Source organism: Neofelis nebulosa, chromosome 7 (assembly GCF_028018385.1).
Source record: "Neofelis nebulosa isolate mNeoNeb1 chromosome 7, mNeoNeb1.pri, whole genome shotgun sequence".
Lineage (NCBI taxonomy): Eukaryota > Metazoa > Chordata > Mammalia > Carnivora > Felidae > Neofelis > Neofelis nebulosa.
In genome coordinates, this window is record NC_080788.1 from 71,613,874 (window position 1) to 71,742,029 (window position 128,156).

General features: G+C 37.0%; 7 protein-coding genes across 9 annotated transcripts; 1 reads left to right on the top strand and 6 right to left on the bottom strand.

Moving 5' to 3' along the window:
* Positions 1–6,425: 6,425 nt before the first annotated feature.
* LOC131516826 (olfactory receptor 4K2-like) lies at positions 6,426–83,626 on the bottom strand. Of its 3 annotated transcripts, XM_058738338.1 has the most exons (4): positions 73,817–73,886; positions 69,938–70,083; positions 20,783–20,945; positions 6,426–10,418 (listed from the first exon to the last, which is right to left on the bottom strand). In XM_058738338.1, the coding sequence occupies exon 4, from the start codon at positions 10,399–10,401 to the stop codon at positions 9,442–9,444; it is 960 nt and encodes a 319-aa protein (XP_058594321.1). In that variant the 5' UTR covers positions 10,402–10,418; positions 20,783–20,945; positions 69,938–70,083; positions 73,817–73,886; the 3' UTR covers positions 6,426–9,441. The 3 variants fall into 3 exon arrangements, with proteins under 3 accessions (XP_058594321.1, XP_058594322.1, XP_058594320.1); XM_058738339.1 differs by lacking the exons at positions 20,783–20,945; positions 69,938–70,083 and adding an exon at positions 83,585–83,626 and having other exon boundaries at positions 73,817–73,908; XM_058738337.1 differs by lacking the exon at positions 69,938–70,083 and having other exon boundaries at positions 73,817–73,908.
* Positions 38,909–40,932, bottom strand: LOC131516834 (olfactory receptor 4N2). Its single transcript, XM_058738348.1, has one exon. It carries the CDS (start codon positions 40,393–40,395, stop codon positions 39,472–39,474), a length of 924 nt encoding a protein of 307 aa, XP_058594331.1. The 5' UTR covers positions 40,396–40,932; the 3' UTR covers positions 38,909–39,471.
* LOC131516833 (olfactory receptor 4N4C) lies at positions 54,736–56,461 on the bottom strand. Its single transcript, XM_058738347.1, has one exon. The coding sequence runs from the start codon at positions 56,322–56,324 to the stop codon at positions 55,398–55,400; it is 927 nt and encodes a 308-aa protein (XP_058594330.1). The 5' UTR covers positions 56,325–56,461; the 3' UTR covers positions 54,736–55,397.
* Positions 71,739–83,695, bottom strand: LOC131516827 (olfactory receptor 4M1). The gene is made up of 2 exons (XM_058738340.1): positions 83,585–83,695; positions 71,739–73,908 (listed from the first exon to the last, which is right to left on the bottom strand). Exons 1-2 carry the CDS (start codon positions 83,604–83,606, stop codon positions 72,941–72,943), a joined length of 990 nt encoding a protein of 329 aa, XP_058594323.1. The 5' UTR covers positions 83,607–83,695; the 3' UTR covers positions 71,739–72,940.
* Positions 83,696–93,816: 10,121 nt separating this feature from the next.
* LOC131516832 (olfactory receptor 4S2-like) lies at positions 93,817–94,844 on the bottom strand. Its single transcript, XM_058738346.1, has one exon. It carries the CDS (start codon positions 94,817–94,819, stop codon positions 93,881–93,883), a length of 939 nt encoding a protein of 312 aa, XP_058594329.1. The 5' UTR covers positions 94,820–94,844; the 3' UTR covers positions 93,817–93,880.
* A 12,471-nt stretch (positions 94,845–107,315) lies between these two features.
* On the bottom strand, positions 107,316–108,586 carry LOC131516830 (olfactory receptor 4Q3). The gene has a single exon (XM_058738344.1). The coding sequence runs from the start codon at positions 108,565–108,567 to the stop codon at positions 107,620–107,622; it is 948 nt and encodes a 315-aa protein (XP_058594327.1). The 5' UTR covers positions 108,568–108,586; the 3' UTR covers positions 107,316–107,619.
* A 13,268-nt stretch (positions 108,587–121,854) lies between these two features.
* Positions 121,855–122,841, top strand: LOC131517942 (olfactory receptor 11H2-like). Its single transcript, XM_058740568.1, has one exon. The coding sequence runs from the start codon at positions 121,855–121,857 to the stop codon at positions 122,839–122,841; it is 987 nt and encodes a 328-aa protein (XP_058596551.1).
* The last annotated feature ends 5,315 nt before the right edge of the window (positions 122,842–128,156 follow it).

Below are 128,156 nucleotides of genomic sequence, written 5' to 3' on the forward strand. Positions count from 1 at the left end.
TGATGATGTAGCTGAGGGTTTGTGTTGCTTCATTATCAAAAACTTGACCAAAAAAAAAAGATTTTTTTCTTGTGTCATTTTTTTCTGGTCAGTTATCATTTTGCAACCGCCCCCCCGCCATGATTTAGAAGATGATGTTACAATTTTCATTTTTAAAAATTTCAATGGTTTTATGGGGCGCCTGGGTGGCTCAGTCAGTTGAGCATCCAACTTTGGCTCAGGTCAGGATCTCACACTTTGTAAGTTTGAGCCCCGTGTCAGGCTCTGTGCTGAGAGCTCAGAGCCTGGAGCCTGTTTCAGATTCTGTGTCTCCCTCTCTCTGCCCCTTCCCCGGTCATGCTCTGTCTCTCTCTGTCTCTCAAAAATGAATAAACGTTAAAAAAAATTCAAAAAACATTTCAATGGTTTTAGAACCAAGACATAGTATGATCTTATGACATCCTCCTTGAAGGTTTAACCTAAGCCCCACCTCTTCAAAAGCGGCTCCTCAAATTCTTTTATTAACCTCTACTATTTTCAGAGCTGATGTTTCCTGCATTATTAATTTTATACATTGATATATATTGTTGCCTAACCATTTCTTGAGTCTGTCTTTTCTTCTTGTAATTTATAAACATTTTGAGAACAGAAACTTTGCCCTTGCTTGCTTTTGTTGTTGTTATTCATTTGTTTGGGTAATTTGTTTTTAGTACCTGCCATAGCATTTGACTCCAGGCACAGTTACAAGTAGTGATTTGGTACAATTTTTAAAGTAATAATGTTTTCCAAACACCCTTTTGTGTTTTCCTTGTTACTACCCCACCATTCTTTTACTGTGTCATATTAATCATAGAAATGTTCAGAGAGCATTTCAGAGATAAATAGTTGTACCTATCAAATTCTGTCCCCATCAAATTCTGCCATTAATTATCGGACCTTGTGCAAATCTCTGATCTGATTGAATCATCTGTGACGTGCTTTGGAGTACTTGTTGTGTGTAGGACCTTTGATTGTCAACTCATTTTATCATATGGTAATTCAATTATAAAAAATTATAAAACTTCCTAAAAGTCAGGAGAAATTGAGATAGAATGTATAGGGAAAGGGACTCTGCTTTTCTTTTTTTAATAATAACTCCTTATGCTTTTTATTTTGTATTCATTTCTGCATTTTTTTTCTTTTTTTAAATATAATTTATTGTCAAATTGGCTAACACCCAGTGTGTAAAGTGTGCTCTTGGTTTTTAGGGTAGATTCTCATGGTTCATCGCTTACAAACAATACCCAGTGCTCATCCTCAATGCCCATCACCCATTTTCCCTCTCCCCAACACCCCCACCCCCATGGGACTCTGCTTTTATACTCTTCAAAATATCCTGAAGACCCAGGGAGGTATGCATCCCATAAATTTTGGTATGTTGTGTTTTCATTTGTCTCAACATATGTGCTAATTTCTGGTTTTATTTCTTTTTTGATACAGTTGTTCAAAAATAAGCTAATTTCTACATATTTGTTAATTTCCCTGTTTTATTTTTGTCATTGATCTCTAATTTTTTATTCCACTGTGCTTGGAATAGATACTTGGAATTATTTCAGTCTTCTTAAATTTGTAATGACTTGTTTTGTGACCTAGCATGTGATCTCTTCTGGGGATGTTTCATGCACGCTTGAGAAGAATATATAGTCTGCCACTTTTGGGTGAAATGTTCTGTATGTGTCTGGTAGGTCCATTTGGTCTGTAGTGTTGTTTCCACCTGCTGTTTCCTTATGAGTAGTTAGTCTGGATCATCTGTTCGTTATTGTATGGGGTATTGAAGTCTCCAACCCTATTGTATTGCTGTCTTCTTTTTAAAGTTTATTTATTTTGAGGGGGAAAGAGAGAGAGGGTATGTGAGGGGGAAGGGACAGAGAGAATCCCAGGCAGGCTGCGTACTGACAGCCTGGGGCTCAATCCCACAGACCAGGAGATCATGACCTGATCTGAAACCAAGAGTCAGTCACTTAACCGACTGAGCCACTCAGGCACCCCTATTTTATTGCTATCTATTTCTCCCTTCAGATCTGTCAATGTTTGCTATATATGTTTAAGTATTCTCATTTTGTGTACATGTATTTTTCTAATTTTACATCTTCCTGTTGAATTGACTCTTTAGCATTACATAAAGACCTTCTTTGCTTTTGTGACAGTTTTTGACTTACAGTCTATTTTTTCTTATAGAAGTATAGATACCCTTCTCTCTTTTGGTTACCATTTGAATGGAATGTATTTTTCCATTCCTTGACTTTGAGCCTGTTTGTGTGTCCTTAAATCTAAAGCAGATCTCGTATAGACAGCATATAGTTGGATCTTGTTTTTTATCCCTTAGCTGCCCTATGGCTTGTTTGCGTGGTGAGTTTATTTAAAGTCACTGTTTATACTAAGGACTTACTATTGCCATTTTGTTCATTGTTTTCTGTTTTGTAATTTCTTTTGTTCCCTTTCCTCTCTTGCCATCTTCATTTTTGATTTGATGATTCTTTGTAGTGCTATGTTTTGATTTTTTTCTATCTTGTATTGCTACAAGTTTTTTCTTTGTGGTTACCATGGGGCTTGCAAAAAAAACTTATTATAACAGTCATTTTAGACTGGTAACAACTTTAATTGCATAGAAAGACTACACTTTTACCCCCCACACACAAACCCTTTGTAGTGTTGTTGTAAGAATTTAAGCAGATAAAATAGCATGTGCAAAGGCGTCCAAAACAATGGAGTGTTGCACATGAGAAGAAGAAGAAAATTAGCATCTAAAGGGGAGAGGAATGTAAAATAGGGCTGAGAAGGTAAGCAGGATCCAGATGATGCATGGCCTACTATAATTTGTAGTAATTTGTTGTATATTCCCCAACCACATTAGCATTTTTTCTATGACACATAGAATGAAGCCTGTCACATTTTAAGCTTTTAGTAATAAATATTGGAGAATAAATGAATATATGATCTTCAGCAGTAGTGAAATGAGCAGTGTTCAAATCAGCATCAAATCAGAATATTTCACCCTTAGAGAGACAAGTGCTGAGAGGTATATGCCTCACCGGGGATGTCCAGTTCTCTTCTCTAATCCTTCCTGCTCCCCTCCAGGTATTCTCTGTCACCTTAATGTAAAGGCTCCCACCAACTTGCATATCATCCACCCAGTGAAAATACACTAACCTGCCATTCAGAACAGTCATCAAGAAGCCAGTAAGATCATTTCAGGGTATGGGAGGAGAAGAGATTCTGGGGAATAGCTTCAAGATGCAAGGTGATGGGAAAAGAAGAGAAGAGGTAAAAGGAAGCCTTCTTTCCAGAAATTACTGGGTTAACAGTTGCAAGTCAGCTCACCATATAACTTAAGATTGAGGACGCTGGTCAAGTAAACAAATTCAAAATTATACAGGAGAGATTGTAAAGAGATAAGAAGAGCCAGGATAACTTCTCTTCTGTGACTCCAATATCGTCTTCAAGTGCAGACTATGTGTTTGGCACCCTTTTATCAATCATACAGAAAATAAATAAGACAGAACTTTCATCAAATCACCTGAGAAGGCTGTAAAACGTTCTCACAACAGGAACTGGGTAAAAGCTGACCCATTGCTTACAGTCTGCCCTCAGTTACCCAATGCTTCCTCCTTCTTTCCAGGGCTCTTGCCACTCTCTTTCAGTACAATCTCTTTCTGCTAATTTAACATCTCATTCTCTAAAAATAATAAACCAGGGGCGCCTGGGTGGCTCAGTCCGTTAAGCGTCCGACTTCGGCTCAGGTCACGATCTCGCAGTATGTGAGTTTGAGCCCCGTGTCGGGCTCTGTGCTGACTGCTCAGAGCCTGGAACCTGTTTCAGATTCTGTGTCTCCCTCTCTCTCTGACCCTCCCCCGTTCATGCTCTGTCTCTCTCTGTCTCAAAAATAAATAAACGTTAAAAATAATAAACCATATGCAGCTCCTGAGTTCACTAGGCATTTATATTTTTCTCTGCTTTTTGCCCATGTTGTTCCTTCCCTGTGGCATACTTTCCCCCCAATTTTGCCTTCAAGTCTCAGATTCAGCACTACCTCTGAGGAGCTTTCTCTGACTCTGCAGGCACATTTGGACATGCCCTTTCCTAAGTCTCCATATTATCATGTGCAAACTTACATCATGACCATTATGACACTGCGTTGTGATTACTTTTCTTTGTACTAGATATAATCTCTTTAAAGGTAAGGGATAATGTCTTATTATTTGTGTTTCCAAAGGACAGAGCATATATCCTGAAACAAACAAAAAAAGCCCCAAAAAACATTTCTTGGAGTGAGGGCACCTGGGTGGCTCAGTCGGTTAAGCTTCCAACCTCAGCTCAGGTCATGATCTCATGGTCCGTGAGTTCAAGCCCCCCATCGGGCTCTGTGCTGACAGCTCAGAGCCTGGAGCCTGCTTTGGATTCTGTGTCTCCCTCTCTCTCTGCCCCTCCCCCTCTCACACTTGTCTCTCTCTCTCTCACTATCAAAAATAAATAAACATTAAAAAAAAACATTTCTTGGAATATCTATACTAAAGGGGGATATTAAGGTGGCACCTGTTTGACAGAAGCAGAAAATTCTACCTAAGTAAATGTCATCTCCTCTGTTCTAATACTGAACTATTTCAAGAAGAGGGTAGTCCTATCCTCCTATAATTAAAAATGCTGAGGTAGCTCTTCAATATAAAATGAAATACAAGTGACCAAGAGCAAATTTCCACTGGAGTGTAGTCAAAAGAAAATCAGGACATAGGAGAAGAAAGGCATTAAAAAAAGAAGAAGATAGAAGTATAATGAATTTTTTTGTATCCCAGTTAGGCTTAAATCCTCATATAGAAATTTATAGGAATATCAGTATTCCAAAGAGATACAATAAATGCTGTTTGTTGAGAGTGAGCCATCAAAAGTTGGGGGCATAATTGAATTGTGTCAAAGTATGGGTTAAGTAAGGCTGGAAGAAAAGTTATAAGCATGGTGAAGGAAAAGGCATATTATACATCTTATACATATTATACATTCTTTATAAGGATCAGAAACTGTTGGAGTAATATGCATGAATGGAGTGGCCTAGTTCAAGACAAAACAGAGAGAGGAGATCTCTGGTATTAGCCGAATCTGAAAACTCAGCTGCAACTTAGAATTGTGGTCCAGTGTTGGCAGGGTTATTTTTCTTTTTCTTTCTTTCTTTCTTTTCTTTTTTTTTTTTAAGAAAATCTATCAAGCTCAGATGCCTGGGTGTCTCAGTCAGTTAAGTGTCCAGCTTTACCTCAGATTATATCTCATGGTTCATGAGTTCGAGCCCTGACTCCGGGCTCTGTGCTGACAGCATGGAGTCTGGAGCTGCTTTGGATTCTGTCCCTCCCTCTCCCTCTTTCTCTTTCTCTCTCTCTCTCTCAAAAATAAATAAGCATTAAAAATTTTTTAAAAATCTATCAAGCTATATTTTCTTGTGAAATCTCTCAGTCTCTAATTTTGTTGAATTAGCTTGATTTCTTTATAAACCTTTTAGGGAAAGACAAGCATGTTGTGAATGCAGGCTGTTGGCTTCCAAACTCTGCTAAAAGAATTAAAAAAAAACTGGGATAGACAATGACAAACTTGTACCAAACCAGAGGCTTAGTAAGTGGTGTAAAGCTGAGTTTAGATCAGACAAACTGGCTTCATTGGTGCTATTCACAGTCCCCACTCTGGGAGTTCTTAGTCATGCGGGGGGAGCAGGGGGAGACATGTGTGTCTCTAGCCTCCTCATTGGAACAATATTGCAAACACAAACTAAAGTACATAGGAGTGTAAAGAAGACCAATTATACTGAAATATAGTTATCAAAATGAGCTGTAAATATAGTTTGGGGTTTAACTGATTCCCCAGGAATAGACTTAACCACAGAAATGCCCAGGTAGAAATTAGATATTTATCCAAAGCTTCAGGGATATCTTAGCCAAATGAAATGTCTGACTTGATGCTATAATTTCACAATTCCAATTTTAACAGTTTCTTAAATAATACTTCTACCATGTCTCCAAATAAACTATTCCCTTATATTTCTGTAAATCTGGACAAGATCTTTCTGCCTGTAGTGGTAACTTCTTTATTTTTTTAAAATTTTTTATAATGTTTATTTATTTTTTAAGGAGAGAGAGACAGAGTGTGAGTGGGGGAGGGGCAGACAGAGAGGGAGACACAGAATTGGAATCAGGCTCCAGGCTCTGAGCTGTCAGCACAGAGCCCAAAGCAGGGCTCGAACCCACAAACTGTGAGATCATGACCTGAGCTGAAGTCAGCTGCTTAACCGAATGAGCCACTCAGGTTCCCCAGTAACTTCTTTATTAATAAGCTGAATATAGAGTGAATAGGTAAATGTCACCATTCATTTCCCAGTTAATATTTTTTTAATGTTTGTTTAAGAGAGAGCAAGCATGGGGGAGGGTAGAGGGAGAGAGAGACAGAGAAACACAAGCAGGCTCCATGCTGCTAGTGCAGAGCCCAACTTGGGGCTTGATCTCATTAATTGTGAAATCATGACCTGAGCCAAAATCAAGAGTCAGACATTTAACTGACTGAGCCACCCAGCTGCCCCTCCCAGTTAAGAATTTAAAGCATTTCCCTATCTTTTGAATGGGTAAAACATAAAGACAGACAAAATACATGAATATTTTATCACTTTTCAATCATAAAAACTTTATTTAAAAACATTGTCGTGAAACAGGACACTGACCTGTAGAACATTGTGCATTGTTTTTCCCCCCTGTGCAATCTTGGAATATATTTAAACTTAAAATGAATAAGAAACTTCTAAAATATAATACTTCCTTTGCAAAACACAAACATACAAAGGACAACATTAACTACATAAATGCACCAAAGATTAATAATTGGCACAAATCCAATATTTTAACATTAGTTAATATTAGGTAAATTGACACATCCTAAACAGTCTTAAAACCATGCCCTTTAAGTTCAGGTAAGCACATCTATTTCCATTCCATTTACCCTGTCATTTGTGCATATCTAACACAATGGCACTAAGTAATATTTATTAGTTAGTATTGGTTAAACGTTTAATGAATGCCAAGCACTGCTAATTGTGTTACATGTCTTTTCAATTTTCACAACATTCCTAGTGGTTATATACTAGATCCACATATTATAGGTGAGAAAACAAAGTCTTAGAAATGTTAGGAATACTTGCTCAAAGTTGTACAACAAGAAAGCGATGCCATTGGAATTCAAGACTGGTCCCATCTAATTGCTAAACATGTGTCCCTCAAAAACAGAGAAATAGATCTTGTACATTAACGTAGTATCATCAGCACACAGAAAGGACCTTAAACAGAATGGGTGCTCAATAAATAGTCATTGAACTAAAGATTGCTATTTCAGAAGCAGGGTTTATATTTTATTTTATATGTTTATTTGTTTATTTTTGAGAGAGAGCGAGTGAGCAAGTGGGGAAGAGGCAGAGAGAGAGGAAGAGAATCCATGCTGTCAGCACAGAGCCCGACATGGGGCTTGATCCCACAAACCATGAGTTCATGACCTGAGCCGAAATCAGGAGTCAGACATTTAGCTGACCAAGCCATCCAGGCACCCCAGAAGCAGGGTTTATATTTTAAAACAAAGATGATAATTTTTGCTAAAGAATGGAGATGAGACAAAAGGACATTTTTACTTTTTCTCATTTGACTGACTTTATGGCAAGAATAAAGAGTTTATGATTTGGCTAAAAATTAACTAGTATTTTAAACTAGAATGTTGTTTTTATACCTAGCTCCAATACTACATTTCTTCATAAACCTCTGCCACATTATTTAACTTCAGATATTAAATATTTATCTTGAAGATTGTGTTGAATCATGTTGAAACCTTAAAAGTCCAGAATAAATATAAGAAACTATTAATACCATGAATGTCATCATAACAGATTGTTTCCTAAACTATTTTCGTAAACTTCAGTCAATTCAAAGAGATGCAGCTTATCAGTATGTTGTTATTCATAAAAAACACAAAGTATCTGGCAATCTAATTTCTACAACCACCCTCCATGTTAACAATGGAAAACTGGAAAGTGTTCTATTTGTTTTTCTGCCATATGTCTTAACAAGCTGCAAAGAGACGTCCTAAAACTAGAATGTCAAATTTTGTGAGCTACTGGTTTCACCTGAATGTGGTTATTCTTTAAAGGTATACTACTTAAAAATAAAATGAGTTTTGGGTAAGAGTCTGTGTAGTTGGGAAGGCAAAAGAAAATGACATTTTTCGAGTCTGTTGTGTCCACTTTCCATAAAATGGTCACAACAGACAATTTTTATTATCTTCATATCAGAGATTAAACAGGGTAGAGAGATGAAGTGAAACTCCCAGGATAACACAACTAGGAAATGACAGATCCAAAATTAAATCTGGGGTCTAGGTATATTTAGAGCAATGACTTTTACCCATTACAGTAATTCAGTCTTGAACCAGCTCTAAGAATTTCCTGTATCTTAGGTTCTTCCACTGTTAGGGAAATGGTTTGGCTAGCTGATTTTCAAAAAATGTCTTGGAATAAAAAGTATGTTTAACACAATCACTAATAAGCCAGATTAGGAAGAATTGTTCTATGTATTTTTTTAAATTAGTTTCATCTTTTCTTCCTCTAGGCTATGTTATGTTGAGAATGAGAGACAAAACTCATACTAAGACTAATAAAGTTTTGTAATGTTTTACTTTGGAAATGACAAACTTGTCATGAATTTAGTAGTTAATTTTTCAAGCATTTAGTCTTAAGAGTAAATGAATGCATCATATCTCTGACATTCAGCCAGGTTTTAGGAAAGAATCATATTTTAGTTGTTTACTTTCTATGGTTTAAACTTCACAAATGGCTGTTTAAATAATTATTTGCTATATCAATTATCAAGTGTGGTAATGATCTATACACCTCTTAAGAAACCAGATTGTTAAATTTCAGATCCTCCAAACTGTTCTCTTTTGTTCAAAGTTGACTCAGAAGAATCTCTTCACCATTTGAATTTTCCCATAAAAATATTTCTAATGAAAAATAAACACTTTTAACCAAAGTTCTGCAAGTGGACACCATCAAAGTACCACAAGGCTGTGCAACTGAGTAGAAATGTTCTGGGGTAGAAGACAAGAGAACAGTATTTTATCTCAGGCTTCTCTAAGTTGCTGAGGTATGTTGATAGGATTCATGGGTATATGAAGCCCTGAATTTATGTTTTGATTATATGTGCATTTTTCTGTGAAAATAACCTATAGATTTCAGCAGATTTTCAAACGTGTCTGTAACATCAAAAGGCTCACAAACATCTCAGTAATTTTTAGACAAGATTATTTCACATCTCTCAACCCTGGCTTCTTCTTTTTGTGAATTTAAACTAAAAGTCTTGAAATGAAGATACTAAGTATTGCTATAAAAATAAACTGATGATATAAATCTCAGGAGATTCACTGCACTGGATATCTTGGAGAAGTTTTCCCAAGATTTAGGTATTGGTTACTTAGTTTCTTCTTCACAGCCGTCTTCATTTCCTGGTTTCTCAAAGTATAGATAAGTGGATTCAGAAAGGGAGTAAAGATGGTATAGAAAACAGACAGAACTTTGTCCACCAGGAAGTTGGTGAAAGGCCACACATAGATGAAGATGCAGGGCCCAAAGAACATTAACACAACTAGGAAATGTGCAGTGAAGGTAGAAAAAACCTTAGATGATCCTGTGGAGGAGTGGTCCTTGATAGTGACAAGAACAATGACATAGGAGGTGAGCAAAAGCAGAAAACTTACAAGAGCAATCACACCACTAGTTGAGATCATGAAGATTCCAAGAACATAGATATCTATACAAGCCAGCTGGATGACCAAAGGAAGGTCACAGAAGAAACTGTCTACAACATTGGGACCACAGAAGGGTAAATAGAGAGTAAAAGCTAACTGGCTCAAGGTATGCAGGAAGCCCACTGTCCAAGAAGTTACCACAAGCCCAACACACACTCTTTGGCTCATAATTGTTGAATAATGGAGAGGTTTGCATATGGCAATGTACCTGTCAAAAGACATGGAGATCAGCAGCACAATCTCAGTCCCAGTGAAAAGGTGCAAAAAGAAGATCTGAGAAATGCAGCCCTCAAAGGAGATGGTCTTATGCTCAGCAAAGAAGTCCATGATCATCTTTGGAGTGGCAAAGGAGGACAAGCACATGTCAATGAGAGACAGGTTGCTGAGGAGGAAATACATGGGGGAGTGAAGGTGTGGGGTGCATAGGACTGTGAGCAAAATCAAGCAGTTGCCCGACATAGTTAGTAAATAGAAAACAGAAAACATCACAAAGAAAAAAATCTGGAGCTCAGAAGAATCAGTAAGTCCAAGTAATACAAATTCAGATACTCCAGAATGGTTGAATCCCTCCATGATCTGCAGACTCTGCTCTGCAATGACAAAATAGGACAAAGTTAGAGAGCTAGAAAATGTGACACTTCTACAATTACACATGAAGGAATTATGGTATCAATAATTCACAAGAACACTGATTACCTAAAAGCCAACTAACAACTATCTCAGTAAAGATTTTTCCTTTTGGCACAAATTTAACAATTGCTATCAGATATCACTTCAAATGGACAACTTCTTGATTTTGACCAACATCAGCACATTTTGGGTTATATTCATCACATAACCACACACTAATATTCTGGATACTAAGTAGTTATATAATCCATATTTATAGAGGAAGAATTACACTAAGTGTGCTCTACTTATTCAGGTATATAAAAAATTAAATGATGGTTGAAATCTCCAAGCTTTCTGTTAAACAATAACAATAAAAATATGATGATGTCAAATCCATTATTGTTGAGCACTGGATTTAACTAACAGTTTAACATAACAATTTCAGAAGACACATTTAGTGTCTCCTATCAGGGTACTAACTAGTGACCTTCTGTTTTCTCAGCTACAGAAAAAATCCAGTTCCACCCTTACTTTACTTGCAAATTTTCAAATTGTTTTCTCACTATTGATAAGTACTATTCTTTTTTTTTTAATTTTTTTTTAACGTTTATTTATTTTTGAGACAGAGAGAGACAGAGCATGAACAGGGGAGGGGCGGAGAGAGAGGGAGACACGGAATCTGAAACAGGCTACAGGCTCTGAGCTGTCAGCACAGAGCCCGATGCGGGGCTCAAACTCACGGACCGTGAGATCATGACCTGAGCCGAAGTCGGACGCTTAACCGACCGAGCCACCCAGGCGCCCTGATAAGTACTATTCTTAATACTTAAATATATAAATAATAAGTTACTTTCTTGACCCCATTGAACTATTGATAACCAAAAGGTGTACCTATGAGTTTTTCTCAATTTTATTTTATGATCCCATAGAAACATTTGAAAGAGAGAGAATATCCCTCCTTCTCATGCTACTCCAACAAAACTATTTTTTTAGACTAGAAAAAAATATATTCTACAACTGGACAAGGAGATACACAAGATAAGTGTTGGACATCCTTGAGTACCATAATGCTCAAAACAAAACAAATTTAAAAATCCACTTAGATGGTGGTATCTCAAGGTGACACAGGAGCCACTTGGGGGAGGGTGCGAAAGACACGTTAAGGACTCAGACTTATTCTTCAAAATTGAGTTTGTAATTTGCAGCACATTTCAAGTTCTGCAAATACCTTCTGTGATTTTTTTTTAATTTAAATAATCTCCTGTTTTTCCATGACAAAAAATTAGCTTTCATAAACCATTTGCAAATACTCAAATTGTTCTTTCAATGTTGATAAATATCTGTAAAATTTATCAGAGAACAATAGTCCAGAAATATTAAAACTGGACTGTGGCAAAGTAGTTCAAAGGGTTAAGGTGTCCTTACCCTGCTGTGTGGCCTTGATCTTACCTTGATCTTGATCGAGAGATTAAATTAGATAGTCTGTATAAAGCACCTATCATATTTCCTGGGCAACATTTAAGAATTCTCTAGGTTTCAAAATTCATAGTTAAGAATACTGTTCTGAAATAATCAGCTTGTTTTAGTTCATTAATAATAATAATTACAGCATAAATATTCAAAACTAGTTTCAGTGCAGGGATTTAGGAAAAGACGTGTTCTTACAAAAATCGTTTCATCTTTTTGAAGTTAAATTACTTCATTTTAAATTTTTTTTTCAACGTTTTTTATTTATCTTTTTGGGACAGAGAGAGACAGAGCATGAACAGGGGAGGGGCAGAGAGAGAGGGAGACACAGAATCGGAAACAGGCTCCAGGCTCCGAGCCATCAGCCCAGAGCCTGACGCGGGCTCGAACTCACAGACCGCGAGATCGTGACCTGGCTGAAGTCGGACGCTTAACCGACTGCGCCACCCAGGCGCCCCAAATTACTTCATTTTAAATGAAAATTATGAGTACCTTGATATATTAAATGCACTGAAAATACTCAGCCTCACACATTTGAGTATTTCTTCTGTTTTCCTAACTTGATAATTCAATTAGTAATGGAAACTCAGAAACTATTATGCCTAATCTATATATATGTATATATGTATATGTATATAGGATGAATATATTGTATATTCATTGTAACTGAATAAACAGTTGTCAGAATTTTTTCTCCTTTCATCTACAGAATTCACATTTAATTCCTATTTAGTAGAACCATCTGTCTTTACATCTTCGTTATTTTTTTTTCTTTGCTACTCCATTATATTTGCTCTATAGAATTATTAAATGAATTGTTTTTGCCACCTGAAGAACACAAAACACGACCGCTTCCCAAGATCCTTAATATTATTTCCAGATTTTAACCTACCAGTTATACATCAGGAATCAAAAACACCATGTAGTTTGAGAGTCACAAGCCTACTGAAATCACCATGATTCTTAGTAAGCATCAAAAGCCTGGAGTATGGATATAGATTTTTCCCATTCCTGGTATAAAAACCTCTAGAAAGCAGCGACATTCAGGAGATGAGGGATTAGACACTCCTGTCTACTTGCAGTGGGAGTTATTAAAATGTTGAATTGACTTTTCCCAAAGTTACAAGAATTGTGGAGTGTGTCTTTGCTATTTAAAGTGAGGATAAACCCATGATGAAGCAGTCTTCATTAGAGAAAGAGCATAATTGGGACTGGACTGGGAGAAGGACACTCTAAGCAACATCAAGGAGCATTTTAGTAGCAAAAAATTGCTCCTTTGAATATAGAAATAGTCCCACCTTTAAGCCACAGTGTTCAGTGTCTCAATGTTGGAAAATTACTCTTTTAGGCTAAGATACTTTGTCACCAAAAAAAAAAAAAAAAAAAAAAATTATATATATATATATATATATATATATATATATATATATATATATATATTGCTTACTGGAAGAATCATATAAAGGTATAATCTGCATTAAAGTTTTTGACAGGACACTAAAAATTATTACAGGCTAGTAGGTATAATGATATCTGCTACAACCAATAGGTGAAATCTGGGGAAGGAGACGTTGGAAAGCCCAAAGAAATAACAAGAAGTTAAGACAGGTACTTTGCAAGTAACCTAAAAAAATGGTGTATGAATTAAATTACACAAATGTAAAGCATTTAGCACAATACCTAGCATAGAGAAAGTAGTGAATAAAATATAGGATAACTAGTGGAGGTGATTCTAAATAACATTATTTTTTGAAATGTCCGTCACACATAATTCAGGAAAATACCAGATGTAGATTCTCAACCTGAAACAATAACTGAGGATGTTGCCATATTTACTTGAATCATTCATGTGTGGATTGCTCTTCAAACACAACTTTCTCGAGAGTTCCGGAAGATGGCGGCGTAGGAGGACGCTGGGCTCACCGCGCGTCCTGCTGATCACTTAGATTCCACCTATACCTGCCTAAATAACCCAGAAAACCGCCAGAGGATTAGCAGAACGGAGTCTCCGGACCCAAGCGCAGACGAGAGGCCCACGGAAGAGGGTAGGAAGGGCGGCGAGGCGGTGCGCGCTCCACGGACTGGTGGGAGGGAGCCGGGGCGGAGGGGCGGCTCGCCGGCCAAGCAGAGCCCCCGAGTCGGGCTGGCAAAAGCGGAGGGGCCGGACGGACTGTGTTCCGACAGCAAGCGCGACTTAGCGTCTGGGAGGTCAGAAGTTAACAGCTCTGCTCAGAAAGCGGGAAGGCTGGAGGACAAAGGGAGGGAGAGCTGCTGAGCCCCCGGACGGCAGAGCTCAGCTTGGCGGGGAACAAAGGCACTCGCCAGCACCATCTCCCCCGCCCATCCCCCAGCCAAAATCCCAAAGAGAACCAGTTCCTGCCAGGGAACTTGCTCGCTCCACGCAAACACCCAACTCTGTGCTTCTGCGGAGCCAAACCTCCGGCAGTGGATCTGACTCACTCCCGCTGCCACAGGGCCCCTCCTGAAGTGGATCACCTAAGGAGAAGCGAGCTAAGCCTGCCCCTCCCGCCCCCGTGCACCTTGCCTAACCACCCCAGCTAATACACCAGCTCCCCAGCACCACAAGCCTGGCAGTGTGCAAGTAGACCAGACGGGCCACACCACCCCACAGTGAATCCCGCCCCTAGGAGAGGGGAAGAGAAGGCACACACCAGTCTGACTGTGGCCCCAGCGGTGGGCTGGGGGCAGACATCAGGTCGGACTGCGGCCCCGCCCACCAACTCCAGTTATACACCACAGCACGGGGGAAGTGCCCTGCAGGTCCTCACCGCTCCAGGGACTATCCAAAATGACCAAACGGAAGAATTCCCCTCAGAAGAATCTCCAGGAAATAACAACAGCTAATGAACTGATCAAAAAGGATTTAAATAATATAATAGAAAGTGAATTTAGAATAATAGTCATAAAATTAATCGCTGGGCTTGAAAACAGTATACAGGACAGCAGAGAATCTCTTGCTACAGAGATCAAGGGACTAAGGCACAGTCACGAGGAGCTGAAAAACGCTTTAAACGAAATGCAAAACAAAATGGAAACCACGACGGCTCGGATTGAAGAGGCAGAGGAGAGAATAGGTGAACTAGAAGATAAAGTTATGGAGAAAGAGGAAGCTGAAAGAAACAGAGATAAAAAAATCCAGGAGTATGAGGGGAAAATTAGAGAACTAAGTGATACACTAAAAAGAAATAATATACGCATAATTGGTATCCCAGAGGAGGAAGAGAGAGAGAAAGGTGCTGAAGGGGTACTTGAAGAAATTATAGCTGAGAACTTCCCTGAACTGGGGAAGGAAAAAGGCATTGAAATCCAAGAGGCACAGAGAACTCCCTTCAGACGTAACTTGAATCGATCTTCTGCACGACATATCATAGTGAAACTGGCAAAATACAAGGATAAAGACAAAATTCTGAAAGCAGCAAGGGATAAACGTGCCCTCACATATAAAGGGAGACCTATAAGACTCGTGACTGATCTCTCCTTTGAAACTTGGCAGGCCAGAAAGGCTTGGCACGATATCTTCAGTGTGCTGAACAGAAAAAATATGCAGCCGAGAATCCTTTATCCAGCAAGTCTGTCATTTAGAATAGAAGGAGAGATAAAGGTCTTCCCAAACAAACAAAAACTGAAGGAATTTGTCACCACGAAACCAGCCCTACAAGAGATCCTAAGGGGGATCCTGTGAGACAAAGTACCAGAGACATCACTACAAGCATAAAACATACAGACATCACAATGACTCTAAACCCGTATCTTTCTATAATAACACTGAATGTAAATGGATTAAATGCACCAACCAAAAGACATAGGGTATCAGAATGGATAAAAAAACAAGACCCATCTATTTGCTGTCTACAAGAGACTCATTTGAGATCTGAGGACACCTTTAGATTGAGAGTGAGGGGATGGAGAACTATTTATCATGCTACTGGAAGCCAAAAGAAAGCTGGAGTAGCCATACTTATATCAGACAAACTAGACTTTAAATTAAAGGCTGTAACAAGAGATGAAGAAGGGCATTATATAATAATTACAGGGTCTATCCATCAGGAAGAGCTAACAATTATAAATGTCTATGCGCCAAATACCGGAGCCCCCAGATATATAAAACAGTTACTCATAAACATAAGCAACCTTATTGATAAGAATGTGGTCATTGCAGGGGACTTTAACACCCCACTTACAGAAATGGATAGATCATCTAGACACACAGTCAATAAAGAAACAAGGGCCCTGAATGATACATTGGATCAGATGGACTTGACAGATATATTTAGAACTCTGCATCCCAAAGCAACAGAATATACTTTCTTCTCGAGTGCACATGACATTCTCCAAGATAGATCATATACTGGGTCACAAAACAGCCCTTCATAAGTTTACAAGAATTGAAATTATACCATGCATACTTTCAGACCACAATGCTATGAAGCTTGAAATCAACCACAGGAAAAAGTCTGGAAAACCTCCAAAAGCATGGAGGTTAAAGAACACCCTACTAACGAATGAGTGGGTCAACCAGGCAATTAGAGAAGAAATTAAAAAATATATGGAAACAAACGAAAATGAAAATACAACAATCCAAACGCTTTGGGATGCAGCGAAGGCAGTCCTGAGAGGAAAATACATTGCAATCCAGGCCTATCTCAAGAAACAAGAAAAATCCCAAATACAAAATCTAACAGCACACCTAAAGGAAATAGAAGCAGAACAGCAAAGACAGCCTAAACCCAGCAGAAGAAGAGAAATCATAAAGATCAGAGCAGAAATAAACAATATAGAATCTAAAAAAACTGTAGAGCAGATCAACGAAACCAAGAGTTGGTTTTTTGAAAAAATAAACAAAATTGACAAACCTCTAGCCAGGCTTCTCAAAAAGAAAAGGGAGATGACCCAAATAGATAAAATCATGAATGAAAATGGAAATATTACAACCAATCCCTCAGAGATACAAACAATTATCAGGGAATACTATGAAAAATTATATGCCAACAAATTGGACAACCTTGAAGAAATGGACAAATTCCTAAACACCCACACTCTTCCAAAACTCAATCAGGAGGAAATACAAAGCTTGAACAGACCCATAACCAGCGAAGAAATTGAATCGGTTATCAAAAATCTCCCAACAAATAAGAATCCAGGACCAGAAGGCTTCCCAGGGGAGTTCTACCAGACATTTAAAGCAGAGATAGTACCTATCCTTCTCAAGCTATTCCAAGAAATAGAAAGGGAAGGAAAACTTCCAGACTTATTCTATGAAGCCAGTATTACTTTGATTCCTAAACCAGACAGAGACCCAGTAAAAAAAGAGAACTACAGGCCAATATCCCTGATGAATATGGATGCAAAAATTCTCAAGAAGATACTAGCAAATCGAATTCAACAGCATATAAAAAGGATTATTCACCATGATCAAGTGGGATTCATTCCTGGGATGCAGGGCTGGTTCAACATTTGCAAATCGATCAACGTGATACATCACATTAACAAAAAAAAAGAGAAGAACCATATGATCCTGTCAATCGATGCAGAAAAGGCCTTTGACAAAATCCAGCACCCTTTCTTAATAAAAACCCTTGAGAAAGTCGGGATAGAAGGAACACACTTAAAGATCATAAAAGCCATTTATGAAAAGCCCACAGCTAACATCATCCTCAATGGGGAAAAACTGAGAGCTTTTTCCCTGAGATCAGGAACACGACAGGGATGCCCACTCTCACCGCTGTTGTTTAATATAGTGCTGGAAGTTCTAGCATCAGCAATCAGACAACAAAAGGAAATCAAAGGCATCCAAATTGGCAAAGATGAAGTCAAGCTTTCGCTTTTTGCAGATGACATGATATTATACATGGAAAATCCGATAGACTCCACCAAAAGTCTGCTAGAACTGATACATGAATTCAGCAAAGTTGCAGGATACAAAATCAATGTACAGAAATCAGTTGCATTCTTATACACTAACAATGAAGCCACAGAAAGACAAATAAAGAAACTAATCCCATTCACAATTGCACCAAGAAGCATAAAATACCTAGGAATAAATCTAACCAAAGATGTAAAAGATCTGTATGCTGAAAACTATAGAAAGCTTATGCAGGTAATTGAAGAAGATATAAAGAAATGGAAAGACATTCCCTGCTCATGGATTGGAAGAATAAATATTGTCAAAATGTCAATACTACCCAAAGCTATCTACACATTCAATGCAATCCCAATCAAAATTGCACCAGCATTCTTCTTGAAACTAGAACAAGCAATCCTAAAATTCATATGGAACCACAAAAGGCCCCGAATAGCCAAAGTAATTTTGAAGAAGAAGACCAAAGCAGGAGGCATCACAATCCCAGACTTTAGCCTCTACTACAAAGCTGTCATCATCAAGACAGCATGGTATTGGCATAAAAACAGACACATAGACCAATGGAATAGAATAGAAACCCCAGAACTAGACCCACAAACGTATGGCCAACTCATTTTTGACAAAGCAGGAAAGAACATCCAATGGAAAAAAGACAGTCTCTTTAACAAATGGTGCTGGGAGAACTGGACAGCAACATGCAGAAGGTTGAAACTAGACCACTTTCTCACACCATTCACAAAAATAAACTCAAAATGGATAAAGGACCTGAATGTGAGACAGGAAACCATCAAAACCTTAGAGGAGAAAGCAGGAAAAGACCTCTCTGACCTCAGCCGTAGCAATCTCTTACTCGGCACATCCCCAAAGGCAAGGGAATTAAAAGCAAAAGTGAATTACTGGGACCTTATGAAGATAAAAAGCTTCTGCACAGCAAAGGAAACAACCAACAAAACTAAAAGGCAACCAACGGAATGGGAAAAGATATTTGCAAATGACACATCGGACAAAGGGCTAGTATCCAAAATCTATAAAGAGCTCATCAAACTCCACACCCGAAAAACAAATAACCCAGTGAAGAAATGGGCAGAAAACATGAATAGACACTTCTCTAAAGAAGACATCCGGATGGCCAACAGGCACATGAAAAGATGTTCAACGTCGCTCCTCATCAGGGAAATACAAATCAAAACCACACTCAGATACCACCTCACGCCAGTCAGAGTGGCCAAAATGAACAAATCAGGAGACTATAGATGCTGGAGAGGATGTGGAGAGACGGGAACCCTCTTGCACTGTTGGTGGGAATGCAAATTGGTGCAGCCACTCTGGAAAGCAGTGTGGAGGTTCCTCAGAAGAATGCATATTCTTAATAAGAATGCATACTTAACAATGTAAATCCTAGAACAACCTGGAGAAAAGAAAAAAACAATATAGCTAATTAAAGAGAGAAAAAATAAGAACAAATGATACAAATAGAAAAAAAGCACAAGATGATAGATTTAAAAACAATACTGATGAGTACATTAAGTATAAATGAAATAAACCATGTATTATGGAGTAACCATATACTGGAAACTACAAGCCCTAAATATTTTTAAAAATTAATATCCACATCTTAAAAAGTAAACTGATGAAATTAGTTTAAAAATATTTTATTCAACCAAATATATCTAATTACTTCAATATGTAGTAGATGCAATCTTTTTTATATACTTTTTCATACTAAGTCTTTGAAATCTGATATGTATATATAGCACACCTCAAGTCAGACTAGCCAGAATTTCAGTGCTAAATAGTTTCATGGGGCTAGTAGTTACCTTATTAGACAGTGCAGGCCTAAATACTCCAATTAGACTTTTCAGAATTGATAAAAAAAGATGGTGTTACAAGAAACCCATTTCAAATATTAAAGATGAGTTAAACATCTAATAAAAAAATCATACAAATATGAATTAAAAGTCTGAAATGACTATATTAAAATCAACAAAGTAGACTTCAGTACAAGTAATATTATGAAAGAAGGGAATAAATGACAAAGAGGTCAATAACTGAAGAGAAAATAACAATCCTGAATATGTATGCATCTAGTAATAGATATTTGAAATACACAAAGCAAAAGTGGTAGAATTAAAAGAACTAGAGAAACTACTTACATATTTTAGATTTCAATGCCCCTACCTCAGTAAATGATTGAGTAAACAGAAAATTAGTATATAAAAGACTTGAACAACATTATCAACCAGCTTGTTTTAATTGAGACATCTAGCAACTGCACCAAACAGCTTCTTTTAAAGTGTTAGGAAATATTAAGGCCTTAATAAATCCAAAAGATTTGAAATGCAAAATATGTGTTTTAATTACAATGCAATTAATTGATTTGGAAATCAGTAAGAGAAAGCAGTCTGAAATATCCCAAACATTTAGAAATGTATTTCAAAATACATTTTGTGTATTTTGAATACAGTGTATTTCAAAATAAGTTGAAGAAGAAATCACGATAGAAATGAGGAAATATTTTTAAATGAATGAAAATGAAAACATGACTGATCAAAATTTATAGGATGCATCTAAATCAGTGCTTAGAGAAAAATGTATGCCATTAAATGCTCATATTAGAAAAGAACAGTCGGGGCACCTGGGTGGCTCAGCTGGGTTAAGCATCCGACTTTGGCCTAGGTCATAATCTCACAGTTCTCTGGGGTTGGAGCCCTGCATAGGGCTCTGTGCTGACAGCTCAGAGCCTGGAGCCTGCTTCAGATTCTGTGTCTCCCTCTCTCTCAAAAATAAGGAAACTTTAAAAAAATTAAAAAAGAAAGAACAGAACAGAAGAGTCCTCTCTGGCATTTTGTCCTGCAAATTGTACATGTTGAGTTCTCCCCCTAGAAACTCAAGTCCCTCTTAACACAGAGTCTGCAGACTTCTCCAAGTTTCCTGTCCTTCATTGTTCCCCAGAAATTCTGTCAGGAAAATAAGTTAGGAAACCACAGAACTTACCTTTTGGTTTTTGGTTTTACCATTTGTTGCCTGATGTTCAGTGTCTTGAAATCTGTTTTGTAGATTTTTTTTTTCTGTTGCTCTAAGCAGGAGGGTAAATTCAATTCCTGCCTCTCCATCTCAATCAGAACCAGAAATCCTGGTTTTGAGAACTGGTTAAAAGCTTTAAATATAAATGACAGCGTTTATTCACTTCATATGGCAATAGTGTTACAAATTGTATGGATAAAATGAGCACAACTATTTTTATTTTTTTTCTTTTGTACAATTTTATTCTATTATTATTTTTTAAATAAATGTATTTAAAACCATTTTTTTAAGTAGGCTCCACACCCAGTGCAGAGCCCAACACAGACCTTGAATTCATGACCACGGATCAGAACCTGAGCTGAGATCAAGAGTTGGACATTTAACAAACAGAGCCGTCCAGGTGCCCCTAAGATTTTAGTTTTAAGTAATCTCTACACCCAACATGGGGCTCAAACTTACAACCCCAAGATCAAGATTCACATGATCTAGTCACTGAGCCACTCAGGCACCCCTTAGACATCAGTCTCTTTTTTTTTTTTTATTTTTCCAATATATGAAATTTATTGTCAAATTGGTTTCCATACAACACCCAGTGCTCATCCCAAAAGGTGCCCTCCTCAATACCCATCACCCACCCTCCCCTCCCTCCCACCCCCCATCAACCCTCAGTTTGTTCTCAGTTTTTAACAGTCTCTTATGCTTTGGCTCTCTCCCACTCTAACCTCTTTTTTTTTTCTTCCCCTCCCCCATGGGTTTCTGTTACGTTTCTCAGGATCCACATAAGAGTGAAACCATATGGTATCTGTCTTTCTCTGTATGGCTTATTTCACTTAGCATCACACTCTCCAGTTCCATCCACGTTGCTACAAAAGGCCATATTTCATTCTTTCTCATTGCCACGTAGTATTCCATTGTGTATATAAACCACAATTTCTTTATCCATTCATCAGTTGATGGACATTTAGGCTCTTTCCATAATTTGGCGATTGTTGAGAGTGATGCTATAAACATTGGGGTACAAGTGCCCCTATGAATCAGTACTCCTGTATCCCTTGGGTAAATTCCTAGCAGTGCTATTGCTGGGTCATAGGGTAGGTCTATTTTTAATTTTCTGAGGAACCTCCACACTGCTTTCCAGAGCAGCTGCACCAATTTGCATTCCCACCAACAGTGCAAGAGGGTTCCCATTTCTCCACATCCTCTCCAGCATCTATAGTCTCCTGATTTGTTCATTTTGGCCACTCTGACTGGCGTGAGGTGATATCTGAGTGTGGTTTTGATTTGTATTTCCCTGATAAGGAGCGACGTTGAGCATCTTTTCATGTGCCTGTTGGCCATCCGGATGTCTTCTTTAGAGAAGTGTCTATTCATGTTTTCTGCCCATTTCTTCACTGGATTATTTGTTTTTCGGGTGTGGAGTTTGGTGAGCTCTTTATAGATTTTGGATACTAGCCCTTTGTCCGATATGTCACTTGCAAATATCTTTTCCCATTCCTTTGGTTGCCTTTTCGTTGTGTTGGTTGTTTCCTTTGCTGTGCAGAAGCTTTTTATCTTCATGAGGTCCCAGTAATTCATTTTTGCTTTTAATTCCCTGTCCTTTGGGGATGTGCCGAGTAAGAGATTGCTACGGCTGAGGTCAGAGAGGTCTTTTCCTGCTTTCTCCTCTAGGATTTTGATGGTTTCCTGTCTCCCATTCAGGTCCTTTATCCATTTTGAGTTTATTTTTGTGAATGGTGTGAGAAAGTGGTCTAGTTTCAACCTTCTGCATGTTGCTGTCCAGTTCTCCCAGCACCATTTGTTAAAGAGACTGTCTTGTTTCCATTGGATGTTCTTTCCTGCTTTGTCAAAGATGAGTTGGCCATACGTTTGTGGGTCTAGTTCTGGGGTTTCTATTCTATTCCATTGGTCTATGTGTCTGTTTCTGTGCCAATACCATGCTGTCTTGATGATGACAGCTTTGTAGTAGAGGCTAAAGTCTGGGATTGTGATGCCTCCTGCTTTGGTCTTCTTCTTCAAAATTACTTTGGCTATTCAGGGCCTTTTGTGGTTCCATATGAATTTTAGGATTGCTTGTTCTAGTTTCGAGAAGAATGCTGGTGCAATTTTGATTGGGATTGCATTGAATGTGTAGATAGCTTTGGGTAGTATTGACATTTTGACAATATTTATTCTTCCAATCCATAGGCAGGGAATGTCTTTCCATTTCTTTATATCTTCTTCAATTACCTGCATAAGCTTTCTATAGTTTTCAGCATATAGTTCTTTTACATCTTTGGTTAGATTTATTCCTAGGTATTTTATGCTTCTTGGTGCAATTGTGAATGGGATCAGTTTCTTTATTTGTCTTTCTGTTGCTTCATTGTTAGTGTATAAGAATGCAACTGATTTCTGTACGTTGATTTTGTATCCTGCAACTTTGCTGAATTCATGTATCAGTTCTAGCAGACTTTTGGTGGAGTCTATCGGACTTTCCATGTATAATATCATGTCATCTGCAAAAAGCGAAAGCTTGACTTCATCTTTGCCAATTTGGATGCCTTTGATTTCCTTTTGTTGTCTGATTGCTGATGCTAGAACTTCCAAGACTGTATTAAACAACAGCGGTGAGAGTGGGCATCCCTGTCTTGTTCCTGATCTCAGGGGAAAAGCTCTCAGTTTTTCCCCATCGAGGATGATGTTAGCTGTGGGCTTTTCATAAATGGCTTTTATGATCTTTAAGTATGTTCCTTCTATCCCGACTTTCTCAAGGGTTTTTATTAAGAAAGGGTGCTGGATTTTGTCAAAGGCCTTTTCTGCATCGATTGACAGGATCATATGGTTCTTCTTTTTTTTTTTTTTTTTAATGTGATGTATCACGTTGATTGATTTGCGAATGTTGAACCAGCCCTGCATCCCAGGAATGAATCCCACTTGATCATAGTGAATAATTCTTTTTATATGCCGTTGAATTCGATTTGCTAGTATCTTATTGAGAATTTTTGCATCTATATTCATCAGAGATATTGGCCTGTAGTTCTCTTTTTTTACTGGGTCTCTGTCTGGTTTAGGAACCAAAGTAACACTGGCTTCATAGAATGAGTCTGGAAGTTTTCCTTCCCTTTCTATTTCTTGGAATAGCTTGAGAAGGATAGGTATTATCTCTGCTTTAAACGTCTGGTAGAACTCCCCTGGGAAGCCATCTGGTCCTGGACTCTTCTTTGTTGGGAAATTTTTGATAACCAATTCAATTTCTTCGCTGGTTATGCGTCTGTTCAAGCGCTCTATTTCCTCCTGATTGAGTTTTGGAAGAGTGTGGGTGTTTAGGAATTTGTCCATTTCTTCCAGGTTGTCCAATTTGTTGGCATATAATTTTTCATAGTATTCCCTGATAATTGTTTGTATCTCTGAGGGATTGGTTGTAAGAATTCCATTTTCATTCATTATTTTATCTATTTGGGTCATCTCCCTTTTCTTTTTGAGAAGCCTGGCTAGAGGTTTGTCAATTTTGTTTATTTTTTCAAAAAACCAACTCTTGGTTTCGTTGATCTGCTCTACAGTTTTTTTAGATTCTATATTGTTTATTTCTGCTCTGATCTTTATGATTTCTCTTCTTCTGCTGGGTTTAGGCTGCCTTTGCTGTTCTGCTTCTATTTCCTTTAGGTGTGCTGTTAGATTTTGTATTTGGGATTTTTCTTGTTTCTTGAGATAGGCCTGGATTGCAATGTATTTTCCTCTCAGGACTGCCTTCGCTGCATCCCAAAGCGTTTGGATTGTTGTATTTTCATTTTCGTTTGTTTCCATATATTTTTTAATTTCTTCTCTAATTGCCTGGTTGACCCACTCATTCGTTAGTAGGGTGTTCTTTAACCTCCATGCTTTTGGAGGTTTTCCAGACTTTTTCCTGTGGTTGATTTCAAGCTTCATAGCATTGTGGTCTGAAAGTATGCATGGTATAATTTCAATTCTTGTAAACTTATGAAGGGCTGTTTTGTGACCCAGTATATGATCTATCTTGGAGAATGTTCCATGTGCACTCGAGAAGAAAGTATATTCTGTTGCTTTGGGATGCAGCGTTCTAAATATATCTGTCAAGTCCATCTGATCCAATGTATCATTCAGGGCCCTTGTTTCTTTATTGACCGTGTGTCTAGATGATCTATCCATTTCTGTAAGTGGGGTGTTAAAGTCCCCTGCAATTACCACATTCTTATCAATAAGGTTGCTTATGTTTATGAGTAATTGTTTTATATATCTGGGGGCTCTGGTATTCGGCGCATAGACATTTATAACTGTTAGCTCTTCCTGATGGATAGACCCTGTAATTATTATATAATGCCCTTCTTCATCTCTTGTTACAGCCTTTAATTTAAAGTCTAGTTTGTCTGATATAAGTATGGCTACTCCAGCTTTCTTTTGGCTTCCAGTCGCATGATAAATAGTTCTCCATCCCCTTACTCTCAATCTGAAGGTGTCCTCAGGTCTAAAATGAGTCTCTTGTAGACAGCAAATAGATGCGTCTTGTTTTTTTATCCATTCTGATACCCTATGTCTTTTGGTTGGTGCATTTAATCCATTTACATTCAGTGTTATTATAGAAAGATACGGGTTTAGAGTCATTGTGATGTCTGTATGTTTTATGCTTGTAGTGATGTCTCTGGTACTTTGTCTCACAGGACCCCCCTTAGGATCTCTTGTAGGGCTGGTTTCGTGGTGACAAATTCCTTCAGTTTTTGTTTGTTTGGGAAGACCTTGATCTCTCCTTCTATTCTAAATGACAGACTTGCTGGATAAAGGATTCTCGGCTGCATATTTTTTCTGTTCAGCACACTGAAGATATCGTGCCAAGCCTTTCTGGCCTGCCAAGTTTCAAAGGAGAGATCAGTCACGAGTCTTATAGGTCTCCCTTTATATGTGAGGGCACGTTTATCCCTTGCTGCTTTCAGAATTTTGTCTTTATCCTTGTATTTTGCCAGTTTCACTATGATATGTCGTGCAGAAGATCGATTCAAGTTACGTCTGAAGGGAGTTCTCTGTGCCTCTTGGATTTCAATGCCTTTTTCCTTCCCCAGTTCAGGGAAGTTCTCAGCTATAATTTCTTCAAGTACCCCTTCAGCACCTTTCTCTCTCTCTTCCTCCTCTGGGATACCAATTATGCGTATATTATTTCTTTTTAGTGTATCACTTAGTTCTCTAATTTTCCCCTCATACTCCTGGATTTTTTTATCTCTCTTTCTTTCAGCTTCCTCTTTCTCCATAACTTTATCTTCTAGTTCACCTATTCTCTCCTCTGCCTCTTCAATCCGAGCCGTCGTGGTTTCCATTTTGTTTTGCATTTCGTTTAAAGCGTTTTTCAGCTCCTCGTGACTGTGCCTTAGTCCCTTGATCTCTGTGGCAAGAGATTCTCTGCTGTCCTGTATACTGTTTTCAAGCCCAGCGATTAATTTTATGACTATTATTCTAAATTCACTTTCTGTTATATTATTTAAATCCTTTTTGATCAGTTCATTAGCTTTTGTTATTTCCTGGAGATTCTTCTGAGGGGAATTCTTCCGTTTGGTCATTTTGGATAGTCCCTGGAGTGGTGAGGACCTGCAGGGCACTTCCCCTGTGCTGTGGTGTATAACTGGAGTTGGTGGGCGGGGCCGCAATCCACCCTGATGTCTGCCCCCAGCCCACCACTGGGGCCAGTCAGACTGGTGTGTGCCTTCTCTTCCCCTCTCCTAGGGGCGGGATTCACTGTGGGGTGGCGTGGCCCGTCTGGGCTACTTGCACACTGCCAGGCTTGTGGTGCTGGGGATCTGGCGTATTAGCTGGGATGGGTAGGCAAAGTGCACCGGGAGAAGGAGGGGCCCTGTGGCAGCAGGAGGGAGTCAGATCCGCTGCCGGAGGTTTGGCCCCGCAGAAGCACAGAGTTGGGTGTTTGCGCGGAGTGAGCAAGTTCCCTGGCAGGAACTGGTTCCCTTTGGGATTTTGGCTGGGGGATGGGTGGGGGAGATGGCACTGGTGAGCGCCTTTCTTCCCCACCAAGCTGAGTTCTGTCCTCCAGGGGCTCAGCAGCTCTCCCTCCCTTTGTCCTCCAGCCTTCCCGCTTTCTGAGCAGAGCTGTTAACTTATGACCTCCCAGACACTAAGTCGCGCTTGCTGTCGGAACACAGTCCGTCAGGCCCCTCCGCATTTGCCTGCCAGACTCGGGGTCTCTGCTTGGCCGGTGGGCAGCCCCTCCTCCCCGGCTCCCTCCCGCCAGTCCGTGGAGCGCGCACCGCCTCTCCACCCTTCCTACCCTCTTCCGTGGGCCTCTCGTCTGCGCTTGGCTCTGGAGACTCCATTCTGCTAATCCTCTGGCGGTTTTCTGTGTTATTTAGGCAGGTGTAGGTGGAATCTAAGTGATCAGCCGGACGCGCGGTGAACCCAGAGTCCTCCTATGCCGCCATCTTCCTCCCCCCTCGAGCACAACTATTTTTAAAAGTGAGCAATTCACGTGAAAATTGAATACATGAAAAAATATAAACACTGTTTGCAATCATTAAAATAGAAACCTCTACTAGATATAATACTTTGATCTTTTCTAAATTTTTTTTTAACGTTTATTTATTTATTTTTTGAGACAGAGAGAGACAGAGCATGAACAGGGGAGGAGCAGAGAGAGAGGGAGACACAGAATCTGAAACAGGCTCCAGGCTCCGAGCTGTCAGCACAGGGCACGAACCAACCGACCGTGAGATCATGACCCAAGCCGAAGTCGGACGCTTAACCGACCAAGCCACCCAGGCGCCCCTGATCTTTTCTAAATGCAGATCTTTAAAAGAGAACAAATATTGGTGTTAGAAATAATGAGGGCAGATAATTTCATATATTTTGGTGGAAAATTAAATTGATAGAATTTCTATGTATATATCAGTGTTTATACCTTGTGATCTAATAATTGTGAAAAGCTGTATTTAAAGCAATTTAAAAAAAATTTTTTTAATGTTTATTTTTAAGAGAGAGAGAGAGAGAGTGTGAGTGGGCGAGGGGCAGAAAGAGTGGGAGACAGAATCAGAAGCAGGCCCTGAGCTGTTAGCACAGAGCCTGATGCGGGGCTCCAACTTAAACTGTGGGATCATGACTTGAGCCGAAGTCAGACACAATCGACTGAGTCACCCAAATGCCACTAAAACATTTTTATATGAACTTAGCTTAAAATAGCAAAAATCTAAACTTAGAAAGGCAGAGATTAAATATCAAAAATGATAAATAATACATTGTTATTTAAAGAGTATTGTGATCTGTATGTACTTCTTTGAAATATAACTGTAATATTAAGAGAAAAGAACAAGTTTTAAACTCAGAATATAATATGACCCAATTTTAACAAAATAGTAACTTATTTATATATGTAAACTGACAAAATTTTAATATTAGGTATTTCTGAGTATTTAACTTTCACATTCTTTAATTCATTTATTTAAAAAATATTTACAGGCACCTTCTTTGTTACAATAGTAACAAATCTTTGCTTTCATGGATGTTATATAGCATCATGAAGAAAGAATAAAATAAGTACATGGGACGTAGGTCATGTTAAAAAATAATAAGTGATATGAAAAAAATAGTGCACAGAAGGGGGATACAGAGTATTGTGGAAATGGATTGCAAATTTCAATATGGTAGTCAGGAAGGTTTCACATGGAAGGTAACATTTGTGGGAAGTTCTGGAAGAAATTATGAAGTGAGTCATAATCACTCATAGGGAGGTTGTGATGAAGGAAGATTAGGGGTCAATCTGGAATGTTATGTGTGAGGTGATATTAAAACACGAAAGTAGAGCTGTGGCAGTGGCATAAGGCTGCTGGGTAGAGGAGCTGAGAGTTTATGAGAAAGATATAAAGAGAAGTTATCAATATTTCTTAGATGGAATTCAAAACCAAGGAAGCTTGGTAGCTAAGGAGAAACTCCCAAAGAAGAATGAGGAACAGCTGGCTAAGTGGAGGCGAGACTATGAAAGTGAAGACTTTTGATAAGGCAGTGATGCACTACGTCAAAGGCCACTTAGAGGCACTACACTAATGCAAAATATTAATGGGGGGGAGGGGGGAGGCGCCTGGGTGGCTCAGTCAAGAAATCAACTTTGGCTCAGGTCATATCTCACAGACTCTGCACTGACAGAGCCTGGAGCCTGCTTCAGATTCTGTCTCCCTCTCTCTCTCAAATGAATAAACATTAAAAAATATTAATAGGGGAGCATATGTATGTATAGTGGTGGGCAGAAGGTGTATGAGAACTCTATTTCCTGCTCAACTTTTCCGTAAACCTAAAATCACACAGGAAAAGTCTACTAATTTTTAAATCTAAACAATGTTTGAGGAGCTTTGCTGTAAAAAAGAAGGGGGAAATGAGATAATATGTAGAGGGGAAAAGGGAGTGAAGTTTTATTTAATATGAAAGAAATGTGATTATGTACCTAGAAAAAGAATCCAATTGGGAAGAAAAAGTTAATGGTGCAAAAGAGAGAAAAAATAATTACCAGAATAATTGCCTTTAGTAGCAGAGAGGATGGATTCTGATGCATAGATCAGGGAGTTGACTTTTGTAGAAGCAGTACCAAGTGACCCAGTTTCAAGAGAGATGAAAGGGAACATGGTCCCAGATGCAGGTATATGGGTAGATGTAGTGGTATGAGCTTGAGCAGTTCTCTTCTTGTTTTAGTGAAATAGTAAGCAACATGATGAGAGTGGAGCTGGAAGAGATATTTGAGAAATGAGAACGTTTTTTAATAGCCTGAATATTTTTACCATGGATACGAATTATATTTATGAGTATTTTAACTTTTGATTAGTTTTTTTTTTCAACGTTTTTTATTTATTTTTGGGACAGAGAGAGACAGAGCATGAACGGGGGAGGGGCAGAGAGAGAGAGGGAGACACAGAATCGGAAACAGGCTCCAGGCTCCGAGCCGTCAGCCCAGAGCCTGACGCGGGGCTCGAACTCAAGGACCGCAAGATCGTGACCTGGCTGAAGTCGGACGCTTAACCGACTGCGCCATTGATTAGTTTTTAAATACAAAAAAGTCCTAGAATTCTTTACATTTTTGGTTACAGTGTAAGTTTAATGGGGCAGAGAGGCAGTAGTAGAAGAAGCTTCTATTTTGCTAGAGGAGATCTGATAGGTACACAGTGCTCTGGATCATTCTCTTGGCTCAAGTCTTATGGTTAATGTGGTGGTATTTTTCAGATAACAGAGGGCAAAGATTGTAGCAAGAACAGCCAACCCTCTTGACAGCCTAGGTCTTCTGTGTTGTTCTGGGAGACATCTCTGGATGCCCAACTCATTGTCTGTTCTAGACCTTCCAACTATTTTGTAAACATGTAATCCTCTGTATTAAATCATACTGTGTTTAAAATAACTAGAATAGTTTCTGCTGTCTGCAATAGATTCATAACTGGTCCACCAAAGAATTATTATACTTAGTGTGAAATCAACTAGGGATGAGATCAACAAACATCTAGGAGTCATAAAAAACTGCCAGGAGTAATCATGAAGTTCTGGGAAAAAGTGAAATGTTTCCATGACCTTTTCACATGAAAATAACCAACTTTGGGCTTCTGGTCCAAGATGGCCATGTAGGAAGACCTTGAACTCACTTCCTCCATAAACACACCAAATTTACATTTATTTATACAGCAGTTTCTCCTGAAGAACTGAGGGCTGACTGAACAGCTTCTGAATAAGAGTGGACAGCAAAAGAAAATGGCAGGAGAGACAGGGTCATGAAGGGAATGCCCATCCCTGAAGCTGTGAACTGCAGTGGCAGGGATAATATTGAGGGACTGTGAACAGATTCATCTGCTTTGGGGCATAGAAAAAAAAGCATGGTTTAAAAGAACAACTAGTATATAAAAGATCCAACCCTGGGGCTCTACCAAGTGGCCAGAGGAGCCACTGGAACTCTCTCTGGGTTGGAGGATCTGAGTTGGTGAATGCCAACCGGTTGACACTCCACCTCCATCTCAAAAATGGAGACTGGTGCAGGATCTCACTGCTGCCTCAGTGAGCCCCAGGTCCCCTAGCCCACCCCAGCCCTTTACACTCAGGGCCACAAAATAGAAGTACAGTTCAAAGCAACTAGCATATAAAAGACCCAGCCCTAGAACTCTACCAAGCAGCAGAGGAGACTGTTGGAACTTTCTGTAAGTCAGAGGGGCTGGTGAGAACCATGGTTTATACTCCCCCTCTCCCTAAATAACCTGAACTGAAGCAGGGTCTAGGTGCCCTAAACAACCTGCTGCCTTAGGGCTGGTATGGGCTGGGGGACCCGGTGCTTGGTAACTGTGCCACCAAGGTGGCTACAGGTTGTGACACACTGGGACACCCCTAGTCAGCACTCACTATAGCTGCAGCGTTTGCACCAAGGTGACACAGAGGCAAAGCACCCTAGAATACTCCATGCCTGCACCACTTCATCTTCAGCCAGCTTGCTAGGGCTTCCTCAGTGCAGAATGCTCCCGGACTTCCCAGCTGATAATTCCAGCCTTGACTCCAGTAACCCCACCAAGGTGCCCCCTATGTGGAGTACCCAAGACCACCCCCCAGCCTGTGCCTACATCAGTTCCAGCCACTCCACCAGGGCACCCCCTGCACTGGGGACTCTGGGACACCCTGGCTCTTATCCATGTCATCTTGAACTGTCCTGCCAGGATGCTTCCTGTGCAGAGTGCTGCAGGATCCCTAGCCTGCACCCCACCTTGGCTCCAGCCACCCTCTTGGGGCACCTTTGTGCAGAGAGTCCTGGAACACCTTAGTTTACACTCCCTTCAGCTATCCTGCCAAGGTGCCCTATGTGCATACAACACCAGAACATCCCAGCTTGTACCACTTCATTATCAGCTACCCTGGAAGGATATCTTCTATGTGAAGAGCCAAGGGACCATAGAAACTCATGTCTGCTTCAGCTTAGTAGTCCTGCCAGGGCACCCTCTGCAGACAGAGCCCTGGGGTCTCTAGGCTTGTACCCACTTCAGCTTCAACTGTCCTTCCATAGTGCTGTCTGCATGGAGAGCCCCAGAACCTCCCAGCCTGCACACTGCCATAGCTCTAGCTGCCCACGAGAGAGCACAGAGCAGAACACCCCAACTTACAACCACTTTAACTTCAGCTATCCTGGCAGGGTGCCTTCTGCACATAGAGCCCTAGGACTCCCTAGCTCGCACTCACCTCAGCTTCAGCCATCCTGCCAGGGTGTCCTCTGTACTTATAACACCAGGACCCCTACCCCCTCCCCCAGACACTTTAGTTTTAGTTTTTCTGACAGGGCACCTGCTGCATGGAGAGCCCAGGTACTGTTAACACCAACTCATGCCTACTTTAGCTTTAACTGTCTTCCCAGGGCTCACACTGCATAGAAAGTCCTGGTACTCCTCGGTTTTCACCTCCTTCCACTTCAGCTATCCACCCAGGGCACCCACTCCCTGGAGAGTCTCAGGATAACTCCAACACAATTCCACTTCAATTCTGGACATCCCAGTAGGGCCGGCCCAGCATGGAGTGCTCCACAGCCCCCACCCCATGCCAGCCACAGCTCCTGCCAGCCAGCAGAAGTCACCTAGCACCCACAATCTGCACAGGTTACAATCACACATAAGACCATTCCTTCAAGAGTAAAAGATTTAGCAGTTCTACCTAATCCATAGAAACATAGAAAGTCAAGCAAAATGGAGAGAGAGAGAAGTATGCTCCAAAAGAAAAAAAAAACTCAGAAAAATAACTAAATGACAAGCATATAAACAATATGCCTAAAAAGAATTTAAAGTAATTATCTTAAAGATGCTCACCAGACTGCAGAAAAGAGTGGAAGAACTCTGAGATGTTCAACAAAAAGACAAATATAGAAAGGAACCAATCACAGTTGAAGAATATAATAACTAAAATAGAAAATAACACTAGAGGGAATAAACAATAGATTATTGGGTTTAGGAGTACAGATCAGTGATCTCAAAGACAGGGTAATGGAAACCACTCAAGGTGAACAGTGGAAGAGAATTTTTAAAAATAAGGACAGCTTAAAAATAAGGATCTCCTAGAAAATATCAAGGAAATGAACATTTGCATTATAGCTGCCCCAAAAGGAAAAAAGAAAGAAAATGGAGCAGAAAACACATTTGAAGAAATAATAGCTGAAAACTTCCCTAACCTATGGAAGGAAATAGACATCCAGGTTTAGGAATCCCAGAAAGTCCCAAACAAGATCAATCCAAGGAGGTCCACACCATTACATAATAATAATTAAAATGTATCTGTCTTTCTCTGTATGGCTTATTTCACTTAGCATCACACTCTCCAGTTCCATCCACGTTGCTACAAAGGGCCATATGTTTTCACTCTTATGTGGATCCTGAGAAACTTAACAGAAACCCATGGGGGAGGGGAAGGAAAAAAAAAAAAAGAGGTTAGAGTGGGAGAGAGCCAAAGCATAAGAGACTGTTAAAAACTGAGAACAAACTGAGGGTTGATGGGGGGTGGGAGGGAGGGGAGGGTGGGTGATGGGTATTGAGGAGGGCACCTTTTGGGATGAGCACTGGGTGTTGTATGGAAACCAATTTAACAATAAACTTCATATATTGAAAAAAATAATAATAATAATTAAAATGTCAAAGGCTAAAGAGAAAAATTTTAAAGCAACAAGAGAGAAAAAAGGCACAAAAGAAACCCCATAAAGCTCTCAGCTTATTTTTCAGTAGAAACTGTACAGGCAAGAAGGAGTGGCATGGTACATTCCTAGTGCTTCAAGGAAAAAACCTACAACCTATAATACTCTAACCAGCAAGATTATTCAGAATTGAAAGAGACTTAAAGAGTTTCTTAAACAAAAGTTAAAGGAGTTCATCACCACTAAACTGACCTGATAAGAAGCGTTAAAAGGAATTTTTTAATGGAAAAGACCATAATTAACCATAAGAAAATTATGAATGAAAAGATGTAAAATATGACAGTCTACACATAAAACATGGAGGAGAGAGTAAAAATAAGAGATATTTCTAGAATGTGTTTGAACTTAACCATCAACTTTAGTGACTACTGTATATTTAGGATATTATATATGAACCTAATGTAAACTACAAACCCAAAAACTATAAAAGATACAAAACAAAGAGAAAGCAAAACACAATACTACAGAAACTCATCAATCACAAAGAAAAAGAAAGAAACAAAAAGAACTACAAAAACAAGTGGAAAACAACAAAATGTCAATAACTACATACATATCAATAATTTAACGTTAATGATCTAAATGCTCTAATCAAAAAACATAGGGTGGTGGAATGAATAAAAAAGACATTGATATTCTTCGTACAAGAGGCTTGCCTCAGACCTAAAGACACGTACAGACTGAAAGTGAAGGGATAGAAAAACATTTGCCATACAAATGGAAGAAAAAAAAAAAAAAGCCAAGGTAGCAATACTTATATCTAACAAAATATATTTTAAAGCAAAGACTAGAACAAGAGGCAAATAAGGGCATTACGTGATGATAAAAGGGATCAATCCAACAAGAGGATATAACAATTGCAAATATCTACATAGTCAACACTGGAGCACTTAAATACATAAATCAAATGTAAATGGGCATAATGAGAGAAATTGATGGTACTACAATAACAGTAGGAAACGTTAACATTCCTCACCCCCTTACATCAATGGATAAATAATCCAGGCAAAAAATCAGCACAGAAATGGTGCCTTTGAATGACACATTAAACCAGATGGACATAACAGATATATACAGAACATCCCAAAACAAGAGTATACATTCTTTCAAGTGCACATGAAACATTCTCCAGAATAGATCACATGTTAGGCTGCAAAACAAGTCTCAACAAATTCAACAAGATGGAAATCATACCATGCATCCTTTCTGACCACAATGGTATGAAAGTAGAAATCATAACAAGAAAAAAAAACTGGAAAAAACACAAATGCATAGAAACTAAACCACATGCTACTAAATGACCAATGGGTCAACAAAAAAATTTAAAAAGAAATTTAAAAAATACACGACACAAGTGAAAATGATAACACAACGGTACAAAATCTTTGGGACACAGCAAAAGATGTTCTAAGAGGGAAATATATAGCAGTACAGGCCTACCTCAAGGAAAAAAAAGTCAATCTAACCTTACACCTAAAGGAACCAGAAAAAAGCCCAAAGTCACTAGAAGAAAGAAAATAATACAGATCAGAGCAGAAGTAAATGACACAAGACTAAAAAACAATTGAAAAGATGAACCCAAGAGCCGGTTCTTTGAAAAGATAAACAAATTGATAAACTTTGGCTAGACTCATTAAGAAAAAAAGAGGACACAAGTCATAAATGTAAAAGAACTGACACTACAGATAACAAAGGATTTTAAGAGAATACTATGAAAAATTATATGCCAACAAATTGAACAACCTAGAAGAAATGGATAAATTTCTATATACATATAAATTTCCAAAACTGATTCAGGAAGAAATAGAAAACCTGAACTAGCCAGGTATGGTAACAAAATTCAATCAGTAATCAAAAAACTATCAATATATATATGTATGTGTACATGTATATATATACATACACATATATACGTATATATACATATACATAGATACACAGGTGAATTCTACCAAAAATTTAAAGAATTAGTACCCATTCTCCTCAAACTGTTCCAAAAATAGGAAGGAAAGCTTTTAAATACATTCTGCAAGGCCAGCATTACCCTGATACCAAAACTATACAGAGACACCAAAAGAAGAAAACTACAAGCTGATATCTCTGTTGAACATAGTTGCAAAAACCCTCAACAGAATATTAGCAAACTACATTCAACAATACATTAAAAGTATCATTCAATACAGTCAAGTGGGATTTATTTCAGGAATGAAATGATGGTTCAATATTCACAAATGACTCAACATGATAACATCAATAAAAGGAAGGATTAAAATCATATGATCATCTCAATAGATACAAAAAATATTTAACAAAATTCAACATCCATTCACAATAAAAACTCTCAGCATCATGAGTTTAGAGGGAAGATACCTCAACATAATAAAGGCCATATATGAAAAACCCACAGCTAATATCATACTCAATGGTGAAAAACAGCTTTTCCTCTAAAATCGGGGACAAGAGAAGGATATACATTATCACCACTTTTATTTAATGTAGTACTGGAAGTCCTAGCCACAGTAATCAGAGAAAAAAAAAGCATCTATAAGGAAGAAGTTAAACTTTCACTATTGGCAGATGACATGATACCATATACTATACATACTATATACACTATGGAAAGCCCTCAAGACTCCACCAAAAAAAGTACTAGAATAAATGAATTCAGTAAAACTGCAATATAAAAAATTAATACACAGAAATTCATTGTGCTTCTATACACTAATAACAAAGTAACAGAAAGAGAAATTAAGAAAATAATTCTATTTACATGTTTACCAAAAGGAATAAAATGCCTAGCAATAAACTTAATCAAGGAGGGGAAAGAACTATACTCTGAAAACTATAAAATACTGATGAAAGAGTTTGAAGATGACACAAACAAATGGAAAGATATACTATACTTATGGATTGGAAGAATTAATGTTGTTAACATGCCCATACTATCCAATACAATCTACAAATGCCATGCAATCCCTATGAAAATACCAACATGATTTTTCATTGAATGAGAACAAATAATACTAAAATTTATATGAAACTACCTAAGAATCCAAATAGTCAAAGCAATCTTGAAAAAGAGGAACAAAGCTGGAGGGATCACAATCCCAGATTTCAAAACAATATACTACAAAGTGGTTATCAAAACAGTATGGTTGTGCCACAAAAGGGACAAATAGATTAATAGAACAGAATACAGAGCTCATAAATAAAACTGGACTTACATGATCAATTAATCTATGACAACAAGGGGCCAAGAGTATACAGTGGAGAAAAGATAAGTCTCTTCAATATTTGCATTTTTCATTTGCTACTTGCAAAAAAAAAAAAAAACTAGACCACTTTTTTTACACCATAAACAAAAATAAAATCAAGTGGATTAAAGATCTACATATGAGACTTGAAACCATAAAACTACTAGGAGAGAACATAGGCAGTAATCTATTCCACATTGTCTGTAGCAATGTTTTTCCAGCTATGTCTCCATAAGCCAGGGAAACAAATATAAACTATTTAAACTATTATAAACAAATAAGTTTTAGCACAGTGAAGGAAACCATCAGCAAAACAAAAAAGCAACTTACTGAATGGAAGAAAGTATTTGCAAATGACATATCTGATAAGAATTAGTATCCAAAATATATAAAGAACTTATTCAACTCAACACCAAAAACACCCCAAATAATCAAATTTAAAAAATGGGAGAGGACTTAAATAGACATTTTTCTAAAGAAGACAGATGGATGACAGACACATGAAGAGATGCTTAATATCACACCAATCACCAAGGAAATCCAAGTAAGAACCCTCATGCACTGTTGGTAGGAATGCAAATTGATATAGCTACTATGGAAAACACTACAGAGGTCCTTCAAAAATTAAAAATAGAATTACCATATGACCCAGTAATTTGACTACTAGGTATTTAACCAAAGAAAGTGAAAACTCTAATTTGTAAAGATACGTGAACCCCTATGTTTATTGCAGCATTATGTACAATAGCCAAGATATGGAAGCAACCGAAGTGCCCTTCGATAGATGAATGTATAAAGAAGATGTGGTACACACACACACAGATTATATATATATATATAATATGTATATGCATATATATGTGCATATATAATATGCACATATATATTGCATAATGTATGTATGTGTAACATATACTATGTATATAATATATAGTGTATGTGTATATAATATAGCCATAAAGAAGGATAAGATCTTGCCATTTGTGACAACATAAATGGACCTAGAGTGTATTTTAAGTGAAACAGACTTATTTCACTTAGCATAATACACTCTAGGTCCATCCAGGTCATTGTAAATTGCAAGATTTAATTCTTTTTTATGGTTGAGTAATATTGCATTGTGTGGTGTGTATGTATAGGTATGTATACACACACACACACACACACACACACACACACACACCACATCTTCTTCATCCATTCATCAGCCAATGGACATTTGGTCTCTTTCCATAATTTAACTATTGTTGATCACGCTGCTATAAACATCAGGTGCATGTATCCCTTTGATATAGTATTTTTGTATTCTTTGGGTAAATAAGCCAGAGAGACAGATACCATATGATTTCACTCATGTGGAATAAACAAAACAAGCAAGTAAAGGGGGGAAGAATGAGAGAGAGGTAAATCAAGAAACAGACTCTTAATTATAGAGAACAAACTGATGGCTACCAAAAGGAAAGTTGGGTTAGAGGGATGGGTTAAATAGATGATGGGGATTAAGGAGCGCACTTGCTGTGATGAGTACCGGGTGTTATATGGAAGTGTTGAATCACTGTATTGTATATTACACTGCATGTTAACTGGAATTTAAATAAAAACTTAAGAAAAAAGAAGGACAAATACAATATGATTTCACTTGTATGTGGAAACTAAAACGAATAAACAAAGAAACAAAACACAGAATGACCTATACATATAGAGAACAAACTGATCGTGGCAGGATGGAGAAAATGGGTGAAAAGGAGTGCGAGATACAGGTTTCCAGCTATGGAATGAAGAGTCAAGGGAATAATAAGTACAGGATAGGGAATATAGTCAATGGTTTGTAATAGTGTTGTGTGGTGACAGTAGCTACACTTGTATTGAGGATGGCATAATATACAGATGTATTGAATCACTATGTTGTACACATAAAACTAATTTAATATTGTGTGTCAACTCAAGAATTTTTAAAATTGTTTTTGCCTTCATCTAATTTAGAAAAAAAAGTTGGCAGTTTAATTTTTTTCAAAATATAATCCCTCTTGATAATTTTTCAACTCTTGATATCCGCACAGAATCTTGAGTTTACAGCCCTAAGACATTTATAAAACTGCATATGAGAAATCATTCTGCTGCTTAAAGCCTTAGAATGGTTTATTATAATTACAAAAAAAATTACCCAAAAAACCCTCTTTATATTCACTTCATAGACTCACGTGTGTTGAACACTACCTTCAACTCTAATCATTTTCACATTCACTTATTATACCTCAATTTGAACTTTGTTGTATTCTTCAAATATACCAAGTTCATTACCTAATCTTCAGGTTTATGTGCTACCTGTTCCCTCTGCCTAGAATGCTCTGCCTCCAGATGTTTGCATAGTTGACTGTTTAGTTCATCTAATTATTAGCCAAAATGTCACATCCAGAAGAACACCTTGATTAAAGATGGAAAGTGAACTTATAATGTTCACTCCACACTTTCTATTATCTATCAATCCTTTTGCTTTTTTATTTAGTTTCTGTATCTCTTCCTGAAACCATTCTGTTCATGTTTCTATCTTTAATGTCTATTCCCACTAGATTGTACCTTAAGGAGAACAGTGACTTGACTTGTTTCATTAATAACTCTTTCTCCTAGTGCCTAAAATAGTACCAACAAAAATGAAAATGCTCAATAAATGCAGTATTTGGAAATGGATAAGTTAACTTCAGAGGAAATTCTCTGGTCTTGATTTTCTTTTCTTTTTCCTTTAATTAGGCTATGTGCTGATTAAACAGCCTCCTCATGGAAGCTTTTACTTCCTGGTTGCGAAGGGTATAAATCACAGGATTCAGCAAAGGAAAGATCACTGTGTGAAAGAGAGAAACCACCTTGTCAGCTGGGAAGGCTCTGAAGGGGCGAGTGTAGATAAAGATGCCAGGCCCAAACATAAGAAATATAACGATGATATGGGTGGTGCATGTGGATATGGCCTTGCTCTTCCCCTCAGAGGAAGATCCATGTACACGACAGAGGATGACTGCATAGGAGGCCAGAAGCCCCAGGAAGCACAGGAGGGTCATCAGGCCACTGTTGAAGACCATTAGAAGCTCCACCACGAAGGTGTCTGTGCAGGCCAGCTTGATGACCTGTGGCACATCACAGAAGAAGTTATCCAGTTGGTTTGGGCCACAGAAGGGCAAGTGGAGGATGAGGGCCACCTGGATAATGGAGTGGACAAAGCCTCCAAGCCACAGGGCCAACAGCAAGGCACAGCAGGCTCTAGGGTTCATGACTGTGGAATAGTGTAAAGGCCGACAGATGGCGATATAGCGGTCAAAGGCCATCACAACAAGGAGTAACCCTTCCCCTCCTCCAAGGAAGTGCAAGAAAAAGAGCTGAATGATGCAGCCCCTGTAGGAGATTACCTTCTTCTCAGAGAGGAAGTCCACCAGCATCCTGGGAGCCACAATGAAGGAGTAGGATGCATCCAGGAAGGCCAAGTTGCCCAGAAAGAAGTAGAGGGGGGCTGTGAGACCAGGGTCTGATCTGATGGTGAGGATGATGAGGAAATTTCCAGGAAGGATGATGAGATAGAAAATTAAAACTAGGACAAAGACCAGGAGCTGAATATCTCGAGACTGGGTGAGACCAAGAAGGATGAATTCTTTCACCACTGTGCTGTTGTCATTTTCCATCTCCTCTGTCTGCAGTACATCAAGAAGCAGAGTTCATTGTTATTACTGTTTCTTCTATCTAGACCCTCATTCCTGTCCAACTAAAAATATTTGACATATATATCACATTAGCTAAAAACAGGTCTCAGCCCTCTCCAGTATCCTGGGTAAACTCCAAACCTTTCATTAACTCCAGATTTAAAGCAAGCAAACTAACAAACAAAAATACTGTTCTTATACCACAACTCTTATTCCCATTCAATCATGTGCTTCTATAGAACTGTTCTCCACTTTAAGAATCTGACATCCTGGGGCACCTGGGTGGTTTAGTTGGTTAAGCATTTGACTCTTGATTTTGGCTCAGGTCCTGATCTCATGGTTACTGTGATGGAGCCCTGTGTCAGGCTCTATGCTGACAGCGGGATACCTGCTTGGGATTCTCTCTCTCCCTGACTCTCTCCCCCTCTCTCTTTCTCTAAGTTAGTCATTGTATTTTAATATTATTCTTTTCAAATGCTACTTTTTAATATGTATAATATAAATTAGTATCAAGGCATATATGTACTGTATAAATAAATTGCATATACTTAAAGCACATGTTCCAAAAATGTTTTGTTATGGGTATGAAATGATCTAAGATTGAAAATTGCTCATCTACAGAAAAATATAATGTAATATATGCCAGTACTCCCCTATGCTATTTATGCTAAATAGCATAGTTGCTTTAAGTAAGTTCTGTGGAACATGGGGTGCCAAAAAAATGGTAATGAGTCATTAGTTATAAAGGAAAGACAGAAGAGTGACGGAAAGAAAGAAGAGAGAAATAGAGAAGCCAAAAAAAAAAAAACCCAAAACAAAACAAAAAACAAAATAGTATGTCTATACAGTGCATTGTTAGGGTACATATTTTAGAAAACATTAAAAATATCTGTTTTAAGTATCTCCAGAGCTGAATAGAGTGGATAATATACAGGTTTCCATGTATTACTTGCAACCACAGGTGGAATTTATGAAAGTCATACTTCGGTATATTGATCAGTATATATACATGATATACATATACACAAACACCACACACACACACACACACATGGAAAGTGGGACCTACACATAATTTTAATAAAAAATTTGTAGACTCTCTAAATTAGCTTCTCTGCTCACTTCTTAACTTTTCAACATTTCAGCAGCCATTTGTCTCAACATTCATTCCATAATTTTCCTATAAAAATACACCAAAGAATGTAAGTCAAAGCCACCCTTAGATTTTTTGCATCCCACAAACTCACTCAGAGTGTATTATTTCGTGATGTGTGTTTAAAGATATATCTAAGACATCAGAGGATTTCTGAAGGTCTTTGTGATTAAGGGTTATAGGCTCTTCTACTGAACCTCTTTCCTGTCTTTCACCTCTGTTTTTCGACTATTAGCTAAACAGATGGTATTACACACTACTTGACATATGTGATTCATTTTTATCCCATAACCTATTTTCGTATATGTGCCTTCTGTACCTGTGATTCTGAAATGGTGGCTGGCATAGATGCAGAGACTATGAGATGAGCATTTTTCTAGGTAAAATAAATTTCTGGACAAAGTCTACAAATTACAGCCCTCTTCAGAATAAAAATGTCCTATTTTAGCCAATTAGTCGGAAAAGGATCAAAAATCTAAATCCTTACCACTCTATCTCCAATTTTCCTTGCCATTTCAGCTAATTCATACGTTCTTCTCACTGTGGCAATGATGATATATTATAGAAGTAGGAAGGCAAGGGAGAAGGGCTGCCCTCATTTTTAAGGTGGAAACCAACTGTGCAGGCCTGGAGCGCCAACAGTGATAGACCAGCCCCTGGAGCCAGGTGTAGAGACCAAAGGGCCTTACTTCCCCATCTCTTTGAAACATTTACTCATGCTTCCTTCCTAATGTTCCCTCTATTCTCCTTCTCTCCCCTTTCACTCATCACCAAGTCTTCATTTTCCTAATTTATTTGTGTAAATTTGTTTATGGTTTCTTTTCCCCTTTTAATTTATTGAACTCATTTTCTCCTAATTTTCTTTCCCTATTTACCTGGCTTTCTATAAATCTAACACTGTATCATTTTCTCTTCTTTCTCCCTATCATGTATTCGTGTTCTCTTCTCTCTGAAATTTTTTCACTCTCTCTGCTTGTCCTCTTGTTCACTGCCACTCCACTATATCCCATGCCTCTCTTGCCATTATATCTAAAAACAAGGGGTGCCCGGGTGGCTCAGTCGGTTATGCATCTGACCCTCGATTTCAGCTCAGGCCATCATCTTACAAACCATGTCAGGCTCTGCACTGACAGCACAGGGTCTGCTTGGGATTATCTCTCTCCTTTCTCTCTCTCTCTCTGCCCCTCCTCCATTCATGTGTACTCTCTCTTTCAAAATAAACTTTTAAAAAATTAATATTAATCACTTCTTGGCCTTTTGGCTAAGATCAAGTGTAAAAATTAATATTAAATATGAAACAAAAACCATATTGTTTCCTTTCAAACAAAACAAGCAATACATATGCTTCCCACCATCTTCCATTCTAAACAGTTGGTCAACAAAATAAAATGTGTAAGTCACTTTTCAGTACTAACCATTTTCTCTTGAATGGTATCCTTACAGTTTACTAAATCTGAACCACTCATTAATTACTTCCCATTCCCTCATATATTCTTTTACTGCATATAAGTGAACTTGATAAAATGAGATGCTTTACCTTTTTGAAAAGTAAATTTCATTAATACCATTCTAATTAAATGAATATATTTAACAAAGTTTCCAAAAATTTGAGTGTAATGTCTGTCAGCATATTGATTGAAGCTTATAAATTATTTAAGTATAAATTAATAAGTTCTACATATCCTTAAAAATGTGGATCAAGCTGAAGAACATGATCAAAAATTTAATACTGATGCTAATGATGGACATATAAAGCACTAAACAAATGTGTTGGTCTTCAGCCAGAAAATTCTCTCATCAATGAAATGAGATGGTTAAATTAAAATACTTCTAAATTACCTAGCTTTTTAGGAAATAATAAATAATGTAGAAATATCCTTGGTTTGAAGTCCTTTTATATGATTCTAATACCTTTTTAGAATGAGTAAGTGTTGGCTCAGCATTTCACTAAATGTATTACCCTAGGAAAGTCACCCAGCTTTCAGAAGGCTGAATTTTCATCTATCATATAGAATAATGTGTTGACTCCTTCTGTCTGACAGGGATATAAGGATCAAAGGAGATAATAATAATAATAATTAACTTATTCCAGTGTGTTTAAACCAAAGCTAACCCTGCAAATCTGTAGATGTTACGAGGTAGCTCTACTGAATGGACATATTGCCACGAGATCCTTTGTCAATGGCTGCAGGGTAAACCCTGGGTGACAGCTGCAAAAATCTGATTAATAGAAGAAATTGTGGAAGTGCAATAAAGCCTTCATGTAAGTCATTTGTAGATCAAGCTTTTCTCAGTTTTACAAGCTTTCTCTCAGTTACCCTATGTTGATGAATAATGGAACCACAGACAATAGAAGAAACTCTCAAATATGTTGAGTATGGAAGTTAAGATATCTGCACTAATCTGAAAAATCATAAAATCTGTTAAGTTTTTCCCCTGAAGACTTTAGCCTTTCTGTATCTTCCTTCCTTCCATCTGTACTTCATAAGGAATATAAAACACATCAGTCATTTATATGCTCCTTGGTTTTAACATCAAATGTCAATTCGCTGAAAGTCACTGATAATTTCACTTAACTATGACAAGAGAATGAAAGTTTTTGTCCATCATTAAATTCTAAGCTACAAGAGATATGGAAATGTATTAGAGGAGACGGTAGAAAATGCCACTCTGCTGAATTTAGGCCTTTGCCTCTGCTATTCCTACTGAAACTCTGACCTCTGTTCCATTGTATTCCAGGGCAGGAGATGGAGCAGAATAGCTGTAATACCTTCTCTGTTGTTCTTTCCTTCTTGTTTCTTATAAATACAAATACTGCTCCCAGCCCCTGAAATTTGAGTCTCCAAGGGTTTTATGTAATTCTCACACAAAGTACCCATCCTTCCTCTCCTGATAAAAACATTAACTGACCATTCTTACTGTTCATAAATATTTGTTCTCACATACGGAACACAGCTTTTGAAACCTCCTTTAACTCTTTGTGATGCAATGGAGAAAGTGCTTTGGACATTTGAGACTACCACAACTCTACTGAATATTTCCAGAGGGAGCTATTAGAATGTCAACTAAATCAGGCATGGGGAAATACCGGAGCTTTGTAAGAGATAAATATTTTTAAATGAATCACATAATGCCACACTGGGTAAATTCTGAATTTTAAAACCAAAATCCTATCAGTGAATGAGATAATAAACCCTATTTGGAAGCGTATTTATTAGGTCAAAAGTAAAGATCAAGAAAAATCAATTTCTATTTTAGAATTCAAAAAAATGTAAATGAAAGATTAATATGTATACATATACGTGATATACACATACACACATACATATGTACACATCAAGAAAGCAAGCAAGGCCAGGATGAGAGGGTGAGTAAAGTGAGGTATTTGCCTTAGGCATAAAATTTACCAGGGTACCAAAAACTTTAATAATCAAGATAAATAATATTTTAGTGCAGTATTTTGAAAATAAAAGTTAATGTGAAATTATGAACAGAATAATCACATTTTTTAATAAAGACATAAAAATTACAGATTTTTCCCTCTCCATGAGATTCTAGTATGGCCCAGCATGACATTATTATTGATACTGTCTTTAAAGTTTGGTATTTATTTTGTTCATGATGGATTTTTATAATTAATTTTGATTTTTTAAAAATATTAATTAAAACATTCTTTATTACGAAGTTGGTAAGTTTTTTGGTTACTTCCTTAGTTTTTGCACTCAAGGCAAGTGCTTTACTCATTCTCTAGCATCACCATGATCTGACCCTGAAAGCAAACAATGTGGCTAAGTCAGTAATGAGTTTGTAAGATTTAACACATTGCTGTGATGAAGACATAAGCGGAGAGAATATTAATGCTCATGAAGACTTTGAAGGCATAATTCTTAGAGAAAAGAACTGCTTGGTGTAAGATAGACCATTTCCTCAAGGGAAAGTGACTTCCCAAATAGGATGTGAAAAGATATATCATGATCTCAGTATTTGTTGTTTATTCACTTTTACTCTGCTCGGCAAAAACAAAAATGAATAACTTTTTTTTTCCATTGAAGATTATTAAAGTAAAAAATTAAGGGTCAGAGCAATTAAATGAAGCTTAATTTTCTTTTTTTATATCTGATTGTTTTTATTGTTTTGCTTTAAAGGGAAATCTGAGTTTATGAGTAACTTTACAGTTGAAAAAGTGAATACACTCTTTGTAAACTAAATATAATTCATAATCAGATATGTATTTGTCCTAATCTATTTGCAGCTCAAAAACACAGTGTGAAAAGTAGAAAAAGGAAAAAAGAGAAAGAGATAAAGAGAAATTTAGAATGATCAAAATATAGGACAAGAAAATAAAGTAGAAATAAATGTAAACATAATTATATATACAATTGTATAGTAACAGCCCCATCTTGGAATAGGTTAGAGTCGTGCCACAAAAGACTTAAAAAGGTGATATTTTTCAGGGCACCTGAGTGGCTCAGTTGGTTAAGTGTCCCACCTCAGCTCAGGTCTTGATCTCATGGTTCCTGAGTTTGAGCCCTACTTTGGGCTTTGTGCTGACAGTTCAGAGCCTGAACCTGCTTTGGATTCTGTGTGCCCCTCTCTGCCCCTCTCCTGCTCATGTGCACAGGAGCTTGTGCCCACGTTTGTTCGCTCTCTCTCTCTCTCAAAAATAAACATTAAAAACAATCATATACATGAAAATAGCCCATTATAGTGAAAAGATTGCCAGGCAGAAAACAAAAGCTAAGGACATAATCCTGGCTCTAATCTATAAATGTTCAATGGCTTTGGAAAATAACACCACTTTTCTCAGACTGTTTTTCCACCTATAATGGGGCATTTTTTTTATATTAAGATACTGAACTATTTATCTCTATTGCTGAGTTTTTTGACACTCCCTTAGATTCTGCACCAAATTCAAAAATCACTTACTGTCTACCATGAGCCAGGTAGTATTTTAAGTGTCAGCAATGCAGTACGGACAAGACCAACAACAACTCTGTTCTTTGTAATTTTACATTCTAATGCAGGGAGACAGACAATAAACAAACAAGCAGAAAAGAAAACATCAGATAGTAATGAATGTTATAATGAAGATATAACAGTGTGTTGGAGAAAAAGACTGCTATTTTAGATGGAGTGGTGGTCAGGGAAGGTCTTTCTGAGGCAGTTTCAAAAGAGTGAGTTGTGAATGTCTAAAAGAAGCCATTCTAGAAAGAAGCCACCAAAAAGAAAGATCTGGGAACACCTGCGTGGCTCAGTGGGTTAAGCATCTGACTCTTGATTTCTGCTCAGGTCTCATGGTTCGTGGGTTCAAGCCTCACATAGGGCTCCACTCTGATGGTGTGGAGCCTACTTGGGATTCTCTCTTATTCCCTCTTTCTCTGCCCTTCCCCCACTCATGCTGTCTTGCTCAAAATAAACAAATACACTTAGGAAGGAAGGAAGGAAGGAAGGAAGGAAGGAAGGAAGGAAGGAAGGAAGGAAGGAAGGAAGGAAGGGAGAAAAAAAGGAAAGGAAAGGAGAAAAGAAAAGAGAAAAGAAAAGAAAAGAAAAGAGAAGAAAAGAAAGGATCTGGTGTGCTGAGGAATAGAAAACAAGCCAGGATGCCAAGATAGTGAAAAAATTATACACAGAGATAATTCCTTCCCATCTTTGTCCCCTATCTATATTCCCCCCCAACACACAATTCAGAGTAGGAAATAGCTATTATTCTCTCTGTATCTTCCCCAAACCATTATGCATAAATAAGCAAATGGATTGTATATTCTTTTCTCCCTATTAATAAACAAATGTGATAAACATCCCAAAATAGGGAATTACTGAAATATATTTTAATAACAGCATACAAGTCAGTACTTCACAGGTCTTTAAAATTATATATATATTATATAAATTATGTATTTATATAATATATGTTATTTATATAATGTGTAAAATTATATATATAATGTAAGTATATAATATATATCATGCATAATATAAGTTCTAGAATTTTTAAGCTTATACATGTTGAAAATTGTGGAAAATACATTTCAAAATATTATATATATTCTCTGACCTTTTTCCTATTGTGTATATTTCTCATCAATTCCTTTCTACCACAGTCATGTTTTAAATTATTGTTATTAACATAATCACATTATATAAAACTCTATATTATCTCCTATTTCAAAATTTCCAATTCTGCTTTTTGCAGTAAAAAAAAATAATGTATTCAATTACTCATTCTCTTATCAACCATTATTGAAAGTCTACCAGAGTGAGTCATTGTGCCAAGAGATGAAATACAAAAATTAATAAGACAAACATTAACTTCAAGGCAGGCAGAAAATTGTGAATAATATACATAACATTTAAATAATCTTGAGATGTTTTATAACATAACTGTACTTAGAGTATCACAAGAGCAAACAGAAGTGAACACAAGGTGGAGCATTAGAAATGTTTCAAGAAGGAAGAAACATTATGGCTGAGTCTTGATTGAAATATTCACCAGAAAGTGGGAAAAGGAGAAGACAGAATGTGCAAAGGCATCAAAGAATCAAAACTGTGCATGTGCAGAAATATAGTAAGAGACAAGATTGGAAAAACAAGGTAACTGCTTAGAGTGATTATATTTTATTAAGTTTACAATTGAGCAAAAGGAAATTCAGGAAATATCCAAGAGACTGCTGTTTTACCCTGTATGTAAAAAATATATCTAAATGACTGGAGGAAATTTACAACTTCTCAGTATGTTGTTTATATGTATCCTGTAGCTACATTGATCAGACTAAGTTCATTTTTCAAAAGTATACTCTTAAATTTAAAATTTAGAACTCAGTAGGGTGCCTAGGTGGCTCAGCTGGTTAAGCCACCGACTTTAGCTCAGGTCGTGATCTCACTGTTCGTGGGTTCAAGCCCCCCATCAGTATCTGTGCTGAGAGCTCAGAGCCTGGAGCCTGTTTCTGATTCTATGTCTCCCTCTGTGTCTGCCTCTCTCTTGCTCACGCTCTCTTTCTCAACAAAATAAATAAATGTTAAAAAAAAATTTTAAACAAAATAAAATTCAGAACTTATTATGGCATTCAACATGGCAGGTCTTAATCCAACAGATTTTATTCTAGGATATAAAGCAAATTTCAACACATTTTTAAATTGAAATCATATTAAATATAATCTTGGACCACAATGAAACTAAACTAGAAATGTATCAGGCTCATTCCCAAATATTCAGGAAAAAAATATACTCTAAATAACCCATGAGTAAGAAAGTCAAACTAGACATTAGAAAGTATTTTTAATTGAATGAAAATGAAAACACAACATATAAACGTATGCAAAATATAGATAAAGCAGTGCTTAGAAATGTGTAGAATCAACCGAATATATTTAAAGGGTTTATAACAAAGGTTTGAATCAATAGTCTAATCTTCACCTTTAGAAAAAGAAAAGGAAATGAAATCCAAACAAGGAAGAAGAAATGCAATAACATAGACATGAGAAGAAATATAAGAAATTGAGAAAAATAATAGAGAAAAATAAATAAAACCAGAAGCTAGTTCTTTATAAAGAACAACCAAATTGATAAAACTTTAGTCATAATAGTCAAAAAAAAATTACAAAAATATCAATATCAGGAATTAAAGAGGGACAATCATTGTAGATATGATAAAAATTAAAAATATTAAGGAAACATTATGAGCAATTTATGCCAATGGAATTAATAACCAGTTCAATGCACAAAATTCTAAAGGCCTAACTACTAACACTAACTCAAGAATAGACTGAATAGCTATGTATCTAAGAAACTCAGCTTGTACTTAAAAATCTTCCCATGAAGAAAACTTCAGACCCAGATGTCTCCTCTAATGAAATCCACCATTTATTGAAGAAATAATACTGATTCTACACAAACTCTTTTAAAAAAACCAGAGTATGAAAAGGAAAATATTTTCTAATATCCTCTAATTTCTTCTTGTACACATTGGGTTATTTAGAAGTGTCTGCATCTTAATTCAGAAATGCACATAGTTTTTTTCTTAATTATTTCTAATTCAATTCCAGTGTGGTCAGAGAATATATTTTGTATGCAATATACCGAGTTTTTTTATAGGCCAGCATATGGTCTACTTGGCAAATGCCTCATGAAAAGAATGTGTATTCCTCATTGGTGGGTGCAATACTCTATAAACAGCAACTAGGTTAAGTTTGTCTCTAGCGTTCAACTCTTCTATACCCCTACTGATTTTTTATCAGATGTTCTATCAACTTTCAAAGACAGTTATTAAAATCTCAATCTATGCCTTTGGGTTCTCCATTTATTTATTTATATATGTCTGTATTAGTGCATACATTTTTAAGTTCTATTGCTAGAGGAATCACATTAAGATTGTTATGTCTTGATGAATTGACATTTTTATTGCTATGAAATTCTTTTATAAATACCTAATAATACCTCTGGGTCCTTGAAGTTTACTTTGTTATTAATACAGCTATACCATGAAGTGATTAAGGTTTGCAGGGTGTATTAGGGTTTTTCCAGACAAACAGAATAGTAGGATACATAGACACATATTAGAGAGAGAGAGAGAGAGAGGTTTATTATAATGAATTGGTTCATGTGACTATGGAACTGGAGAAGTCCTACAATCTGTCCTCTCCTAAATGAAGACCCAGGAAAGCCAAAGGTGTCATTTAGTCCAAGTTCAAAGGCCTGAGAACCTGGAGAGCTGATGGCATAAATTCCAGTCCAAGGAATAAAAGAGATGAAATGAAATATCCCAGCTCAATCAGTGAAGAAAGAAATAAGAAGCAAATTCCTCCTTCTGCCTTTTTTTCTATTCAGGCCCTCACTAGATTAAATGATGCCCACCCACATTGGGAAGGGCAATCTACTTTACTGAGTCCACCAATTCAAATACTAAGCTCATACTAACACTCTCACAGACACACCAGAAATAATATTTAATCTGGGGACCCCACAGCCAGTTGATATATAAAATTAAACATCACATATGGCATATCATTCTCCACCCTTATACTTAAAATATATCTGGGTCTTTATATTTAAGAACTGATATCTTACAAACAGTATATACTTGAATCTTGCTCTTTTATACAGTCTGAAACTCTATTTTTTAACTGGCATGTTTGGTCCATTTATATTTAATATTGTTGATCTTTGAGTTCATTGGTATTTGTTTTCTGTTTGCCCCATTCCTCTTCATTCCTTCGCACTTCCTTCCTTCCTTCTTTTGTAGTGAATGTTTTTTATATTCCATTTTCTTTCCTGTAAAGGTTATCTAGTTAAATCTCTTTGTATTATTTTTAAATGTGTGGATGCTCTAGTGATTACAATATTCATCTATAGCTTACCAGTCACTTAAAATTATTATTCAAGGATACTTCATGAAGAGTATAAGTAATTTACAAAAACATATATAAATCTTTTATCTTCCCTTAAGTCCTCTGTGCTATTGCTATATTTTACTTCTAAATAAGTTATAAGCCCCATAGTACTTTATTATTTTAAAGCAGTTAATTATAAAGTAAATAATACAAAGTAAAAATACTCCTTGCCATATTTATACACCTTTTTTTTTTTTACCATTTCCAGATCTTTTTACTCCTCATTAATTCCAGTTTCCATCTGACATGTTTTCCTGTTAACATGAAGAATTTTCCTTTAGTATGACTTTCTGTGTGGGTCTACTGCCAACACATTCTCTCTCAGCTTTTATGAATATTAAATGCCTGTTACACCTTTCTTTTTGAGGTTTATTTTCATTAGATATGGAATTCTAGCTTAACTGTTTTTCTTTGAGAACTTTAAAAATATCATTTCACTGACATGGTGTCCATGGTTTCTGATAAAAGGTCAACCACCATTCTTGTCACTCCTCTGAAGTGTCTTTTTTCCTCTGTTGCTTTTAAAATGTTCTTTTCATATTTGGTTAGCATCTGTTACACTGTGGTCTTATTTGTATTTATATTGCTTGGATTTTGCCAAGTTTCTTGGATATGAATTCTTGGAAGTTCCTTCTTTTCCTGTCCCATTCTCTCTCTCCTCATCTGGAATCCCAATTACACATATATTTTACTATTTGTTATTGCCCCCATAGTATGTTAACACTATTAATACTTTTAGTCTTTTATTTCTGTACTTCACTTTGGGTTGTTTCTAAAAACCTATCCTAACAATCATTAGCCATTTTGTCTGCATTGTCCACAATGCTGTTCATTCAGCTCATCTAAGGAATTTCTTTTAATTTCAAATGTTGTTGTTTTCAGTTCTAGCATATCCATTTATATTTAGAGTTTACATTTCTCTCCTAAAATCCTCATCTAGTTATCCATTTATGACTTATTTGACATACTTATAATAGTTTTTTCTAAAGTTTTTGTCTGATAATTACATCATGTGGTTTTATATATCAATATTTTTCTATTAGACATACGCTTCCCTATTTTCGTGGCATAGCTCCTAATTTTTAAATGGTAGTCCCAAAACTTCCTGTAAAAATTCAATGGAAGATGAAGAGTATTTAATATTATTTTGCTTAGTTCTTTAGAAACTTCAATCCTTTTCCTCTGTCCAGAAGTTAGAATGAGGATATGATCATTCATATTCTTTCAATGGTCTAGTTGAGCTAAGACTTGGAATCATCTTTAATTAAACTATATTCAGCTCAAATTAGTTTTACCTCCAACATCTGCCAACTGCCACCAAGATCTTTTATCCTGGTGATACTTGGAGCTGGGAGGAGTTTGAGCCACAATTCAGATATTTTTGTTTCCCTTAGGATTCAACTCTATAGACACCCAAGACACCCAATTGCTAAAAATGTTCAAATCCCCTATAATTTTTATTTCTTCCTCCACTGCCCCTTTTCTGAGCAAATTACTGGTATAGGTGTCAGTGGGGATAGTGGGAGAAATTTATAAAAGTAAGCTATTTATTTTTGTGTTTGGGGCTTTTTCAGATTCTAGTCTGTCAATAGCTTAGAGCTTTTTACTCATCTCTATCAAAAATCTCAATCTATGGCACGATCACTCCTCCATGTGCCCATATCCAGACCAGGTACTTGTCCACAAATATGAAAGCTGCCATAGCTCTCTGCTCGTCTTAGATGGACTTTGTCCATTTTTTGGATCTCTGTAATAAGGTTTCCTTGCTTCATCCACTCTTTTTTTTAGCCTCAGAGAAAAGTATAATTTTATTTCTGCACTTTTCTTTTTGTTGATAATACATGAGCAACATTCTTCTACAAGCTAACCAGAATCAGTAGTCTGTATTCTCATCATTTGTTTTTGAGAATAAAATTATGTTGATAAGCTTTTCCATTTTTCCTTTGTTAACTTTGTTGGTTTCAATTGCCCATTTCTAGTTTCCTTCTGGGTATGATCTATTTCACATTCATTTATTGAAATTCCTTATGTATTAGTGAATTAATCTTTTATCATTTTTATTAATTTTTAGTTAACAGCTTTTTTATTTTAATTTTTTGCATAGGTACTCCCTTGTACAATCCTGGGATAGGGAGGAAACATTCAATTCAATGTTCATGCAAGCCTCTATAATTGTTGAGAAAATAATCTGCCCATATATATGTGGTAAATTGATTTTCATCAGTTTTTTTACCTTTTGCCTACACATATATATTTTTTACTATGTAAAATATAATTTTTTCTTTCCATTTACTATTTTTATATCCTACTTCAGTGGCCTTTCACACTTCCAATACTGTAATACTATTATCCTACATTTTACCATTTTTGGCATTGTTTTATTGTTTTCATATAAAGCTGAGAACATATACACAGGTTCTTCTAGAACCTTTGTATCTAGGGTTCCAAATTCTGACTATCAAATGTACTTATGTAAAACTTGAATTTAGAAAAAATTAATTGGAGAGGTGATAACATTAAAGGTATTCTGTATCATCCTCTTGTTCCCAGACCATGGCTAATTTAGATATAGTCCTTCAGTCAAGAATTGGCAAAATAGCTTCTTGGTTCCCCATCTCCTGGTTATTGTAGGGATAGATCACTTAGCAGGTTAGTTTTTTACTGTTTTTCTGGCAATCATGTCTGGATTCCCAGCATAGAAAATAGTATATAAACCACAATGTCTTTATCCATTCATCAGTTGGTGGACATTTAGGCTCTTTCCATAATTTGGCTATTGTTGAGAGTGATGCCATAAACATTGGGGTACAAGTGCCCCTATGCATCAGTACTCCTGTATCCCTTGGGTAAATTCCTAGCAGTGCTATTGCTGGGTCATAGGGTAGGTCTATTTTTAATTTTCTGAGGAACCTCCACACCGCTTTCCAGAGTGGCTGCACCAATTTGCATTCCCACCAACAGTGCAAGAGGGTTCCCGTTTCTCCACATCCTCTCCAGCATCTATAGTCTCCTGATTTGTTCATTTTGGCCACTCTGACTGGCGTGAGGTGATATCTGAGTGTGGTTTTGATTTGTATTTCCCTGATAAGGAGCGACGTTGAACATCTTTTCATGTGCCTGTTGGCCATCCGGATGTCTTCTTTAGAGAAGTGTCTATTCATGTTTTCTGCCCATTTCTTCACTGGGTTGTTTTTCGGGTGTGGAGTTTGGTGAGCTCTTTATAGATTTTGGATACTAGCCCTTTGTCCGATATGTCATTTGCAAATATCTTTTCCCATTCCGTTGGTTGCCTTTTAGTTTTGTTGGTTGTTTCCTTTGCTGTGCAGAAGCTTTTTCTCTTCATAAGGTCCCAGTAATTCATTTTTGCTTTTAATTCCCTTGACTTTGGGGATGTGTCGAGTAAGAGATTGCTACGGCTGAGGTCATAAGAGACTGTTAAAAACTGAGAACAAACTGAGGGTTGATGGGGGGTGGGAGGGAGGGGAGGGTGGGGGATGGGTATTGAGGACGGCACCTTTTGGGATGAGCACTGGGTGTTGTATGGAAACCAATTTGACAATAAATTTCATATATTGGAAAAATAAATAAATAAATAAATAAATAAATAAATAAAATAAAGAAAAAGAAAATAGTATACTATCCCTTCAAAGATTTTGCAAGTACCTAATTTCCCACATTAAACCCATTGCATTTAAAATAATAATTTATGTAATCTCCAAGAGATCTATAGTAGCAAATAATTATCATTATCATAATGAGTAAAATCAATTGAGGGCAAGGTTTAACATAAAGGGAGGATTTGTAAAAACCCATTAGTAATAATCACGAAGCTCTGAAAAAGTCAGATGAAATAATTTCATGCATTTTTCTATGAAACCAATTACCTTCCTTTCATACCCATTAAGCAAATGGGGGGGTAAGGTAAATAAATATATATATTAGAGAGAATCATATACAGAGAAAGAGGGCAGGGGGAGAGAGAGATTTTTTCAAAACAAGTCTGCAGAATAGCATTTAGCTCTTAATGGAGTTTTGCAACTTATTGATCTCTGCCCAGAATCCTGATGTTGCTCTAAACCACAGAAGAAACAACTGTGGATGAGCGACTCTCTTGCTTAAAATGTTAACATGTATTTTTTACAGTATTTAGAATAAAATAAAATTCCTTATCTCAGCCTAACAGACCTTAGTGATTTGACTCTTACAGTCACATAAAATTTAACCCTTAAATCTCTCATAAGTATTCATCATGTTCCAACCATTCAGGTGTTTGTTTTATATTCTTTAGGCATACCAAGCTTATTCCCTAATTATGTATAACTCTCCCTCATTGCCCACAATAGTACCTGACAAATGGGAGGTACTCAGTGAAATAGTATTTGTTCATGAATGTGTGATTTATAGCAAGAATTCCCTCTTCTTGACTTCTTTTTATAAAATCTATTCAGCAGACAACATGCCGACTCAGTAACCTCCTCATGGAGGATTTCACTTCCTGATTGCGAAGGGTATAAATCACAGGATTCATCAATGGAAAGATCACTGTGTGGAAGAAGGAAACTACCTTGTCTGCTGGGAAGGCCCTGAAGGGGCGAGTATAGATGAAGATGGCAGGTCCAAACATGAGAAGTATAATAATGATATGAGTGGTGCATGTGGACAGTGCTTTGCTCTTCCCTTCAGAAGCAGACCCATGTACATGGCAAAGGATGACTGCATAGGAAGACAAAAGCCCCAGGAAGCACAGGAGGGTGAGCAGGCCACTGTTGAAGACCATTAGAAGCTCCACCACGAAGGTGTCTGTGCAGGCCAGCTTGATGACCTGTGGCACATCACAGAAGAAGTTATCCAGTTGGTTTGGGCCACAGAAGGGCAAGTGGAGGATGAGGGCCACCTGGATAATGGAGTGGACAAAGCCTCCAAGCCACAGGGCCAACAGCAAGGCACAGCAGGCTCTAGGGTTCATGACTGTGGAATAGTGTAAAGGCCGACAGATGGCGATATAGCGGTCAAAGGCCATCACAACAAGGAGTAACCCTTCCCCTCCTCCAAGGAAGTGCAAGAAAAAGAGCTGAATGATGCAGCCCCTGTAGGAGATTACCTTCTTCTCAGAGAGGAAGTCCACCAGCATCCTGGGAGCCACAATGAAGGAGTAGGATGCATCCAGGAAGGCCAAGTTGCCCAGAAAGAAGTAGAGGGGGGCTGTGAGACCAGGGTCTGATCTGATGGTGAGGATGATGAGGAAATTTCCAGGAAGGATGATGAGATAGAAAATTAAGATCAACACAAAGACCAGGAGCTGAATATTTCGAGACTGGGTCAGACCAAGAAGGATGAATTCTTTCACCATCGTGCCATTTTCTAGCTCCATCTTTTCTGCCTATAGAACATCAAGGAATAGTTTATTTTCATCTCTTCCATCTAGATCATAGTTCTTTTCAAACTAAAAGTTATGCCACATCTGTCACACCATCACTGTCCCACAACCTAAGAAATCTTTTCTACCCTTTATTCTTCTATATTTCATATCTGCCAACACCCTGATCTTAATTTTTTTTTTAACGTTTATTTATTTTTGAGACAGAGAGAGACAGAGCATGAACGGGGGAGGGGCAGAGAGAGAGGGAGACACAGAATCGGAAGCAGGCTCCAGGCTCTGAGCCATCAGCCCAGAGCCCGACGCGGGGCTCGAACTCACGGACCGTGAAATCGTGACCTGAGCTGAAGTCGGACGCTTAACCGACTGAGCCACCCAGGCGCCCCCAACACCCTGATCTTAAAGCCACACTCTCTGCTTCTTCAGTCCTGTGCTGCTATTAACTATTCTCTCACGTGGGACTCTGCAATGCCCCTGCCCTTGACTAGTTTATGATTTGCATGAGACATAAGAAAATGTTTCTGACTGAGAAAAAACTTAACCCCAGTTATCAAGTTCTTCAAGTTTTTATTTGAATGAGGGTTAAGGTAGGGATTGACAGCAAACAGGAATGACAGTTTTTTAAGGTGACAGAAATGTTCCATATCTTGACTGTAATGATTACCAGTGTCTGTTCTTTTGCAAAAAAGTACTAAACTATACAGAAATCTGTACATTTACTTTATGTAAATTATACCGTAGGAATGCTGACTTAAAAAGCTAAGAAAAAACTGTTTACTTGAAATATGTCCTTCTCCTTTATAGAATATCAACCCATCAACCTGGTCTAAAATTTTAAAAATCCTGGTCATTCTGGAGAAATTAAGATCTGAGGCTTATCTGTAATAGTGGCATCTAAATTGGGAATGTGGTCACCCAACACACATTATAATTTATTGGCATGAAAACAATAATGGTAGAATTTCTATATATATATTATTATATCACATTCTTTGATGTTCTACTTTTAAAAGTGTTATAGTTTATATAGAATCATGACATAATTGAATATAAAATATACAAATAAAATATAGATGTTGCTTGCGCATGTTCAAAATGGTTTTTATTGAAATGAAAAATTTTAAAGGTTGAAGATATTTGAACAAGAACAAACTACTGGTGATTTAAAACAATAATTCACATGCTTTCAGTTACATGGCACACTTGTTTTTAAATTGTTGTGAAATATAGAGTGTAGAGAAGAGGGCAAGAAGGGTCCACTAAGTATATGTAAGAGGGGAGAGAATGAAAGAGAGAAAGAAAAAAAGAAAAGCAATAAAGTCCCAAGTCAAGAAACCAAGGGAGATTTTTACAATGGCACATCTATTCAAAACATCAAAATACCTGTATTTTGTATGTCTAAACCTAAATAGATTAATTAGTAACTGATATTTCCATGTATAGTTTAAGTTGGGAATTATGAAATAGGTACTTTACATCAAAAGGCACATATATGCACACACAGTTTCCTAAGCAAAACTGAAGTACAAAAATTTACAAATGGCGCCATCCAAATCAGCTTTTCTGTTTCCGTCTTTCTTTTCTTTTCTTCCTTTCCCTCCCTCTCCTCTCCTTTCCTTTTTCTTCTCTCTCTCCTTCCTTCCTTCCTTCCTTCCTTCCTTCCTTCCTTCCTTCCTTCCTTTAGCATTCACTGGCTTCAATATTTATAATTCCTTTTGTGCATAAAATCTGCTGTTAGAAAAATTAATCAGGAATCCCTCTATACTTAATTCTAAGTAGTGTGCATCTTGCACAGTATTATACAGTGGTTATTTCACAGTCTTTCAAACAGTGATTCTGTCTTTAAGACATAGAAGAAATCTTTAAGCTCCTGTAAGGTTAAGAGCTACAGGCTCTTCCACTGTATGTTGTGTTTTATTTCCTATCATAGACTTCTGTTCTATTAACTCTTAACATTTTTTTTTTTAATTTTTGGGACAGAGAGAGACAGAGCATGAACGGGGGAGGGGCAGAGAGAGAGGGAGACACAGAATCGGAAACAGGCTCCAGGCTCCGAGCCATCAGCCCAGAGCCTGACGCGGGGCTCGAACTCACGGACCGCGAGATCGTGACCTGGCTGAAGTCGGACGCTTAACCGACTGCGCCACCCAGGCGCCCCTGTTCTATTAACTCTTTAACAGATGGGATTCATTACCATCTAGCATCCCTCACTTCTCTCAGTTAATATATGATGTGTGAAATTAAGACCCAGTATTAACATTCCCAAGACAATTGGTACTTTAATAAAAGCTTTGTATATCTCCAATAATTTTAAATATGAGGAAGAACTAAAGCTATATTAACAGATAAAAGGTGTTGTACTAACAGATAAAAGGTGTTGCTGTATTGTAGAATTCAGACTTCACATATTAGTCTATTTCTACTATAATTCTGACCATTACATTCCATGACAGCAAATGCACCACCTGAAGAATTATAATAGCTTTCCATTTATTCCTTCTTTCTATACTTCGTAAATATGAAGACAAAAAGATTTACCTCTCTAGCAATCCAACACTACACTCACACAACAGCAATCACCTCTTAATGGAAGGAACAATTACTGATTATTCCTGCCTTTGTTCTTAAATATCTCTTCTCACAGAGGAGGCTCTTACATTTTGAAATACACAGCCAATTTGTGATGAAATGGAGAATGTACTTTGGGAATTTAAAGGCTAACAAAGCTATAGAATGCTTTCAATGGGAATTATTAGAATGCCAACAAGATGTAATCAAAGTTTAGACTAAAGAGCCGTTAGGTACAAATATTCAAATACACTCAGTTAAAGAGACACTGTGTCACTGCTGGGATTTAAAAATCAACATTCCAGCAGTGACAGAGACAATGGAATGTCAAGCATGTTTATTAGGTCTCAGTGAGTAGAAAGCCACAGGAAAATTGTTTTATATTTTATACTGCAATTCAAAAAAAGAAAAACAGTATAATTGCTAGGAAATCATAGCTACATCAGGAAACAATTAATGTGGTCAATTAGGTAAATATATTAGATTCAACATATTTCTGGTGACAAAAAAATAGCCAAAGACAAAATAAATGATGCTTACAAAGAGTCCTTTGGACTTTCCATGGAAAGAGAGGATGTCCTCCAAACAGACCGTATTATGCCCTTGGTATTTGTTGTTTTCATTTTAGACATAATTGTCTCCTATGCTCTGCTGAAGCAATAATGAGGAAATATTTCCTTTTCAAATATATATTAGTTTATTATTATTAAACTAAATAATAAGAATCATGTAGTAGAAGGTAACAAAATTTAAATTTTAGATTTGATTTTGTTTTAAAGAGAAAGATTTTTCAAACTACTAAAAAATCAAAATGCTAAACATAAAATGTTTCTTTAAAAAATGCAATGCATAGGGGCACCTGGGTGTTTCAGTCGATTGAATGTCTGACTTCAACTCAGGTCATGATCTCATGGTTCATGGGTTCAAGCCCCGCATTTGGCTCTGTGCTGACAGTTCAGAGCCTGGAGCCTGCTTCAGATTCTGTGTCTCCCTTTGTCTTTCTGCCCCTCCCCTGTTGTGTTCTGTCTCTCTCAAAAATAAACATTGAAAAAAATTTAATATAATGCATAATCAAAGACATTTCATTCTCATACAATAATATTAGGGGACTTTAACACCCCAGTTACATCAATGGACAGATCATCCAAACAGAAAATCAACAAGGAAACAGTAGCTTTGAATGGCACACTGCACCAGTTGGATTTAGCAGACATATTCAGAACATTCCATCCTAAAACAGCAGAATACACATTCTTTTCAAGTGTACACAGAACATTTTCTAGAACAGATCCCATATTGGGTCACAAAACAAGCCTGAACAAATTCAAAAAAATCAAAGTCATACCATGCATCTTTTCTGACCAAAACACTATAAAACTAGAAATCAACCACAAGAGAAAACCTGGGAAGACCACAAATACATGGAGCTTAAATAACATGCTGCTTAACAATGGGTCAACCACAAAATCAAGGAAGAAATAAAAAATTATATGGAAGCAAAGGAAAATGAAAACACAATGTTCCAAAATCTTTGGCAGGCAACAAAAGTGGTTTTAAGAGGGAAGTCAGAAAGCAAGAAAACCTCCAGAAGCAAGAAAAATATCAAACTAACCTTACACCTAAAGGAGCTAGAAAAAGAACAAGTAAAACCCAAACCCATCAAAAGAAAGGCAATAATAAAAATTAGAGCAGAAGGACGCCTAAGTGGCTCAGTTGGTTAAGCATCCTTATTTCAGCTCAGGTCCTGATCTCAGGGTTTGTGAGATGGAGCTGCACTGACAACATGGAGCCTGCTCAAGATTCTCTCTTTCCCCTCTCTCTGCCCTTCCCCCCTTTCTCACTCTCTCTCTCTGAAAATAAATAGATATTAAAAAATAAATAGAGCAGAAATAAACGATTTATAAACTAAAACAACAATCAAACAGATCAATGAAATCAGGAGGTGGTTCTTTGAAAAGATCAACAAAATTGATAAAGCAAAATTGATAAGCTGGACTCATCAACAGAGAGAGAGAGAGAGAGAAAGTTTGCAGTCTTAGCCAAATAAATAAAATCACTAATGAAGAGGAGAAGTAACAAGAAACACCAAGAAATACAAAGGATTATAAGAGAATATTATGAAAACCTATGTGCCAACAGATTGGACAACTTAGAAGAAACAGATAAATTCTTAAAAACATATAACATGCCAAAACCAAAGTAGGAAGAAATAGAAAATTTGAACAGACCAATTACCAGCAACGAAATTTAATCAGTAATCAAAAAATAAAAATGCAGGACAAGAAGGCTTCACAGACAGTTTCTACCAAAAAGTTAAAGAAGAGTTAATACCTATTCCTCTCAAACTCTTCCAATAATATAAGAGGAAAGAAAACTTCCAAATTCATTCTATGAAGCCAGTATCACCCTGACACCAAAACCAGATAAAGACACCACAAAGAAACAAACCACAGAACAGTATCTCATAAATATAGATGCAAAAATCCTCAGCAAAATATTAGCAAACCGAATCCAACAATACATTTTAAAAAATCATGCACAACTATCAAGTGGGATTTATTCCTGGGATGCAAGGGCGTTTAATATTCACAAAACAATCAACATGATAGAGCACATCAACAAGAGAAAAGATAAAAACTGTACGATTGTTTCAATGCAGAAAAAGCATTTGACATAGTACAACATCAATTCATGGTAAAAACTCTCTGCAAGGTAGGTCTAAAGAGAACTTACCTCAATATAATAAAGGCCATGTGTAAAAAACCCATAGCTAACATCACAGCCAATGGAGAAAAACTGAGAGAGCTCTTTCTAAGGTCAAGAACAGGACGGATGTCTACTCTCACCACTTTTATTCAACATAGTAAAAGAAGTCTTACTCACAACAATCAGACAATAGAAAGAAATAAAAGGTGTCAAAAGTGATAAGGAAGAAGTAAAACTTTCAGTATTTGCAGATGACGTGATACTATGTATAAAAGCCAGAAGACTCCATCAAAACCTACTAGAACTGATAATAAATTCAGTAAGATTGCAGGATACAAAATCCATGCACAGAAACCTGTTGCATTCCTATGCACTAATAATGAAGTGGCAGAGAGTGAAATTAAGAAAACAATCCTATTTACAATTGCACCAAAACCAAAAAAATATCTAGAAATGAACTTACCCAAAGAGGTGAAAAATCTGTACACTGAAAATTATAAAACACTGCTGAAAGTCAAGATGACCCAAAGAAATGGAAAGTCTTTTTATGCTCCTAGGCTGAAAGAGTAAATATTGTTAAAATGTCCATACTACCCAGAGCAATATACAGATTTAGTGCAATCACTATCAAAATACCAATCGCATTTTTCACAAACTAGAACAATCCTAAAATTTGAGTGGATCCACAAAAGACTTCAAATAGCCAAAGCAATCTTGCAAAAGAAAAACCAAACTTGAAATATCACAATTCCAGATTTCAGTTATACTACCAAATGGTAGTAATTAAAACACTACGGTAGAGGCATAAAAATAGATATATAAATCAATGGAATAAAATAGAAAACCCAGAAATAAACCTATAATTATGTGGTCAATTAATCTTCTACAAAGAAATGAATACACAAAGGGAAAAAGACAGTCTTCAACAAATGGTGCTGGGAAAACTGGACAGCTACATGCCAGAGAATGACACCGGACCACTTTCTTACACCATACACAAATTAAACTCAAAATGGATTAAAGACCTACATGTGATACCTGAAACTACAAAACTCCTAGAAGAAATCATAAGTAGTAATTTCTTTGATATATGCTACAGAAACATTTTTCTGGATATGTCTCCTCAGGTAAGCGAAACAAAAGCAAAAATGAACCATTTGGGACTTCATCAAAATTAAAAAGCTTTTGTGCAGTAAAGGAAACTGAACAAAACAAAAAGGCAACCTGATGAATAGGAGAAGATATTTTCAAATGATATATCTGATAAGGGGCTAATATTCAAAATATAAAAAGAACTTATACAACTTCACATAAAAAACTTTTTTTAATTAAATAATGGATGGAGAACCTGAGACATACAGATGGCCAATAGACACATGAAAAGATGTTCAACAACTCTAAACATCAGGGAAATGCAAATCAAAACCAAAATGAGATATCATCTCATACCCACCAGAATGACTAAAATCAAAAACACAAGCAACAACTGGTATTGGCAAGGATGTGGGAAAACAGGAACCCTCTTGTACTGTTGGAAGGAATGCAAATTGGTGCAGACACTGTGGAAAACAGTATGAAGCTTACTCAAAAAGTTAAAAACAGAACTACCCCATGATCCAGTAATCACAGTACTAGGTATTTATCCAAAAAATACAGAAATGCTAATTAAAAGGGGTAAATGCGCCTCTATGTTTATTGCATCATTATTTATAATAGCCGGACTATGGAAGCAGCCCAAGTGTTCATCAACTGATGAATGAAGATGATGTGATATGCACGTGCGCGCATTGAATACCATTCAACCATAAAAAAGAATGAAATATTTTGCCATTTGCAACAACATGGATAGATCTAGAGTATAATTCTAAGCGAAATAAGTCGGAGAAGGAAAAATACTATGATTTCGCTCATATGTGGAATTTAAGAAACAAAGCAAAGTTAAAGGGAAAAAAATGAGAGAGAGAGACAAACCAATTAACAGACTGTAAACTAAAGAGAACAAACGAATGGTTACCAGGGGTAACCTGGTAGAGGAGGGGTGAAATAGGTGTTAGGGATTAAGGAGAGCACTTTAATGAAAATAATAATAAAATAAAATAACAAAAGGAGAGGAAAATAAAAACATTTCACTCTAATTTACATCCAGCTCACCAAAGAGAAGTGGGAAGACTGTCAAATGGAAAGAATAGAGGAAGTAAGAGATACATGATATTATAATAATATAAACAGGAAGGGGAAATTAAAAACAAGAACAATTACAAAAACTATATTAGGAAAATAGGAAATGAACATGGAAAGACAGACACGGAAATGCATACTTTGTAAAACCTTATATACAAAAAACTCGACAGTAAAAGAAAGTTATTTTTTAAAAAATGACACAAATGGCCTTGGCGTTTGTGGCTCTCCTCAGTGGCCAAGGCACCACCTGCACTATGCCCTGAGACCGGCTCCTTCACAGGCTGCAGGTGCCCCTGCATGGGGGCCAAGGGGAGCTGGGGCTCCACCCTCCTCTGCCCTGGAAGTCATGACCCTCCTCGCCTCCCCTGTGCCACCATTGCTTTGTGTGGGGGACATGGCAAAGCACAGGGAGGAGAGGCCCTGCTTGCAGCCCACCCCAGCCCCTAAGTTAACATCCCTGGGCAGTGGCACCATGACCTGAAAGAACAGAATATCTGTCAGGCAAGAGCTGATGTAATGCTTTATGATGATGCCATTAAGAAGTGGGTGCCAGCCAGTAGCTCCAGAGGGTTCTGCAGAGTTTATATATATATATATATATCACCCTACAGGCAATGACACGCTCAGAATGGTGGGCAAGAAAATTCAGGACCATCAGCATTGCAGTGTGGGGGGTAACCTAGTGATATAAAGATGAAGGAAACAACTATATGGATTGGAAAGGAAGAAACAAAGCTGACCTTATTCAGTGACAATACAATTGTCTACATGAAAAACCTCAAGAGTATCTGCAGTTAAAATATTAGATTAAGCCTGTTGAGCATGTTTACTGGGTAGAAGATCAATTTATAAAAAGCAGTAGCTTTTTTGTATAACTAGCAATAAACAATTTGAAAATACAGTTGACCCTGGAATAACCTGGGGGTTAGGGGAACCACCTCCCATGCAGTTGATTCTCCATGTATAACTTTTAACTACCCCAAATTTTAACTATTAATAGCCAACTGTTGACTGGAAGCCTTACCAATAAACATAAATAGTTGATGAACACATGTTTTGTATGTTATGTGTATTATGCATTATATTCTGACAAGAAAATAAGCTAGAGAAAAGAAAATGTTATTAAAAAGATCGTAAGAAAGAGAACATAGACTTACAGTACTGTACTGTGTCAAAAAAATGTCCATGTAGAAGTGGACTTGCATGGTTTAAACCTGTGTTGTGCGAGGATCAACAGTATAATATTAGAAAGATATTGCTTAATTTTTTGAGGAACCTCCACACTGTTTTCCAGAGTGGCTGCACCAGTTTGCATTCCCACCAACAGTGCAAGAAGGTTCCCATTTCTCCATATCCTTTCAACAATAGACAAATTATGGAAAGAGCCTAAATGTCCATCAACTGATGATAAAGAAATTGTGGTTTATATACACAATGGAATATTACGTGGCAATGAGAACGAATGAAACATGGCCTTTTGTAGCAACGTGGATGGAACTGGAGAGTGTTATGCTAAGTGAAATAAGTCATACAGAGAAAGATACCATATGTTTTCACTCTTAGGTGTATCCTGAGAAACTTAACAGAAGACCATGGGGGAGGGGAAGGAAAAAAAAAAGAAAGGGAGAGAGCTAAACCATAAGAGACTCTTAAAAACTGAGAACAATCTGAGGATTGAGGAGGGCACCTGTTGGGATGAGCACTGGGTGTTGTATGGAAACCAAGTTGACAATACATTTCATATTTTAAAAAAAGATATTGCTTAAAGTAACAACAATGTATCTAAGAATAAATCTAATAAATTGGTTGCCTTTCAAAAAATAAGAAAAGAAACGAACAATGAAATATGAGGAGAAAATTCATCTTGGAGAATGTTACAGTCTATTGCCACCAAAGACTTAAAATGTGTGGGGTTTTTTTCATAACTACACATGAACAGGGACCTTGCCTTCTAATGTTTTCCATGGCACTTAAAATTAACCTGATGATCTAAACTAGTTTTCAGACTGGAGACTTCTTATTTCTGCTGGGAAAAATTTATCATTTTAGACAATCTTAGAAACTAAAATCATGAGCTAGTTAGCATTATAGTGTCAGCAATGTAGCACTGAATGAGGCAAAAAAAAAAAAAAAGTTCCTGGGAATTTGACATTCAAATGCATGGAGAAGACAATAAACAAACACACCAGAAAGGAAATATCTGACTGTGGTGAGTGCTGGGTAGAAATATAACCAAGTGATATGCTGGAAAGAGTCGGGGAAGAGGCTGCTGTGCTAGGTGAGCTAGCCAGGGAGAGTCTTGCTGAACAGCTGGCATTTCAACAGATATCTGAATGTCTGGAATAATCCCACTATGTGGATATCTGAAGAGCTGATAGAAGGCCATGAAGCAGGAAGAGAATGATGCACTAAGCAGCAGAAAGGAAGAGAAAGAAAGAGAAAGGCCACTATGGCAAGAGAGTAGTGGCCAAATGGAATTTTTAAAAAGCGTTAGGCAAGATAGAGAGGAAGGGCCAGATATGGATCAAATGCCAATTGGTCATCATTTCATTTGAGATGTTATAAACAGATGAGTGACAATATCTGATTTACATTTTTTAAAGATTATTCTGATACTGGTAAAGAATGGGTTTTAGAAGCCAAGAGTAGAAACAAGGAGACCAGTTAGGGAGCATTTGAAGTACTGTAGACAAGAGATGGTGATAAGTTAGGCTAGGAGGTAGAACAAGAGATGGATGCTTAACCAACAGAGCCACTCAGGTTAAGTGTTGGACTCTTGATTTTGGCTCAGGTCATGATCTCACAGTTGTGAAATGGAGCCCCAAGTGGGACTCAGTGCTGAGCATGGAGCCTGCTTAAGATTCTCTCTCTCCTTCTCCCTCTGCCCCTCCCCCTAACCCTCACCTCTCATTAATTAATCAATTAATTAATTAATTAAAACCTACAAAAGTTTTTCCTCTGCAGGTTAACATCAGACTTCTTTCAATAGCAACATAGAAAGTTGTTTTGTTTTATTTTAATTTTTTTAATGTCTATTTATTTTTGAAAGAGAGAGAGAGACAGAGCATGAGCAGGGGAGAGGCAGAGAGCGAGGGAGACACAGAATCTGAAGCAGGCTCCAGGCTCTGAGCTGAGTGCACAGAACCTGACATGGGGCTTGAACTCATGAACCGGGAGATCATCACCTGAACCGAAGTTGGACGCTCAACCAACTGAGCCACACAGGTGCCCCAGAAAACTGTTGTTTTTTTAAGTGAAGCAATATTTTCAAAAACTTAAAGTATACAAGGATTTTATGTAATCTAAGCTATCTGTAAAGTCTGAAGACAGTTTTAAACATGCATTAACCCAGAAATTTATATTCATGCACTTTCCCTGTGTAATATTAAGGACAAATTTCTTCCAACCAAGAGAACAGTGAGGAATCTTCAGCAAACAGATAAAACAGGATAGCAGTATCCTTCTGACCAGAGAGGGGGAAAAAATGGGACTAAAGGGCATATAGCACACCACAAAGATAATGCTAATACCTTTACTTATAAAGGGTGATAGGGTGTGCCTGGGTTTATATTATTATAATTTCTATGCTCATCATATCCTTTAATAGATAAGACTCCATAAATCAGAAAAAAAAAAGAAGTCCTATAACAAAATCCTATTTAGGAGATTAAAAATAAGAGACAGTTTATAGTAATTGCTTCATATGTCATCTCTAGAAGTCAAAGTCTATTATTAAAGCTGTAATTAAATAACTGAAGCATAAGTAATAGAAAGGTAAAATTAAGAATGATAAAACTTTTCATCACTACAATCTGGGTTGAAGAAGAGGAAAGAAAGGTTTATACTAATTTTATCTTTGCTCATGATATGGATCTATTGATATTATTAAAAATTCCAGAAATTATTTTATTATATAATATAAAGACAAATCCTGGAAAAGTGATGTGGCCATCAGCCATATGTGACTATTGAGCACTTGAAATGTGGCTACAAGCTGAGGAAATGAAATTTTAAATTTTGTTAGTTAAAATTTTTAAAGTCATATGTAGCCCATGTATTGCATAGCACAATTCTAGGATAATACATGAACTTTAATTTAACTTTATATTCTTGCTAATTTATTTGTTATTTTTCATTTTAACCTTGTTTTTTCAGTGTTCTGGGGTGTCACCCAAACCTGCAACAGGCCTTATGTAAGTGAGAAGTAAACTTCTGATGTGTAAAACCAATGATCTTTCTTTCTGTGGCATAACCTATTAAGTCTGATAGTCACCCAGAGTTAAAGTAAACCAGTATCCTCACCATCTTCCTGAAAAATACAAAGACTATTACATTTAACTCCAATCACACAACTCTTATGTAAATGTTATTTCCATGAACTTTAGTTCTTACTTTTTCTAAACTTCAGAAGTTTGTTTGTTGCTGTTGGTAGTTAAATACAGAAGTTTGTTTAGATTTACCACATACTTGCCATTCTTTTTCTGTCATCTCAAATCTCCCAGCTGGGATCATTTCCTTATTTCAAGCGTATCCTACAAAATTCCTCTAAGTTGATTGTCTGCTAGCAGCAAGTTTGTTGTTTTTTTTTTTTTCTTCCTAAGGATGTTTTTATTTTATTCTCACAGAGTTGATGATTATTTTATCTCTGAACATTGAATATAACTCATCATTGTTTTACATTTTTGCTGTTAAGGCAGTCTGTTGTTAACTACCTTTCCCTTGAGGGTAATTCCTGCTTTTCTATTCAGATACTTTCAACATCTGCTCAGTTGTCTTTATGGATTTTATGATGTGTCTCACATTGTCTCTTCAAAATTGCCTCTGCCACATTTTGTTTACCCTCTTCTCTGGAAACTCTGAACTTTTATTCAGTTCTCAATGTCTCTTACCCTTTCTTTCATCCTTTTTATCCCATTTGGCTTCTGCCCTGCAATGTTGGTAGTTTACTCAACTCTATATTCTAGATTACTATTTCTTCTCTGAATGTGTCTAATTTGCATTCAGATGCATCTATGGAGTTTTTTTAACTGAATCTAAGTTCTCTTTGTTTTTCATATAATTTTCCTATTTGTTTTTATATTGTCCTCCATTTTCATATTTCCAACCCTTTTTCTATTTCTCAAAGAATACTAAATATATTCAATTTATATTCTGTAGTGGTTTTTTTTTCCTGCTTTTCTGTTGTTCTTCTGGCTCTCACTCACAGAGCCTTGCTTTCTTGTGTGCTCATGATGTCAGATTGTAAACTCTTATTTCTTATATGTAGACTACTTTAAAAGTCTTGGGATAATGGCAACATACTCCATATGGTATTTGTCTTTCCTTCTATCAGGAGGCATTACAACTCTGGAACCAGAAACTGTAAATAAAATTATCAACTAGTAGTGATTCAGACTACTCAATAGTATAAACTCAAACTCAAAAAATATGTGTGATCTCACTTATAGTTCATAATTCTTTTTTCTCTTTTTAGGATTTTGGGTGGTGGTTTTTTTGAAAACTTTATTTCACCACTACCCTGAGAATATATCCTTTGAGATCTCAGTTTGTTGTGGAATATTTCCTTGTGTGAGCCCAGGGCTTTGTCTCCTATCCATCTCTGTCCCTACCACACAAACTTTGGCCTTAAAAACAGAACACAAGTTTTCACAGTAAAAGATGATTTTTATTCACCATTCATTTCTCTGGGTTCCCAATTTCATTTGATTTCCAGATTCTCAATATTCTATGCTGTCATTTTCTTTTTGCTAGCTAATCAAATGATTTCAAAAAAAATGTTTATCCAACGTGTGTATTCATTTTTAGTGACAGGTTCAGTAAACCTCTCTAATGTGCCACAGACGGAAATAGAATGCACCTCTATCATTTCTGCATTACAAGGCATGTGGCATTTCATACTGTTTGATCATGCAAATCACCACATTAGTTTCAGTCTTAGATATAGTGTAATATATTTAATATTCAGTACCCATACTTCTGTCCTAGCTCTTAGATCTTCATGACTGACTGAAGTTTATTCTGATAGTTTCTTCAAGAATTTCTTGAAAACCACATTCCCGGAATTTTGTTTAATGCTTAAACCTGATGGTAGTAGTAGCCTTTTAAATTAAATGCCAGTTTTGCTAGGTATAAAATCTGAGTTTTACACTTACTTGTCTGAAGATTTGTGTTCCACCTCACCTTCACTTAATGTTAGTTTATTGTGTTTTGTAGCAATGCAGGCAGGCGAACTGGCCTGCTTCCAATTGAGCCGGTTGGGTGAAACTTCACAAATTTTGTTAAACACAAACCCCAATCCCTGGGGAAAAAAAGACTGCCAGTAATGTTTGTTTTTCTACTTACAAGTTCTTATATTTTTAATTTTTAATGAACCTATTCTATTAATTAAAAAAACAGAAGAACTTTATTTTTGTTTGGATAATAGAGATGTTTTTACCAGCTGTAACAGTAAAGTCCATCTTATTAATATTGAGATACCGTTAATATTTTCTTTACACTGCTATGTTTGATCTTTTCTTCTTATTCCTAGCTTCAATATTTTCAGCAAATATCCTTCAGTAGTAGCAGTATAATAGTGTTTGAAGAGCATATTGAGTCAGTAGTCTTTTCCCCAAAAACATTCATTCTACCTAAATGAAGAATAAGTGACCAAATGAATACAAGTCTGTCTGGTTCAGATAGAGAGAAATAACAGTAAGGAAATATAAAATCTAGATACATAAATTATTTTTTATTGTGTATGTATATATCTTTTGTGTGTTAGATGGTTTCTTCATGCCCTGTTGTAAAATATTAGAGAAGTCTACTATTTTATTCATTTCCAGGCAATGAGAAGTCAACTCAAAATTCAGGAATCATAAATTCCATCAGTATATTTGGGTTCTTAGAAGAGAAGTCCCTGTCATTTTGAACATGAAAGAGGGTCATCACAGAGAAAACTTCCCACAGCAAAGAATAAACTTTTTGCACCATTATTCTATCCTGTGTACCTGAGGTTTTCATCATTTTCATTGTTCATTTATTTTCATTCCTAAAGCTAGTCATATACTATTATCAAAGAAAATATAAGACTAAAGCTCACAACAAATAATATGCTCTTTTATGGAGAGAACCCTAGTTTTGAAATTGAAAAGTTAATTTAAGTAAACAAACTTATATGAACTCAAATATTCTTTTATATTCTGAAGCAAAGTCAATAACTGGGTTCTTCCCTCTTGCACTGTTGGTGGGAATGCAAATTGGTGCAGCCACTCTGGAAAACAGTGTGGAGGTTCCTCAGAAAATTAAAAATAGACCTACCTATGACCCAGCAATAGCACTGCTAGGAATTTACCCAAGGGATACAGGAGTACTGATGCATAGGGGCACTTGTACCCCAATGTTTATAGCAGCACTCTCAACAATAGCCAAATTATGGAAAGAGCCTAAATGTCCATCAACTGATGAATGGATAAAGAAATTGTGGTTTATATACACAATGGAGTACTACATGGCAATGAGAAAGAACGAAATATGGCCCTTTGTAGCAACATGGATGGAACTGGAGAGTGTGATGCTAAGTGAAATAAGCCATACAGAGAAAGACAGATACCATATGTTTTCATTCTTATGTGGATCCTGAGAAACTTAACAGAAACCCATGGGGGAGGGGAAGGAAAAAAAAAAAGAGGTTAGAGTGGGAGAGAGCCAAAGCATAAGAGGCTCTTAAAAACTGAGAACAAACTGAGGATTGATGGGGGGTGGGAGGTAGGGGAGGGTGGGTGATGGGTATTGAGGAGGGCACCTTTTGGGATGAGCACTGGGTGTTGTATGGAAACCAATGTGACAATAAATTTCATATATTGAAAAAAAATAATAATTGGGTTCTTAGTGTCAGCAATAGTAAATTGATCTCTAATAAATAAATCACTAAAAGATTATTAAAACCAATACATCTAGGTCTCTTCCATATGCACTAATGAAAAAAAATGGGTTAATGGGAAAGAACTCTGAATTATAGGGCTAACAAAAGCAGCACCCTACTAAACTAATTTAACATGAGAAGAAGAATTAGCAAATACAGAAAACACACAAAAATGGCAAAGGAGATAATAACCTTTTAAAAATCACACAGCTAGATGTCTGTTTATTCCAGTCAGCCTAGACTCCCTTTCCTCCAAGTCTGCTTTCACACTGGAGGATGTAAGTAGAGACTGGCTATAAAAAGCACTACTTGGCTGGAGACTTCCCCTGGAAAGAGAGGGGGTCTCACAGTCTCGCAAAGTAACAAACTCTGCTATGAATTCATAAAAATTGCTGTAGGCTGTGACAAAATCTTGAGTTCTGTCACCAATACTGTTGAGTGGTTGCCACATGAAATATGACTTAAAACAGCTTGTGTAAATGAATCCTCAGTTTCCATCATGAATTCTTGGAGTAGGAAAAGATAAAGTACAAAATAATCTATTTTTCTAGTCCCAGGAAGGTGGGTTACCAAACACCATCCCACTGGGCTAGGACTGAACCATGGGAACAATATTTAATTTGGTCACGTGAAGCTACTCATATTCATATGCTAGCCACTTACTTCTTCATATTCATAGACAACATGTCTCCCAGGTCTTATTTATTTTATTATTTCTCAACAAACATTCTCCTCACAGCCAAAGCCTCTTCAGAATACTCATTCAATAAACAATTAGTGAAAATGTGTTTAGCAGACCATCACTATATCTTTTTTTTTATTTTGTTTTAATCTTTATTTCCTTTTGAGAGAGACAGAGACAGAGCATGAGCAGGGGAGAGGCAGAGAGAGTGGGAGACACAGAACCTGGAGCAGGTTCCAGGCTCTGAGCTGTCAGCACAGAACCTGACGTGGGATTCAAACTCATTGCGAGATCATGACCTGAGCCGAAATCAGATGCTTAACCAACTGAGCCACCCAGGTGCCCCTACACCATCATTATATCTTAATTTCTAATGGTGATCTGCTTTAAGTTTCATGGAGGGTGTGAATAAACTTATTTTTATCTTAATTTCTTTGTTTTTTCAGTGAATTGAGGGGAAAAAATCTGGTAGGAATTTAAGAACTCAGATGAAAAGCAGTATTATTACCACTGCAAATGCTTCCTACTTTAGAACGATGACCTTCAGAAAGATTCTAGAATATGCCACTTTCACTTCTCTTTACATAAAATATATCTGTTGACCAACTTCCTCATGGCTGTCTTTACTTCCTTATTTCGCAAGGTATAGATAATGGGATTAAGTAAAGGGAATATCACAGTATGGAACACTGACACCACTTTATCTAGGGAAAAAGAGTCAAATGGGCGAGCATAAATGTAGATGGATGGCCCAAACATAAATACCACAATGGTGATGTGGGAATAGCAGGTGGACATGGCCCGGCTGGTACTCTCATCTGAGCCTGAATGTTTCTTAAGCATGGCCAGGAGGAAGGCGTAGGACATTAAGAGAGCAATGAAACATACCACAGAGATCAGACCACTGCTAAAAATCATCACTAATTCCTCCGGGAAGGTATTGGCACAGGCAATCCGGATAACCTGCGTGATGTCACAGAAGTAACTGTCTAACTCATTGGGCCCACAGAACGGAAGTCGAACAATGAGAGCCACTTGTATTATAGAATGAATAAAGCCCCCCAACCAGGATAGAACCACCAGGATACTGCAGAGACGTCGATTCATGATAGTAGCATAGTGGAGAGGACGGCAGATAGCAGCATAGCGGTCAAACGCCATTACTGTGAGCAGGAACATCTCTGAGGCTCCCACAAAGTGCAAGAAAAAGAGCTGTGCAATGCACCCACCAAAGGAAATTCTCTTCCTTTCCACAAAGAAGTCTATGAGCATTTTAGGGGCTGTGATGGAGGAGTACCAAATGTCAAGGAAGGCCAGATTAGCCAACAGGAAATACATGGGTGAGGTCAAATGAGGGTCAAGCCTGATTGTGCAAATAATAAGAATATTTCCTGGAAGGATGAACAAATAGAAGGATAGAAATATAACAAATAGGACTAGTTGTACCTCTCGAGTCTGGGATAGGCCAGTGAGAACAAACTCTGTCACTCTGGTGTAATTTGCAGGTTCCATTTCTTCACTTTTTAAAAATAATGTGGCTATAAAAAAATAAAGAAATTGCAATTACTCCAAATAGCATTATTTTACTGCTTTTGAAATCATCAGATTGGCCTCTGTCATTAAGAGACTGTATTAGGATACATCTGATTGTCCCATTTGATGTCTGATGAGCCAAAATAGGGGAAAAGTAAGTGAGGACCTGAAAATTAGAAACACTGAAATCATATGAAGTGTGTCACATATCAGAAACCAAAATCCCAATCTATTAATGTTATTAATTTCTATTTTTTGTGAAACTCAGCAGTGTACTAATTCTTTCCCCATGCATCTACCTTAGTAAGAAATATATGCAGCTACTTATAAGATAAGCCAAATTGTAGACTGGTAATAAGAAAAAAAGCTGTTATTTCTAGATTTTTTGTTGTTGTTGAGAAATCTAGCCAACTTGGAAACTTGCTTGTCTAATATTGGGTACACTGATCTGGCAGTATTTTCTTTTTAATCTTTCAAAAAGATCCCAGGGCTTCATGTGTAATGAATGGACATTTCTTCTTTAACCAAAGCCTATACAGCTTAATCCTTGGTAATAGGTAAGCAGCCACAATATACAACAATGCAGGGCCATAGATGATAATTCTTTGGGCTGCGATCAGATCTCATTACTGCACTGACCATGCATTTTATCCACTGCCCCAGGAAGGTAGGAAGAAGATATAGAGATCTAAGAAATGGGTTTGCTTACTACCCAAGCTGACCCATTCTGCCATTTCAAGATGACAGTAGGAATAAGATTATTGTTAAAATTTTGCTCAAGGCCTAGTCTTGAACCTACTACTATTAGATAAAACAAAACCCATTGAATAAAAATAATATAATCATTCACTTTACCAAATATGCTTCCTCTTTTAGGTAATATAAACAGTGCATATCAAAGTAAGTATTTCTTTTTTTTTAATTTTTTTCAACGTTTTTTATTTATTTTTGGGACAGAGAGAGACAGAGCATGAACGGGGGAGGGGCAGAGAGAGAGGGAGACACAGAATCGGAAACAGGCTCCAGGCTCTGAGCCATCAGCCCAAAGCCTGACGCAGGGCTCGAACTCACGGACCGCGAGATCTTGACCTGGCTGAAGTCGGACGCTTAACCGACTGCACCACCCAGGCGCCCCCAAAGTAAGTATTTCTTATAGCCAACAACCAATATGAAAGAGTTGCTTCTGTTCTACTGATGTGCTGTTTTATAATATTGCGTCTCCTCAGGAGGTAGGCATAGAAAAACAAAGTTAAGATTCTATAAAACCAAGTGGATGAAACAGCATCCAGGCAATAAAGATTATGTATACTATTGACTGAAGTAATCCAGTGTTTCTTCCTTCGAAGCTACCCGCTCAATTTGTGCATAATTTTAATGACCATAGACATGACTTTCAGAACTAATATGTTATAAAAGCAAGAAAATAATGCTAAAGAAGGGATGGTTCACTATAAGTCAACACACTGAGAAAAGACCAGTATTTGCCAGCAATCTGACACAAAAGGAGGAAAACAAAAACATTGAGAATGTTCAGCACTGTGGGACTTTTTAGCAAAAGGACAAATATTCCCACTCATGAATAGCCCAAGGTGAGCCTTAGTGAGTTAATTAATCATGTTTAGTAAGACAGTGAAATTTAAAATTCAGTTTGGGGGAGAGAGGTAAGATGGCGGCTTAGGAGGATGCTGGGCTCACCGCGCATCCTACTGATCACTTAGATTCCACCTACACCTGCCTACATAACCCAGAAAACCGCCAGAGGATTAGCAGAATGAAGTCTCCGGAGCCAAGCACAGATGAGAGGCCCACGGAAGAGGGTAGGAAGGGTGGCGAGGCGGTGCGTGCTCCACGGACTGGCGGGAGGGAGCCGGGGCGGAGGGGCGGCTCGCCGGCCAAGCGGAGCCCCCGAGTCTGGCTGGCAAAAGCGGAGGGACCGGACGGACTGTGTTCCAACAGCAAGCGCGACTTAGCGTCTGGGAGGTCATAAGTTAACAGCTCTGCTCCGAAAGCAGGAAGGCTGGAGGACAAAGGGAGGGAGAGCTGCTGAGCCCCCGGATGGCAGAGCTCAGTTTGGTGGGAAACAAAGGCGCTCACCAGCGCCATCTCCCCCGCCCATCCCCCTAGCCAAAATCCCAAAGGGAACCAGTTCCTGCCAGGGAACTTGCTCGCTCCACAAAAACACCCAACTCTGTGCTTCTGTGGAGCCAAACCTCCGGCAGCAGATCTGACTCCCTCCTGCTGCCACAGGGCCCCTCCTGAAGTGGATCACCTAAGGAGAAGGGAGCTAAGCCTGCCCCTCCTGCCCCCGTGCACCTTGCCTACCCACCCCAGCTAATACGCCAGCTCCCCAGCACCACAAGCCTGGCAGTATGCAAGTAGCCCAGATGGGCCACGCCACCCCACAGTGAATCCCGCCCCTAGGAGAGGGGAAGAGAAGGCACACACCAGTCTAACTGTGGCCCCAGTGGTGGGCTGGGGGCAGACATTAGGTCGGACTGTGGCCCCGCCCACCAACTCCAGTTATACACCACAGCACAGGGGAAGTGCCCTGCAGGTCCTCACCACTCCAGGGACTATCCAAAATGACCAAATGGAAGAATTCCCCTCAGAAGAATCTCCAGGAAATAACAACAGCTAATGAACTGATCAAAAAGGATTTAAATAATATAACAGAAAGTGAATTTAGAATAATAGTCATAAAATTAATCGCTGGGCTTGAAAACAGTATAGAGGACAGCAGAGAATCTCTTGCTACAGAGATCAAGGGACTAAGGAACAGTCACGAGGAGCTGAAAAGCGCTTTAAACGAAATGCAAAACAAAATGGAAACGATGACGGCTCGGACTGAAGAGGCAGAGGAGAGAATAGGTGAACTAGAAGATAAAGTTATGGAAAAAGAGGAAGCTGAGAGAAAGAGAGATAAAAAAATCCAGGAGTATGAGGGGAAAATTAGAGAACTAAGTGATACACTAAAAAGAAATAATATACGCATAATTGGTATCCCAGAGGAGGAAGAGAGAGAGAAAGGTGCTGAAGGGGTACTTGAAGAAATTATAGCTGAGAACTTCCCTGAACTGGGGAAGGAAAAAGGCATTGAAATCCAAGAGGCACAGAGAACTCCCTTCAGACGTAACTTGAATCGATCTTCTGCACGACATATCATAGTGAAACTGGCAAAATACAAGGATAAAGACAAAATTCTGAAAGCAGCAAGGGATAAAGGTGCCCTCACATATAAAGGGAGACCTATAAGACTCGTGACTGATCTCTCTTTTGAAACTTGGCAGGCCAGAAAGGATTGGCACGATATCTTCAGTGTGCTAACAGAAAAAATATGCAGCCGAGAATCCTTTATCCAGCAAGTCTGTCATTTAGAATAGAAGGAGAGATCAAGGTCTTCCCAAACAAACAAAAACTGAAGGAATTTGTCACCACGAAACCAGCCCTACAAGAGATCCTAAGGGGGATCCTGTGAGACAAAGTACCAGAGACATCACTACAAGCATAAAACATACAGACATCACAATGACTCTAAACCCGTATCTTTCTATAATAACACTGAATGTAAATGGATTAAATGCGCCAAACAAAAGACACAGGGTTTCAGAATGGATAAAAAAACAAGACCCATCTATTTGCTGTCTACAAGAGACTCATTTTAGATCTAAGGACACCTTTAGATTGAGAGTGAGGGGATGGAGAACTATTTATCATGCTACTGGAAGTCAAAAGAAAGCTGGAGTAGCCATACTTGTATCAGACAAACTAGACTTTAAAGGCTGTAACAAGAGATGAAGAAGGACATTATATAATAATTACAGGGTCTATCCATCAGGAAGAGCTAACAATTATAAATGTCTATGCGCCGAATACCGGAGCCCCCAAATATATAAAACAATTACTCACAAACTTAAGCAACCTTATTGATAAGAATGTGGTAATTGCAGGGGACTTTAACACCCCACTTACAGAAATGGATAGGTCATCTAGACACACGGTCAATAAAGAAACAAGGGCCCTGAATGACACATTGGATCAGATGGACTTGACAGATATATTTAGAACGCTGCATCCCAAAGCAACAGAATATACTTTCTTCTCGAGTGCACATGGAACATTCTCCAAGACAGATCATATTACTGGGTCACAAAACAGCCCTTCATAAGTTTACAAGAATTGAAATTATACCATGCATACTTTCAGACCACAATGCTATGAAGCTTGAAATCAACCACAGGAAAAAGTCTGGAAAACCTCCAAAAGCATGGAGGTTAAAGAACACCCTACTAACGAATGAGTGGGTCAACCAGGCAATTAGAGAAGAAATTAAAAAATATATGGAAACAAACGAAAATGAAAATACAACAATCCAAACGCTTTGGGATGCAGCGAAGGCAGTCCTGAGAGGAAAATACATTGCAATCCAGGCCTATCTCAAGAAACAAGAAAAATCCCAAATACAAAATCTAACAGCACACCTAAAGGAACTAGAAGCAGAACAGCAAAGGCAGCCTAAACCCAGCAGAAGAGAAATCATAAAGATCAGAGCAGAAATAAACAATATAGAATCTAAAAAAACTGTAGAGCAGATCAACGAAACCAAGAGTTGGTTTTTTTGAAAAAATAAACAAAATTGACAAACCTCTAGCCAGGCTTCTCAAAAAGAAAAGGGGGATGACCCAAATAGATAAATCATGAATGAAAATGGAATTCTTACAACCAATCCCTCAGAGATACAAACAATTATCAGGGAATACTATGAAAAATTATATGCCAACAAATTGGACAACCTGGAAGAAATGGACAAATTCCTAAACACCCACACTCTTCCAAAACTCAATCAGGAGGAAATAGAAAGCTTGAACAGACCCATAACCAGCAAAGAAATTGAATTGGTTATCAAAAATTTCCCAACAAAGAAGAGTCCAGGACCAGATGGCTTCCCAGGGGAGTTCTACCAGACGTTTAAAGCAGAGATAATACCTATCCTTCTCAAGCTATTCCAAGAAATAGAAAGGGAAGGAAAACTTCCAGACTCATTCTATGAAGCCAGTATTACTTTGATTCCTAAACCAGACAGAGACCCAGTAAAAAAAGAGAACTACAGGCCAATATCTCTGATGAATATGGATGCAAAAATCCTCAATAAGATACTAGCAAATCGAATTCAACGGCATATAAAAAGAATTATTCACCATGATCAAGTGGGATTCATTCCTGGGATGCAGGGCTGGTTCAACATTCGCAAATGAATCAACGTGATACATCACATTAACAAAAAAAAAAGAGAAGAACCATATGATCCTATCAATCGATGCAGAAAAGGCCTTTGACAAAATCCAGCACCCTTTCTTAATAAAAACCCTTGAGAAAGTCGGGATAGAAGGAACATACTTAAAGATCATAAAAGCCATTTATGAAAAGCCCACAGCTAACATCATCCTCAACGGGGGAAAACTGAGAGCTTTTTCCCTGAGATCAGGAACACGACAGGGATGCCCACTCACCGCTGTTGTTTAACATAGTGCTGGAAGTTCTAGCATCAGCAATCAGACAACAAAAGGAAATCAAAGGCATCAAAATTGGCAAAGATGAAGTCAAGCTTTCGCTTTTTGCAGATGACATGATATTATACATGGAAAGTCCGATAGACTCCACCAAAAGTCTGCTAGAACTGATACATGAATTCAGCAAAGTTGCAGGATACAAAATCAATGTACAGAAATCAGTTGCATTCTTATACACTAACAATGAAGCAACAGAAAGACAAATAAAGAAACTGATCCCATTCACAATTGCACCAAGAAGCATAAAATACCTAGGAATAAATCTAACCAAAGATGTAAAAGATCTGTATGCTGAAAACTATAGAAAGCTTATGCAGGTAATTGAAGAAGATATAAAGAAATGGAAAGACATTCCCTGCTCATGGATTGGAAGAATGAATATTGTTAAAATGTCAATACTACCCAAAGCTATCTACACATTCAATGCAATCCCAATCAAAATTGCACCAGCATTCTTTTTGAAACTAGAACAAGCAATCCTAAAATTCATATGGAACCACAAAAGGCCCCGAATAGCCAAAGTAATTTTGAAGAAGAAGACCAAAGCAGGAGGCATCACAATCCCAGACTTTAGCCTCTACTACAAAGCTGTCATCATCAAGACAGCATAGTACTGGCACAAAAACAGACACATAGACAATGGAATAGAATAGAAACCCCAGAACTAGACCCACAAACGTATGGCCAACTCATCTTTGACAAAGCAGGAAAGAACATCCAATGGAAAAAAGACAGTCTCTTTAACAAATGGTGCTGGGAGAACTGGACAGCAACATGCAGAAGGTTGAAACTAGACCACTTTCTCACACCATTCACAAAAACAAACTCAAAATGGCTAAAGGACCTGAATGTGACACAGGAAACCATCAAAACCTTGGAGGAGAAAGCAGGAAAAGACCTCTCTGACCACAGCCGTAGCAATCTCTTACTCGACACATCCCCAAAGGCAAGGGAATTAAAAGCAAAAGTGAATTACTGGGACCTCATGAAGATAAAAAGCTTCTGCACAGCAAAGGAAACAACCAACAAAACTAAAAGGCAACCAAAGGAATGGGAAAAGATATTTGCAAATGACATATCAGACAAAGGACTAGTATCCAAAATCTATAAAGAGATCACCAAATTCCACACCCAAAAAACAAATAACCCAGTGAAGAAATGGGCAGAAAACATGAATAGACACTTCTCTAAAGAAGACATCCGGATGGCCAACAGGCACATGAAAAGATGCTCAACGTCGCTCCTTATCAGGGAAATACAAATCAAAACCACACTCAGATATCACTTCACGCCAGTCAGAGTGGCCAAAATGAACAAATCAGGAGACTGTAGATGCTGGAGAGGATGTGGAGAAACGGGAACCCTCTTGCACTGTTGGTGGGAATGCAAACTGGTACAGCCGCTCTGAAAAGCAGTGTGGAGGTTCCTCAGAAAATTAAAAATAGACCTACCCTATGACCCAGCAATAGCACTGCTAGGAATTTACCCAAGGGATACAGGAGTACTGATGCATAGGGGCACTTGTACCCCAATGTTTATAGCATCACTCTCAACAATAGCCAAATTATGGAAAGAGCCTAAATGTCCATCAACTGATGAATGGATAAAGAAATTGTGGTTTATATACACAATGGAATACTACGTGGCAATGAGAAAGAATGAAATATGGCCTTTTGTAGCAACGTGGATGGAACTGGAGAGTGTGATGCTAAGTGAAATAAGCCATACAGAGAAAGACAGACACCATATGGTTTCACTCATGTGGATCCTGAGAAACGTAACAGAAACCCATGGGGGAGGGGAAGAAAAAAAAAAAAAAGAGGTTAGAGTGGGAGAGAGCCAAAGCATAAGAGACTGTTAAAAACTGAGAACAAACTGAGGGTTGATGGGGGGTGGGAGGGAGGGCAGGGTGGGTGATGGGTATTGAGGAGGGCACCTTTTGGGATGAGCACTGGGTGTTGTATGGAAACCAATTTGACAATAAATTTCATATATTAAAAAAAAATTAAAAAAAATAAAAAAATAAAACATTGACATAAAAAAATTAAAAAATAAAATTCAGTTTGTAAAATTTTTAATCAAAAGAAAGATAATGCTGCCAATTTTCAATCCTCAACTTTCTTAAAAGCATGGTTATCCAGATTGACATATTTCCTAGGAATCCAGAAAGCAATGGTTTTACTATATTTACCTGGAGAGGGTGCCTGATAGCCTCCATAAAACTTTACACACGATATTGAAAGCTCTATCCCAAAACATATAGCTTCTGTGTCACTTCTATAAATTACCCATTTGTTTATTCAACAACTATTTAAAGGATATCTACTATGTCTTAACTGCTGAGAACACAACAATGAACAAGAAGACTCGGTTTCTGACTCACTTAAACTTCCATTTTGAAGATTGACGCAAAACTAATTAGTAAACAAGCAATAAGTAAATAAATGAATGATAAATAATCAAAACAAATAATTACCACTATTGATAAGAGACAAGAGTGAAGTAAAAAGGGGATTATGATAGAAAATAAATGGTAGTGGCACATGGTGGTGATGGTGATGGCTTTTTTTAGAAGAGCATCTTTGAACTAGTGACATTTCAACTAATTGAAAGCAAGAGAAAAAGCATTCTAGGAATAGGGAAGAGCAAATGCAAAGTCCTTGTGATTGGGAAGGGTTTCTAGTAGCTATAGAAGATCTGCAACTTACTGAAGCACAAAAACAGAATAGAGATAGCCAAAGGACCAAGTATTGTGTTTTTTAAGAAGAAAATTATATTTTAATAGCTTCCAATATATTTTAGAACAAAATCTAAAGAATAACTTAACAAGATTTGTGATTTAGAAATATCACCCTTGCCTCTTTGCAAATAAATTGGAGTAGGATTAGGTGTGGGTTAAACTACAGATACAGCAACAGCTATTAAGAGAAACAAAGTGTTTTCTTTAGAAAATACTTAGGAGATCCAATTGGCAGGATTTAATGTTGAATTGTATATTGTCATTGTCCCACTACCAAAGTCAGTCAGAATTTGAGCACCATAATGGCAAACTATTAAAAAATGTATCTTTAAATCTTCTGTGTCAAAAATGAGGTTCATCCAGCACATTGAGGTTTTTAATAAAATTTGAGTGAATCTGCCATAACTATTTAGGGATGCTCTGTCCACCCCCTAAGAAAAGCTTGGGATTGTGCCAATAGAGCCGGGAGCAAGGAATCATGTCTGTGGAAATTCTGCAGGGAGCTAAGCCACCTATGGAAACTGAGGTAGGGCATTTCCTTCCTAGGCTGCCATTTAGGAAATAACTATTCCAAGCCACTGCTTACTCTGAGAGCAGCTATGTTGCTTGGTCAAGTGGATTTTAATTCATCCTGCCTACACCTATGCCTCCTAAGTTTCTTGATACAAGCCCTCTCTTCTTTTTGTTCTCTTTTAATAAAAATTGCATATATTTAAGGTGTACAACATGGCAATCTGATGTACATATTCATAGTGAAATGAGTCCTATTATCAAGTTAATTAATATAATCTCTTCACACAGTTACCTTTTTTTTTCAGTGACAAGAACACCTAAAAATTACTCTCTCAGCAAATTTTCAGTATTCAGTACAGAATTATTAATGATAGTCATCATTCTGTACATGAGATCTCTAGACTTATTCATTCATTCTGCATAACTACAAATTTGTTTTTGAGCAACATCTCTCTATTTTCCCCCACCTCTCTGTCCCTGGTAACAACCATTCTCCTCTCACATGGCTAAAGAAATTACGATATAATAATATATATAATTCTGTCTTTAAAAAAAAAAAGATCTAACATTTACAACAACATGAATGAACTTGGAGGATGTTATGCTAAGTGAAATAAGCCAGACAAAGAAATACTGCATGAGCTTACTTATATGTGGATTCTAAAAAAGCCTGCTCCTCTTTTAACAACATCTAGCGAATTCCCATTCTGTGCTTAATCTGTAGGGATATAGTATCTAGAGGATGACTATGGGAGATACCTAGAAGTACAGACGCTCTCCCTACAGGTGAATGAACTGTGAACTCTCCTCAAGGGAAAAAATGCTTTGGGGAAAATTAAGAATCTGTGCAGAACTTCTTACCAACAATGCAGTGGGCATCCATGTATCTAGCCAAGCTCTCAGTAATCACATGAAGAATAGATATCTTGCCAATAGATATCTTGAGGAATTAGGGATGCTATCACATAGATCCTGAAATAGTAAAAGATGAAATGACTCAAGAGATATGCAGTTACCTTCATACAAGAGGCATTTTTAAAACATTAGCTATCATCTATGACCACTGTCAATTCTCTTTCCTTAGATGAAGATGTGAATGAAGAAGCCAGTGTCTTCCAGAGTAAAAGTCACTCATTCTAGCTCCTCCCAAAAACCAAAAACTCACAACCATAAGAACTGCTTTCAGACTCTGCTTCAATAACATCATGTAGAAGGAGTAAGCTGAAACTGAGAGGTTGGGAAAATGGAAGAAAAGGAAATGTTGTATTGATGAAGGGGAAAAAAGGCTGTAAAAGAAAGAGGAAGTTATTAGGCATTTCTTCTGACGATGAAAACAGCCCATCTTTATGGGTCATGTTGCTACCAGTGAGTATTCATTTAAATGAAAAAGTAAAATAGTTTTATAAAATAAATAAAAATGTTCATAAATAGGTTCAAGTGATGATTTATTGAAAATTCTTCCCCAGAGAAGAAAAGTACTTTAGCCTTCCAAACCCGCTGATCATGGGACAATGGTGAAGACTATGTAGGAGAGCTTTAGCCTTACTAAGCTAGGGGACCTTGAAAAATGGGGACTAAGGTCAAGTGAGAAAGGGAGGCTATAGGCAAGCACGGCAGGAAGGTACTAAATTTTTAGAAAATAGAGACACGTGGACTTGAATTTTAAAGAGTACTCTACCTCAGTAAGATCCATGTTAAAGCAAATCATTAAGAAAAAAAGAAATTTTTAGAATAATAGGATAAGGAATCAAAAACAAAGTCATTATTTGAAATCTTTTGTTTTGTCTTTATAACTCATATATTACACATACAGACATATGTATTACATATTCCTTTAATTTCTCCAAAATATTTATAAAGAGGTGAATTTTACACAGTGTAGGATATTTATATGATGCATACTCCAATTTAAAGGGCATCTATAAAGAGCTCTGAACAAGAATTAAGAAACTTGGATTCCCATGACAGCTTAGCCACCAAAATCTGTGTGACCTTAAAAAGGTCATTCAACTTCCCTCTACAGCAGCTTCTTCCTAGCAACATGAGGGATTTCAACTAGAATTTTAATGAATAACCTACTGTATAATTCTCTATTCTATGAAGATAAAATTAAGAACAATGTGGGTGACGATGTGGAGGGATAGTGATTTAATCACCATTGTAGATATACACAGCACATAAAATACATAACTTAAATTCATTTTCCCTATTCCTAAGACATCGAGCTTACCTATCTTATTATGTAAGATAGGGAGGAGGTAAAAGCATCTGCACCACATACAGGGGTATGTGGAGACCAGGCATCTTGAGTCTCACAAATAAACCAACAGCAGAGAATACTACAATGTAGTAATTATCTAGATTTCCTAGATATTTTGTTGCCCACAATAAACTAGGCAAGAAGAAAGCATTAGGATCTGAGAAGGGCTTATTTCAGTATGAGAGGATCATTTGCTGCTTGTGCATTTCTCTTAAAATAGATATGCAGTGTAAGTGCCTTGGTTCTAATTGCAGCTGACCAGTTACTAACTATGTGATCTTGAACAACTCACTCACTTCTCTTCCTTAATGTGTCCATAAGTGCAATGGAGATAGTAATAGTACCAACTTCATAGTTTTTATTGTAGGGATTAATGAGCTAATGCATGTAAAGCTCAGAAAAATATAGTTCATACTTACTTAAATTACTATTATTAATGTCATTATTATGATAATGATGATGTTTATATTCCCTTTGCAAAGAATCAAGCTCAATAGAAAAACTATTCTTCTTATACATAATTTCTAAAATATTGCCCTTTAATGTCTATTTGTATTTCTCTATCCCCAACTACTCTCCTTGGATCCAGAAGACTAAATTTGAGAAATAGCTTAGAGAAGAGGTCAAGAACATCTGACTTCTAAACACTACTATCTTCTTCTGTTTTCCCTAGACTCTAATCCTATGTGACTGTTGATAAATCACTATTATTAAGTCCTCTGACTAGTCTCAGAGGCCCTTTTCTATAATGACTGAAATCTGTATGAATGATTTCTAACAAACACCAGAGAAATTTGGGCTTGCATAGTAATGCTCTATTCACATCTATTCACATCAGTTTATATTTTGGCCAAAATGCAACTGAAACTCTAAGCCCCTTGAGGACATGAAGCATGTCTCATTTATATATCCGGCTAGTGCCTAAGATAGCTTCTGCCCCACTACAGTCACTAAGATGTGTTTATTGAATGAATGAATGAATGAATTTATAAGTGAATAAACTAGTTGATGACTTTATAGGAAAAAATGTCAAATGCTTCTAAATCTAAATGTTTTATTAATCCATTTGGTGTTTTCTGACTCTGATTCATGATTCTTGATTTTATTTCCTGGAATCCTCTTTTTTAAGATACCTATTCTACCCATATTAATTTCAAATGAAAGTCTGCTTTTAAGGGTTTTTTTCTATTTTCACTTACAGAGTTGTCATGACTACCAACTCCAGTCCCTTCAAAATGAAACATATCAGGCACTATCTCCCCCATATTCACAGAAATCATCCTGAAGAACTATCATAAGTGAGGTTTTTCCTAACTTCATTTCAGGAGTGACAGGATTCAAAATTTTGGAAGGTTCTTTTAATGGTTTGGTACTTACTGAAGACCCACAAGACAGAAAAATTCTCTCTGATTTAGACTGTTTAAGAATGTCTCATCCTGCAAGTATAAGATGACGAAGTCATCTTCTAAATGTCCAGTTCAGAGTTGGGTTTAAAAATACCTGTGGACATGAAACAAAAGAAGAAATAGTTTGTCCACCATGGTTAAGGTCGGCTCTATATGATCACCATGTTTCCCTAACACCTTTCCTTACTAGAAGCTTCTGCTTACCACTATTCTTTGAGTATTTTACATAATCATTCTTATTATTATATCTACCTCATAGTTTCAAAAAATAGAGTGGTTTATGTAAATATTATAACACCATTATTCCACCTACCAGTTGCTAGTGACAGTCCTGATGTAGTCAAGGACTATAGAGGGGGTAGAGGTGCCTCTTCCCCCATCCACAACAGAAAGCTTTGTTTCTGTATTTTGGTATATATCAGTTCCTTCCCTGATGTAACAATGAGCTAACTAGCATCATGGATTTTGACTAAGAAAATCAATTCTCTGGAGGCCAGGGCCAGCCAGTTAGGAATCAAAACACTGAGGGAATAATTTAAAAGTTGATGTGTTCTTCATCCAAGGAACAAAGAATCACAATATCTGAATTTTCCAGAACAAGTAAGGAAAACGGCTCACTCCCCTAAGTGATAACTACAAAAGGTTATGATGTGGGATATGCTCTCTAAACTATGATGTGTAGTTCCAATTCACTTAGAGATGTTGGATCCTTAGGAAAATGGAGATCTATCAAAATCTAATACTGCCTGAATTACTTGAACAGTTTGGTGATGTTTGCAATAAAGATCTTAAGTAATAACTCCTTAAAATCTCTAACTTTTATTCAATGTCTTCTTCATGTGCTTAGCTACTATATGTCAGACATGGTAGTAGGCACCAGGCTTATAATGATGAGCAAGAGAGGAACTGTCCCTATTTCCCTAAATCAACCTATAAATTATTGTCCACCTATGAATACACAAACACTTGCCTATAACTCTCACCTAGAAATGTTCTCTGAAAACTTTAGGTAGGTAAGGTAGATGATAGATAGATGGATGGATGGACAGATATATAGATAGATGATAGATAGATGATGATTATGATAGAAAGAGAAAGAAAGAAAGAAAGAAAGAAAGAAAGAAAGAAAGAAAGAAAGAAAGAAAGAAAGAAAGAAAGAAAGAAAAGAAAAAGAAAGAAAGAAAGAAAGAAAGAAAGAAAGAAAGAAAGAAAGAAAGAAAGAAAGAAAGAATGAATTTTAGGTTCTATCTCAATTTTATTCTATCAGCTTGATCTCCATCTCTTATCTTTCAGATATTTTTCCTCCTAAAATTATCTTTAAACTCTCTGTTTGTAAAGTAAGGATGACTGAGTTACCTTTAGTAAAGTTGCAGGATACAAAGTTAATATGAAGAAAGTGGTTTCATTTATGTACACTAATAACAAATACCAGAAAGAGAAGTTTAAAAATTATCCCACTTACAACCATGCCAAAAATAATAAAATATCTAGAAATAAACTTAACCAAAGCTGTTAAACAACTATACTCTGAAAATTATAAAACACTGGTCAAAGAAATTGAAGACAACACAAACAAATGGAAAGATATTCTACACTCATGGATTGGAAGAATTGATGTTAAAATGGCCTTACTATCCAAAGAAATCTACAGATTCAATGCAATCCCTATCAAAATACCAACAGGATTTTTTCACAGAACTAGCAAAAATAATCCTAAAATGTGTATGGAAGCAAAAAAGACCATGAATAGCTAAATAAATCTTGATAAAGGAAAACAAAGCTACAAGTATCACAATGCCATATTTAACTATGTACTATAAAGTGACAATAATTAAAAACAGTATGGAACTGGAACAAAAGTAGACACATAGATCAATGGAACAAGATAGAGAGCCCAAAAATAAACTCACATTTATACAATTAATCCATGACAAAGGAGGCAAGAGTGTACAATGAGGAAAAGACTGTCTCTTCAACAAATGGTGCTGGGAAGACTGGACAGGTACATGCATAAGAACGAAACTGGACCACTTTCTTATACCATACATAAAAATAAATTCAGTATGGGTAAAAACTTAAATGTGACACTCCAAATCATAAAACTCCTGAAAAGAACATAGGGAGTAATTTCTTTGACATCAGTCACAGCAATATTTTTCAAGATATGTCTCCTCAGGCAAGAGAAACAAGAGCAAAAATAAACTGTTAGGACTACATCAAAATAAAAAGTTTCTACACAGCAAAGGAAACAGCCAATAAAGCATAAAGGCAGCCTACTGAATGGAAGACAATATTTACAAATGATATATCCAATAAGGAGTTAATATCCAAAACATATTAAGAAAGAACTTAATACAACTCAACATCAAAAATAATAACAAATAACCCAATTTAAAAATGGGCAGAGGATCTGAATAGACACTTTTCCAAAGATAACAATTGGCCAACAGACATATGAAGAGATGCTCAACATCACTAATCATCAGGGAAATGAAAATCAAAGCCACAATGAGATATCACCTTATACCTGTCAGAGTGGCTAAAATCAAAAAGACAAGAAATAGCAAGTATTGGTAAAGATATGGAAAAAAAGGAAATTTTATGCATTGTTGGTGGGAATGTAAATTGGTGCAACCACTACAGAAAACAACATGGATGTAACAAAAAATTAAAAACAGAAATATCATATGGTCCAGTAATTCTGATACTGATATCTGATACTGGATATCAAAAGGATATATGCACCTGTATATTTATTGCAGTATTATATACAATAGCTAAGATATGGAAGCAACCCAAGTGCCCACAGATAGATGAATGGATAAAAAAAAAAAAGGATGTAGTATATAGCTACAATAGAATACTATTCAGCCATAAAAAAAGAATGAGATCTTGCCATTTGTAACAACATGTATGGATTTAGAGGGTATTATGCTAAGTGAAATAAGACAGGGAAAGACAAATGCCATATGATTTTACTTACATGTGGAATCTAAAAAACTAACTAACTAACTAAATAAATAAATAAATAAACAAACAAACAGAAACAGACCTATAAATACAGGGAACAAACTAATTGGTTTCCAGAAGGAAGGAAGCTTTGGGGATTGGCAAAATAAGTTAAAGGGATTGGGAGATGCAGGTTTCCAGTTATGGAATATACAAATCACAGGGATAAAAGATACAGCATAGGGAATATGGTTAATGGTATTGTAATAGTGTAAAATGACAGATGATAGCTATGCCAGTGAAGAGCATAGCATAATGTATAGACTTATTGAATCACTATGGTGCACATGTGAAACTAATGTGACATTGTGTGTCAGTCAGATTTCAATTTTAAAGAGAGGGAAACATGGAGGAAAATTAAATACATATTACTAAATGAAAGAAGCCAATCTGAAAGGCTACCTACTGTTTCATTCCAACTATATGACATTCTGGAAAAGGTAAAAAACTATGGAGTCAGTAAAAAGATCAGTGGTTGCCAGGGCTTGGGGTTTGGGGATTGGGAAAGGGAAAGATGAAAAGGCAGAGCACAGAGGATTTTTAGGGCAGTGAAACCACTCTGTATAATAATATAATGATGGATACATATCATTATACATTTTTCCAAGCCCACAAAATATGCAACAGTAAGCATAAATCATAATGTAAACTAGACTTTGGGTGATTATGATATGCTGTAACAAATAGATCACTCTTGGGGCGCCTGGGTGGCTCAGTCGGTTAAGTGTCCGACTTCGGCTCAGGTCATGATCTCACGGTCCGTGAGTTCGAGCCCCGCGTCGGGCTCTGTGCTGACAGCTCAGAGCCTGGAGCCTGTTTCAGATTCTGTGTCTCCCTCCCTCTGACCCTCCCCCGTTCATGCTCTGTCTCTCTCTGTCTCAAAAATAAATAAACGTTAAAAAAAAAATTAAAAAAAAAAACAAATAGATCACTCTGTTGGGGAACACTGATAATGAGGGGAGTTATGCATGTGTTGGGGCAGGAAGTATATGAGAAATCCTAGTACCTTTCCTTTAATTTTTCTGTGAACCCAAAAACTGCTCTAGGAAAATTTAGTCTTAATTTTTAAAAAATCATGAGAAAGAAAATCTCTCTCCTTTCAGGTTTCTATATCTACTCTCTGCCATTCCCTTCAGGCACAAAGGTATTAACAGCTCTCCTGCTCCTTACCCTTGGTTATATGCTGTCCCATGTGACTCCTCCATATCTACAATTTTATAGACAGTCCCTCTGTGAATTTCTCTTTGTGAATTATCCTATCTTGAGTGTGTCATCAGCTTTCTGATAAGAGTCCTAAATGATACAGTTTTCTATAAATGTGCCCTTAAACCCATCAACTTGCTCCATCCTATTGCCTATACCTTTATAATTAAGATGCTCCATCATCATCTTAAATAATATAAATTCCCACTCTCTCTCTGTTTTCTAAAGCCTCCCTTCCTGGGGCTTCTATCCTTCTGCTTTCATCCATTTCTACTGCCCCCTATGCCTGCTTCACAGCTCTCATCTTAAAAGTGCTTTTGGCCACCCCTGCATTGATTTCTTGAGCCTATCTCCTCTTAGTTGTTTTTCCTGGGACACATCCTCCCATACTTTCAAAGAAAGTGTACTTATAGAGTAAATTTTATAAATCTTTGCATGACTGAAAATGTTTTATTCTACTTTCACACCTGATTGATGGTTTTGTTCTATATAGAATTCTTGCCTGAGAATCAGTTTCAGTCACTTTTCCACTGTATTGAAGGGACCAGTGTTGTTATTGAATACTCTAGTGCCTTTTGGATTTTGCATACTTTTTTTGTGGCCTGTATTTTTCCTCTCTCAATAATTTTATAATCTTATAAATCTCTAGGGTAATACAATTTCATAATAATGTGCCTTAGTTACTGTTTTCTCATCACTAGGGTAGGCACTCAGTACATCTTTTGTATCTGGAGACTTAAACCCTCCTGCTCTGAGTTTTCTTTTCATTGTTTCTTTTAAATTCTTCCCCTCTGTCTTCTCTGTTCTCCTGGGACAAATATGAGTTAAGTGTTTTACCTCTTGACTTGAATTTTCATATTCAGTTGTTTGGAGGTGCCTGGATGGCTCAGTTGGTTAAGCATCCAGGTCAGGTCATGATCTCACAGTTTGTGAGATCGTGTCCCAAGTTGGGCTCTCTGCTGACAGTGCAGAACCTGCTTGGGATTCTCTCTCTCTCCCTGCCTCTGCCCCCTCCTGCTCATTCTCTCTCTCTCTCTCTCTATCTCTCTCTCTCTCTATCTCTCTCTCTCTCTCTCTCTCTCAACAAATAAACATTAAAACAAAAAGATATCAATGGTTTTTACAATGAATTTGTGTTATCTCTAATTCCAAAATTCCCTTTTGCCTTCCTAACAGCTCACGTTTTACTTCAACTACCTTATGTATATTAAAGACTTAGGCACCAAAACTTTGACCAAAGGCAGAGATCAACAGAGCAGAGCTTACTGACTGCTGGGCTTCTGATCAAGGTTCTAGCAGAGAGGCAGCCATTCCATTTGTGATCTCCAAAGGAAAAATGTGAAAGACTTTTCTCTAACATAGTTTAATTTCTTAATGCAAAGATGTCAGTATTCTGTTTGTGAAGTGTATGCCTGTGTGAGCATCTGAGAGTGAGGGGTGAAAAGAAAAGGTGGTAGACTGAACCATTCCTTTCTCTTAATTGCCCTATAACTAGCCCTGAACCCCACTATCATCCTTGCCTGGTACCTTGGCATCTCAAACATGTCAGGGATTCTGGGAGATAAATCTGTCTATTTCTCCTCAATATTCCTCTCAGTTGCTACTTTCATGTTAGCCTTCTCTCCTCTGCCATATCAGTTACCCCGCCTTTGTCTTGTCTTTTCCAAACATATGTTGAAATCTTTTGTCTGCATCTAACTTCTGTCCTATTTGTGAGTCTAAACTTTTTTCTCGTTTGTTGTTATTGCTATTTTATTTAGATCTTAGGAGGAAAAAGGCAAACTCATGTAGCCCACAATTTTAAATATAAGTTCAGTATATTTGTTATTTTTTAAAAGGATAGAATGATCCTTTTTCACAGAGGAAAGGTAATATGAAAAATAACTATAGGGAAATGCAACAAAAGGTTAGTGGTGGTATTTTAATATTTTAATGGGGTCACCATAAATAATGTCGTCTCTGTTACTAAGGGAAAAAAGGAACAGTGGATACTGGGATAACAACAGGTAGACTCTGTCACAAATAGGTATTGTGCATCCAGCTCTGTACCATACATAGGGAGTAGAAAAAAGGTTAGATATGTTATTTATATCATTAATAAATTACAGAAATTAGGTAAAATCCAGTAAGGGAATAAAAACTGGGAAAAATGTCTGATACCATTTTATAAACCACATGGAGGTGTGCTTAAGGCACACAGAAAACAGATGTTGGATGAAAATAATCAGGGCAGAATTCTTGAAAGATATAGAGATATAGAAACAAGATCTAAAAAGTTCCTCAGAATAAAATTGCTTTTCTGAAGTACTAAGACCATCCAGCTATCCTCTGACCTTACTAAGAACACAACAGAAAAGAATCTATTCTGTCCCTTTCAAAAATTGAAAATAAATTTAACCAAAAATGTATAATATATCTCCTTGACTTAGTCATTGCAATAGTTCAAATGTCAATTCATTTTAGTTGCTTTAATTAGTCTATGCATTGCAAAAATAAAAGTAGGATAACTTTTAGTACAAATAATATACTACTAGGATTATAGAGAGTATTCAAATTTTCCAACAGGATCTTTAAAAAATTGCTCCACACAAAATATGTAAAATGTACCCCTTTTCCCCCTGTAAAGAAACAATCCTTTGGGCAGTTTATGAATGTACACTAACCTCTTAATTGTATGCAGCATATATTTCTATGTATGCATTTTCACTGCATTCTATGTATGTATTATCGTTATCTCTTTATGAATCCATTTCCCCTACTAGATTATATGATATTTGTGGGGAAAGACTAGGAAAGGAAAAAAGAAGGAAAAAAAAGAAGGAAGGAAAGAAAGGAGGAGGGAGGAAGAGAGGGAAGGGAGGGAGATTGGGAGACAAGGAGGCAGTTTCTGGGAAGTTAGCCTTCTGTTTTTAAGAGAAATGGTCAGATTCCTCAGAGATCTTTCTCTTGTAACATCATTCTACATTGTTGAATTATAGTTTAAGAAAGCTTAATTTGAATTGAAGGGACATAAAGCAGTTAAAGAGATACTGGCTCAGAGTGTTCACTCTCCTACTCTAAAAGTAAGAGAGGATAAACCTTGACAGTATAGAAACCTAGACAGTATAGAAAGGCTTAAGTTTAGCCCACCTAAACATAGAAAAAAGAGTCTCAAATTATTCCTGGTTAAATGAAAAGTACAAGATAATTGAATTTTAGGGACTATTCCTTAAAAATCATTAATAAGTTACAGACAATTGAAGGTATTAGCTAATTCTCTGATTTTGCAATTCTGACAAGCTATCCCTTCTCCTTTTCCTTCAAGGAGACCTTGCGACTCCATATCTGTTTCATGGCATTCTTTACATCTTCATTCCTCAGAGTATAGATGAGTGGGTTTAGCATTGGGGTAATGGTAGTATAAAACACAGACACAGCCTTATCCAGTGGGAAAGTAGTGGAGGGACGGAGATAAATAAATATACAAGGGACAAAGAAGAAAGTTACTACAGTGAAATGAGACCCACAGGTAGAGAGAGCCTTGCGCCGGCTCTCTGAAGACCGCTTACGAAGACTAAACAGAATGACCGTGTAGGAGGCCAAAAGAATGAGGAAACACCCCAGAGAGATGAGACCACTGTTGGCAACCACCAACATATTTACGAGGGTTGTATCAGCACAGGCAAGCTTTAGGACTGGGTGGACATCACAAAAGTAGTGGTCAATGACCTGATCATTGCAGAAAGGCAGCTGAAAGGTCAGAAGGGTCTGAACAAAGGAATGACCCAGGGCTCCTAACCAGGACAATGATGCCAGAACAATACAAACATTGGCACTCATGATGGTAGTATAACGGAGAGGTTGGCAGATGGCAGCATAACGGTCGAAAGCCATAACAGTCAAAACAAAAATCTCCGCACACCCAAAAAAGTGGAAGGTAAACATCTGAGTTACACAGCCCCAGTAGGAAATGGTCTTTTTCTCAGAAATAAAGTCTGCAATCATCTTGGGTGCTGTGGCTGAGGAATAGGCAATGTCCACAAAGGACAGGTTACTGAGGAAGAAATACATGGGCGTTTGGAGCTGGGGATCAGAAAAGACCGTAAGCAAAATGAGCAGATTTCCCACCATGATCACGATGTAGAAGAGGAGAAATAAGGCAAAGAACATCAGTTGCATTCCAGGATCTTGGGAAAGTCCTAGGAATATAAATTCAGTGACATTATTAGCCACTTCCATGGGGACCCAGATGGTACTGGCTTGGTGGCTCTGGTTCTCTGCAAAAATAAATATAAACCACTGTAAGCATGGTACAGCCTAAAGGAGAAGTCTTATTAAAATATTTAAGTGATGCTAAATATAGGAGAGGAAACTTCATATTTCTTGAGCATAGTCAATTTTCTTACCACATTATTGACTCACATGTGATTTCTGTTACACTCAGACCTATAGTTCTTTTCTCTCAAATAATAATCTAGAGAATATGACGATATTTTATTGGATTTAATGTTGTTCCCTAATCCTCCCTCTCTCTCTCTCTCCCTCTCGTATTGCCAGAAATTCTCTTTCAGATGGAAAATTTTAAATCAATTATTAAATAAATTTTTGAGGCTTAAGGTAAATATAAGAAGTCAGAATCCGAGATTTGATGCCAAATTTCTTAGATGGATCTTTTTTAACATAATGTACAGAGATCAACTTTAGAAGAATAACATTCTACTTAATCAAATGATAAAGACTGTTTTTAGTTTCTAAATTAGGTTGGGAGTTTCAATACAATTAAAGATTAAGTCATTTTTAGTGATGAACAACAGCAGAAACAGAGGTCTCCTGCTTACCAAAAACCCATGCTTATAAATAACATCCTGGGAGTCTGAGTCCTAAGACTTGGTACGCATGTGAAAATTTCATTTTGCTTGTCAGTAAGGAATACCTGAAGAGTGGTCAACCTATACAGAGAAATGCTTTTCTCTATGTTGCTCTAAAGAGTTGAAAAGCTAAAACATACTGAGGCCCCTATCATTCTCAATCCCTTTGCCTTGAAATAGCCTTCTGTCCTTGTAATCAGAGGTAAAAATCAGTAATTAAATTTCCATACAGAAAAGCTATAAATGGTAGTTAAAGAATAAGTCTAACACCATTTTACAAACTATACACAGGGATGCTCAGGGAATACAGATAAAAATATTGAGTAAAGATTACCAAGGAAAAATTCTTGAAAGAGATAAATCATAAGACAGGATCTAAAGAAGTTCCTCAGAATAAAAAATGGCTTTTCTGAAGCATTGCCAATTACTAGCTATCTTTCATCTTTGCTAGGAACACCTTTTTTCTGCCTGGATAGTGAAAGCTGAGTGATTTAAGTTTGAACACCCCCACCAAATGGATTACTTTAAGTAAATCTATTTTCTCAATCTCAGTCTTCTCATTTATAAAAGATGGGTAACAAAAATTATTTTACTTCACAGAACTGTTACAGAAATAAAATGAGATCATTTGTGTAACTTTTTTTGTATTTATGAGGTGATTTACTTTGTCATTTGAGTCTGTGAAGTGTGGGATCTTTTTAGTAAGTAGAAGTTTTCATTTGATCTATTCATTATATAAAAATTATATAGAAAATATTAAAATTTATCCATAATTTTATTCCTGAGATAATAAACAATAATATCTGTCCATATCCATGGTAGACATATTATTAATAGTGGTGATACTGGTAGTAAATATTTACTAAGCACTTTACTATGTGCAGGATTATATGCTAAACTATTAGCATATGTTACCCCATCTATCCTCACAGCAACATTTTAATTTCTATCTCCATTTTAAGGAGCACAAAATTTTGAAGAGATTAGGTACATTATCTAGTAAAACACAGTCAGTGAAGAGGCTGGTATTTGAATTGAGACATTCTGATTCCAAAACCCACACAACACTCATCCCCCTAAATAAATAATAGGTAGAACAATAAGTGAAAAGATGATAATGATAGATGATAGATAGATAGATGATAGATGAAAGAAAGAACTAGAAATAGAAAAAGAAAGAAAGAAGATAAACTTCTCATGAAAAGGAATTCCTTTTTTTAAAAAATCAACTGTGCTCTTATGGTGTAAAGTCCTTTGATTAGAGGATACACTCCAAGTCCTCAACATCTTTGAATATTCTAACACTACAACAGCAAAGCCAAATTGTTCTCAGTCATAACCAAATGGCAGAATCATAAGGGTTGAAAATCATTTAGGTAATAGAAAATTTCTATTGTACTTACTATTGTCTAAGTGGTAATAATTCATTTAATCCTCATAACATTCTTACAGTGTAGGCTATCATCATTATCCCCACTTCAGAGATGAGGAAACTGAAGCACAGAGAAAGTGCATAACTTGCCCAAGGTCACAGAGCTAGGTAATTGACAGAGTTGGTATTGGAACCTAGGCAAAAGGACTTTAAAGTTTATTTTATTTTTTTATTAATTTTATTTTTTTTAATTTACATCCAAGTTAGTTAGCATATAGTGCAACAATGATTTCAGGAGTAGATTCCTTAGTGCCCCTTACCCATTTACCCCATCCCCCCTCCCACAACCCCTCCAGTAACCCTCTGTTTGTTCTCCATATTTAAGAGTCTCTTATGTTTTTGTCCCCCTCCCTGTTTTTATATTATTTTTGTTTCTCTTTCCTTATGCTCATCTGTTTTGTCTCTTAAAGTTCTCATATGATGCATACTCCTGGAGCTGTGGGACTGTGGGCATAAAGTCAGCATGCCTTCTTTCTCATTTAAAAGTCTTAAAATTTCTGTAATAGCCAAAAGACTCCTTTTCTGCTAATTGTGAAGGGTTTTTTTGTTTTTTTTGTTTTATTTTAAGTTTATTTATTTATTTTGAGAGAGAGAGTGGGGGAGGGGCAGAAAGAGAGGGAGGCAGAGAATCCCAATGCAGGGCTTGAACTCACGAACCATGAGAGAACCATGAGATCATGACCTGAGCTGAAGTCAAGACTCAGACTCTCAATGACTGAGCCAGCCAGGAACCCCTAATTGTGAAATTTTGTAAAGCTGTATCCAGTACTTTGAGGCAAACACTACATTTACAACTGGCAAGATCATCACAACATTCAGAGTTTGTGCCCAACTTTGCTTAAACTTACACTGAGGATGTCATAAGTGATGTGGTACTGATAATCTTGATGTTATTTCATTGACATGTGTTGCCAGAGGAGGCCCGCATGTAAACCAGCAATCCCAGTTCTAGAGGAGAGTCGGAGACACGTCTCCAGAGAAGGTCTTCACTGAGTGGAATGTTGGAAGGTGAATTAGAGTTAACCTGATGATGAAGAAGACTGCAGGGTGAGGGCAGAGAAGACAGGGCAGGGCAGGAAGGACATTCCAGGCCTAATGGACTGGAATATATGAAGACAGTGTAAATCATCACAGCATCCCCACGGGGGAATGCCAACAGGTTTGACATGATTCAACACAGAATACATGAAAGCAAGTGTCAGGAAGTGAGGCTAAAAAGGAAGAGGAGCTCAGATCATAGTCTTGTATGTTAAGTTGAGGAGTTGGAATTTATTGTGAATGATTTGGCAGATCATGAAGAAAGATCACTCTAGCAGCAGGAGGGCAGCAGGAATAGGTGCTGAAGAGTAGCTGTTACAAAGAAGCCTGAAACCCAACTTTCCTAGGTTCAAATTCAAGCTCCCCTATTTGTTCACATTAGGACTTTAGGAAAGTTACTTAACTTCCCTTTCCTCAGTTTTCTCAAGGGTTAAATGTAGATAAAAATACCACACAGCACTGGGGCGCCTGGGTGGCTCAGTTGGTTAAGCTTCTGACTTCTGCTCAGGTTATGATCTCACAGTTTGTGAATTAGAGCCCCGCAACAGGCTCTGTGCTGACAGCTTGAGGCTGGGAGCCTGCTTCAGATTCTGTGTCTCCCTCTCTCTCTGCCCCTCCCCCACTCACGCTCTGTCTCTCTTTCCTTCAAAAATAAATAAACATTAAAAAAATTTTTTAAAGGAAATAGCACACAGCACATAATTGCTGTAAGGATTAGGTGTGCATCTTATGTAAAGCACTTATGTACATGGCACACTATAAGTGAACACATAATCATCATCCCCATCTTTGTGACCAGAGAATATGCTGACTGGAAGGAAGGAGAAAAGCCTGGATAGGAGTCATTGTAAGATGCTAAATTCCTTACTACATTCATCTCCTAATTCCCATTTATATGTATTTCCATGCTTTCCATTTTTACAAAACTTACCTACTGATGACACCCACTTTCTCAAATATATTCTTTGACTTAGAGTAGTAGCAGAAAATAGTGCATATTTTTTAATCACTTTAAGAGTTCAAGCAAGGATACCAAAGATGTTTGGGCAGCTACCGTATTCTTCTTGAGTAGTGACAATCTCAACTTTATCCGGGATCACCTCAGAAGCTGATTAAGGTAATTCAAGTCTAAGACCAAGATCCTTCTACTATCTTTACTGGGAGAAAGAGAACAGGATTTAAAGATAGAACAACAGAGCCTGATTCAACAGCCCTGCCTCTTACAGGCTATGTGATCTTAACACCATTTTCCTTACTTCTATTAACTTCAGAGTCCTCTCCTGTGAAAGAATAATGCCACACATGGTAAGGATCAAATTAATTAATGGACATTAAAACAATAAGTTACCTGTAAAACTAAGTCATAATCATTTCAGTGAAAAAAATTCAGAAGCATCAGTATCCAATGTCTGAACACTGTGGACCAGGGCTTGTATGGGACTCATCAGCATTTCCACTGGTCTGTACAGGTTCTTAGGTCAAATTTTGTCTCTCAGATAATGCCAAAGAATATACACTAGTTATAATGGTACCTCTGCTGTTAAAGAAATAAGATCGCTCATTTATTTAACTCCATAAGCCCACTTGAATTATTTCAAATAAAATAAATAGCAAGACTGCAGTGCCCTGAAATTCTCTGAGAAAGAGATTTAGTCTTAGTTTCTTCTGTGAACAATTTGCAAAGAACAGGGAATAAATATTCTGTTTCTCCTTCCTAACACCAAGTTCCATCCCACGGCAAGCTCTTTGTGCAATAGTGTCCTTGACATCAATATCCCTCATAGAGACATGTACACAGAAAACATGTACGTTTTCATGCCTCTGGTCATTTGACATCATTTTATTACCTGTAGATACTTTGAACTTTTACCTATAGAAAAATTTAAAGTCCTAATTTATCCTGTCCCTCTAATTGTCTACAACTGAGAAAGAAACTTACTAATTATGTGTGGAACTGAGAGATAAGGAATAATAATCTGAATAAGGCTTCAAAACGACTTGCAAATGTGTTAATGTAACACAATGTAGGTTATTTAAGGTACCATCCATATCATCTTCTATATTTCAGGCAACACCAATATTTATTTATCCTTTCACTTAATAAATATTTATTGAGCACATTCTCTGTGTCTGGTGTTATGCCGTGAATATAAAAAAGGTAAGTAAAACCCAATACCTGACATAGTCATTCATTTTAGAGTAATATGTTTAAAAGGCCTTCTCAAATCCTTACATTGAACCATAACTTATGTAAAATCTTCTACTTACATAGATAAAAAAAATATTAGTAATTACTTGACTTCATTCCACTCATCTAACCATGAGTGAAACTAGTGAAGTTTAAGAGGAAATTGAATTATGTAGGCTGCACTGCTAGTGATAAAGCTAGAACTAAATTCCAACTGAAATAATATTGATACACACCTTAAACTACAGCAAACTATTTCCTAAATCACTTAAAAGAATTATTAGAACAGATGTTGTAAGTGGATGAAGAATTTAATGATTTCTCTTTATCCCTGAATATGATTTGAATCAATGAAAATTGCCCTTGCCTCTCACCCTGGTTGTTAACTTATCATTACAGATGGGAAACTTACTCTGGCTGTCTTCTTGAGTGTGGTCCCACGACATGGATTTGGACAACCTGAGATCTTCTTAGATCAATAAACTTTTCTGAGATGGAAATGTGATCTATATCTAGATATTCACGCTAAAAGATTGAAATGTGTACAGTGATGTTTCTCTTATGTGTGTGTTGCATTTCACAAGACGATTATGCCTACAGCCTGAGAAGAGGTCCTGTTTGTTCATTTGTTCTCTCCTTCTTTCTCTCAGGATTTTATGAGCTTATAGCCATGCCATGGCTTCTGATCTTGATCTGTAAGACTTTATTTCTGTATTCCTGGCTGCCAGGAGAAAGAAACTGTCAGCAATCTTTATGCATCATCAGAGTCCTGAGGGAATGGCTGGCCAGGTGGTTAGGTAGCATCTAGAGAGTATTATTAGGCAGGAAAGTGCCAAGTATAATTCCCATTAAGTGACCCCTTGTAAAACCATATTGAAGGCTACTTGGTAAATTGCTAGTTAAAAATAAGCAGGCCATTTTTGCAGGTTTGCACAATTTACTCATAAAGTTGGGGCAAAGGAAACTTGGTGATGCTCAGTATCACTATATTGGACCACTAACCCAAGTATATTAGTTTATAAAACTATTAAAGTGTTTTCATTTAAAAATTCATTTTAAAAACTACTGAAGCTCAAGTACACAAGCAAAATGTTTAATTTAGTGACACAGTAAAGATACTGCCTCAGTCCTATTATTACATGCATGAGTTTCTAAGAACTTAGGTTAAGGGGGCTTGACAAAAATTGAGGATTGCACCTCTGCCCTCTAGTATAAAATGTGTTATTGAATTGCAGCATGAACTTCCAGGTCATGCCTAAAGTTCTGTGTGTTTGAATGGCACAACCACAACAAGAGAAAATACAGTAATTCAAATAGCATTCACCTCAGTTAGGGTGCTTTTCTAAGGCAGAAAGGATGATCACATTGCAGCCTAGAAAGGCCTTTTGTTGTTGTCAGCAGCAGTTTATTGTCCCATGACTCTAGGTTATAAATAAAGGGGCTGTTCAGACAAGGAATGGCTAACTGTGAGCATACTGTATTCACTGGATTCCCCACTCAAATTCTTTTTGAGATGAAAAATTGTCATGTGCTTCTCTTTCTTATCTTTCTTTTCTTTCCTTTCTTCCTCCCTCCCTTTCTTCCTGCCTAAGTTCCTTCTTTTATTTCATTTCCTTTGTTCCTTTCTTTAAAAACACATTTAGCCAAAGAAAGACAAGTGTTGCATGATTTCATTTATATGTGGAGTCTAAAAAAGCCAAACTTGTAGAAACAGAGAGTAGAATGGTAGTTACCAAGGGTGGGGGTAGGAGAATTGGGGAGATGTTGTGAAGGGGAACAAGCTTACAACTAGAAGATCAATAAGTTCTAGAGATCTAATGCAAAACATACCAACTGTAGTCAATAATTACTTCAAAACTGCTAAGAGATTAGATCTGAAATGTTCTTCCCACAGAAAAGAAATAATAATAACATGATGTGATAGAAGAGTTGGCCAAAGTTATAGTAGTTACCATGTTGCAATATATAAACATCAAACTAACATATCTTACATGTTAAAATTACAAAATGTTATAGGTCAATTGTATCTCAGTCTGGAAAAAAAACCTTATCAAGAATTTATTGGTGCTGGGCACCATGCCAGACACTCCAGATACAACAACCACTGAATAATGGGGCAGCCCAATGAGTGAGGGAACAAAAGTACAATAACTATGGTGTGTGTTATGCTGATGAAAGATAAGCACACCAAGCTATGAGAATTCATATGAGGACCAATAAATAAAACTCTACAAAGACAGGCTCAGAGATGACTTGCAAGAAAATAAGACTCAATCTGAGTACTGAAGGCAAGAAGTGGGTCACTAATTCCAGCAGAGGCAGCAACATCTTCAGAGGCATGAAGATATGAGGAGAACAGCAAGTAGTTTACAGGCTCAAGCAACGCGACAGGACTGAAACCATAAAGGAGGACTGGGACCATGACTTGGTCTCAGAACAAGCGTAGTCAGTAGACCTGAGCCGAAGGTTTAGAGTGGTACTGTAGCCCAGTGAATAATGTGGGGACTCCTAGTACCCTAGATTTTCTTATCCCCATGTATACTCTATTTCCCTACAGATTCCATGATAATATTTGTACCAGAGTCTAGGACAAGATACAACTTGCAGATAAAAAACTATATATCTGAAGAAAAAAAGAGGACAAGATTGATAGGGACAGGAAAGACTTATTCACTTAAGAGAGGAAGCAGACTGTACTGTGAGTATTTACATTATAGATTTCACCATTTTCTCTAAGTAAAAGAATCTCACCAGGTGCTTTGCTTATGGGATAATTACAAAAAGCGTCTTGGAAACATAATAAGCATAAAGATAATAATAACTAAAAATACAATAAATAAAAAATGGATAACTTAGATAAGCCTATTCATTAAGGAAAAACTACTGAAATATAATCTAATAAAACAAATATAAATAAAATATGGAGTTTAGCTAATAGTATGTATCAGCTTTGGCTCATTAGTTCTGACAAATATGCCATATCATGTAAGATGTTAACAATAGGAGAAATGGTGCAAGCTGTACAGAAACTCTGTACTATCTTTGTAGCTTTTCTATATATTTAATTAACCAGAACATTTCAAAAACACTTAAAATGTGATTTTTTAACATAATTTTGAGAGTGCATATATTGCCCAATATGACATTTCGTGTCAAGGTTGGTTTCAATGTCAATGGGGGAGTTACCAGGGATTTTACTATCATATGGCATGGATCTGGAGTCAAAAACTCTTAATTCATCTTTCTGTCCTGTGATTCTTCAGGATCAAACAATTGTACAGTCTTCTTTCAGCCTCTATTTCCCTTTTAACATAAAATATAATAGTAATGATAACATAAGCAGTCAATACTTACTGAGTTCTGTCTTATGCAGAAATGCTTGTTAGGGCTTTACAAGTATTATTTTGTGTAGCTTTCCTGAGAACCTTATGCTCTGTACGCTATTATTGTCCTCACTGTATACTCAAAGGAGCATTGAGAGATTAAGTTCCTTGTGCCCTAGTAAGTGGTGAGCTGGGCATGATGAAGCTGTCTCACACCAGGGTCCACACTTCTGACTTACTCTCTCCTCTGTGCTCTATTCTCCCCAATTATCTGGACTTACATACTGTCTTAGAATGCTCTTCACATTCCTCTGGTGTTTATTGAGAGACTTCATAATTAGATATTTGGGCAGTCTGTTGATGTTTGGTGGAACACCCAAACGGCAAGATGTCTACCACATTTCTAGGCACACAAGAGGCACTCTGGAAACAGTTGTTAAAATAATAAATGGATAATAGATTAATAATGAATTAATGAATTAATAATGAGTGAATGAATATTAAAAGATCAAAAAAATCACCAAGAGTTGTTTATCAGAGGAATATCTCCCAGGAAATGTTTTCTATAAATGAAAAGTAAATGTGTGGCACTGGGGTGGCTCAGCCAGTTGTGTCTGACCAGCTCAGGTCATGATCTCACAGTATCTGAGTTCAAACCCTGCATCTGGCTCTCTGCTGTCAGTGCAGAGCTCTTCAGATCCTCTGTTCCCCTCTCTCTCAGCTCCACCGCCATTCATTCTCTCTCTCTCTTTTTTTCTCTCTCTCCATCTCCCTCCCTCAAAAATAAACATTGAAAGAAAGAAAGAAAGAAAGAAAGAGAGAGAGAGAGAGAGAGAGAGAGAGAGAGAGAGAGAAGAAAGAAAGAAAGAAAGAAAGAAAGAAAGAAAGAAAGAAAGAAAGAAAGAAAGAAAAAGAGAGAGAGGGAGGAAGAAAGAGAAAGAAAGAAAAAGAAAGAAAGAGAGAGAGAGAAGAAGAGAGAGAGAAAGAGAGAGAGAGAGAGAGAGAGAGAGAGAGAGAGAGAGAGAGAGAGAAAGAAAGAAAGAAAGAAAGAAAGAAAGAAAGAAAGAAAGAAAGAAAGAAAGAAAGAAAGAAAGAAAGAAAGAAAGAAAGAAGTATATATTGTGGTGGCATGCTGACTTCTCTCCAATAATACTTTGTAGTTTCTAGGGCCCTTAAAGGGAGAAATTTGACAAAGGGAAGTGGGATTTTGTCTTCTTTTTTTTTAATTGTTTTTATTTTTTTATTTGTTTTTAATGCTTATTTTTGAAAGAGAGAGAGAGACAGAGAGCACAAGTGGGGAAGGGACAGAGAGAGAGGGAGACAGAATCCAAGGCTCCAGGCTCTGAGGTGTCCACATAGATCCTGATGCAGGTCTCAAACTCATGAACTGTGACATCATGACCTGAGCCAAAGGCAGAGGCTTAACTGACTAAGCCACCCAGGCACCCTGGAAGGAGGATTTTCTTACCACATTGGCCCATTCACAATGTGTACTTTGGAGCTAGTTTATAAATGTGCAATCTTACTTTACATGTGTTCTGGAAATATTAAGTCAATAATCCTCTTATGATATGATTAAACCAGGCTTGTCTTTGTCTCCTTTCAGTTATTTCAGTACCCCCTCAAAGGACCACATGATCTGGAAACAGGGGGCAGACCTACCCCAAATATCCATGGGACCCAGAGCAAGAATACAAACGCAGCCCAAATAACATATGGCTAACAGCTTTAAATCAATTTTAATAAACTTAAATTTTCATACTCCGAGAACAATATTCTCATACTCTCATATTTGCTACAAAATTCTCCAACTCCTTGAATTTGTACACCAGAATGGTAGTGTGGAAAGAGCAAGATTTGGCCCTTAGTCCCCAGCCCACCTCTTCTTCTGGCTCTAAAGCCCAACACAAGAGGTCTCTCATGTATGAATATGGACTCTGCAGCCCAGATTTCCAAGCTCTGTCCCCTACTTTACACACAGTGCCCTCAACCTGAAGGTTCCCATGCCAGTGATATGGTCTGTCCTCAGGGGGATAGACCCAAAGAAGAGGCTCAGGCAGGCCCTGGAAGTAGGCTCAAGGCATTTAAGAAGAGAACTCTGGAGATGATAGCAATTGTGTACAGTCTGAAAAATAGAAATGTTATCAACTTATTAATAAAGAGAATTTTAATATAGATAATGGATTAAGCAACTATTGGAGGATTAATAATGCAAAAGGAAACACACACAAGTCTTGCTTTTCTGAATATAATGCTACCAATCCCAGATATGAACAGGACATTTGAAATAATTTCCCAAGACTCTAAATTTTACTAGGGATGAGTAACATTAGAAAAAGGGAGGTTGTGTCCAGCTGATATGAAAAGAAAGCCTGGAACTTCATGTCCCTGCAATGTGTCTGGCTAACCCACAACACCACTTAAACCTTCTTGTCAACTCACACATTACTCTGTAGCTAACAATGTCCTCCTATCTGCTCTTCTAGATGTTCACTACAGGCAAAGGACCTCTGTAGAAATGTTGTGGAGTGAAAGAGAAGAGTATGATCCGTACCAGGGATACTAACCCACTCAAACTATCAAGAAATCATCCAAGCTCTTACATGACCACAGGCATTGCAATTTACCTAGTAAATCTTAATATTAGGTGGAATTTCGAATATTCTTTCCTTAGTTATGTTTTTTAGCTAAGTGATTTAAAAAAAAAACCCTCTCCACTGCAACTGATCAGGAAATAAGTGGGCACATACAAAAATATTGCTAAAAACCCATAATTAAAGTATTATTTAGTAAATAGAATACCCTTCCATAGACATAAAAAGTTGCAAAGATCCTTATGCCAGAAACAGATAACCTTAAACATAAATGTTTTGTGCATGTTTTTAGTGATCTCCTACCTCTGAAGTTCCTCTCTAGGTAAAACAGAAAGTATACAATTAGTCCATCTAATTAGGGTAAAGACTTTCTGGAAAGAAAAATATTAGCTTAATCTTAATTATCTAAAATTCCTAATTTCTTACTTGATCATATTTTTTCTGAGTGATCTTATGAAAGTCATTTAATAAATCTGTTTGTTTGTAAAATTGAAGTTGAATAATATTACCTACTCCGCAAAGTACTTTTGAGACTTAGAGGTAATAACTATGAGTACTTTAAACCACAGTTCATTTCTTCACCCCTCCCCTTACAGGTCAGAGCTCTTAAACATTATGATCAGTTGAAGAGCTAGCTTATCAACTTGCCCCAGTGTGATTCCACCCAAAGAGAAACTCAAGAGGAATGGCATGCCTCCTCTAGAGAAGCCTCCACAGCAGGACACTAGGAGTTTCCATCACCTGGCACTTCCTTCCCTTCACACGTAAGCTTCACTAAGAGCATTGCTCACTATGTGAGTTGAATTCAAGTGCATTTCTAAAATTTGGCACAATATAAAACGTAGTTCCTGGGTGAACATTAATATGTGTGGTTAGTGCTGTTTCAGGTTTTGTTAGAGACAGGATGAAAGGGATTCACACTGCTTCAGAAGAGACTCTGATGATATATCAGAAGGAACTTCCTGACACTAGGAGTTGTTACAGCCAGAGGACCAGGACAAAAAAAAAGGTGATGGGATACCTTCTTTCATTTGAAGAGAATTTAAAAGTAAAATGAGGGGCCCCTGGTTGGCTCAGTGGGTTAAGTGTCCAACTTGATTTCAGCTCAGGTCATGATCTCACAGTTCCTGAGTTCGAGCCTTGCATCAGGTTCTGTGCTGACAGTGCAGAGCTTGCTTGAGATTCTCTCTCTCTCCCCCTCTCTATCTGCCCCTCCCTTGCTCACACTCACTTTCTCTCTCTCAAAATAAATAAATACATAAACTTTAAAAAAGGATTGTTTAAAAAATAAAATAAAAAATCAAAGTCAAATGACTTAAAGACTAGTTATAGACAAAAGGATAGAAGAGTTGGACTTTCAAGGTGTCCTCTTGAGCCTAGTACTCAATACCTGGGCCATTACACATTCCTGACTTCCCTATTTAATATTTAACATCTGACAAAGTCACTATGCCTCAATAGCAATCAACAGCAATTATAATGTTTATGCTGGATTTTATACCAAAGTCATCAAATTGGTTTCATGCATGTACTCATGTACAGGATGAGTCAAGAATGTCCCAAGAAAGTTATGTTTTATAAATCACATCTTCCTGTTCATCCTTTAATATGGCAGAAGGATGCCACATGCTTTTTTCTCAGCTTCTTCATGACTGTCTTCATTTCAGCATTTCTGAGTGTGTAGATGAGAGGATTCAACATAGGTGTGATCACTGTGTAAAAGACAGAGAATACCTTATCCATGGAGAAGCTGCAGAAAGGCCTCAGGTAGATGAATACACATGGCACAAAGATCAGGCTGACCACTGTGAGGTGGGAGGCACAGGTAGAGAGTGCCTTGCTGTGGCCCTGACGGAAGCGAGTTCTCACAGTGATGAGGATGATGGCATAAGAGAATAGCAAGACCAAAAAGCAGACGAGAGATAACAGACCACTGTTTGAGACCATCAGCACCTCTACTACATATGTGTCCGTACACGCTAGCTTGATGACCTGTGGGACATCACAGTAGAAGTTGTCCAGTTCAATGGGACCACAGAAGGGCAGCTGTATGACCAGTGTGACCTGTGTGATAGAATGGATGAAACCCCCACACCAACAGGCAAAAACCAAGTGAAAGCATAGCTGACGATTCATGACTGTCAAGTAGTGCAAAGGATTACATATGGCAACATACCTATCATAGGCCATGACTGTCAGCAGAAACATCTCACTGGCTCCCAGAAAGTGCAGGAAGTAGATCTGGGCCAAGCATCCTGAAAAAGAGATGATCTTGTCTTGCTGTAGGAAATCTCCTAACATCTTGGGCACGGTAACACAGCTCAGGCATAGGTCAATGAAGGACAGATGGCCCAAAAAATAGTACATAGGAGATTGGAGCAGGTGAGCATCAGCTCGCACTGTTACAATTATCAAGAGGTTTCCCAAAACAACAGTCATGTAAAAAAACAAAAATATTAAGAAGAGAAATAGCTGTAGCTCCCAAGAGGATGATAGGCCCAGAAGAACAAATTCTGTCACTTTAGAATCATTTCTTTTTTTCATCAAGTCAAGAATACCAAGTGACCTATAGAAAGAAGAATTGGAAGAAGAAAGATTTAACTTAGACAAAAATTTATATATATATATACACATATATATATATACATATATATACATATATATATATATATGTATATATATATATATGATTTGGGGTCTGGTGTTTATGGAATCATATTCCAAGATGAAAAACCTTTTTAAAAAATTTTAACGTTTGTTCATTCTTGAGAGACACAGCATGAGTGTGGGAGACACAAAGTGAGAGAAGGAGACACAGAATCCAAAGTAGGTTCCAGGCTCTGAGCTCAGCACAGAGCCCAATGCAGGGCTCAAACTCATGCACAGTGAGATCATGACCCAAGCCACAGTTGGACGCTTAACCAACTGAGCCACCCAGGCGCCCCCAACATGAAAAATCTTAAGCAATTTCTGTGAGGTAGGAAATATATATTCCTGTAAAAATAGAACAAGAAATATATTCCTGTATAAATAGAACATTGCATTCGTTCCAACCCTTCATTCCTATAATGCTTTTAAGTTACATTTACAACAAACTAGGGAGGGAGAAAATTACCTGGACATGAGGTGATGAGAACGTGAAAATCATTCCATTTTTGTAAGAGACAAAACTATAGCCTTTAATGGCAAGAGTTCTGGAATGAAGTCTAGATCCAATGCCCAACTCAACCACTCACCAATTCAGTGACCTCAGGCAAGGTACCAAACCCAAGTTTCATTCTTTGTTTATTCAATCTAATATAGGCATAATAATATCTTCCAAGGTTGTTTTGAGAATCAAATATAATCTATGAATAAAATGCACTTAAATAAAAAATTACTTAACTCCCTAAAGTGGGGCAGTATTTCTTATTAATCTCTATACTTACACCACAATGCTTACTGTGTAATAATTTATCAAATTGAAGGAATAATGCTTTGTACTATAAATTACTATACTGTACAAAGTTAGTAACTATTATAAATGCACATGTTAAGAAACAAATTATTTAGGAAGGATTGAAAAGAAGCTCATGTTCTTTGTTTTTATTTATTATCATAGGTGATAGAGGTTGGAAAATTTGTAGAAACTGGGTAACAGGAAATTAAATCTTTGCCTTTAAAGTTTAAGGAATCATCTAACTTAAGATGAGTAGGATAGTGGCTAGAACACACTAATCACCAAAAGCAGAGACCAAGGGCAATGATCCTTATCATTGAGACAGGTACAAAAGAGGCTCATTATGACCCATTTCATAGGAAAGGATAATGAGGGAAGTCAGAATTATGCTGCTTTTGGACTTTTCAACAACCATAGGTACACTTAAAAGAAATAAAGTTTACACTAACTTTATTGAGAATATCTCAGATTACAAATAAAAAAATCAGGGAACATTGGTACATTCTTTCCATTGAAGTGGTTAAGAATTAGCAGATGTTTCTCCATCTAGATTAGATTTTCAATCTAGAACTAGCTCTTGGTAAAATATTAAGTGAGACAAAATTTGTATTTTTTCTGTCTTCAGTCTCAGTTATGCATTCCAGGTTGTACTTGGTTCTCTCAAATAAGTCAGGTAAAGTTATCTGATAATTATTCAGATAATCCAAAAATAAGAATTCTTAATACCAAGAAATTTTGCTTTACACATTGTTTCAAGATAAGCAAGTGAGAGAGAGATTTGGGGCCAAAGGAACTTTTGGATGTCTTGATCATACCACATATGTGACCATCCTCTTCACCTGCCTATATCAGGTGCCCAGGTGCATTTAATTCTACAATCTGATAAATAATGGAGGGAACAATCTCACTCTGTAGATTCATTTTGGAAAACAAAACAAAGCAAAAAAGACAGGAAACCATTTTCTGTCATACGTATAGCCCTACTTGAACTCTAATAGAATGGAAGTTTCCCAATCCTCTTTGGATATACCAAAGATTGTGAATTTCCATATGGAAATGGCAATCTGGTGTTCTTTCCAATTATCTAAAATATTTAATTAGACGAGGTCAAGTTTTCATTGAAATTCTGCATCTAATTTCAAACCTCATCTTTGGAAAACTAGAAAGAGCCTGAGAAAGCACAACCAAAATTATTTTTTAAAAATTCAAGAGGTTTCTGAAAACAAGGAAGAAAAAAACAAGTGGAAAAGCAGAATCCAAAGTATTCTTATAATTTATGGCTGAGTAATAATGTGATTATTTCCTAATGTGAAAACAATATGCAAAGGGTAGTCACTTGTATTACACACTTATTATTTCCATAGGACAGATATAAAGATAAGCTTGTACTAAAACAGACAAAATTAAACCAATCAGAAGGGTAGATTAAGAGTATGTAAAAAATATTAAAACCTAATTACTCCAAAACATTGTTAAGTCTTAGTCTATGATCTAACTTTTTAAAGTAATATTTAATATTCAGGGACTTCAGTACAATAAATATTTTCAGATCATCCCTAGGACATTAGCATAATAGGACTTCACTAATAGTGATGTTGAAATCATTACATTTCATGAGACAAATACAGACAACTCTATATTTGAGTTTTAATTGAGGTATGGGCTAGATTCTGGTTATTCTTAAATTTCTTACGAACTGAAGAAATTTTCTGCCTTCAGATAATATGAAAACACAATGCCAACCAATATAGAAAGTTCATTTGCAGTATTAACTGCCATGTTTGGAAGAAATATTTCCAGTTTCTGTATTTCTGAAGTCTCTGCTCACAGTAAGAAATCCAGCCTGTGAGTATTCTGTGAAGGACAAAACCAGCACTATCTCTAAGCATGAGGGACTGTCCATCACCTAAAAATACCTTCCACCACAACATTTTCCTAGGCTGACCCCCTGCTGGGATCTGGGAAGCAACATTCACCCTATCAAGTGTTTCATGCTTCACATTCAAAGAATAAACTAAGAATTCATGAAAGTCAATAAATATGTTTTTAAGTTGGCAAAAAGAGACAAAGGAATTGAGGAGAATGCTTAATGAGAAGTGAAAGCCTTTATGGAAGTACCCAAAGCAGCACGGAGGAAAGAGAACAAAACCAAACTCTTTAAAAAATCAAGGGCTATTTGTGGACAGTTAAGCAACTACTCTAGTTTTTCTACGCAAGGAAAAAGAGAGGTCTACACAGAAAATACTTAAAAAAAGGAATAAAATTTTCCTTGTGGGAGTGGTTGTGGTTTTTTCAAACAATGTATTTTGCTATTTTGTCTATTTTTGCCTGTGTTGAGCTAAAAGTATTCTCAGAAGAAGAAATTTGACCACAACAATGACAGAAAGAGATTTACCAGTTGAGGCTTAAATGCTATGTGAACTTCTTTTGGGGGCATCTGATGTATTTTCTAATTTCTCCTGTAACACCAGGAAATGTACACCATTCATTGAAGATGATACCTATGATGGTATCTCCAACTGAGAAGGAAGGTATAATCTTTCTGCTCTAATCTTTCTGCTCTAATCTTTGTTTGAAATATTGCATCTTAAATTTCATTTGGGAGAAATTAAGAATTTAGCATAAAGCAACTGAAATAAATAAATGGAAAAGAGGATCTAAGAGGAACTACTGTAGAATTAGGTAATCCTAAGACAATACTGCCATGGGTCCACTGCTTTTGTTTTATTAAGCTGATCCTATTTTATCCAAACCTTGTTTTTACCTTCCAAGACATCACCAGTCCTAGAATTCCCTGATGCTATGAGAATTTCATTGCTCTGTGAATGCATCTAAGGGTATAAACCTAGAACAAACTTAAATGATTTCTTAAATTTAAAAACAATGAATGTCAGAGAGGTATAAATATGGTTTCAGAGATAGAAAGAGGAGCAAATGGGGTGAGTAGAGCTTTAAAAAAACACATTTTAGAAACTTACATGATTACATGTCAGGAGCTATGTGGGTTTGAGGAAGGAATGTGTTACCCTGCTATTCCTCCCACCAATCTGTTCATACTTTCAGACCAGCAAAATTATAAATTCTCAGATGATCATCATAGTTGCCTGAGTCTGTGCCCTAACTGCTCTCTTATAAGTCACGCTCTAGTTGAGGCCTGGCTGTACAATTGGAAAGACCTCTTGTCCCCAGGGCTCTGGATGTGTCTGAGGCTTTTATGGTTCTTATGCCATTGCTCAGCCTAATGAGCCTTAGGATTCTCTAGGCTGCTGTTGTCTGAATCTCAGTTCTTGCTAAAAAGCTGAGCTTAGACCCCACAGACTCCAAAACAGTCAGACCTTATTGCATAACACAGCCCACCCCTTTTACTTACTTTGGATTGATTAATTTGGCACTGGTTATGCTACCAATTTCCATGTGTCAATCTATACCTGAGTAAAATGATTCTCACTGCTTTCTATATGAAACATGGTCCTGAAGTAAGCAAGGCTGAATGATAAATACTAAGTTAGCACTGCAAGCTATAGAAGCAGAAACACTTCCCTCAAGGTGTTACAGAGCCTTCATTACAATACCCGAGTCTCTTGATGATACTTCAAGCAACTTATCTAATTGGTGCCTATGTATGGATCTTATACAGAAAACACAGATGCTGTGACTAGTAATTGAGTATTTTTTATAAATTGTTGCTGTCAAATATAATTTTTTAAATGTTATAAACAAAATTCTCAAAAAGGTGCTTAAAACATGTCAAAAATTATATTTAACTCTTAATGAAGAAGAGCAGGATAATGAAGCCAGTTCAAAAGATAATATAAAAATGTGGCTTCAACTCTGGAAAACAGCGTGGAGGTTCTTTAAAAAATTAAAAATAGACCTACCCTATGACCCAGGAGTAGCACTGCTAGGAATTTACCCAAGGGATACAGGAGTACTGATGCATAGGGCCACTTGTACCCCAATGTTTATAGCAGCACTCTCAACAATAGCCAAATTATGGAAAGAGCATAAATGTCCATCAACTGATGAATGGATAAAGAAATTGTGGTTTATATACACAATGGAGTACTACATGGCAATGAGAAAGAATGAAATATGGCCCTTTGTAGCAACGTGGATGGAACTGGAGAGTGTGATGCTAAGTGAAATAAGCCATACAGAGAAAGACAGATACCATATGTGTTCACTCTTATGTGGATCCTGAGAAACGTAACAGAAACCCATGGGGGAGGGGAAGGAAAAAAAAAAAGAGGTTAGAGTGGGAGAGAGCCAAAGCATAAGAGACTCTTAAAAACTGAGAACAAACTGAGGGTTGATGGGGGGTGGGAGGGAGGGGAGGGTGGGTGATGGGTATTGAGGAGGGCACCTTTTGGGATGAGCACTGGGTGTTGTATGGAAACCAATTTGACAATAAATTTCAAAAAAAAATGAAAAATAAAAAATAAAAATGTGGCTTCATATAGAGTATTAAAAAAAAACATTGAAATAAAATTTCTAAGTTATATGTAAACTGGTTAATGTCCTAAAGGGCAACACAATCTTAACCTTTGGGATTACCTTTTCTACCACACTAAAAAGAAAATTAACACAACCTAGCAGTTTTCTATTACATCTCTCTTCTTAGCATCCAGAACTATGAGAAATAAATTTGTTTATATGTCACCTAATCTATGGTATTTTTGCTATAGCAGCCCAAAAGAACTAAGACAGTAACTAACTTCTATTTCCTCACTAACACAAACAGAAGAGTTGATATTTGAGAATATCTTTCACACACAAGCATCTCAGCAGATCACCATATTGCATACATTTCATAAATGCCTATAATCCCATGCATCTCTTTTTGTATTTCTTAAATAAGAAGCAAATTAAAATTGGGCCTCACAATCAATATTTTTGTGTTCTATCTTATTAAGAGTTGTCTAGGTATCCAAAGATTTTTCATCAATTATCAAGTTAGTGTTAGTCCAAGGCCTTAAAGTTAATAAAGGATATTGGAAATTATATATAAGATGACATTACAGAGCAACAAAATTACTATTTATAAACTATTTATTAGAAAACATTCAATTTGGTTGAACACATAATTTTACATTTTTAATAATGCTAGATATGTGAAAGTAATGCTAGCTCATCTGATCAGTAAAACCAGTAGATGAAGTTTATTAAATTCATATTAACCAATTTTCCTATGTGAAAACAAAGTGGTCTTACAAAAAATAAAATGTAAATTTGTGTTATATTCTAATCTATTATAAAATGATGAAGAAAAACTTATAGTTCCTTCTAAACCAAACTAACCAGCCCTTTTGATTTGTCCAAGGAATTATTCTGAATACCTGAACTTGGATTCTTACATATAAACGCTTCTGAACTACCAGTTTCTGTTAGAAGCTATTCATTTTTTCTTAAAAGGCTAGCGCATTTAAATTGTTAGAAATTCATTTCTTTCCCTTATTTAAAATTTGTGAAAGAACTTATTCTCCATAACCAACTAGAATTAGAGCACCATTAAATTGAAGAAGCTCTACAATATAATATATAGATTTCTTCTAGGAACAAGAACATATTTAGCACTCATACAAGAAGGATAAAATATTTCATCATTTACATACACAAAGAGAACTTTCAGCTGCAGTTAACAAATCCAACCATAGGCTAAAAAAAATATGAACACAGATAACATGTAAAAATTCCTATAGAAAAAAAAAGAACATGTATTTTCATTCAACAATTATTTATAATGCTGCAAATATATGCCAGGCACTATGCTAATGACTGAGTTCATAATTATTTTGAACAGAAGAGACACTGTCCCTCACAGAGTAAACATTCTAATATGAAAGACAGACAAGGTATAAAATAATTGTAGATTTTGATAACTGCTATGAATGAAAAAAACAGAGTAATGTAATAGAGAGCAAGTGAGAGGCACCAACGTTAGAGACCACGGTGACTAAAATACAGTGAACAAGGGGGAATATGAGATGAGTTTCAATAGGTAGCCAGAGTCCTATAGGTCATGGTGAGGAGTTTGGACTTTATTCTAAAAAGAGTGGAAAGAATTTGAAGTAATTTTTAAAAAGTAACTGAAATTATTTCATAAATTTTTTTATAGTATCACTCTAGAAGGATCAGATAGAGGAAAATGGGAAAGCAGGTAACTGGCTGCCTTCCAGAAAAGAACTAATAATAGTTACACTAGGATACTGGCAAAGGAAATAGGCATAAATGGATAGATTTGATATTTTTATTTTTTTTAATTTTTTTTAACATTTATTTATTTTTGAGACAGAGAGAGACAGCGCATGAACGGGGGAGGGTCAGAGAGAGGGAGACACAGAATCTGAAACAGGCTCCAGGTTCTGAGCTGTCAGCACAGAGCCCGATGCGGGGCTCGAAGTCACGGACCGCGAGATCCTGACCTGAGCTGAAGTCGGCCGCTCAACTGACTGAGCCACCCAGGCGCCCCTAGATTTGATATTTTTAAGAGATCAGACATTTTTAAGCATGGATTAATGTAAAAGCAGTAGAAACAAAGAGAAATGGACAAATTAAGATTTTTTTAGAAGTAGAAATGACAAGAGTTGCCTTAATTACTAATGATAGAAACCTAAATTGTTTAGACCTACTACCAACAGAAAAAAAATGATAAAATGCATCAAAAAACTAACAAGATAGAAGGGAACAACAACACTGGATTCTTTGGGTGATTCAGAACCCAGAGAAATAAACAAAACAGTGGAGCACGAAACCTTCATTTTCCCTGACAGGATTGTGTCAGGGCAAATGAGGGATTCATTTCAGAAGCTTTGCAAAAAGAAGTTAAGGCCCAGGGTCTTCCCTACATGGGAGCCTTATAATAAATACTCTTCATCTTAAGCACACAAAGGGGGACACAAAGAGTTATATCTTTAGGATAAGTGGAAAACAGAACTACCGGGTATTTACCCAAGGAAAACAAAGACATTAATTCAAAAAGACATGTGCTATATTTATTTCAGCATTATTTACAGTAGCCCAGGTATGGAAGCAATCTAAGTGTCCATGAGTAGATAAATGGATAAGGAAGATGTGGCAGATAGAGATAGATAGATAGATAGATAGATAGATAGATAGATAGATAGATGATAGATAGATAGATAGATAGATGATATAGGTATACATACACACACACACACACACACACAATGGAATATTTCTCAGTCACAAAAAAAGGACTTGTTGTTGCCATTTGCAACAACATGGATGGACCTAGAGAACATTATGCTAATAAAATAAGTTGGACTGAGAAAGACAAATATCACGTTTTCATTTATATGTGGAACCTAAAGTACAAAACAAATGAATAAACAAAAAATCATATCTATAAATACAGAGAACAAACTGATGATTGAAAGAGGGGAGGAGGATGGGAAAATGGGCAAAATGGGCAAAATGGGTAAAGGAGATTAGGAGTTGCAGGCTTCCAATTATGGAGTGAATAAGTCACAGAACTAGAAGGCAGGAACTAGAGTCTATTTTTCTTCACATTCCTTTACAGCTATTATTTTTGTCTTTAGTTTCCATTGTTTATAATTTGTAGAGTGTGAATTTTTAATTTTCAGTGTTAGAATGTATTGGACTTACTCTTTGAAGTTTTAGTTTTTTATGCTTGACCAAATCTAAAAAATTTTTCAGATATGATCTCTTTAAATATTGTTTCTGACTTTTCCTTTCTTCAGGATTACTAATTAAACTGTTAGACTTCCATATTTAACCTCTCTTCCATTTTTCTCTCTTTTTTTGTCTATTCAAAATGCATTAATGTAGAAAGTTTTCTGATGTAGTCTCCAGTTAATTTATTTTCTTATTTGCTGTCCCATCCACTATTAAACCTGTCCATAAATTTTTAATTTTCATTATATTTTCATTTTTATTTCTGGATAGTTATCTTTTCTCAAAAAAAAAATATATCCCAATATCCATTAATCAGCATGTTTATACATCTGCCTGGTGTCATTGGATGTGGATGTTACACAATAGAGAAGTTGAAATCAATTGCCATGATGGAAGAAGTCTGTTAGGGATGGGAGGGATGGATGTTAAAAAAACGATGCTGACCTTTAGCTTTTATGGAGAAGAAATGCCTGCCAGCTGCTAACCCAGTGGTGGGGATGTGTCAGCAAAAAGTGAATCTAAATACCACAGAAAACAAATCTACATGCCAAATGTTACTGTTCACTAAGGCAGAAGAAAATTCCAGTGAATTTCCAATATCCTTGCAAACTTGATGCTAATAAAAGTATCTCCATCACAGTGGGCAATTCCCCACCATGATGTGAACAAATTTTGGAAAAAATTTCTTCATTACAAAATGGACATATTTTCATTTGGATTGGTACAAAAGATAATAGTTGACAACCTGTGGTATGTCTACCACAGATGACATTAAGATGGAAAGAACTGATCCTAGACAAAATTATTAAGTGGGCAACTATATCTTGGTTCCTGTTCACTCTACCTTTTGTAATTCTTCCCAATCACCATATACATATTGTGGTTCTAACTCACACTGACTCTTGATGCTCAAAGATCCCCGCATTGCACTATAATGACCTATAAATGTTTTATTCTTCAATTTTTTTTTTTTGCTCAAATGCCAAATACAAATGGGAATTTGATTATTCTTTGTTACTATGCCTGATTCCAGAAATTCCCTAAAAAGTCAGTCAGATGGTGAGATCTTAAAGAAATATACAGGAAATAGGGGCGCCTGGATGGCTCAGTCGGTTGAGTGCCGACTTTGGCTCAGGTCACGATCTCGCGGTCCGTGAGTTCGAGCCCCGCATCGGGCCCCTGTGCTGACAGCTCAGAGCCCAGAGCCTGTTTCAGATTCTGTGTCTCCCTCTCTCTGACCCTCCCCCATTCATGCTCTCTCTCTGTCTCAAAAATAAATAAAAACGTTAAAAAAAAAAAGAAATATACAGGAAACATATTAGAGGAAATATTTTTGTAATATGATTATATGGGCCCCTTATACTCAACAAAAAAAGGATAATTCTTAAAAAAAAAAAAAGTACATGCACACACAAAAGCTTATAAGAGGGATACCTGGATGGCTCAGTCACTTGAGCATCCAAGTCTTGATTTCTGCTCAGGTCATGATCTCAGGTTCCTGGGATCGAGACCTATGCCAGGCTCTGCACTGACAGATTCTCTCTCCTCTCTATCCCTCTCCTGCTCATGCACTCTCTTTCTCTCTATCCCTCTCTCTCAAAATAAATAGACTTAAAAAAACAAAAGCTTAGAAGAATGTTAAAAGAATCTTGAGAGAGCTCATCATGCTATGACACTACAAAGCTAATACAATAAGACATTAATTCTGAAGAAAACCAAAAATGTAAAATGTACCATAATGGATTTACTTCCTGCACTAAAAACAAATATTTCACAGTCTTTAAGCTGTCCATTTTTTTTTCCTCATAAGCCAGAAATTTTTTTTCTACATCTCTCTGGGAATTGACAATAGGGCTGCCTCCCTTCCCTAGAGGAACCTTGGTTTTACAAAGTAAAGGACAATTCATAATTAGCTTTGAGTTCAGGAGACACAGCCACATATTCATCTTACACAACTATTTATTTTTCCTAGTTCTTCTGCCAAAGACACCTAACCACAGAAGGTAAAGGCAGATGCTGGCCTGAGAGACTAGCCTACCCAAAGGACTACCAAAGGACTACTGAGGTGAGAAGTCACTTTTTAAAGTACACAAGGAGCCAATCTCTGGAAATACAGACTAGAAATATATAGAGAATAGGGTCCTCTCCAGAACTCCATTTCTATATTAAATGTTTTATGTAGGTGTTACTTGTATCCTTTCGTCCAAATTAAAAACTGGAAACAATTTCCAATATCTTTCCCACATCATCTTCTAGGCATCTCCCCTGATGAGACTCTGGCAACCACTGCACAGTTAATTGAACAAAAGAGAGTTTGTTTTTCAGTGAAGGTCTTGGAATCCACACTTTTGAGACTAAAATTGAGACTGAGAAGAAAGGACATAGCTAACCCACTCTTCCCAGACATAGCTACCAGTATGCAGAAATTGCATCATGCTCCTACCTTTTTTTTCCCCTAGAGAAATAAGCCTAATTTTTGTTATTGTTTTTAGTATCTTTGATGAAAGATCTGAAGGACAAAATCCAAATAGCTTTAATTCCTGGCAAAGTCGTGGTGTTTGCCACTAACTGAGGTAAGTGTAGATGAATCAGCTTTCTAAAACATTAATTTTTCTAGCTTTTTCACAACTCCAAGATAGGTTCTTTTGAAAACAAGAGTCAGTTATGACAAGAACTCATAGAAGATAATGTTAAACAAGACTGAAAGCATTGTTTCCCTGATTCCATTTTAGGAGCTGTATGTACACATCACTCCAGGGTTTCAAAGAGACATAGCACTGAAGACAAAGTCACAATACAAATACCATTCACTAGGAAGTCTTAGCAGGTTATGAAATTAAGAAAAGCAAATCAGTTTTGAGATGTTTCATAAATGCATTTAAAACTAATGTTGGCTCTTCATGTCGTGTGTATATATATGTAAACACACACATACATATTTAACTCATGAGTAGCCACAGCTGGGAAAATCACAGTAATGGTTTTATCTGGTAAAAATAGATCCTATGATATCACTGCAAGCTGAGAGAAGCAGACCCAGGCAGAAAACCTGGCCAAACCAAGATAATGGCATGGAGAAATTAAAAGTCCTACAGGATATGTCAGACATAAACATACTTAATACCAACACCAGAAGACTCCTTGGGAAGAGCGAAGTATTTCTTTACCTTAAGTGAAGAAACCAAATCAAACTATTTCAGGTCTTTCCTCTTCCCTGAGTTGCTATACATTTTCTTCATTAGGTTGGCCAGAGAAACCAGATCATTAAATGTTTGGGGAAATAATCAACTCAATCTAGATCAGAACACAAACTCCTATTTCTTCTTAAATACTAAGTCAATCTGTCTCACTGGCTGCTTCCTCCAGTTATATTTCTTCTTGGGCTTCATGGAGTACTTTTCTTTTAATAATACTTTTACAGAAATATGAATTGAAGTGGCAACTGTCTGAAGTGGGCCACAAGAGCAGAGAAAAGCAGAGTTTCTCAAAGAAAATCTTCTGGGTCCATAGCGCTGCTTTACTGAGTAATTTAGTCTTGAGGGAAAGAAATGTATCACGGCTACATCTACCCACCCTAGGACCTTGGTCATGTAGCTGTATTTGATAAATAGAGTATTCAGATGGCACAGACATCGAGAAGTCCTAGGAAAGCAATTTGGGCAGCTCCTTGTTATGGTTCCCAGGTATCTTCTCAGTACTTTCATAGGTCATATTTACAACCTTTCCCTTTTCTCTGTGGACAACTGAAAGGAATAGGCTTCAATAGGACCCAAAGGAACCAGTACATATACATTTTTAGTGTAGGCTGGGTCCACTTCAGGATCTCAAATAGGATGACTAACCATCCATCCTGCTTCCCTGGGCCTAATGGGTTTCCTGAATCACAAGGCCGTCAATGCTAAAATTGGGACAGTTCCAGACAAACAGGTACATTTGGTTACTCTAATCACATACCATATTGGTCTACTACCTCCCCTTTGTAGTATGCCCTTACTCTCATCTGCCCCTACAACTTCCCTCCCAGCTTCAAGGTCTAATGGAATGTTTCTTTCCCTACATACATGAAATGACTAAGGGCTTCTAGACAGAAATCTGAATTAAGATTCAACTGAAGGTATAATGATTTACTCATTTAACAATTACATAGTACATATGGCCTAAAACATAATGTATTAGATACAGAAAAAGAATCAAAGATGTTTAACAGTTGGTCTCTATTCTCAGAGGTTGATAGTCTAGTAGGTAAGCTAAAACATGTAAAGAAATATCCATGATACAAAGTATAAGGTGTAAATTATTTAGTGCAGAAAACTACCAGAGATTTTAGAATGTTACTTCTCATTCATTCTAGCTTAAAAAAATAATGAGTCATTTGTTTAATGTTGATTCAGCAAATATGTGGGCATGGCTATAGAGGCTGCACTGCACTAGGCATTGATAATATAGAAATGAAAAACATAACTTCTGTCTCATAAAGCTTATACACTGAAGAGATAGAAAAGCAAAAAGATAGAAAGAAGGAAGGAGCAAAAGACACTTTAGGTAGGGAGAACAGCATGTCATTTGGTGGAAATGCAACTATTCTTACTGGACATTGAGCTCAAAGGTGCACAGGGAAAGAGATGAGGTTAAATAAGTAGATAAAGATCAGATCATGAAGGACATTGTATGTTATGCTCAGTTTTTAGGATTTGGTCTCATGGTGATGTCTCATTGCTGCACAGATTACATCCTAAATGAACATCTCTGGATCAGGATCCTCTTCTGAGTCAGTGAGAGAATTCATCCTTCTGGGTTTTCCCTGCAGCAGGGAGATTCAGGTCATCCTGTTTATGTTCTTCTCCATCATCTACCTCCTGACTCTCATGGGAAATGGAGCCATTATCTGTGCTGTTTTTTGGGATCAACATCTCCACACCCCCATGTACATCCTGCTTGGGAATTTTGCATTCCTGGAGATCTGGTATGTCAATTCCACTGTTCCAAACACACTGATCGACTTCCTCTCAGAGACCAAGACCATCTCTTTCACTGGATGCTTCCTTCAATTATATTTTTTCTTTTCCATGGGCTCCACTGAGTGCTTCTTTCTCTCAGCAATGGCCTTTGATCGCTATTTTGCCATCTGTCATCCTCTGCGTTATGCTACAGTTATGACCAGACAACAGTCTTTCAACCTAGCAATTTCCTGTTGGGTATGTGGCTTTCTCTGGTATCTGGTACCTGTTATTCTTATCTCCCAACTGCCTTTCTGTGGTCCTAATGCAATTCACCACTTTGTATGTGACTCAGGCCCACTGCTGACCCTTTCATGTGCTCCTGCCCCCATGTCCAAGCTCATCAGCTATACCCTAAGCTCCCTCATCATCCTCCTTAGCTTTTTCTTCATCCTCATCTCCTATGCCCTGGTTCTACTTGCTGTGCTTCAGTTGCCTTCAGCATCCAGTCGGCATAAGGCCTTTTCAACATGTGGATCCCATTTGTCCGTGGTGCTGTTATTCTACGGGACGATTATGGTGATGCATGTGAGCCCTGGATCCAGCCATTCTACCCTGATGCCAAAGATCATGACCTTCTTCTATGCAATGGTGACTCCACTCTTCAACCCTTTGATTTATAGTCTTAGGAATAGGGAAATGAAAAATGCTCTCTGGAAAGTTCTGGAAAAGTTTAAAATGTCTTTAAAAGTCTTTGACAGCAGACCCAGCAGAAGTGTGAAATAATCTAGTTTAGTATGATATGGGTGAAATGGCCACCCTTTCACTTTCATTCACTTGAGCAGTCATTCATTGGACATATAGTCACTGAAAGCCTCCTCCATATTAGACACTTTGCTTGGCACTGGATTATAAAGATAATTAGGAAGATAATTCAGACCGAGTCTCTTCCATCAAATAACAATCTGGTAGGGGAGACAGACAAGTAAGAAGATAATCGCCATAAAATCCAATAAATGTTCTTATCAATATACATACAATTTGTCACAGAAACACAAAGAAAGAAACATTTAATTTTGCCTGGGTTTTGTGGTGGTAGAAATTAGTGTTAAGGAAAACTTCAGTCAAAGCAATACGAGACATTTGTGTCTGTGGTGGGAATAGGGAAAGCCTTATGTTTCTGTTCAGCTTCTAGCTAGATTTTTCAATTACATTGTGATGTCTTTGAAAGGATATGGGACTTTAAATCAGAAGGTCTGGATAGGAACTCATTCTTCCATCAATCAACTATGTGAATTTGGCAAGTCACTTAATTTCAACTAAAATTGGAATGGTAATTTCTACACAAGAGAATAATTAGTGTGTGGTTCTACTGAGATAATGAGACATCTCTTGCACATAGAAAGCATGCAATAAATGTTAAATGAATATGAATATTTATGAATTCTGTGTTTTCATGTTCTTTAACAAAATCAAAAGAAATCACAGACTCCGCATGTAAGTCACCTCCCATTACTATCGGCAAAGCCCTTTTACAACAGATCTCCTCGACTTTTCTTGGGACATAGAGTAGATTTCTTTCATTTACATCCAAAATACCCTGTGATTAAGTTTTTCTTTGGTTTGGTTTAGTTTTGGTGTACATGCACACACAGTATTCTAAAGAATTAATATTCAAACTGGCTTTTGTATATCCATAGGAATACATGAAGACTTTCCAAGAGGTACATAAGCATAGATAGGTCAATTTCCGGATCCTCCACTTACATATGTACACTTTCCTAAATCTGCTGTGCCTGGGAACACACAGGTTGCTGGAGCTTCATACGGCCTCATTTCACACAATCACTCTTCTCCCACTTCAAATATAAAGCTTGCCTTTCACCTATTCTGATCTTAATATTAACATTGCTTAAGTATATATACTTCTAGTTAGGGCATTAAATGAGTCATTTGAAATACTGATCTCTCTACTGTGAGAGTGAGTGAACTTAACTGTCAGATAATAAATCCTTTTGTTAACAGGTGGTTTACCAATTATTTGTTTCCAACACAATTAAAGTAGAATGGCTTTTTGGGGTTGTCCCAAAAGAAAAACTGAGGCAAGGCCTTGGGTGCAGGTAGTTTATTGGGAAGTAGATTCAGGAAACAGGAATGAGGACTAAGAAGAAGCTACAGTAATCACTGAGGGATTGATTCTCTAGAACCTCTGAGAATTGTCTATCTGAATGGCATGAGGCTAAAACGTTTATCAAATAACTATGGTTGCACCTTTACTCCTTATGTTTCCAAAATGTATTGGCTGGTATGCTAAGCCAGCGGCTGTGACTTCAGAAAATGCCCTGGGAAGAAAGCAGGACAACACATGGGTGTGGACTGAGGGGGAAGGGATGCCATCAGGCTGATTCTGAGCTCCCAAGGGACTCTATGCAGCCAAAATCAGAAGTGTGTCAGGAAGCTCGAAAACATTCACTACAGAGGCTACTTAATTGATTTGCTTAACAGACAATTACAAATGATTTTGTAGTTAACAGGCAAAATGTGGTAGTGGTAAGAAACAGGCTGTTTGAATTCAAATCCTGGCCCCTCCCATCTACATGACTCCATTACTACATATTTAAAGAGGTAACAATAAGAGAACTTTCTTTATAGTGCTGTGGTAAGGATAAAGTGAATTCATGTACTTGTCAGAGAACCTAGCAAAAGTGAATACTAAACTACCTCCATCATTATGATATTTTGTTCTTCTGTCTGCAGATAATTTGTTCTCAGTACAGGCTCTCATTTGGAAGTTAATTTTCCGTCCAAAAGAAAATTCCCAATTACTAGAATGTAGCTGAAAACATAGTCATTAGAACAGAATTAACTAATCAAAACAATGCATACTCAGATCAGAGTGTGACAGAGTATAGAATATACCAATAATATAGGCATTCCTGAGTCACAAAGCAGAAATATTAGTGTCTTAAAGGAAAAGCAGACTTTCTCAGCAATACAACTGACAAAGACTATCTTAACATAGGTTATGAGCAAATGCACATGCAAATGCTGAATCACCCATATTAAAAAAAAAAAAAAAGCCCTCATGTAAAAGAACATAAGACATGCAGAAAATTACCAGTATAGTCACCACATTGTAAAAACATTTATAAACAAATGTACCCCAGAATGAAACAGATTATTATGTTATTATCATAGGCACTTGTTTCATGAGAAGGAACTAGAATTTGATATCAGATTTCTACTTTCAGTAGTTTATTGTGTAATACTTATAGTTTAATGAATACATTATATTGAAGATCATATACATTTCTTATTTTTATAGGTTGGACTTTCATAGATAATATGCTCTCTATCTTCTTCAAATTCCTAGTTAACCTCTTTACTTCAAATATTGCTATATATCATTCTTTCTCAACTAGGAGTATCTATCAAAATCAGTAGGACCTTTCTACAAATTATATTTGCCTGAACCCTGTCCCTGGAGATTCTAATTCAGAAGACGAATGATGTGTCTTAACATGTCAATTTTGTAACAAAATCTCTATAGATGAGTCATGTTCACACAACCCAGTTAAGAAAAGCAATTTTACGAATCAAAACCACATTGAGATAACACCTCACACTGGTCAGAGTGGCTAAAATTAACAACTCAGGAAACTATAGATGTTGGCAAGGATGTGGAAAAGGGGGAACCCTCTTGCACTACTGGGAATGCAAACTAGTGCAGCCACTCGAAAAAAACAGTGTGGAGGTTCCTCAAAAAATTAAAAATACAATTACCCTAAAACGCAGCAATAGCACCACTAGGAATTTATCTAAAGGATAAAGGAGTACTGATTCATAGGGGCACATGTACCCCAATGTTTATAGCAGCACTTTCAACAATAGCCAAATTATGGAAAGAGCCTAAATGTCCATCAACTGATGAATGGATAAAGAAGATGTGATATACATATACAATGGAATACTTCTTGGCAATGAAAAAGAATGAAATCTTGCCATTTGCAACAATGTGTTTGGAAATGGAGTGTATTATGCTAAGTGAAATAAATTAGTCAGAAAAAAACAGATACCATATATTTTCACTCATATGTGGAATTTGAGAAACTTAACAGAGGACCATAGGGAAAGGGAAGGGAAAAAAAAGTTACAAACAGAAAGGGATACAAACCATAAGAGACTTATATACAGAGAACAATCTGAGCGATTAGGGGGGTGGAATGTTTGGGGGGGGGCAGGGAAAATGGGTGATGGGCACTGAGGAGGGCACTTGTTGGGATGAGTACTGGGTGTTGTATGTAAGCCAATTTGACAATAAATTACATTAATAAGAAAAAAACTGTTTCCTGCTCCTATTCAAATCCTCTTCTTCCATTATTCTCGTCAGAGAATAATGACCCTCTGCTGTAGCCCACACTGTCCACATTCCAAATCAGCTAAAATCCCTGTGGCTCTTCAATACAAAGTCAATGCACTAATTGAAGAGAAAACCTAATCATTCTATCTACAATACTCCAATTTTAAATTCTTTCCACAGAATCCTAAGCAACTACAGTTCTACCACTCTATTTGCTGTTGTTAAATTACTGCTAAAATCCATGCAAAAGACAGGACTCAAAGAATGTGTTCTTCATAAAGTTTTAGAAAAATTTTAGACTGCAGTTACCTATGAGAGTGGTCTCAATCTCTCTTCCCTTTCCTCTCTTCCTTTTCCTCTCTCTCATTCTCTCTCACTCTCCAAATATTCTCAGGGATATCTCTGGCTTTTGGCAGAAAAAGAATTTGCCTTCAAGTTAGGCAGTTTCTAAAAATAGTCTTCTCCACTATACAGATACCATTTACTCTGTGATAATTTTGTTGCTACATAACTAAACTCTTTCCTGACTCTCAAGCCAGAGTTCTATCTAATCATATCATGACCTGTATAAATGCTCTTACATATCAAAACAAAAACTCAGTATCTATTATTTGTGAATCAGAGTTGTTTCCACTGCTAAATCTGGAAAAGATCATTTTTGTGCAGGGGATATGTGTATTCCTTTGCCCTGAAAGCCTTACAACCTTCATGCTATGGACTGAGTATTTGTGTTGCCCCCAAAATAATACATTGAAATGCTAATCCTCAATGTGATATTATAGTATTGGGAGGTCACAAGAGTGGAGCCATCATTAATGGGATTAGTGTTCTTATAAAAATGACCCCCGAGAGATCCCTGGCTCTTCCACTGTGTGAGTATTCACAGTGACAACCATCTGTGAATAAGAAGCATGTCCTCACCAGACTCTGAATCTGCTAGCACCTTGGACTTTCCAGTTTCTAGATCTGTGAGAAATAGATTTCTGTTATTGATATGCCAGCCAGTCTATAGTAATTTTGTTACAGCAGGAAACAGACTAAGACACTTCAGGAATTAGATAGCTTTTTAGTACCATGACCTTTCCAAGCATAAACCCCTCACATGCAGCCTGGTTTTTCTGGTGTCATACAATGACAAAACCACCCCACATTGGCAACTTTGTGCTATCATAAAATATGTTGAGAATTGCAAAACTCTCTAGTTTTTCATTCTCTTCCTTGTAGGTATTATGGCCACACTCAGGATAGCATTTGTCAAATGATGCATAATCATTGTTGAACTATCTTTACCAAATAATGAGGTTTACATATCATTCAGTCACAGATTCTTAAGAATGCAAAGAAACTTCTAGAAAGCCCATTCAGCTATACATCTAATGCTCCACCCCAACAAATGGTTCTCTAACGTATTGAATTCCCATCCAGTGATGAGAAAGTTATTTGATTTCTGCCCAAGAAAAAAAAATCCTTGTAATTTTGTGTGGTGATGGTTATGGGTATTAACTAGACTTACTGTGGAAATCATGTTGTGATATATACAAATATTGAATCACTATTTTCTACATGTGAAACTAACATGTTATATGTTACTTATGTCTCAATAAAAATATTTAAAAGGTCTTTAAAAATTTTGGGGGACCTGGAGGGACAATAAAATATATATGCTTATAAAATATATTAACAGGTAAAGGCTAAAAATAAACTCATCTGAGGGATACCTGGGTGGTTCAGTCATTTGAGC

Excerpts from the sequence above, each read along its gene's own strand:
- LOC131516826 (XM_058738339.1), bottom strand. The coding sequence starts at position 10,401 with ATGGAGGGATTCAACCATTCTGGAGTATCTGAATTTGTATTACTTGGA.
- LOC131516834 (XM_058738348.1), bottom strand. The coding sequence starts at position 40,395 with ATGGAAAATGACAACAGCACAGTGGTGAAAGAATTCATCCTTCTTGGT.
- LOC131516833 (XM_058738347.1), bottom strand. The coding sequence starts at position 56,324 with ATGGAGCTAGAAAATGGCACGATGGTGAAAGAATTCATCCTTCTTGGT.
- LOC131516827 (XM_058738340.1), bottom strand. The coding sequence starts at position 83,606 with ATGGATGCCCACTGCATTGTTG. Across the intron at positions 73,909-83,584 it reads GGATGCCCACTGCATTGTTG|CCACATTATTTTTAAAAAGT; the intron begins GTAAGAAGTTCT and ends ATTTTTTTATAG.
- LOC131516832 (XM_058738346.1), bottom strand. The coding sequence starts at position 94,819 with ATGGAAGTGGCTAATAATGTCACTGAATTTATATTCCTAGGACTTTCC.
- LOC131516830 (XM_058738344.1), bottom strand. The coding sequence starts at position 108,567 with ATGAAAAAAAGAAATGATTCTAAAGTGACAGAATTTGTTCTTCTGGGC.
- LOC131517942 (XM_058740568.1), top strand. The coding sequence starts at position 121,855 with ATGAACATCTCTGGATCAGGATCCTCTTCTGAGTCAGTGAGAGAATTC.